The 120,689-nt window shown below is 50.6% G+C and overlaps 1 protein-coding gene and 2 non-coding genes across 19 annotated transcripts; 1 reads left to right on the forward strand and 2 right to left on the reverse strand.

Annotated features, from left to right (window-relative positions):
* Positions 1 to 23,554: 23,554 nt before the first annotated feature.
* Positions 23,555 to 23,661, reverse strand: LOC115934740 (U6 spliceosomal RNA). Its single transcript, XR_004070502.1, has one exon. It is a non-coding gene; the product is annotated as a U6 spliceosomal RNA (small nuclear RNA).
* Positions 23,662 to 47,515: 23,854 nt separating this feature from the next.
* On the forward strand, positions 47,516 to 105,112 carry JADE2 (jade family PHD finger 2). Of its 17 annotated transcripts, none has more exons than XM_055386627.2 (12): positions 47,516 to 47,681; positions 59,251 to 59,308; positions 61,380 to 61,474; positions 75,433 to 75,590; positions 81,709 to 81,869; positions 82,625 to 82,836; positions 84,076 to 84,243; positions 86,376 to 86,492; positions 88,003 to 88,467; positions 95,535 to 95,652; positions 98,662 to 98,790; positions 100,388 to 105,112. In XM_055386627.2, the coding sequence occupies exons 1-12, from the start codon at positions 47,541 to 47,543 to the stop codon at positions 101,209 to 101,211; spliced, it is 2,646 nt and encodes an 881-aa protein (XP_055242602.2). In that variant the 5' UTR covers positions 47,516 to 47,540; the 3' UTR covers positions 101,212 to 105,112. The 17 variants fall into 17 exon arrangements, with proteins under 17 accessions (XP_055242602.2, XP_055242606.1, XP_063562852.1 ...); XM_055386631.2 differs by having other exon boundaries at positions 47,659 to 47,850; positions 100,391 to 105,112; XM_063706782.1 differs by having other exon boundaries at positions 47,659 to 47,681; positions 100,391 to 105,112.
* LOC115934808 (U7 small nuclear RNA) lies at positions 100,025 to 100,084 on the reverse strand. The gene has a single exon (XR_004070553.1). It is a non-coding gene; the product is annotated as a U7 small nuclear RNA (small nuclear RNA).
* Positions 105,113 to 120,689: the final 15,577 nt, after the last annotated feature.

A 120,689-nucleotide genomic window follows, 5' to 3' on the forward strand; every position in this document is an offset into this window, starting at 1 on the left:
GACAGAGTAAGACTCTGTCTCAAAAAAAAAAAAAAAAAAAAAAAAAAAAGAAGTGTTACTTTAAAGTATCTTTGAAATATCTTACTTGAGGCCAGGCGTGGTGGCTCAAGCCTGTAATCCCAGCACTTTGGGAGGCCAAGACGGGCGGATCACGAGGTCAGGAGATGAAGACCATCCTGGCTAACACGGTGAAACTCCATCTCCACTAAAAATACAAAAAAAAATTAGCCAGGCGTGGTGCGGGCACCTGTAGTCCCAGCTACTCGGGAGGCTGAGGCAGGAGAATGGCGTGGACCCGGGAGGCGGAGCTTGCGATGAGCCGAGTTCCTGCCACTGTACTCCAGCCTGGGTGACAGAGTGAGACGCCATCTCAAAAAAAAAAAAAAAAAAAAAAACTTATTTGATTTTTAAATTACAATATGTACATATGTACATATTTGTGATGAAGTGAAATAATAGTTAAGGATTATGTGCAATCTCAGAATCCCATAATAAATTCTCAGTAGCTACAAAATATTTCATTATAAATATGTCTTATTTTACTATATATCTAACTCATCTAACATTTTTTATCATTACATGTTGTGGTTTAATGAATATCCTTATGATTGTTTCTTAGAAGTAATTATTATTTACTGAGAACCCTTTTTGGTTTTTTTTGTTTTGTTTTTTTGTTTTGTTTTGTTTTGTTTCTGAGACAGAGTCTTGCTCTGTCTCCCAGGCTGGAGTGTGGCAGGATCTCAGCTCACTGCCACCTCCGCCTCCCAGGTTCAAGAGATTCTCCTGCCTCAGCCTCCCAAGCAGCTGGAATTACAGGTGTTTGCTGCCACCACACCCGGCTAATTTTTGTATTTTTAGTAGTAGAGTCTCACCATGTTGGCCAGGCTGGTCTAGAAGTCCTGACCTCAAATGATCTGCCTGCTTCGGCCTCTCAAAGTGCTGGGATTACAGGCGTGAGTCACCATGCTTGATCTCAGAATCATTTTCTTAGGATTGATTCCTAGAAGTAATTGGGTCAAAGTGAGGCAGGGGTCAGGACTCGACTCCGGAAGTAGAGTGCTGACACTGAAGCAAATTGAGGACTAGTTAAAATAGGGACTGGGTGGAAGCAGCTTTCCACAAGACATGCCCTGCCAGTGTGTCATGTCAGTTTACCACTGCCATGGCAACACCCAGAAGTTACTGTCCCTTTCCATGGCAACGACCCAGTGACCTGGAAGTTACCATCCCTTTACTAGAAATTTCTGCATAATCTGCCCCTTAATTTGCATTTAATAAAAAGTGATATAAATATGACAGCAGACCTGCCTTTGAGCTGCTACTCTCAGCACAGTGTCTATGGAGTATCCCTGCTCCACAAGAAGCAGTACTTCTGCTGCTGCTGAATATCACCACTTCAATAAAAGTGGCTGGCTAACACCTCCAGCTCACCCTTCAGTAAAAGTTGCTGTCTGGCCGGGCGCAGCAGCTCACGCATATAATCCCAGTGTGGGATTTGGGAGACCGAAGCAGGTGGATCACAAGGTCAGGAGTTCCAGACCAACCTGACCAATATGGTGAAACCCCATCTCTACAAAAAATACAAAAATAGCCAGGCGCGGTGGCTCATGCCTGTAATTACAGCACTTTGGGAGGCCAAGGCAGGTGGATCACAAGGTCAGGAGATGAAGACCATCCTGGCCAACGTGGTGAAACCCCATCGCGACTAAATAAATAAATAAATAAATAAAAATTAGCTGGGTGTGGTGGTGCGTGCCTACAGTCCCAGCTACTCGGGAGGCTGAAGCAGGAGAATCGCTTGAACTCGGGAGGTGGAGGTTGCAGTAAGCCAAGATTGCACCACTGCACTCCAGCCTGGGGACAGAGAGAGACTCCATCTCAAAAAATTTTTAAAAATTAAAAAAAAAAAAAAAAAACAAAGTTGCTATCTAACACCCCCAGCTTGCCCTTGATTTCTTTCCTGGGCAAAGCCAAGAACCTTCCCAGGCTAAGTCCCAATTTGAAGGGTTGCCTGCCTTGCATCAAAAGGGGAGGGGCCAACATTTGTAAGATTCTTCAAGCAAACTGCCAGTATTTTTCCCACAGTTTGAGCAACATTATGAATTATCATATTTCAAAAAGGTCTTTAGGCTGGGCAGAGTGTCTCACGCCTTTAATCCCAGCACTCTGGGAGGCCAAGGTGGGAAGACTGCTTGAGGCCAGGAGTTTGAGACCAGCCAGGGCAATATAGTGAGATCTTGTCTTTACAAAAAATTAAAAATTAGCTGAGCATGGTGGTGCTTGCCTTCTTGGGAAGCTGAAGTGGGAGGCTCATTGAGCCTGGGAGGTGGAGACTGCAGTAAGTAAGGTGGAGACTGCAGTAAGCCAAGATCACGCCATTGCACCCCAGTCTTGGTGACAAAGTGAGATCGTATCTCAAAAGAAGAAGAAAGGTCAAAGATATAAAGATTGATTGATTAATTGATTTTGATGGAGTCTTGCTCTGTCGCCCAGGCTGGAGTGTAGTGGTGCAATCTCAGCTCACTGCAACCTCTATCTCCCGAGTTCAAGCAATTCTCCTGCCTCTGCCTCCTGAATAACTAGGATTACAGGCACCTGCCACCACACCCAGCTAATTTTCTGTATTTTTAGTAGAGATGGGGTTTCACCATGTTGGCTAGGCTGGTCTCAAACTCCTGACCCTCAAGTGATCCACCAGCCTCGATCTCCCAAAGTGCTGGGATTACAGGTGTGAGGCACTGCACCCAGCCTTTTCAAAATTTTTTATTTTTATTTTTTAGAGGCAGGGTCTCACTCTGTTGTCAAGCTGGAGTGCAGGGGCACACTGATAGCTCACTGCAGCCTTGAACTCCTGGACTCAAGCAAACCTCCCACATCAGCCTCCCGAAGTGCTAGAATTACAGGCATGAGTCACAACATCCAGCCAAAAATAGAAAGCTTTTAAAAGGTACTATAGGAAAATATCTTTATGACTTCAGGATAGAAAAAAATTTATTAAACTAAACATGCAAAAAGATGCACAAATTGAATCATACTAAAATTTAAAATTTGTTTATCAAAATATCATTATGAGAATGACACAAAGTAAGAGGAAATATTTATGAAATAATTAGTAAATGGCTTGTATCCAGAATGTAAAGAACTCCTACCATTTCATAAGAAAAATAACTGACGACTGTAATCCCCCCTTATCCATGGGGGTTACATTTCAAGAACCCCAGTAGATGCCCGAAACCATGGATAGTGTCAAACCCTATGTACATGATGGTTTTTCCTATACGTACACACCTATGATAAAGTTTAATTGATAAATTAGTCACACTAGATTAGTAACAATAATAAAAAAAATAGAACAATTATAACAATATGCCAACATCACAACTTTTGTACTTTGGGGCCATTATGAAGTAAAATAAGGGTTACCTAACACAAGCACTGCAAAACCATGACAGTCCATTGGATAACCCAGACAGCTTCTAAGTGACTAACAGATGGGCAGTGTATACAGTGTGGATACCCTGGACAAAGGGACAATTCACATTCCCAGCGGCAAGAATCAGGACATTGTGAGATTTCATCACATCACTCAGAATGTCACGCAGTTTAAAACTTATGAATAGTTTACTTCTGGAATTTTTCATTTAATATTTTTAGGTTGCGATTAATTATGGATAATGGAAACCACAGAAAGCCAATCTCTGGATAACGAAGAGACTACTTAAATAGTAAAAATATTACATATAAAATGTTGTGGGTATAGCTAGGACAGTATTTAGTGAAAAATCTATAGCATTAAATGCATACATTTTAAAAGAACACTTGTTAAAAAATGGATAAACCAAGGATATATTTCAGGAAGTTATTCTCAAAGAAAGAAGATGAAATAATAAATGTAAGAGAAAAATTTCAGGTAATAAAAAACAAGATGAAATAATAAATGTAAGAGAAAAATTTCAGGTAATAAAAAACAAACAAACAATAGAAATAATTTTTTTTTTTTTTTTTTGAGACAGAGTCTCACACTGTCACCCAGGCTGGAATGCAATGGCATGATCTCAACTCGCTGCCATCTCCACTTCTTGGGTTCAAGCGATTCTCCTGCTTCAGCCTCCTGAGTAGCTGAGATTACAGGTGCACACCACCACGCCCAGCTAATTTTTGTATTTTTAGTAGAGACAGGGTTTCACCATGTTGGTCAGGCTGGTCTCAAACTCCTGACCTTGTGATCCACCTGCCTCGGCCTCCCAAAGTGCTGGGATTACAGGTGTGAGCCACCATGCCTGGACAATAATTTTTTTTTAATATGAAACTTTGTTCTTCCAAAAGACTAATTAAAATGACAAAACTCGGGTGAGCTAACAAAGAAAAAAAGAATAAACAAATATTAGGAATGAAGAAGACATTACAAGAGATCACATATACATCTAAAAATTACTAAGAAGTTATGAACAACTTATTGCCAATAACAACATATAGATGAAATGAAAAAATTCCCAGAAATAATAATTTACCAAATGACTCATGAAGAAGGAGAAAACGTGAATAGTCCTATAACTATTAGAGATTGAAACTGGCCAGGCACTGTGGCTCATGTCTGTAATCCCAGCACTTTGGGAGGCCTAGGCAGGTGGATCACCTGAGGTCAGGAATTCGAGACCAGACTGGCCAGCATGGCGAAACCCCATCTCTACTAAAAATACAAAAAACTATCTGGGTGTTGTGGCAGGTGCCTGTAATCCCAGCTACCTGGCAGGCTGAGGCAAGAGAATCGCTTGAACTCAGGAGGTGGAGGTTGCAGTGGCCAAGACTGCGCCATTGCACTCCAGCCTGGGCGACAAGAGCAAGACTCTGTCTCAAAGAAAAGATTGAAACCATAATTTAAAATCTTCCCACAAAGAAAACTCCAAACCCAGATAGCCTAACCTGTGAATTACATTGAATATCCAAGGGAAAATAAATTCTATTCCTACACAAACTCTTCTAGAAGTTCAGAAGTTTCTATTCCCAAAGAACTGGTGTTACCTTCCTCAACTTATTTTATAGAGCTAACATGACCCTGGTCCCCAAATCTGACAAGGTCAAAATGGAAAAATTAAAGACTGATCTCCTTTATAAACACAGATATAAAAACCCTAAACAAAGTATTGTTAAAATTTAGCAACATATAAAAAGGATAGTACATATGACTATCAGGTTATATTAAAAAAAAAAAAAAATTGGCCGGGCATGGTGGCTCACACCTGTATTCCCGGCACTTTGGGAGGCAGAGAGGCAGGCGGATCACCTGAGGCTGGGAGTTCGAGACCACCCTGACCAACATGGAGAAACCCTGTCTCTACTAAAAATACAACGTGGTGGTGCAGGCCTGTAATCCCAGCTACTCGGGAGGCTGAGGCAGGAGAATCGCTTGAACCATGGAGGTGGAGGTTGTGGTGAGCTGAGGTCACACCATTGCACTCCAGCCTGGGCAACAAGAGTGAAACTGTCTCAAAAAAACAAAACAAAACAAAAAAACAAGTTAATGCAATTTATCATATTAACAGATTAAAGGACTACAGTTATCTCAATGGATGCAGGAAAAGTATTTTATAAAACACAACATTGAATTAAATGAATGAATTTTTTTTTTTTTTTTTTTGAGACAGAATCTTGCTCTTTGCCCAGGCTGGAGTGCAATGGCGCAATCTCGGCTCACTGCAACTTCTGCCTCCCAGGTTCAAGCGATTCCCTGCCTCAGCCTCCCGAGTAGCTGGGACTACAGGTGCCCACCACTATGCCTGGCTAATTTTTGTATTTTTAGTAGAGACGGGGTTTCACCATGTTGGCCAGGCTGGTCTCGAGCTCCTGACCTCAAGTGATCCTCCCATATCGGCCTCCCAAAGTGCTGGGATTATAGGCGTGAGCCACCATGCCCAGCCTTGAATAATTTTGTATTTTGTTTCTTTTTTTTTTTTTTTTGAGACAGAGTCTTGCTCTGCCGCCCAGGCTGGAGTGCAGTGACGCGATCTCGGCTCACTGCAAGCTCCGCCTCCCGCGTTCACGCCATTCTCCTGCCTCAGCTTCCCGAGTAGCTGAGACTACAGGCGCCCGCCACCACGCCCGGCTAATTTTTTGTATTTTTAGTAGAGACGGGGTTTCATCGTGTTAGTCAGGATGGTCTCAATCTCCTGACCTCGTGATCCGCCCGCCTTGGCCTCCCAAAGTGCTGGGATTACAGACGTGAGTCACCGCACCCGGCCTGAATAATTTTTTAAAGGTCACTTTTATCAAACTGGAAATGTAAAGAAGCTTTCTTGATCATATAAAGGCTGTCTTTAAAAAAATAACTAAAACAAGGATTATACCTCGTGGTGAAACAATGAAAGTTTTCCCTTTGAAAACTGGAACAAAACAGAGACATTCACTACTACCACTTTTTTTTTTTTTTTTTTTTTTTTTTTTTTTTTTTGAGACTCCCGTCTCGCCCTGTCGCCCGGGCTGGAGTGCAATGGCGTGATCTCCGCTCACGGCAAGCTCCGCCTCCTGGGTTGGAGTGCAATGGCGTGATCTCCACTCACTGCGAGCTCCTAGGCTGGAGTGCGATGGCGTCATCTCCGCTCACGGCAAGTTCCGCCTCCTGGGTTGGAGTGCAATGGCGTGATCTCCACTCACTGCGAGCTCCTAGGCTGGAGTGCGATGGCGTGATCTCCGCTCACGGCAAGTTCCGCCTCCTGGGTTGGAGTGCAATGGCGTGATCTCCACTCACTGCGAGCTCCTAGGCTGGAATGCAATGGCGTGATCTCCGCACACTGCAAGCTCCGCCTCCTGGGTTGGAGTGCAAAGGCGTGATCTCCGCTCACTGCAAGCTCCGCCTCCTGGGTTCACGCTTTTCTGCTGCCTCAGCCTCCCAAGTAGCTGGGAGCACAGACGCATGCCCGGCTAATTTTTTGTATTTTTAGTAGAGGGGGTTTCACCGTGTTAGTCAGGATGGTCTGGATCTCCTGACCTCGTGATCCGCCCGCCTTGGCCTCCCGAAGTGCTGGGATTACAGACGTGAGCCACCGCGCCCGGCCTGAATAATTTTTTAAAGGTCACTTTTATCAAACTGGAAATGTAAAGAAGCTGTCTTGATTATATAAAGGCTGTCTTTAAAAAAATAAAACAAGGATTATACCTCGTGGTAAAACAATGAAAGTTTTCCCTTTGAAAACTGGAACAAAACAGAGATACTCATTACTACATTTTTTTTTTTTTTTTTGAGACTCCCATCTCGCCCTGTCGCCCGGGCTGGAGTGCAATGGCGTGATCTCCGCTCACAGCAAGCTCCGCCTCCTGGGTTGGAGTGCAATGGCGTGATCTCCACTCACTGCGAGCTCCTAGGCTGGAGTGCGATGGCGTGATCTCCGCTCACGGCAAGTTCCGCCTCCTAGGCTGGAGTGCAATGGCGTGATCTCCGCTCACTGCAAGCTCCGCCTCCTGGGTTGGAGTGCAATGGCGTGATCTCTGCTCACTGCAAGCTCCGCCTCCTGGGTTCACGCCTTTCTGCTGCCTCAGCCTCCCAAGTAGCTGGGAGCACAGACGCATGCCACCACGCCCGGCTAATTTTTTGTATTTTTAGTAGAGACTGGGTTTCACCGTGTTAGCCAGGATGGTGTTGATCTCCTGACCTCGTGATCCACCTGCCTCAGCCTCCCAAAGTGCTGGGATTACAGACGTGAGCCACCGCGCCTGGCATCATTACTACCACTTTTATTTAACATTATACTAACGGTTCTGGCCATCACAGTAAAAAACAAAACAAAACAAAACAAAAAACACGGGCCGGGCGCGTTGGCTCCTGCCTGTAATCCCAGCACTTTGGGAGGTCAAGGCAGGCGGATCACTTGAGATCAGGAGTTTGAGACCAGCCTGGCCAACATGGTGAAACCCCACCTCTACTAAAAATACAAAAATTAGCCGGGTATGGTGGCAGGTGCCTGTAATCCCACCTGCTTGGGAGGCTGAAGCAGGAGAATCACTTGAACCTGGGAGGGAGAGGTTGCAGTGAGCCGGGATTGCACCACTGCACTCCAACCTGGGTGACAGAATGAGACTCTGTCTCCAAAAAAGAAAAGAAAAGGAATAAGGATTGTAAAAAAAAAAAAAAAAAAGCAAAAATTATAGATGTTATGATTGTATACAGAAGGAATTTTTAAATCTATAACTAGAATTAATCTATAATTCAAGTTTCCTGGATTTCAAAAAAATCAATATACAAAAATCAATGTGTTTAACAGCAACAAAGGGAAAATTATATTTTAAAAGGACAGCCTTCATAATATAATTTTAAAATACCAAATTATTCAGAATTTAGTAACAGCTGAATAAGTCTCTAATGCAGAAAAATATATACTATTATTGACAGAAACCAAAGAAGATCTCAGTAAATAGAGTAATATATGATGTTCATGGATTTGAAAACTCAATATTACAAACACTGTCAGTTCTTCTCACAGTGATACACAGACTCAATGTAATTTCTAACAAAAACCCATGTAGCTAGGCGCTGTGGCTCACATGAGTCTGTAATCCCAGCACTTTGGGAGGCTGAGGCTGGAGGATCGCTTGAGCCCAGGAGTTTGAGACAAGCTGGGCAACATGACGAAACCACATCTCACATCTCTACAAAAAACATATAAAAATTAGCTGAGCATGGTGGCACACACCTGAAGTTCCAGCTACTCAGGAGGATAAAGTAGGAGGAATACCTGAGCCCAAGAGTTCAAGGCTGTAATGAGTTATGATCATGCCACTGCACTCCAGCCTGAGTGACAAAGCGAGATGGATTTTTTTCTAGAACTTGGTAAGACAATTTTTACGTTTACGTGGACATGTGAAAGACCGAGAAGAGCTAGGTCACTACAGAGGAAGAATGAAGTTAAAGAAATTGCTCTAAATTTCTATAAGTACTAAATTACTATAAAGCTGTTGTAATTAAAAGGGGATGGCATTGATTTGGGGATGCGCAATAAGCCCAATGGAAAAGAGATGAGATCACAGAAATAGATCCACACATATTTAGATGCTTGATGTATGACAGAGATGGCACTATATAGCAGTGGCAAAAAGACTCTCAATAAACTTTGCTGGGATATCTGAGTACCCATATGTGAAAATAATAAAATTGGACCCCTACCTCACACCATACCTCAAAATCAACTCCAGTGTCATATGGCCCTAAATATAAAAGACAAAATTACAAAGCTTTAAAGTAATAATGTAGAAGAATATCTTCATAGTCTTGGATTTTAAAAGTTTTCTTAAGTAAGGTACAAAAAGTAATATTGCAAAGGAAAGATGGACAAAATTAGGAATATCTGTTCATCAAAAGACAACATTGAGTGAAAGGCCAGCCACAGAGTAATAGAAGATAATTGCAACAGATAAAACTAACAAAAATCTTGTTGCTAGAATATATACAGAATTCATATCAATTAGTGATAAAAGACAGGCAATCCAGCAGAAAAATGGGCAAAAGATAGGAACTTTACAAAAAAGAAATCCAAAAGTCAGTAACATAAAAATATGATCAACTTCTTTAGTAATGTGGGAAAGGTAAAATAAAAGCATAATAAAGTACTACTACACAATTACCAAACTGACCAAAATTTAAAATTTTGACAAATCCAAGTTTTAGCAAAAACACTCATTGATGTAAATTTACACAAACTTGTATAACTACTTTAGAATACAGTTCAGCATTATCCAATTAAGCTGAAAATAACATACTCTATGCCCCAGCAATTCTGCTCTTAGATAAATATCCTACAGAAAAGTGAGCTTACGTGCATCAGGAAACATGGACAAGAATGTTCATAGAAGCATTGTTTGTAGTAGTCTTGTCATAGGTCAGGTTCTCAGGAAACATGCTGGGATAGAGTTTGGGGTACAAGATATTTATTAGGATCAACATTGTTATGGTTTGGATATTTGTCTCCTTCAAATATCATGTTGAAATGTGACCCACAATGCTGGAGGTGGGCCTAGTGGGAGGCATCGGGTCACAGGGCTGATGCCTCATGAATGGTTTGGTGCCCTTGCTGCAGTAATGAGTGGTAATGAGTTCACAGGAGAGCTGGTTGTTTAAAGGAGCCTGTTACTTCCTCCTCTCTTGCTCCATCTCTTGCCATGTGACACACCTGCTCCCCCTTTGCCTTCCACCATGAGAGGAAGCTTCCTGAGGTCCTTCCGTAAAGTAGATGCTGGCAGCATTGTGCTTCATGTACAGCCTGCAGAATGGTGAGCCAAATAAGCCTACTTTTTTTTTTCTTTTTTTTTCCTGCTCTTCTCCCTCCACCTCTTTTCTTTCTTTTTTCTTTTTTTTTTTTGAGATGGAGTTTTGCTCTTGTTGCCCAGGCTAAAAGTACAATGACGCGACCTCGGCTCACTGCAACCTCCTTCTCCTGCGTTCAAGCAATTCTCCTGCCTCAACCTTCCGAGTAGCTGGGATTATGGGCACCCACCGCCACATTGGGCTAATTTTTGTATATTTAGTAGAGACAGAGTTTCACAGTGTTGGCAAGGCTGGTCTCAAACTCCTAACCTCAGGCGATCCGACCACCTAGGCCTCCCAAAGTGCTGGGATTACAGGCATGAGCCACCACACCCGGCCCTCTTTTGTTAATAAATTACCCAGTCTCAGGGATTCCTTTATAGCAACACAAATAGACTAATACAAACATCTATGAAGGGAAGGGAGAAAAAGCAGGATTGGGCAGAAGTTAAAACTGTGATGCAGGCCTAATGAAGCCCAAGCCAAGCTGGCAGGGAACTCTGGTGCAAATAGTCTGCATCTGAGTTGTCCTGTGTTGGATGAAAATGGCCCAGCCTCCATTCACTTGCTTTCGTTGGATACTAGATGCAAGGTGCTCTGGAAAGGATATGATGTTGGGCAAGGCAGCTCTCTGCAGCTCAGGTGGACCCCAAAGTAGCTGTTATCTGAAGGTTTCTGCTGATCACACCCTCTACAACTGGACAGCAAATCCTTCCTTGAAGAGGGATCTGGGTGACACATCTCTCTGTCTACCACAGGGCCCAAACTGGAAACAACATAAATGCCTATCAAGTGAAGAAAGGTTAGACTCTGCTGTGTTCATATAATATACTCATAGTCCCCTAGTGTCTCCTTGTGCCACCTGATCCGTCACTATAGGTTGGTCTTTTTTCTAGAATCATATATTAATGGAACTATACAGTATATACTAATTATGTTGAGGCTCATCTATGTTGTTGTATGTAACAGCAGTTCATTCCTTTTTATTGCTGAGCAGTATTCCATTATCTGGATATATGGCAATTTGTTTTTCCACTATCTTGTTGATAGACATTTGGATTATTCCCAGTTTGGGGCTGTTATAAATAAAGCAACTATGAACATTGTGTACAAACCTTTGTATGGACATATGCTTTCATTTCTCTTTGGTAAATACCTAGGAATGGAATGGCTGGGTCATATGATAGGTATATATTTATCTTTTTAAGAAATAATCTAAGTGTTTTCCGAAGTGGTTGTTCCATTTTGCGTTCTCATCAGCAGCATATGAGAGAGTTCCTGTTGTACCCTTCCTGGACTCCATCTTTGCCAATACTTGATTTGGTCAGTTATTTTGTTTTATTGTTTGTTTTTCTGTTTTGAGATGGAGTCTCGCCCTGTCGCCCAGCCTGGAGTGCGGTGGCAAGATCTCAGCTCACTGCAATCTCCACCTCCTCGGTTCAAGCGATTTTCCTGCCTCAGTCTCCCAAGTAGCTGGGATTACAGGCGTGTGCCACCATGCCCTGCTAATTTTTGTATTTTTAGTAGAGACAGGGTTTCACCATATTGGCCAGGCTGGTCTCAAACTCCCGACCTCAGGTGATCCGGCTGCCTCGGCCTATGAAAGTGCTGGGATTACAGGTGTGAGCCACCACGCCTAGCCTGGTCAGTTATTTTAAATTCTAGCCCTTCTAGGGGGCATGTAGTTTTAATTTGTAGTTGCCTAATGACAAACTGTGTTGAGCATCTTTTCATGTATTTATTTGCCATCTAAATATATTTCATTGATGAGGTGCATATTCAATTCTTTTGCCCATTTTTCAATTGGGTTATCTTTTTATTGAGTTTTAAGATATATGTTTTACAATTTTTTTTTCCAGTCTGTGGCTTGCCTTTCATAATAGCTCTTAATTTTGATGATGCCCAATTTATCGATTTTTATAGTTTGTGCTCTTTGTAGCCCATTTAAGAAGTCTCTGCCAAACCCAAGATCACTAAGATTTTCTGCTATGTTTTCTTCTAGAAGTTTGATAGTTTTAGCTCATACATATAGGCCTATGATCCATATCAAGTTAGCGTTTTGTACTGGCCTAAGAGTCAAGGTTCATTATGTTGCATATGGCCATACAATTGTTCCAGCACTATTTGTTGGGGAAAGATTGTTCACTCCCCATTGAATTGCATTGGTAGCATTTGTTGAAAATCTATTGACCATATATATGAGTGTTCTATCTTTACACAAACACTACATTTTTACAGTTTTTAATTCACATGAATTCATTTAGTATGAGATCTGAAGTAAAGATCTGGACTCATTTTGTCCCCATTAGTTAACCAATTGTCCCTGCAAAAATTAAAAAAAAAAAATCATGTTTCTTATCCCTACTGTTTTGAGGCCCAAGTTTACTACAGATTTATTATGCCATATATGAGTCTATTTCTGGGCAATTATTTTTCACTGATGTGTCTGTGGCTTAGTATTAGTTCTGTGAAGAGAGCTTTTTTTTTTTTTGGTGGGGGCGAGGGTCAAAGTCTTGCTTTGTTGCCCAGGCTGGAGTGTAGCGGCATAATCTTGGCTTACTGCAGCCTTCACCTCCCGGGTTCTAGTGATTCTCGTGTCTCAGCCTCCCAAGTAACTGGGATTACAGGCATGTGCTACCATGCCTGGCTAAATTTTGTATTTTTAGAAGAGATGGGGTTTCACCATGTTGGCCAGGCTGGTCTTGAATTCCTGACCTCAGGTAATCTGCCCGCCTTGGCCTCCCAGAGTGCTGGAATTACAGGCATGAGCCGCTGAGCCTGGCCTGAGAGTTTTGATTGACATTCCTACCTGGGAATAAGGAGGGAGCCAGAGCCCCACCTGCTCTAAAAAGACTGCCCCTCCTCAGAGCTTCACAGCACCATCATCAGCAGGAGTGAAAAACCCCTCCACCTGCCAACAAGCCCAGCCTTGGGCCCCTCAGACCCTTTATCTCTGCTCACATCAGTTCCCACAGGAGGCCCAGAACACTCAGGTAGCCTGCACCCCAGGACTCGAAGCCCTACCGGATGCTGTATTTTGCTTTTCTGACCTCATCTCCCTATCCCATCTCTAGAAATCCTTTCACGGGACTCTCTGAAACTCACCAGTATGGCCCTATATTCTCAGCCCCATTTCTGAATGTCCCCTTCACTTTCTTGCTTTAATGGAAACTGCCTCTCCTGTGTGGATCCTGCCCCCTCTGCAGCCTCTTAAGAGGTGGCTATTTTCCCTCTGTGGCCCTCGTGGCCCTGGGTCTAGGGGTAAGGAGGTGCCCATTTTGCTCCTCAGTGCCACTTCTAGACAGTTTGCCACCCTCTTTAGAAACACCCATATTTGAATGTCATGCTGTCAGACAAGATCACTGTTATTCCTCCTTTTTGTAGCAATTTACAAAGCCATGGGTCACTTCCCTCATTCCTTGAGGATGTTTGCTCCTGGCTCCCAGTCCTTGTCTCCCACCCGACTCCTGCTGCAGTTTTTGATGTGAGCATTCATGTAGACGAACCCACCTCCCAGGCCCTTGACCTCCTCTCCACGATCTTGGCTTCCCTAGTACCTCAGCCTCTTGCTCCCATAGCCAGATTTTGAACCCGTCATTATCTGTCAATGCAATCCCTTCGTCATCTCAATTTCATGCATCTCACACTCCAATAAACACTACCTTGCTCTCCAGCTCACTCCCGCAGGACCCCAAGTCCAGCACTTCCTCCTGGAACCTACTGCTCCAAGCAAATATTCACCATTCCTCATCCTCATAGTGCCCCCCTTCCCTCCTTACCCAGCTTGGAGTTCATGATCCAATACTGTACTCTCCCCCTGGCCACAGTAGTCACCTGGCAAAATCACAACCTCAGTTAAATTCAGTCCTCTGCCCCCTCCACCTGTGCACCTCCAGGCTGACCAGAACTGAAGAAAATCTCATAACTGGGCTGACCAGTCTCACTTTAAATTAATGACCACAACCCTCCCTGAGTGAGCCCTAACAGCTGCCCAGCAATCCTACTATATCTCCAAGCCTATTCACACCCCCTCTCCTAGACGACTGCTTCACACCTCCTCTTCCACCTCATTCTCAGCTGACAACCTCTTCCGATTTTGCTAAGAAAATAGAAGCTCTCAGAAGAGAAGTTCCACAGGCCCCACCACTACTCCCCCACCCACCCGCATCTGTGCCCTCCACTCTGCCTGCCATCCCACTGACATGGGCGAGCCGTCCGTGCTCCTATTTCAGGGCAGCCCCTTTTCGTGCACCAGATGCCATCCCCTCCCACCTACTCAAAGACTTCATGCCAACACCTAGCCCCCTTCTCACCCACAGCGTCAAATTTCCCTCTCTCCAGGATCATTTTCGTCAGCACACAAAAAACTGCAATTCTTCTCAAAGAAAGCCCTCCTCTTGACCCTATTTCTTCTCTCCTCTTTACGGCATAACTCCTAGAAAGAATTCACTCTTTGCTGCCTTCAACTCCTCTCCTCCCTTCCTTCCTTCTTCTCCCCCAGCTCCCATCAGGGCGCCACCACTACAGCAGAACTGCCTTTTCAAGGACTCTCCACGTTAGATGCAGCGGGCAATTATCGGACCTCACCTTCCTTGCACCTCCGTAGCGTGGAACAGGCTTCTCCTCCCTGGTGTCAGGCTCACATCTCTGTCTCCAGTTTCCCTCCTATGTCTCTAGTTGCCTCTTCTCTGTCTCCTCGCTGACACCCCCTCACCCCCAAGGCTCAATCCTTGGGCCTCCTCTTGTCTCTCGTCTACACTTACTGTCTTCATCCTCTCCTGCAGGGTCCTGGCTTTAAAGGCCATTCAGTTGCTGACCACTTCCACCTGGATATCCCTGGCCTAAACCTTTTTCTAAATTCCAACTCCTGTTGTTTCTAGCCAGTCTCTTGAAGCTGAGTCATGGCCGCCCCTTACCAATCAGTTTCAGCTGGCCAACTCCCTGCTGTCCATAACTGGCCCGCTTTCAGGTAGACATTTGAATTCTGACCCCCAATCTACAGGGTACAAATTAAGACCTTTCCTCTGTACAGGCCTATAGGGTGAGAGCAGTGGGTCGGTGGACACTGTGGGCCAGGTGGTTCACTCTCCACTCTGAGCTGGCTGAGCCAGCCTGGTGTGGTCACTGTGGCTGCATCTCCGCACCTCACAAGTGGACGAGTGCCTGCCCCTTGGCACCTGTGTAGTCTGCCTGCCCTGTGTCTTCTTTCTGCCTTCCTCCACAGGTGAAGTGGCACAGTAACGCATTCCAGGAGGACATTGCCCGTCAATCTTGGAGCCTCCACACCAAGCTGGGATTCTCTCTCTTCTGGACTTCATAGCCTTCTGAGACCGCACTGGGGAGAACAGTAAGAGAGCTTTGTAAGGCCACTCTGGCTCCTCACCCACCTTTTCTGGGCTCACTCTTCTGAAGCCATAGCTGACCTAAGCGACCCACCTGGGCTTTTAAGGTGGGCTACATTCCCCCAGGCCCAGGAACTACAAATGGGAGGCCAGGAGTGCCATATGCCGCAGCCAGAGGCGTCTATGCTCCAAAAACTCTTCTGAGTGGGCTTCTCAGCAGTGGATGGGAACGTAGGGCAGTCTTCCCCTCCCCACACCACTCAAAACTGCAATTTCACAAACCAAGAATTAAAGCCTGGAATACTCAGTGTCCTGCGGTCTCCCAAAGTGGGAGGATCCTAAAGCAGGACGGGCTTCCCTTAGAAGCCAGGCATATTGGCAGGAGGTACCCGGGTAAACAAGCAACCTTGGGGCAATGTTAATCTGCTTTTTCTCTTCTTCAGTGTCTGGCTGAGTCTAAATTGAATTATTAATCTACTCCTGTGTGCCCGTGTCATTTTCCAGACAACCAGTTTATTCATGACTCGCCCACTATCAATTTCAACATGCAATTTGCAATGAAATTTGACTGATCAGCAATACCATAATTAGTTGCAAATGTCTTTGCTTGTATTTGTTTGGTGTAGGAGCTTTTTCATTAAAGTGACGGAGGCCCATAAACACCATGACTTGCTCTGGGACACAGGACTCGCAGCAGTTATGTCATGGGCCAGGATAGGAGCGCTGGCAAAGAGATTGTGGGAGCTTGAAGTTGTAGCACCAGGGGTTGTGTTGTCATCTTTACAGTCCTGTGTTCACCAAGAGTCATCCGGGTTGGGCAAATGGTGACATGTGTAATCCATGAGGAGGAAGAGAACTGGAGTTACCCTGTGCGGCCTCTCCCTTAAATCTCTCCAGATCCTGCTGGCACACCTGCAGTAACAGGGGGCTTCCTACCTGGTGAGGCAGCTCCCCTTGTGAGAAAGTTCTTCCTTGCCTGGGTTCCCACTTGCCTGTTGTAGGTCCGTCCCACCTAGTCCAGGGTTCTGGTCTTAACTCAGAAATCATTACATTGCCTGAGCTTCGGCCAGTCTCTAAGCCTCAGCTTATTCATCTGAAAAAAGTTGTCCTACCTCAAGGATTTCTAACTGCAAGTAACAGAAAATGGCTCTTAACTTAAGCAGATTGACTAGCTGACTTAAGGAGAAAAATAATAAAGATATTGAGCAGCTCAGAGAATCTCTGGACAGAGCAGAAAAAGCAGACCCAGGGACTACACAGCAATGAGCAAGGCCCCAGATCACACTGAAGAACTGGTTTAGTCAGGGCCTTGCTGCCATCATGGTCATCACCGACACCATGCTCTAGACTCTGCAGGCTAGGCTGCAGGGACCATGTCCGTGCCCTCAGGTGCCACCACCTCTACCACCCTGAGGACGCCAGCCTGCTACACCCACAGTAACCATTAAGGAGAGTTCTCTGTGTTCTCTGCTTCCTGGGGTCATTAGCTCTTGGGTTAGTCTGGAGCTTGTGTGGTTGATTGTGAGAGCCTAGGTCTTGTGCCCTTACCCAGCCACTGGGAGGCTGGCAAAACAGTGCACATGGTACTTGCAGCCTCTAAAGAGAGAAATGGGCTCTGTCTCAGAGTGAAGGTAATTTCCCAACACAGGAAGAGGGCTCAGATCCTGGGTAGCCAAAAGAAAGAACAAAGAATCAAATAAGATATAGATGTTAAAGAGGTTTTAGAATATATTAAGCTTGGGGGCTGGACGCCATGGCTCACACCTGGAATCCCAGCACTTTGGGAGGCTGAGGCAGGAGGATCACTTGAGGCCAGGAATTGGAGGTTGCAGTGAGCTATGATCATGCCACTGCGCTCCAGCCTGGGCAACAGAGCAAGACTTTGTCTCAAAAAAAACAAGAAGAAAGAAAAAGAGAGAGAATATCAAGCTCTACACACCTGCCAAAGATTATTCTTATTCATTCAAAAGTATTTCTGCAGATATTAAAAGGGCAAAGTTGTGGTCCTTACCCTCAAAGAAAACACAGTACATTCAGGGAGTAAGAAGGCATGGGTCAGATGACCCCTGTTCCAGGCAGAGGGTGATTACTCTTGTGGATTCTGAGTGTCCAGATTACATGGTGATTAACTATGAAACACTAGGTCTCAGAGGGGTGGGCAGTATCTGGAGGCTTCTGGGACAGCCCAACATTTTCTTGGAGTTGGGTGGTATGTCATATGCTCTCTGTATCCTGTGCATCAGTACACCGCTGTCCTATATAGACTCAGACCAGAAGAATCCTGCCCATACATGACTGTTTCCTGTTGATAGCTGTTGTCATTTCTCTGCTTAGTACCCACTCCCCCTCTTCTGGTAATAGCACCCCAATTTTACCTGGGGAACTACTCTTGTCATCTTCAGCTCATGTACTTCAGGTGGAATTAATTACCTGGCGTAAGAGTCACAGGTGAATCAAGCCTGGCTAATCAGAGCTGTATAGTGCATTATGCACTATGCAGAGCTGCACAGTGGCTGGTTTAGGGATGGGCATGGGACCCAAGCCAAGCCATGAGGTCCAATCAGAGCGAATAACAGATATTCAAGTGGACAGAAGAAGATGCTCTTCTTTCTCTTGGACTTGGAGATGTGAGAGCATCAGCAGCTGCTGGCAGCTGTCTTGCCACCAGAGTCTGAGAACAAGGCCAACTCTAAAGAAAGCAGAAGTGAAAAATGGCCTGGTCCAATGACATTTTTGAGCCCCTGGATCAAACTGTGCCTGAAGCCCCAGAATATTTCCATTATGTAAACAAAACCAACCAACAAATAAATAGGTCTCTTGCTTAAACCAATTTGGATGAGTTTTATATCACTTGCAGCTAAAAATGTTCTAATTGGCTCTCACCCACACACCCTGTCAAAGCACCAGCCTAGAGCCAACTCCTTGGGAATGTCCATAATGAAATCACCAGAGGGTCATCTCTCTGGTCCAGTAGTTCTTCAGAGCCCCAGGGTAAGGCAAGTCCCCCGCTATCTTTCCACTATACAAATGAGAAGACGGAGGGTCAACTGACCAATGGCCAGGGCTATTCAGCAGCAATCTAGAGACCAGGTGTCTGGATGAAGGAACTCTGGTACCATTCCTCAACCTCACCAAAGCTCAGGAATAAGCCCATGGAAGCCAGTCTGGGGAGGTTCAGCCTGGAAACAACCTGATCATATGGCTGGGGCAATGGTTGATAGGGATATCTAGCCAAGTACACTTGTTGGCTATGTGGAGCTGAAGAAACTAACCTGGGTCTATTACGAAATATTTCCTGGGTAAGCACAGGCCCAGAAAAAAAGAAATAAATAACTATTTCCTGGCATCATGGTAATACTCAAGCTGAGAGCCCTCACCCATTCTTGGCCCAGGACTCCTCAAAGACAGTCTCCAGGGAGACCAGTCCCTCACAACAATGATCCAGAACCCAAGGGGGCCATGGGTACTGGTTGAACTTCATTGCTCTCACTGGTGAATAGCAAACTAACCATGATTTTTTTTTTTTTTCTTGAGACAGAGTCTCACTCTGTCGCCCAGACTGGAGTGCCGTGGTACAATCTCGGCTCACTGCAAGCTCCGTCTCCCGGGTTCACACCATTCTCCTGCCTCAGCCTCCCGAGTAGCTGGGACTACAGGCACCTGCCACCACACCTGGCTAATTTTTTGTATTTTTAGTAGAGACGGGGTTTCACTGTGTTAGCCAGGATGGTCTTGATCTCCTGACCTTGTGATCCACCCACCTCGGCCTCCCAAAGTCCTGGGATTACAGGCGTGAGCCACCGCGCCCGGCCCCATGATTCTTGCCCTTAACGTCCAGCCCTTCAAACTGATGGAAATAATTACCCAAACCTTAAGGGAGCCACTCTCTTTCCCAAGGAAAATACAGAGGCGAGTTTCTACTAGAGATGCAATCAGCTCCATCCCTTCTAGGGGTTGAAGACCTAGGCCAGGGAGACTGACATGAGGTCCCATGAATTAGAAGCATCTCAGAAAGGGACCAGATGGGGATTTTCCCTGCCACTCTCTGAAAACAGCCTGCCAATCCCCCAGCAGTTCTGAGCTAAGTCAGTTACATAGGTGGAAGGAATTTGGCACAAGTAGAGAGGTCTGTTCAGGCGCAGGGTGGGCTGGGTTATGTTGTTGTTGTTTTCTCTGTGCCTATGCTTACCCAAGCACTGGTTATATTTACAGTACCATGTGATAACGTTAGTATCATATTGGAGCCTCACTGTTCTCATCCATTATTAGAAAAATAGGCTTCCCGACCAGGCGAGGTGGATCATGCCTGGAATCCCAGCACTTTGGGAGGCCTAGGCGGGCAGATCGCTTGAATCCAGGAGTTCAAGACCAGCCTGGGAAATATGGCGAAACCCCGTCTCTACAAAAAAAATTAGCCAGGTGTGGTGGCGCACACCTGTAATCCCAGCTACTTGGGTGGCTGAGACAGCAGAATTGCTTAAACTCAGGAGGCGGAGGTTGCAGTGAGCCAAGATCATGCCTTTGCACTCCAGCCTGGGTGACAAAGTGAGACTTCATCTCAAAAAAAAAAAAGAAAAAGAAAAAGAAAAAAAAAAATTGGCTTTCTGGCCAGGTGAGGTGGCTCATGCCTGTAATCCCAGTACCTTAGGAGGCTAAGGCTGGCTTGAGTCCCGGAGTTCAAGAGCAACTTGACCAGTCCTAACTATTTGGGAGGCTGAGGCAAGAAGATCAGTTGAGCCCAGAAGGCAGAGGCTGCAGTGAGCCGAGATATCGCCACTGCACCCCAGCCTGGGCTATAGAGTGAGACCCTGTCTCAACAAACAAAAACAACAACAACAAAAAAAAAAAAAGAGAGAGAGAGAGAAAAACTGGCTTCCTAGGATAGTCCCAGCTTCAAATATCCTGCTTAGCTGTCAGACTCCATGTTCTGATTTGGGTTGTGAAATTGCGGGCCCCACTAAGGACAGTGTTGCCTTTCGGGCAAAGGACCTGGTATTGCATGTGCTCTGCAGGCCCCACACACTCTCAATAAGCCAGAGCTCAGCAGAGTTGATGTGCAGATTAAGAATAGGGCTCAGAAAGGACGGGCGTGGTGGCTCACACCTGTAATCCGATCACCTGAGGTCAGGAGTTCCATACCAGCCTCGCCAACATGGTGAAACCCCATCTCTACTAAAAATACAAAAATTAGCCGGGTGTGGTGGTGCACGCCTATAATCCCAGCTACTTGGGAGGCTGGGGCAGGAGAATCACTTTGAACCTGGGAGGCGGAGGTTGCAGTGAGCCAAGATTGTGCCACTGCACTCCAGCCCAGGCAACAGAGTGAGACTCCGTCTCAAAAAAAAAAAAAAAAAAAAAAAGAATAGGGTTCAGAAGAGGCTCCATGGGCAGCATTTCTGGACCTCTTTTAGAGTCGACATGGCAAGTATTTGCAGCCTGAGAAATAGGTTGAGATGTTGCCTTTCACCACCAATATAAGTAGTTCTAAAAACATCACCTGAAGTTTCAGCCTGTGCTGTTAAAAAAAATTAACCCCCGGTAAAATAACCTGAAAACTGTTCAGCAGTAGCCTCTAAAGTTAAACATAGGCATACCGTATGGCCTAACAACTCCATTCTTAAATACATATTCTCAGCAGAAAGGCATACATATGTGTCCCAAAGACATGCACAATTTGTAATAGTCAAAGCTGGAAACAACCCAAATTTCTATCAACAGTGGAATGAATAAATTGTGATATAGTCACAAAATATAGCTCTGAGACTGAGAAGAGTATTTTATGCTCAACAACATAGATAAATCTCATTGAGCAAGAGAAGCCAGACATAAAAATAGTATATACTATCTGATTCCATTGACATAAAGTTCACAAATAGGCAAAATTAATCTATGCTGTGAGAGGCCATGATACTGGTTATCTCGGGGGCGGCAGTGACTTGGAGAGGGCAGAGGGGGCTTTGATGTTCTGTTTCTGGTTACACAGGTGATGGTTACTCAGGTTTGATCACAGGAGCTGTGATTAGCTAATGATTGATGCACTTTTCTGTAGGTACAGTCCTTGCATTGCTCAATGATGGGGATACATTCTGAGAAATGTATTGTTAGGTGATTTTATCATTGTGGCAACATCATAGAGTATACTCACACAACCCTCAATGGTAGAGCCTACTATGCACCTAGGCTGTAAGGTATGGTCTGTTGCTCCTAGACTACAAACTTGTGTAGCATGTTACTATACCGAATACTGTAGGCAATTGTAACACAATGGTAAGTATTTGTGTATCTAAACACAGAAAAGGTACTGTAAAAATACAGTGTAGGCAGGGCATGGTGGCTCACACCTGTAATCCCAGCACTTTGGGAGGGTGAGGCCAAGGTGGGTGGATAACCTAAGGTCAGGAGTTCAAGACCAGCCTGGCCAATACGGTGAAACTCTGTCTCTACAAAAATACAAAAATTAGCTGGGCATGATGGCGGGTGCCTGTAATCCCAGCTACTTGGGAGGCTGAGGCAGGAGAATTGCTTGAACCCGGGAGGCGGAGGTTGCAGTGAGCCAAGATCATGCCATTGCACTCCAGCCTGGGTGACAGAGTGAGATTCTGTCTCCAAAAAAAAAAGTGTAAAAGATTTAGGGCACTCACCATGAATGCAGCTTGCAGGACTGCAGGTTGCTCCGGGTGAGTGAACAGTGAGTGAGTGTGAAGGCCTAGGACATTGCTGTACACTACCATAGACTTTATAAACACTGTACACTTAGGCTACACTAAATTTATTTAAAATTTTTTTCTTAGGCTAAGTGTGGTGGCTTACGATGTAATCCTAGCACTTTAGGAGGCTGAGGCAGGAGGACTGCTTGACCCTGGGAGTTTGAGATCAGTGTGGGCAACATAGCAAAACCCTGTCTCTACAAAAAATACCAAAATTAGTCAGGCCTGGTGGTGCGTGCCTGTAGTCCCAGCTACTCAGGAGGCTGAGGTGGGAGGACTGCTGGGAGGTGGGAGGATTGAGCCTGGGAGATTGAGGCTGCAGCGAGCTGTGATCACACCACTGCACCCCAGCCTGGGCAACAAAGTGAGACCCTGTATCAAAAACAAACAAACGAAATCCACATACTCACTAAAAAATAAAAATAAAATAAATTTTTCTTTCAGGCTGGGCGCAGTGACTCACATCTGTAAATCCCAGCACTTTGGGAGATCCAGATGGGAGGATCACTTGAGGCCAGGAGTTCAAGACCAGCCTGGGAAACATAGCGAGACCCTGTCACTACAAAAAATAAAAAATAATAGCTCAGTATGCTCAGCTACTTGGGAGGCTGAGGTGGGAGTGTGAGGTGGGATGATTGCTTGAGCCCAGGAGTTTGAGGCTGCAGTGAGCAATGACTGTGCCAGCCTAGGCAGCAGAGCGAGACCCTGTCTCGAAAAACGTATTTTTCTTTCTTCAATAATAAATTAATTTTAGCTTACTGTAACCTTTTAAATTCTGTTTCAACTTTTTTTTTCTTCTTCAACTTAATTGCAAGTTCGGGCGTAGCAGGGCGTGCAGGTTTGCTACATAGGTAAATGTGTGCCATGGTGGTTTGCTGCACAGATCTTCCCATCACCTAGGTATTAAGCCCAGCATCCACTAGCTATTCTTCCTAATGCTCTCCCTCCCTCCCCCGCCCCCCGACAGGCCCCAGTGTGTGTTGTTCCCTGCTCCATATGTCCATGTGTTCTCATCATTCAGCTCCCACTTGTAAGTGAGAACGTGCAGTGTTTGGCTTTCTGTTCCTGCATTAGTTTGCTGAGGGTAATGACTTCCAATTCCATCCATGCCCCTGCAAAGGACATGATCTTGTTCCTTTTTATGGCTGCATAGTATTCCATGGTATATATGTACCACATTTTCTTCATCCAGTCTATCATTGATGGGCATTTAGAAAAATATGGAATGCTTCATGAATTTGCGTGTCAACCTTGCACAGCGTCCATGCTAATTTTCTCTGTATTGCTCCAATTTTAGTATATGTGCTGCTGAAGTAAGCACTTTAATTTTTTGACTTTTGTAAAAACACTTATCTTAAAACACACATTGTACAGCTGTGCAAAAATATTTTCCTTTCCCTTTTCTTTTTTTTTTTTGAGGCAGAGTCTCGCCCTATCACCCAGGCTGGAGTGCAACAGTGCGATCTTGGCTCACTGCAACCTCCGCCTCCTGGGTTCAAGCGATTCTCCTGCCTCAGCCTCCTGAGTAGCTGGGATTACAGGCACGTGCCACCAATGCCTGGCTAATTTTTGTATTTTTAGTAGAGACAAGGTTTCACCATGTTGGTCCAGCTGGTCTCGAGCTCCTGACCTCGTGATCCGCCCGCCTCGGCCTCCCGAAGTGCTGGGATTACAGGCGTGAGCCTCCGCACCTGGACAATTAACTTTTTTAGTACGTAGGAGTATACTCTAAAATAATGATAAAAAGTATGGTATAGCAAATACATAAACCAGTCACGTAGTCGCTTATTATCAAGTATTATGTACTGTACATGATTGTATGTGCTATACTTTTACACGACTGCAGTGTAGAAGGTTTGTTTAGACCAGCATCACTACAACTATGTGAGTAATGTGTTGCATTATGACATTACCACAGCTATGATGTCACTAGACAATATAAATTTTTCAATTCCATTTTAATCTGGTCTGTTGTTGACTGCAACATCATTGTGCAGCACATGACTGTATATTATACTTCAACACAAAAGTTTACTTAAGAAAATAAATAGCGGCCAGGCTTGGTGGCTTACGTCTGTAATCACAGCACTTTGAGAGGCCAAGTGGTCGGATCACCTGAGGTCAGGAGTTTGAGACCAGCCTGGCCAACATGGTGTAACTCCGTCTCTACTAAAAATAGAAAAAAATTAGTCGGGCATGGTGGCGGGTGCCTGTAATCCCAGCTACTCAGGAGCCTGAGGCGGGAGAATTGCTTGAACCTGGGAAGCGGAGGCTGCAGTGAGCTGAGATTGCACCATTGCACTCCAGCCTGGGTGACAGAGCGAGACTCGGTCTAATAAATAAATAATTAAATAAGCAAATAGCTAACCCTGCTGACGCTACTGCATGAGAGAATTCCAGGGAGAGCTTGGAAACTGAGCATCTCTTTCGGTGGTATCTTCTGCTGATCCTTAGTTACTAGGTTTTCCAAAGTCCTAAAACCTGATGTCAGCAACCAGAGCTGTGGGGACAGAGGAAAAGAGGGAGGTGGCTTAGTAGGATGAGTGTCCCCAGGAGGGGCTGAGAGTGTCACTGGGCACACAGAAGCTCTGCAAAGGGATGGCTCTAGCCCTGCCTGAGCAGACCAAAGAGACCACTGTCTATGTTGAGCTGAGGTTGGCTCCCCACAAGCCTTCCGAGAACCTTGATCTGCTCAGATAAACCCCTTCCTTAGCCCTCTAGAATAAAAAGGAGAGAGCATCTTATTGTAGGCTGTAGGCAGGGGTGGGTGGAGGAGCTGAATTGGGCCCACTTTAGGCTGGGCATTGGATCCCAGTTTCACCAGTGTCTTTCTACATTGTTTGAGCTCTCCCAGATTGTCAGCTTCCTGCTGGCCAAGCTCAGCAACCCTCAGGGCATCACTTGGCACTTGAGAAGTTTCCAGTGATGTTCACCTGAGTGGGGGTGGGAAGGCAGGAGTTAATGGCCCCACCTGCACCATGTCTCAGGGAGGAGAGCTCCTTACCCAAATGTCTGGATGAAAGGCAAAGAGGTATTCACTGGACCATTCAATGCCAGAGGGCCCTAAGAGTGCCTTGTACACAGTAGGTACTTCCACACCCTTGTTGAAAGTCTAGATGGAATGAAGTGTCCGGTCCCGGGTCTGCCTTAAAGCCAGATAAGAACCTACTCTGTAGGGTGGAGAGGCCTCAAGGTTAGGCCCAGAGAAGGCAGGACCTGCCCTAGGCCACACAGAAGTCCCTGGTGGTGGCTGAGTTCTTGGAGAGGACAGTGGCAGCTTGAAAAACTAGTCCATGAAGTCAGAGGGAAGCACATACCTTCCTATTGCCCTGCCTTCTCCCCACGTACAGATGGCAAACTGAGTCTTAGAAGGCATAGGTGCCTAGTCCCTGCCTCACAGCTAATCTGCTGAATCTTGGATTAGTGCTGTGCTATCACGCCCACTTCTCTAATCTCCCTCTCCTTCCCCAGTCCTGAGTTTATTCACAAAAGCTTCACTGCCTACTCACACCCACCCACCCTTTGCGTGCCTCTAGAATAGGGGTCAGCAAACTGTTTCTGTAAAGGGTCAGATGGTAGATCTTTTTGGCTTTGAAGTCCATAGGCCCATAGATTCTCTGCTGCAGCTCCTCAGCTCTGCCTTATAATGTGAAAGCTGCCAGAGGAAACATGTAAATGAACAGGCGTGGCTGTATTCCTTTATTTATGGACGCTGAAATTTGAATTTCACATAATTTTTACATATCTGGCTGAGCGCGGTGGCTCACACCTGTAATCTCAACATTTTGGGAGGCCGAGGCAGGCAGATCACTTGAGGTCAGGAGTTTGAGACCAGCCTGGCCAACATGGTGAAATCCTGTCTCTACTAAAAATACAAAAATTAGCCAGGCGTTTTGGTCCATGCCTGTATTCCCAGCTACTCGGGAGGCTGAGGCAGGAGAATCGCTTGAACCCGGGAGGCGGAGGCTGCAGTGAGCCGAGATTGTGCCACTGCATTCCAACCTGGGCAATAGAGTGAGACTCCATCTCAAAAAAAAAAAAAGTAAGAACTATTCTTAGCTCATGGGCTCTACAAAAATGGGTAGTGGGCCAGAGTTGGCCTTCAGGCCACAGTTGGCCAATTCTCTGTTGTAGAATGTGCCATCCTGGGGCTCAGATTCCCCATAATCACTGAGGCTGTAAGTCCTGTCCTACCATACGGGTGGTATGAATGGCGAACTGTTTGGTTTGCTCAGGAATGGGGGTTTCCTAGGCTTTAGATTTTTTGGTGCTAAAACCAGTACAGTCCCAGGCAAACCAGGACAGAACAGTTGGTCACCCTAGGTAGTAATCATTAACCCAGAGAGGGCCAGGCTTCAGGAGCCAGCTGGCCAGGGTTCAGGTGTGGCCCCCAGGGCCCCCTCCAGGCATTGCCTTGTCCTTGTGGTTTGTGGTAGGGCCTTGTCCCACTGGGGCTGGCCCTCTGCAAGGAGATGCCCCCTCCTCCATGCAAGAAAACCTCTGTGGTCTGGGAGCTCTCAAAAGGCAGGAAGTTGAATCATCAACTCCGGTAACGTCTCTGTCAGCCTGTGGGTCTGCCCAGGGAGCTCAGGGCTCCAGGCCCAGGGGGCTGGCTCTGCGCTTTGTTTGCTGCTTTCTCTGAACAGGAAAGCTTCAGAATGAGGCTTCTAGAGAAATGAGAGCTGTTGAGTCAGATGGGGAGGAGCGCTGGATCTTAGGTTGACCAAGACTCTCACCCTGCTCTGGCCTGGACTTGCTTTGTGGCCTTCAATGACTCTCTTGCGCTCTCTGTATTTTGGCTTTGGCTTCTACCACAGAAATGCTGATTCTTGAAATCCTCTTAAATTAGGAGTATGAATGATGACCAAAGTGGGAGCACCCCGGCTTCCGAAGACTCATTTTATCTTTTCTACCAGGGATGCAGGCTGCTCAGACACACTTCCCTGCCTCCTGCCTGCCTGGGAGAAGGACCTGACCAGCCACCCCAGTTCTGGCCACAGGGGCTTTAGAAAGGTGACAAGTCTGGATTTAGGGAGATGGAGGAGAGGGGCAGGAAAGGAGGTCCAGGTTAAAGACAGTTATCCACAGATAACAATGATAACCATACCACCTGTTGTTTATTAAGCACTCACGATGTGCCAGCCTTTGAATGATCTCATTTGATCCTCACAATGACTCTTTCAGTTAAGGATTATCATCATTTTCATTTTATGGGGAAGGCAAATGAAGCCCAGAGAGGATAAGTACCTTGCCCAAGGTCACACAGCTACCATGTGGTGCAGTTGGCATTAACTCTAACTGTGTTAGACTGTGGCTTTGAGGGTTGAGGGCTCAGGAAGCCCACAGGTAGCAAGGGAGGGATGAGACTGGCAGAGAAGTCTAGAGTAGGGTCGGGGGAGAAAGTGTTCTTTCTTCCTGGTGCTGCATAGGGACATCCAGAGAATACTAAGAAGTCTGGGGTTTGCTAGGCTTGGAGACCATGTTCCCAGACCAGGGATCATGAGGACACAGTCCCTAAGCCCAGCAAACCCCAGACTACCTACAGTCTGAACCCTGAACCCCTCGAGACCATTTGGAAAATCTGTCGAGGGCTTGAGGAGGAAATTGGATACATAGCAGGATTTTGCTACAGAGCAGAAATGAGCATTTACTTTCCGAGCAAAGACAGCCCTTCTCCAAGGATGCCCCTGGGTGTCTCTGTATGTACCTCCCCAACCCAGCGTGGGTGCCATGCTCAAGGTTCAGACACAGGACCACAAGCCCCATGCTGCACCATGCATAATGTCGCTCTTCCCCTTTGAGGGGGGGACAATGGGAGCTTGGCAGAGTTTGACCATCCTTAGCAGAGGACCACGCCTATGAAGGGCCAATAGGGCCACTGATGGGCTGTGCTCCTGGGGTGGGGGCAACCCTCAACTTGCTGTCCTCAGTAACACAGCCGATAGATGTCTCTGAGAAAAGAGACCAACCCAGCTGTGCCAGGCAACTGACTGGACCCCTGACTTGGATTCAGGTCAGGTCTAAAGATGCCTTCTCCCCTATTAGCATCAGGTTCAAAGCCAGGCTTAGCCAAACCCTAAACATTCCTTACACTTTCTGGGGAACCACGAAATTCTTCATGAAGCCCTTAATTTAAAAAGCATCTTGTAGGCTGGGCACGGTGGCTCACGCCTGAAATCCCAGCAGCACTTTGGGAAGCCGAGGCGGGTGGATCCAACAGAGTGAGACAAGCCTGGCCAACAGAGTGAAACCCCTTTTCTACTAAAAATACAAAAAACTAGCCGGGTGTGGTGGCGGGTGCCTGTAATCCCAGCTACTTTGGGGGCTGAGGCAGGAGAATCGCTTGAACTTGGGAGGCAGAGGTTGCAGTGAGCCAAGATCGTGCCACTGCATTCCAGCCTGGGTGACAGTGCAAGACATAGTCTTAAAAAAAGAAAAAAAGAAAAAGAAAAGAAAAGAAAAGCATCTTGTGTTGGGCACGGTGGCTCACGCCTGTAATCCCAGCACTTTGGGAGGCTGAGGCAGGTGGATCACTTGAGGTCGGGAGTTCGAAACCACCCTGGCCAACACAGTGAAACCTCGTCTCTACTAAAAAAAAAAAAAAAATTAGCCAGGTGTGGTGGCAGGCGCCTGTAATCCCAGCTACTTGGGAGGCTGAGGCAGGAGAATCACCTGAACCCAGGAGGCGGAGGTTGCAGTGAGCCGAGATCGCACCATGGCACTCCAGCCTGGGAAACAGAGGGAAACTCCATTTAAAAAAAAAAAAAAGCATCTTGTTCTGTCTGCTATGTGGGCTCTAACTGGAATTGGTAGGGCTATGGGCTCCAGGAGGCTTCATTAGCCAGAGGACCTACTAGGACTGGGCCTGCACTGATATCTTGAGGTAGAGGTGGGGGCCTGGAAGCTGGGTGCAGGGCTGAGGCCCCTCACTGGGTCTGCACTGAACAGCTAGGCCCAGGAGCCAAATCATGGTTGCAGACATTTGGCTTCCATTATCTGACTATTTGGGGCAGCCCCGAGCTAGACTTGATTACTGCAAACCTGAAATAGTTCCTTATTAGACAGGGCTAGCTCACCCTCCTAAATGAGTCTTGTTGGGACTCTCGGGGTCTTGCACTGAGCACACTTCCTCATCCTATCCTCCAGTCCCTCTGGCAGGAAAGTAGGAGCACCCCCATCGCTTCTGCCCAGGGCCTCTGCACAGACTCCAGGGGCACCTGTGGGGCTGAGGGCAAGTGGCAGCACAGTGCCTCCGGCCAGGACTGGCCCAGCCCTCTTCCCTGCGCCCAGCTCCTCCCCATGGAAGAAAGGGGAGAACAGGACTGGCTACTTGAGGACACCAGGGACTGGGCCTGCCTGAGAGTGACAGTTCTGGGACTCTCCCTGCTCCCGGTGAATGCCAGCCAGGGTGTGGGGCCCAGGAGGCTCCAGTGCTTTCCCAGTCCAAAGGTCACTAACTGCCCAGCCGCTGGGAGTGTGTGCAGGGGGCGGTTCTCCAGCCAGGGAGGTGCAGGAATAAAGGGGGTGTGGGGAGACAGGAAGAGGCTGAACTTGTGGGGCCTGAGAGCCTCTCCCCTGGGCAGGGTGGGGCCGTTGGGCTGCCTTAGATTCCCCCACCTCTCAGCCTGCTGCCTCTGGACAAAGCTCTGCAGAGGAGCCCCATCTCCTTCAGCCCCCTCCTGCCTTTGGGGTGCAAGTTTCCTGAAGGACTTGAGTGAGATGTCACCAAGCGACAGGCTATCAGGCTCTTGGCAGCAAGTACTGGCCCAGCAACTCGTGGCAGAGTCTCTCCTTGGGGTGTCTGTCCTTATCAGGGGTGGATGCTGTCAGACTTGCTAATGGTGGAATTTCTGGCATGTGGCAGGTGGGTAAAGGAGACCCTTGGGCTAGGGAGCCATTTGCAAGTCCCTCAGATGGCCTCAGGTGTGGGTCATGCTCCACTGCAGCCATGGTTACTGGGAAGCCAAGTGGACTCCATGGGGCTCCAAGCAGTGGGAGGGAGCTCCTGGGAGACACAGTGTGGCCCAGATGCCCTGGTCATGGGGACATCCAAGCACAGGTGAGAAACTTGGGCAGTGAGGGTGCAGAGGAAATTTGGAAATGGCTGAGAGGCTGGACTCAAGGTCTCTTGGGCTTGAACTGAGCTCAAGCAATCCACCCACTTCAGCTTCCCAAAGTGCTGGGATTACAGTCGTGAGCCATGGCATCCAGCTGTACTCAAGGTCTCTTGTTCCCTGATCCTGGGCTTGGCATGGAGAAGGGAGGAAGCTGAAGGGGGCAGGTAAAAAGATGCCCACTTGGGCACTGTAGACTAAATGAACCCTCAGACTGTGAAAGTCTCAGAAATCAGAGAAAGAGGCCTGGTGTGGTGGCTTGCACCTGTAATCTTAACACTTTGGGAGGCTGAGGCGGGAGGATTGCTTGAGCCCAGGAGGTTGAGGCTGGAATGAGCCATGATCACTCCAATGCACTCCAGCCTGAGTAACAGAAAGAGACCCTGTCTCTAAAAAGAAAAAAGAAAAAAAAAAAAAAAACAGAGGAAGGGACTGGCACTTGCAAGTCAGAGAGAGCTCCCTGAAGAGGTGGGCCTGGTAATTGAGAAAGAAAGCAGTTGAGACAGACACGGGGGCTATGGGAGCAAGAGTCTGGAGGTGCGAGCATGCCAGGCAGGTGTAAGGACTGATGAGTCACCAGGGGAAATGTGTAAAAAGGCTGTGGGTAATGAGGTGGCAAACGGTGGAGAGCTCTGCCCTGAGCTCCATACCCTTCCAAGCCTTTGCCCATGCTTATGGTTGAATTGTGTCTCCATGCCATGCACAACAAAGATATACATTGGGCCGGGCACGGTGGCTCACGCCTATAATCCCAGCACTTTGGGAGGCCAAGGCAGGTGGATCACCTGAGGTTGGGAGTTCGAAACCAGCCTGACCAACATGAAGAAACCCCGTCTCTACTAAAAATACAAAATTAGCTGGGCGTGCTGGCGCATGCCTGTAATCCCAGCTCATCGGGTGGCTGAGGCAGGAGAATCACTTGAACCCAGGAGGCAGAGGTTGCGATGAGCCGAGATCGTGCCATTGTGCTCCAGCCTGGGCAACAAGAGCAAAACTCCGTCTCAAAAAAAACCCAAAAAAACCCAAAAACAAAACAAAACAAAAATATACATTGAAATCCTAACCTCCTGTACCTGTAAAGGTGACTGTATTTGGAAACACGGTCTTTGCAGATTTAATAGTGTTAAAATAAGGTCATTAGCGTGGGCCCCACTCTGGTATGGCTGGTGTCCTTAGAAGAGGGAAAGTTGTTGAGGTGATGGGTATCCCAACTATCTTGATTTGGTTTTATACATTGTATACATGTGTCCAAATATCACCTGTACCCCCAAAATAGGTACAACTATTATGCAGCAATAAAACATTTTTATTTTTATTTTTACTTTTTTAAAAACAGGGCCAAGTGCAGTGGCTCACACCTATAATCCCAGCACTTTGGGAGGCTGAGGCACGAGGATTGCTTGAGCCCAGGAGTTCATCACCAGCCTGGGCAACATAGCGGGACCCGGTCTCCACAAAAAAATTTTTAAAAATTAGCTGGGCATGGTGGCCTGTGCCTGTAGTCCCAGCTCTTTGGGAGACTGAGGCAGGAGGATCAACTTGAGCCCAGAAGGTCGAAGCTGCAGTAAGCCATGGTCATACCAGCGCAGTTGAGCCTGGACCACAGAGCAAGACACTATAGGGAAGACAGCCAGGTGAAAATGAAGGCAGAGACCAGAGTTATGCGTCCAAAAGGCAAGGAATGCCAGGGGCTGCCAGAAGCTGGAAGAGGCAAGGCAGGATCCCCCACTAAAGGCCTTGGAGGGAGCATGGCTTTAGCAGCACCTCAATTTGGGATGTCTATTCTCCGGAACAGCGGGAATAAGTGTCTGCTGCTGTAAGCCACCCTGCCTGTGGCACTTTGTTACAGCAGCCCAGGAACCTGACCCAGCCAGGCTGCTCCTGCTGCCCAGCGTGCCCTTCTCTCATCCCTCCAGCTGGTCTCTCACTGCCTTCGAGCCCCATCACCTGCTCGGGCTCCCCCTCTGTGTGCCCCCAATTCTGGACACTTATTCAGCAGACCTGTAAGGTTTGCTGGCCAGCCTATCTCCCTGGCTAGACTGCAGGCTCCTTCAGGGCAGGCCTAACCTGTGCTAGGGCAGCATGATGCCTGGTACAGAATAGGGGCTCCTTAGATGTGTGGTGAATAAAGGAATGCTCGAAGGGTGATGGGCCCCTATGAGACTGGGATGTGCCATCTACTCCTTCACAGCCTGGCTCAGCTCAGGCTAGGGACATGACAGTGCTCAGAGAGGTCACAGCATCTTCCACACAGACCATTCCCAGCTCTGCCACTCTCCAGTTCCCTCTTGGTGCCATACGAGTCTGAGGAACTTGGGGAAATTCCTAACCTTCCCTTTCAATTGAGCCATTAGCCCTTGGAGTTAGCCACAACGTAATTGCCCAGGTCCCTCCAACAAGGGGACTGTGTCTGTGGCTTGATGACTCATGCACACTGCTCCATTCCACAACCTTGGGCAGGACTTGGGGCTGGGGACAGTGCCAGCCAGCACAGGCAAGGAGCTTGGACATCCCATTACCCCAACCCAGTCCCCAGGAACAGAGTGTACTCAAGGTTTCAGGACAAAAATCTAGAAGCAAGGAGGTGAACTGAGTGAGATTTGAGTGACGAAAAGGAGTGGACAGAGACAACAGCGAGTACAAAGGCCCTGAGGCAGGGACGAGCTTGGCATGATCAAGAACTGAAAAGAGCACAGGGGAGGTTGCAGCACAGTGAAAGAGAGGTCAGTGATAGGACATGCGATTAGACGGGGCCCACTGGACAATCCAGGATAATCCCTCCCTCTCAAGGCCCTTAATTTAATCATATCTGCAAAGTGCCTTCTGCCATGTCAGGGAACGTATTCACAGGCTCTGGGGAGTGCAGCGCAGACATCTTTAGGGATGGGCATTATTGTGTCTACCGCAGTATCTCTCTCACCCTCTTGTCTGTCTCTCTTGCTCTATTGCTACATTTCTGTTTACCTATCTACCTATTTATTTGAACCTGACCATGGATCTATTGACCACAATTTATCTCTCTTCCTACCCCTTTATCAAGCTTCAATAAGTTATTTATCAATCTATCATTCCTCAGTGGCTTTGATCTTTTACTCTGATAACAGCATCACCCCTCAGCCATCTGTCTACAAACTAAACGTTAAACTCAATCTATCATTTAGTTGTCCTCTGTCCATGATGAATTATCAATCATCTAGCTCCATCTTTGCAGATGTTGTACAGATGTGGACATTTTTTCTCAATGTCTATTGAAAAGATCGATAGATATAAGTTCAGTAAATATCCACTGAGTGCTGGCCACGTGCCCATTGCTATGTCATGTGTGGGTGAAATAAGGGGCTGACACTCCCAGTAGCCATAGAGGGTCCTTTTTCATCTTATCATTATCCCCATCAATGCTATGATCACCAATCCATGCACACTGTCCAATTTTGTCATCCACCTTGGAATCTTTTTTTTTTTTTTTTGAGATGGGGCTCTTGCTCTGTCACACAGGCTGGAGGGCAGTGGTGTGATCACAGCTCACTGCAGCCTCAATCTCCCAGGCTTAAGCGATCCTCCCACCTCAGCCTCCAGAGTATCTAGGACTACAAGCAAGTGCCACCATGCCCAGCTAATTTTTGTATTTTTTAAGAGACAAGGTCTCACTATGTTGCCCACGCTGGTCTCAAACACCTAGACTCAAGCAATCCTCCTCCCTTAGCCTCCCGAAGTGTTAGGATTATAGGCATGAGCCACTGGCCCTGGCCAGGGACCATTTTTATATAAACTTTCCAGTGAAATCCAGGCTGCTCTAGTCTGCCTTTTGCCTACTAGCCTCCTTGTATATGCATAAATAATGCAGACTCATTTTAACTTGATGTTGATCTTACATAAAGTGTAGGTGGAAAAGTATATCTGCTGGGCAAGCATCTAGTGCATCAAATAATGAATCCTAAAGTTAAATGGAAATTATTTTTAGGTTGTCTGGGCAAATAGCACAGAAGGTGGGGGAATCCAGAGAGATGACCTCAGATGTGACACATGCAGACACATGACACACCACACACACACACACACACACGCATGTGGGTACACACAAATGCACCTTCTCTCTTCCTTCTGCCCCCACACTAGCAGCTCCTTCCTGGCTTCCTCCGCCCCTCACTCACACAAAGGGCCAAAGCAAATACTTCAGCACTGAGTCATGTCCTACCTCATCTTGTTTCCAGCCTAGGAATCTCACCTCCCCACCTGGGCTGTGAGGTCTTCTGGGGCAAAGATGGTGTCTGCTTCTCCTTAGGTGTGCCCTCCTAGTCTGATCAGCCAGAGGACTGGACACCTAGGAGCTGCTTGCCTTTCCTTGAGCTCCGAGGGCAGTTGAGGATCAGGGAGGCAAGGGAGCTAGATGTCCAGTGGTAGACGCTCTCTAGGGCAGCGTCTTTGCCCCCCCAGGAATCTGCCTCTCCTGCCCAACCCGGATGCCAGATAACGTAGGTTTCTTTTTTCTGTAGCACTCTCCTAGAGGAGCTGCGTTAGGTAGATAATCTGCCTAGAGCTGGCCTAGCTGGGGATCAACTCAACAAGAATTCCTTGTTTCCAAGCGTCTCCTTCACATGGGCATCCAGTGCCAATTTGTGTCCAAGTCTCTTCCCCAGCGCGCGGGATGGAGATCCAGCATATTTGGAGGCAGCTCGCTGTGTGCCAGAGCCACAGGTCCTAGAATATCCAGCAATTACAGTACCCAGGGCCACCCCAGCCTCACAAGTCACTGTGCCCAAGGCCCTGAGGGAAGAACAGCTTGCTCACTAGTGCCTGAAGGAGGCTCCCAAGGCAGCCACCTTGTACACTGGAGACATTCCCAGCAGTGGGAGGCAGATCAAGGCCAGGACACCGTTAATGAAGCTTTGACTGGGGTGAGGCATCTCAGGGCCAGCTGGCCTTGCTGCTTCTCGCCCCACTCTAAGCCTTGATCTGTCCACATACTTGACCCTGTTAGAATCCGGTGTCTGCCCCTCCCCCATCCTGATGTAACACATCTCTGTAGCCTGAAGCCGGCCCAGTTCTTGGCCCAGAGCTACTGCGTCTGCAGCACAGATCTGTCCCTGAGCACAGCTAGCACCAGCTTCCCTGCAGGCCTAGAGCCCAAGCCCTGGCCTCAGGCAATCTCCGCTTCCCTTGAGGCCAGCCCAGAGCCCCAACTCAGTGAGTTCTCATGAACTGTTTAGACTCAGCCAGGTAATGAATTGTCCCCACTCTGCTGTCTCAGGAGCCAGGCTGGGCCAGGTATTCTCAGATTGAATTTGTTGGGAAGAAAGGGCACTCCACCTGCTGGAGGAGGGAGCACCTCCTGGAGGCCATGCCACTCAGAAACTTTCTTCCCACACAGCTTCCAGCCCCAGGCTGCCCACCAAAGTCTCAGCAGGCCAAAGGCCTAGTGAGGCTTTTCTGTGCCCCTGCTGGAGCCCAACGTCCATGAGAAGGCTCTGGAATGCATTTAGGATCTCAGACTGGTCCAGCTGAAACAGCCCAGAGAGACCCTAATCCTGGGGCCCAGAGAGAGCCAAACAGGCCCCAGGCCACACAGAGGGCAGCCCTGAGGCTAGCCTAGAGGGCAGGTTTCTTGCCCCTTCCTACCAGGAGAAGCGTGTCCTCGCCACACCAATGATATTTCTGTCCCTGGGTGGATTCCAAGCACCTGAGGGGCAACCAGCACTGCCCAAATGCAGAGGGCTTCTTGGGTTCCCCCAATAACCCCAAGGTCGACTCCTCCCCTCCATCTCCACAGCTCCTGCCCCTGCCCTTCCCTCCTTCCCAGTCTTGCTCCCTACATACTCCAGTACAAGCAAATTCATGAATTCGGTACATACATTTCCAGACCTTTTTTTCCCGTACAAAAATGCATATGTTTGTGTCTCTGTGTGTGTTCAGATAAAAATGTAAACTTTCATTTTGTAGGGTCTTTTTTTGTTTTGTTTGCTTTTTTTTTTTTTACTGTGAGTGGGATCATACTGCACATATTACCCTGAAAGTTGTCTGTCACTTAACACTTTTCTTTTTTTTTTTTGAGACAGAGTCTGGCTCTGTCTCCCAGGCTGGAATGCAGTGGCCCGATCTCGGCTCACTGCAATCTTCGCCTCCCGGGTTCACACCATTCTTCTGCCTCAGCCTCCTGAGTAGCTGGGACCACAGGCGCCCACCACCACGCCCGGCTAATTTTTCGTGTTTTTAGTAGAAACGGGGTTTCACCATGTTAGCCAGGATGGTCTTGATCTCCTGACCTCGTGATCCGCCTGCCTATGCCTCCCAAAGTGCTGGAATTACAGGTGTGAGCCACCGCGCCCAGCCAACACTTTTCTTAAGGTTCTTTTTACACCAGGCATACAAAACTGCACGATGCCATTTCTTTGGCTATCTTGTTCGTTTTTCTTTTCTTTCTTTCTCTCTCTCTTTCTTTCTTTTTTTTTTCTTTTTTTTTTTGAGACAGGGTCTCACTCTATTGCTCAAGCCAGAGTGTAGTGGTGCAATCACGGCTCACTGCAGTCTTGGGCTCAAGTAATCCTCCCACTTCAGCCTCCCAAGTAGCTAAGACTGCAGGTGCACACCACCACGCCCAGATAATTTTTTTTGTTTTTTTTTTGAGATGGGGTTTCGCTCTTCTTGCCCAGGCTGGAGTGCAATGGCGCAATCTTGGCTCACTGCAACCTCCGCCTCCCAGGTTCAAGCAATTCTCCTGCCTCAGCCTCCCAAGTAGCTGGGATTACAGGCATGTGCCACCATGCCCGGCTAATTTTGTATTTTTAGTAGAGACGGGGTTTCACCATGTTGGTCAGGCTGGTCTTGAACTCCTGACCTCAGGTGATCCGCCCACCTCGGCCTCCCAAAGTGCTGGGATTACAGGCATGAGCCACCGCCCCCGGCCTAATTTTTTGTATTTTTTTATAGAGCCAGGGTTTCATTACGTTGCCCAGGCTGGTCTCAAACTCCTGGGCGCAGGCGATCCATCCACCTCAGCCTCCTAAATGCTGGGATTACAGGTGTGAGCCACCACGCCCAGCTGGCTGCTTTGTTCTATTTGCACTGTGCATTATTTAGTTAGTCCTTCAGTGAATGGACATTCAGTCTGTTTCCACATTTTCACTGTTACAAACAATGCTGTAATGGCTATTCTTAAACTGCCATCCTTGTGCCCACATCAGAGGGTCTCATAGCGGGGGGTGGGGGAGGGTTCCTGGATTTAGAGCTGCGCGCTCTCATCTCCTTCCAATGTGAGGCAACTGCAGGGTCTCACCTTCACTTCAAGCAGCTCACAAATGTAGTTTCTGGAACAAAGGGCAGTTCCCTCCTCAGAAGGAGTCCCCAGGGGTTAGCATCATGCTCCATACCCCACTGCATGCTATAAACCAGGCAGACACCATCCATCTGTCTGACTTTGCCTTCCCCTGTATCTTCCCACCTCCACTTCTCCCCGACCCCCAACCCCATCTCATATGAATCACTGTCACTATGCAGGTCCACCTCCAGGCCTTTCTCAAGAAACTCTCTTGCCCATTTCAACCTTCAGGATCGTCAGATGGCTTGTTGTACCTTGACCATCCTGCATATGCTTAAGGACCTGTCTTCCTAAATGGGCCTAAATCCAATGAAGGGAGATCTGGATCTGAGACTCACTGCCTTAGCGTAGAGCATTCATGGTGTGTTTGTAAATGTATGCTACTTTTTTTTTTTTTTTTTTTTTTTGGAGAGGGAGTCTTGCTCTGTCGCCCAGTGTGATCTCGACTCGCTGCAAACTCTGCCTTCCGGGTTCATGCCATTCTCCTGCCTCAGCCTCCCAAGTAGCTGGGACTACAGGCGCCCGCCACCACGCCTGGCTAATTTTTTTGTATTTTTAGTAGAGACAGGGTTTCACCATGTTAGCCAGGATGGTCTCGATCTCCTGACCTCGTGTTCCGCCCACCTCGGCCTCCCAAAGTGCTGAGATTACAGGCATGAGCCACCGCACCCAGCCCCATACTTTTTATTATTATTATTATTAGAGACATGGTATTGCTCTGTAACCCAGGCTGTAGTGCAGTAGAGCAATTCTAGCTCACTGTAGCCTCGAATTCCTGGGCTCATGCAATCCTCCTGCCTCAGCCTCCCAACCTGTTGGAATTACAGGCATGAGCCACCATACCCTGCCCCAATGTAATGCTATTTCTAATATAAGCCAAGTTACCTCCAGGGTGACTGTGAATCAGTAAATACATGGGGCCAGGTATGGTGGCTCACACCTGTAATCTCAGCACCTTGGGAGGCTGAGATAGGAGTATCACTTGAGACCAGGAGGTCAAACCAGACTGAACAACATAGTGAGACCCTGTCTCTATAAAAAATAAAAAAATAGCTGGACATGGTGGCTCATGCCTGCCGTCCCAGCTACTCAGGAGGCTGAGACAGGAGGATCACTTGAGCCCAAGATGAGCTTGAGACTACAGTGAGCTATGATCGATTGCACCACTGCATTCCAGCTTAGGTGACAGAGTGAGACTCCGTGTCTAAAAAATAAATAAATAACAAATAAAAATAAATCAGTAAATACAAGGAAAGGGTCTTTGTAAGACTATCAGATGTGGGGAGATTTGCTTTGATTGATCAGAAACCCTGGGAAAGGTGAAAGTAAGGGTTTTGCTTATACTGCTCAACTTGACTTAGAGCCAACACCTTCAGTTCTTGGTGGTCCTTGGATTGGGCCAGGCCTTTCAGCTCAGAATGGGGCGTCTCACACTTTGACTCTGGTTGGGCTGGCCCTTGACTTGGCTGGAGTTATTGGCTGCTGCCAGTTTCCGGGGAAGCGTTTGGAGGCCCCAGGGATCTTCATTTCCTTTTGCCATCTGTAGCCACCAGGCTGGATCTGAGAGTCTAAGAGGGACAGGTGGCCTGGCTGGCACATTATCCAGACATCTCCTGGGACTGGGCAGTACCGTCTCCGAACTGGCTGGCTAAGGTTCCAGAGGGGTGCCTCTCCCAGGCATGCGTTTGTAGTGCACCCCAGGAAGAGCCAAGTCTGGATCTTTCCAGGGCAGTGTCTTCAGCCATGAACACAGACCTGAGCAGATTTTCCCTCTGTTCCAAACCCAAGCTGCAATTTCTGCCTGGAGCCCAGAAGGCAGAAGCTGCTGGTTTTGTCCTCTCCTGAATGCCAAATAATATGTTTTCTACAGAGTTTGGCACATAGTAGGCACATAGGAAATATTTACTGAATGAATGCTCATCCTCCTTTAGAGGAGGCCACCTCATCCCACTGGATATATGTGGCAGGGTAAAGATGGGATGACAGAAACAGAAGAAACAGAAGGAAGTGTGAGCAAACCTTACTTGGATCTGTGCAATTAGCAAGTCTTCCCACTCCATTCTTTCCCTTTAGGATTCCCAGGAATTCTCCAGGAACCCTAATGTTACAGGGCAGGTATTGTGACCCAATTTTTCTAATCTCTAAACCTGTGCTGTTTGAAGTGTGATCTGTGGACCAGCAGCATGAGCATCATCTTGAAGCTTGTTAAATATGCAGACTTGGCAGGGAACAGTGGCTCACGCCTGTAATCCCAGCACTTTGGGAATCCAAGGGGAGCAGATCACCTGAGGTCAGGAGTTCAAGATAAGCCTGGCCAACATCGCAAAACCCCGCCTCTACTAAAAAATAAAAATAAAAAAATAGCCAGGCATGGTGGCGGGTGCCTGTAATCCCAGCTACTCGGGAGGCTGAGGCAGGGGAATCGCTTGAGTCTGGGAGGTGGAGGTTGCAGTGAGCTGAGATCGTGCCACTGCACTCCAGCCTGGATGACAGAGAGAGTCTCAGTCTCAAATAATAATAATAATAATAACAATAATAATTAAAATGCAGACTCTTGGCTGGGCGCAGTGGCTCACGCCTATAAACTCAGCACTTTGGGAGGCCCAAATGGGAGGATCACTTGAGGCCAGGAGTTCAAGACCAGCCTGGGCAACACAGCAAGATCTGTGTCTCTACCAAAACTTCTAAAAATTAGCCAGGCATGGTGGCATACGCCTGCTGTCCTAGCTACACGGGAGGCTGAGGCATGAGGATCTCTTGAGCCTAGGAGGTGGGTCGAGGTTGCAGTGAGCTGTGATTGCACCGTTGCACTCCAGCCTGGGCAGCAGAGTGAGACCCTGTCTCAAAAAATAAATAAATAAATAAAAATAAAAAAGGCTGGGCACAGTGGCTCACGCCTGTAATCCTAGCACTTTGGGAGGCCGAGGCAGGTGGACTGCCTGAGCTCAGGAGTTTGAGACCAGCCTGGGCAACACAGTGAAACCCCGTCTCTACTCAAATACAAAAAATTAGGCGGGCATGGTGGCATGCGTATGTAATCCCAGCTACTCGGGAGGCTGAGACAGGAGAATCGCTTGAAATAAAATAAAATAAATAAAAAATAAATTTAAAAGAATGCAGACTTTTAGCTCTCCCAGACTTAATGAATCAGAATTTGCATCTGAACAAGATCCCAGGTAATTTGTGTGCATAGTGTAGTTGGACAAGCATTGCCCTAAGCAGTGAGTATGTGAATACAGGTCTAGAACCCAAATGAGGACTTCTCACCTGGCACAGAAGTGGGCTGCTGGGGAGTGTGGCTAACTACATCTGCAGCTTCTGCCTACCTTGATGACTCAGACAAATTGTTGAGTCAGGTATTTTCTGTCTCTTTCCAACCCTTGTATACCGCCTTGAACATAGCAAGTGCCGGGTGTGGTGGCACGTGCCTGTAGTCTCTGGAGGCTGAGGCGGGAGGACTGCTTGAGCCCAGGAGTTCTGTGTGGTAGTTCATTATGTGGATTGGGTGTCCGCACTAAGTTTGGCATCAATATGGTGACCTCCTGGGAGCAGGGGACCACGAAGTTGCCTAAGGAGGGGTGAACTGACCCAGGTCAGAACATAGCAGGCAATAAATATTCTGGGAATGAATGTTGAACCAATCTTATACTATTCTCTCAGTTTAGGGTTTTTAGGATATGCTGGACTTCTGCATCTGGACATGTACTAAAAGTTATTTGAAAGGATTTTTAGTCCGGGCGCAGTGGCACATGCCTGTAATCCCAGCACTTTGGGAGGCCAAAGCATGTGGATCACTAGAGGTCAGGAGTTCAAGACCAGCCTGACCAACATAGTGAAACCCTATCTCTAAAAAAAAATACAAAAGTTAGGCAGGGCACAGTGGCTCATGCCTATAATCCCAGCACTTTGGGAGGCCGAGGTGGGCGGATCACTTGAGGTCAGGAGTTCACGACCAGCCTGGCCAACATGGTGAAACCCCATCTCTACTAAAAATACAAAAAATTAGACTGGCGTGGTTGCGGGTGCCTGTAATCCCAGCTACTTGGGCGGCTGAGGCAGGAGAATGACTTGAACCCAAGAGGCGTAGGTTGCAGCGAGCCAAGATCGTGCCACTGCACTCCAGCCTGGGCAACAAGGGCGAAGCTCCATCTCAAAAAGAAAAAAAAAATTAGCTGGGTGTGGTGGTGCACAGCTGTAATCCCAGCTAGTCGGGAGGCTGAGGCAAGGGAATCACTTGAACCCAGGAGGTGGAGGTTGCAGTGAGCCGAGATGGCGCCACTGCACTCCAGCCTAGGCAACAGAGTGAAACTGTCTTAAAAAAAAAAAAAAAAAAAAAAAAAAAAAAAAAAATATATATATATATATATATATATATATATATATTTAGCCAGGTGGAGTGGCTCACTCCTGTAATTCCAACATTCTGGGAGGCCAAGGCGGGAGGGTTGCTTGAGCCCAAGAGATCAAGACCAGCCTGGACAACATAGCAAGACCCTGTCTCTACAAAAACTAAAAAAAGAATTTTTGTTCCGAATCAGGACCCCTGGAAAAATAGCTATTGCCTAATGAGCAATGACTGAGCGCCAGGCCAGTGCATGGAACCATGTGGACATGCTCTCAGTGTTTCACAAAGTGTGGTTCAATGCCATGTACATTATGAATGATCAAGTACTTGTTAAAAGCTGCAGGTTTTGGCTGGGCGCAGTGGCTCATGCCTGTAATCCCAGCACTTTGGGAGGCCGAGGTGGGTGGATCACCTTAGGTCAAGAGTTCAAGACCAGCCTGCCCAACATGGTAAAACCCCATCTCTACTAAAAATACAAAAATTAGCCAGCCATGGTGGCAGCCTCCTGTAATCTCAAAAAAATAAAACACTGCAGATATTTTTTTTAATTGAAAAAAAAAAAAGTTGCGGGCCCTGCCCCAGACCTGCCTACTGAGAACCTCTGGGGATAAGGCTCAGATATCTGCAATTTTTGGCCGGGCACGGTGGTTCACGCCTGTAATCCCAGCACTTTGGGAAGCCAAGACGGGTGGATAATTTGAGGTCAGGAGTTCGAGACCTGGCCAACATGGTGAAACCCCATCTCTACTAAAAATACAAAAAGTACTTGGGTATGATGGTGGCACCTATAATCCCAGCTATTTAGGAGGCTGAGGCAGGAGAATCACTTGAACCCCGGAGGCAGAGGTTGCAGTGAGCCGAGATGGTACCACTGCACTCCAGCGTGGGCGACAAGAGTGAGACTCCATCTCAAAAAAAAAGGCTGGGGCCAGGTGCAGTAGCTTACGCCTGTAATCCCAGCACTTTGGGAGGCCGAGACGGGTGGATCACCTGAGGTTGGGAGTTCGAGACCAGCCTGGCCAACATGGAGAAACCCTGTCTCTACTAAAAATATGAAAATTAGCTGGGCATGGTGATGTGTAGCTGTAATACCAGCAACTTGGGAGGCTGAGGCAGGAGAATCGCTTGAACCTGGGAGGCGGAGGTTGCAGTGAGCCCAGATCGTGCCACTGCGTTCCAGCCTGGGTGACAGAGCAAGAGCCTGTCTCAAAAAAAAAAAAAAAAAAAAATCTGCATTTTTAACATGCATCCCATGCACCCCATCCACACTAAAGTTTGGAAATGATTGCATCCCTAGTTTACAGAGGAGGAGACTGAGGCACAGAGAAGTTGATTGACTTGTGCAAAGTAACAGAGCTGGAGAATGGTGGAGACAGGACTCAAACAAAGGATTGCCTGATTCTGGAATCCACAGTTTTAATCATATTGTCTATTACACTAGAAAAACTGATGTCCAGAGTGACTGTGTGTATTTAGTCATGTATATTGATTTGTGTGTATTTCGTGTGCCAACAAAGTTTGCTAGACTGTGACCCTTGGAAGGCAATTAATGTGTTTTATTTCTCTCAGTATTTGTAGCATCCATTACCATGCCTAGTACACAGAAGATCCTCAACAGAAGCTGTTTGAATTAAATTTCTACAGATACGTAGTTATCCATCTCTATACACATTCACAGATAAATATATACAGAGGACATCTCATTTTCAGGTAGCATCTGAGAACAAGTTGTGACAACTAGAAACCTTCCCTCTCTATCTTGAACTATTTCAATCAAGCTTTTGCTAGCATTATTCCATTGACATGGCTCTTGTCAAGGTCACCAGTAACCTCCATGTTGATGATTCCAATGATCAATTCTCAGCCTCCAGCTTGTCTGACCCCTCCACAGCTTTGGACATAGGGCTTTCTTCCCTCCTGCAACTCTCTCTCACTTCCTTTGGCTTCCAGGATATTCCTCCTATCTCTTTGAATGCTTTTTTTTTCTTTAAACAACATTAACAACACTTTTGCTGATTCCTCTTCGTCTTTCAGACATCTTTACCTTGCAGTGCTGAAGGGTACCATCCTTGAGCCCCTTCTCTTTCTATGTTCACTTAGTTGATGATCTCAAATTTGAATACCATCCATCTGCTCACTGACCACTCTCAAATGACATCTTCAGCCCAGACCTTGCCCCTGAGCTGAGGCTATCATGTCTAGCTGCCTGTCAATGGCTGCACTTGGATGTCAAATAGGCATCTCAAGCTTCGTATGTCCAACACTGAGCTCCTAATCCCCTAAAACCTACTCCTTCCAGTTTCCTCCATCTCAGTTAAGGACAACTCCATCTTTCCATTGGTTCAAGGTAAAACACTTATCGTTGTCCTTGACTTCTTTTTCTCTCACTCCATCAGCAAATTCTGTCAGAGCTACCTTCAAAATGTAGATGACCGCTTTCCACCACTTCCATTGCTACCGCTCTGGTCCAATCATCTCTCACCTGGTTTATTCAGGTGGTCTCCCAACTGGCCTTCCTGCTTCAGCTTTGCCTCTTAAATCTGTTCTCCACGTAACAGCCAAGAGACCTGTTAAACCCAGGGTCAGATCATCTCAGTCCTCTGCTCAAAACTCTCCATATCACTCTAGCAAATGCCAAATTCCTAACAATGACCTAAAAGGCCCTATATAATCTCTTTCATTTACATATTAAGCATATTCCTGCCTCGGAGGCATTGCACTTGCTGGTCTCGAGACCTTGGTTCTTAACCTTTTTTGTGCATGTGCCATGGACTGTTTTGGCAGTCTGTGACACCTGTGGACTCCTTCTGAGTACAGTATCTTTAAATTCATAAAATAAGTTCCACAAATCATAAAGAAAACAAATTGTACTGAAATACAACTCTCGAAATATTTAAACATATATATGTGCTTCTCTATTAATTCATTAAATTATAAGAGCTAGCAGCATGATTTTGAAGTAGTGATGAGTAAAATAATACTTTTCCAATAAATTACTCATAAAGTGTAACGATATTTTAAGATATTTGCAACAACTCTAAAGTGATATGAAAATATCTGTGATTTCTACCAGCAATAATGTCACAGGGGCTGCTAATATCACTGATTTGTTATCTGTATTCATAATTGAAGGACACACTACATTTTAATTAGTGAAAATAAAGTTGTAATTTTTTTCTCATCTAAGGTCAAGATCCTCTGAATTCTATCCACAGACCCATGGAGAGGAGAGTCTATGGTCTCCAGGTTAAGAACGGCTGGCTTCTCTTCCCCCATGTACATACACACATACTCCCACATACAGTTCACTCCTTTACCTCCTCTTCTCAAAGACTGTCTTCTCAGTGAGAACTTCCCTGACTATTTTATTTGAAATTGCACTTCCACACTGTGTATCGCCCTTTCCTTCTTAAGAGTTTCTCCACAGCACTTAATCACTTTCAAACATATATTTTTATATTTTAGAGTTTAGAATAAAATCATGTCCAATTTTAATAACCTGCTCACTCTAGCAGCTAACATTTTTACCTTTTTTTTTTTTTTTTTAAGTTCTGGGATACATGTGCAGGATGTGCAGTTTTGTTACACAGGTAAACGTGTGCCATGGCGGTTTGTTGCACAGATCATCCCATCACGTAGGCATTAAGCCCAGCATGCATTAGCTAGTTTTCCTGATGCTCTCCCTGCCCTGCTCCTCATTTGTTTATTTTATTTATTTACTTATTTGTGTGTGTGTGTGTGTGTGTGCTGTGTCCCCAACACCAAGAATGGTCTCTGGCATACGGGAGGCTTGTTGAAAAAAAATGAAGGATTACATCTCCAAGAACTCTCTTTCTTCTCATTTCTTTCCTGTAAAAAGTTAATGAATGATTACATCCAAAGCAGAGATTGTGGAAAAAGGAAAAAAAAAAAAGTTAATGAATGATTTGTGAGACTTTTAATAAAGATTAAGGAGTTACAATTAGCTTTATCGTTATCATTCTGTTAAAGCTTCCAAGGTTAACCTTAAACAGCAGCAGAGAACTGTGGGAATCCAAGGATTTTGATAGGGCTTCCAGTCCTAAGCAAGAGGTATTTTCAAGGGCTCATTAGAAGGCCTGGGTCTCACCCCAAGTCAGGGAACCACCTCAGAAGCAAAGTGCTGCCCATAAAATTCTTTCTTGCCAAGACAGCAATCAGATCCCCCCATCCCCAATCAAACCAATAATAGTAATACTTTTTATTTCTGGCAGCGTGGTAAAATAGAAACTACATAGGTCTCAAGGTCAGCTAGACCTAGGAGCCAATTCTGCCAGCACTTACTACCTGTGTGGCTGTGGTAAGTTACTAAACCTTTCTGAAAAGGGAGGAAGGGGTTTGGGAGAGGATGAGATGGAATGGCTCACAAAGTGACCAGTACACTGCAGGTGCACTTTAAATGGTCACACCTCCCTCATCCATCTCTGGAGGTCATCTCTTTAGACTGTGCCACTGTAAACTGGTACCCTCACTCCCACCCCGGAATGGACATCTGGACCTTGACCATCAAGCTTCAGAGAACAATTTCACCCTTCCAAAATAAAAAAAAACCCACTTAGGTACCAGGCAAAGTGCTAATGAGCACTATGCACCCTGTGCCAGTTGCTGCTTTACACATACCACCTGTATATGTACGTACATACATATATGTGTATGTGCACACATGGCCTCAAGAACCCTCCAACCACCCCATTCTACCCAAAAGGAAAAAGTGATCCAGGGAGATGAATTCACTTGCCCACATCACACAGCTTCTGAAATGCAAAGCCAGGATTAGAACCTAAGTATTTAACTATTTTGTTACACACTCCAAGTCTGCAGCACCTGTTTCCAGACTCTGAGCTTGGCTAGGGAAAAATACCACCAATTGACCACTGAGAGCCACAGCCAGGTCTAACTGGGAGGTAATACCCAGACCATCCTCTTGCCAGACAATTCTCCTCAGACTTTGTGAATGAAGGCCAAGGAAGAAAAATGTTGCAGTGACTCCCTTTGAGCTCATATTTCTTTCTTGTTGCAAAAACTGCTTATTTCAGCATCCATCATCTCCCTCTTTGTTGGGTAGACAATCCGCCCTGTCGGAGGATTTGTGCTGTTATTATGAGTTTGTTTATTATTAGATTTATTTCTCCTATAAGCAAATGTGTTCACAACATTCCATCGGGGAATCTTCTTAATTGTCACATAAATGTCATCTTATGTAAATTGAATATTTATCTTCCCATGGAAGGGGGTGGAGGGGAAAGGAAGAATAAACAATCTTCAGTCTTGGAGAGGGAAGGCGACTCCGGTGTCCATTCACAACTCACCCGCGTGCCTTCAAAGCCAAAGGTGAGCTGAAAAATTATTGGATAATCTGAGGGGCAGCCGACCATGAGGGGGAAGAAAAAGTTGGCCACGATGCTTTGGGGATGTTGGGCCAGGCTCCCCACAACCTCCTCCCGAGGCCAGACCCCCCCCCTCCCCAGCTAGAGGCATTCCGAGGAGGTTGGAGCTTGACCCCCGATTCCTCCCCAACCAGGAGGCCAGTCCTTCTCCTTCCTCGAGAGAAGGTGAGCTCGGCGGGCGCAGCGGGTTGGGTGGGTGTGGCCCGCGGCTCCGGGAACAGACCCAAGGCCCCGCCACCGCCGGCTAGCAGCCCGACAGCCCGCCCGCCTGGCGAGCGCAGGCTCTTCTTCCAGAAACTGCGAGGATCCGAGCGCACTGTTTGTGCACCACAAGGTCAAGTCGGGAAGTGGAGCCGGAGGAGGAGGGGCGAGGAGGCGAAGGGTGGGGAGAGGGGCGCCCCGCTTCCTCGCCATGTGCCAGCCTTTGGAAGTTACCCCTCGGTTTTTAACCCTTTCGGGGTAATGGGAAGGAAGAGCAAGGAGGAAGGGGTCGCCCCGGGGCAAAATCCTGCTGGGGCCAGGATGTGCAACCACCCACCCACCCGCTCATCACTGCCTTCTCCACCCCCCGGAAATGCGGGGCAGCGCTAGGCGCCAGGAGGCACCCGGGAGGGGGGAGGGGGCGACGAGCCCAATGGGGACCCTCTCTACGGACCGCCCCTCTTTTCTTGAGGTCGCCTACAATTTCAAGTTCCCCCGCCCGGAATGTTAGTTTTCCATTTGGAGTGGGTGCGGGGAGGAGGGCCGCGCCCCCTCCCCAAGACTCGCGTTCGCCCCTCCACTCCCCTCCTGCCAGCACTTTCTGCTCACTTCTGGTGCTGCAAAACGCCACGCAATTTATTCGATTCGCATTTTAAAACCAGCGATTCAGAAGCAGGGCCTAGGGCGAGGGTCTTCCAGCGCTGGAGCCCCGGGGGGCGGGGTGCTCAGTGCAAACCTCGTTCCCTCCGCGAGTGTCGCCTCCAGGCTGTTATTTGCAAAGAAACGTCTTTTTGACGCAGGGAGAAATGGCAAATTTTAAGTACGTCATTAATATGGCGCCAAAAGATTTTTTTAAGTATAAGCTTGCGTTTTTTTTTTTTTTTTAAGGTTGCGGGGGGCGCCGCCCGGGTCTGGGGCGCGTAGGGGGCGGGGTGTGAGCAGAAAGTGTGAGTGAAAGAGTGGAGGGGCGGGGTATGTGTGTGAGTGTGTGAAGTGTGAGCAGACCTGATGGGACTTGCACGGGCGCAGCCGCCGCTCGGGCCCGGCCCTGGGGACAGGGCGGGCTAGGGGCGCCCCAGAGTCCATGGGGAGTCCGGGCCCAGGGTGCCAGCAGGCGTGGTGGTGGGGCTGCGAGGGAGGGCACCCTTCCCCCACGGGGCCCGCAACGCTACCTGGACTCCCCGCCGGAGCCAAACAACTGGGCGGGGGGTTGGGGGGGCGGCGACGGGGGTGTCGGGAGCGGAGATCCGAGTGAATAAGAAAAAAGTGGCTACTCCCCCTCCCTCGCTCCTCCTGCCCGCCCCCACCCCACCCCCACCCCAACACATTTTTTTTTTCTAAAGAGATCACAAGGAAGTCTTGGTTTAAAAAGAAACAGAAACATACACAGGGGGTTGGTGAATGGTGCCGACCGCGGCCATCGCAGTTGGAGGCTATTTTTTGGGGGGGTGAGTAGCGTCCATGGAGTTACTTTGCGCCCACTCCTAGCGGCACCGGCTTAGGTCCTGCGGGCCGACCGTCCCCGGCGGGGGGCGTGGGGCCTGGGACGCCGCGGGCCCGGCCGCCTCCCTCGCCGCGACCCCGGATGGATGCGCGCCCCCCGCCCTCCCGCGCCGGCCCCAGGAGCTCCCGGCTTCGGGAGCATCCTTCCCGCGCCGGTCCCTGCAGCGGCGCGTAGCCGAGGGCAGCGCCCGTCAGGGGGGCACCGCGGAGCAAGGTAAGATCCAGCCCCCGGCGGATGGGCCCTGCGCATCTCCACGACGTTATTTGGTGTTTTTGCAACAGATCTGCCAGCGCTGTTCGCTCCCTCGCTCTCTCTTGCTCGCTCGCTCCCTCTCTCTCCTGCTGGCTGCCTGTTCTAGGAAGCCAGCGCGGAGAGGGGGGGGATGCACAGCACAGGGGAGAGAGATTGCGCATGTTGGTCAGTCGTGTTTTAAAGAGTACAGTGCGGGGAGGCTGAGAGGGGCGCATGCAACAACAACTTTTGGAAGGGTGAGCTTGGCGACCTTCTTTATTAATGACTGCGGCAAAGCGCCCCCGGGCCGGCGAGGGGGCGCGGGCGGGCGGGGGCGCGCCAGGGCTGCAACTTGCCCCGCGGGCTCCGGCCGGGCGTAGGGGTTGCGGCGGGAGATGGGTACGGTGGGGAGGTCGAGCGGCCCGGGCGGGGGCTCCGAGAACCTGGAGCTATCTGCCCTCCTGTCTCCCCGAGTTTCATTTTGTTGATACGCAGCACGTCCGGGCGCCGAACCGGGCTGAGCCGGTGCACATGACCTCGCGCTGGGCTCACGTGCAGCCGGTCCGGTCCCAGACACCTTCCGGGGGCCACCGCCTCCGCCCTGTCGCCCCCTCTCCCGGCCCGGTGCACGCGGGCGCTGCACGCGGGGGCAGCATGCTCGGCTCCTGGGGTTGGAGGCTCTGCACAAATTAGACAGTTTTTTTGGAGGGGCGGGGGACACCCTTTCCAGGTGAGTGTGGAGGGTGCGGAGCCTCGGCGCCAGGGGTGAGGACTGGGGTCGGGGGCAGCCTCCACCTCCGGGGCCGCGCGGGAGTCCAGCTGGGGAGAGGCGCTGGGAGAGTGGAAATGTACCGGCGGCGGCCGGAGCGGCGGGTGCGCGCCCGCGGGGCGACGGCAGGGGGCGTGGCCCTTGTTTACCTTCTCCCAACTCTGCCGGTTCGCGTCCCGCTTCAGGGACGGATCCGCAGTCCCCAGCCCTCTGCCTAGGGCCCTGCACCATGGGTGGTACCAGGAAGATGCCGGCTTGTGGCGGACCCCGTTTGGGACGCACACACCTGACTCTCAAATGAGTGACATTGCAGCCCCCGCCCCCACCTAGCGCTGCTGCAGTCCCTTTGCCGGATCCCCGGCCCCGCCCCGCCCCCAGCAGTGGCATCTTCCCGGCCTCACCTCCTTCCTCCCTCTCCCTCCCTTCTTCCCACCCACTCGCCTGCGCCTGCGGAGCGGCGCCCGCCCGCCTCCTCCCCGCCTGGGTGCAGACTTGTGGCTCCCCATGGTTTCTTCCCGCCCATCCCTGGGTCCTGAGACATCCTCTCCTCTCGGCCAAGGGACGAGAGGGGTCAACTTGGCGATTCGCAGCTGTTCTGCCAGAGGATGGGGTTGCCTGCGAGACAGCCAGGAAGGCTTCACTCTAGCTTCCAGAGGCCCAGCCCTGTCCCCTACTACACACAGCTACCACCCCACCCGCCCCTGGGGCTCGGCTGCCCTTCCCGGTGTCTCTTAAACCCCTCCCCCGACCTGGGTGTTAAGCCCACCCACCTCCCGGCGCCGCCCCCGGTCGAACAGCCTCTTGCCCTTCCTTCGCCTGGGCCGGAGCCCCCCGCAGCCTCCTCCGGCTCCTCCTCCCGGCTCCCGCGGTCGGAATCACGCCGGCGCGCCTCCAGCCTGCGGTCCCGCGGACTGCCTCCAGGGGCGGGCTGGAGGCGCACGCAACTCGCCTCCCAATCCCCTCAGCCACTGCCGCTGGCCTGGGCACTTTTTTACCAGCTTGGCTGCTGGCGTCTTGCTGGAGGCTGGGGGAGGTGAAGGGTCACTGGGTGTCTTTGCCGTATGCCGAAGGCACACTGCGGCCGGCGATTCTGGTCTCTGCAGGTTTCCAAACCTCGCCGCTGCGCCTAGCACCCCTGGCTCATCTTCTGCAGGATCCCGAGGCACAAAGTTTTATCCCGGGTCAGAATTTGTAGGGGGTCATCGAGAGGTGTCATGTTTCCATTCAGAGCGGTTCCAAAGCGTCTAGGAAGGGGCTGAGTGGGACCTGCTGCCTTGCCTTTGTTGGAAGGAGGACCCCTGAGCTCTGATCCCAGACAGGCTGTCAGGACGCCCCCTTAGCATTTATGTTTGCAAACTGATTCCTGGACCTGGGAGGTGGTAGGGCCGCCTGGCCCCTCCTCTCGGAGTAGCATTAACTCCCTCCCTTCACTGGTAAAATTCCCAGTAGGACATTTGGCAAAAGGGCTCGGCATGGAGCTGCCAACCGGGCCTGGCTTTGTTTCCTGGGTTCCCAGGGCTTCTCCCCTACCCTGACTTTCTTTCTCACCTTAGGGCCCCAGATGAACGCACCATCTGTCTTGTCCCATCTTCCTTAGACGGGTTGGGACTCGCAGAGCCATCTAACAAGCAGAGGAGGAAAATAACAACAGAATAACTATAAGGGGGAAGGAATGAGTAATAAAGCTGACCCAGGCAGGGAGGAGGGCTTTCATGTTTAAGAGATGCTATTTGCTTTTTGGGTCACAGGCTGCAAAAACAGGCTTTGATCCGAAGTGGGCGAATAATTTATTGAGCAAGTTTGCATGGTAGAGGAAAAAAGGGATGTTTGTTTGATCTGGAGCCCTCTAGGTTGCCCCAAGTGCTGTTGGCTGTTGTTTTGAGTGGAAAAGCATTTGGTTCTGCAGCAAATGCCTCACAGAGGGAAGTCCTCGCCCCAGGCAGCAGGACTTGCAGTGAATATTGGTTTTGAAACTGTTTGGCCAAGGGTCCCCCCATCACTTTTGGAGATGAAGTGTTTAAGGACAGAGTTGTTTGGGCTCAGGATGCAGCAAATGTTTCCAGAATGTTTTCCCGTCCAAAATGCTTTTCCTTTCCCTAAATTGCCTGGCTAAAGAGCCAGTAACAGTGGTCCAAGAGGTTGTCAGAAATCTCCACTTGGCTTTCATTGACTGGTGAGGTGGGACTGCCAGTCCCCAGGTCCTAGATGCACCACAGAGTATTGACACTGTATAGGCCCTGGACACTGACCCCCACATCCTTGAGGTTGGGAGGCAGGGTATTCTGGCTCTAACCTAGTGTTCCTCTTAACAGGAAGGCAGTTGTCTTATGCTCATGACACAGGTAAGAGGCTTCTAGTCCAAATTCTTCATGGCACATGCAGCAGGCTTTTTGGGACCTCACAGTTCTCCCTTTAGGTTCTCTGATGGGGAGAACAGGTCAGAGTTGGGGAGCAGGATACCCCTGGCTTGCCCTGTCCTCCAGATAGGACCCTTACCATGTGGCTCAAAAGCTTACAATTGTAGGTCTGCTCAAAGCTCCTTTCAGACAGCCCATAGGAATCTGGAATACCCATACCCTGGAACTTGTAGGCCTGTACACTTTAGCCCACTGGAGATGGGGTACACCTTCTGGAGTCAGACAGCCTAGGTTTGAATCCTGGCTGTGCAGTTACCAACTGTCATAATGGCTCTATACCTCAGTTCCTTCTGTTACAAGGAGCACTTTCTGCAAATGGGATTAATAACAGTACCTATCTCATGGTGGATGTATAGAATAAGTGATTACCTAAAAAAGACTAAGCCCAAAGCAGGCATGCAATAAGCACGTGATTAGTATTAGTCATCCTTATTATACCTGGGGAGGGTCCCCGATGCAGCTTTGACCTTTGATCTCTCACCTTTAGGCTAGGCCAGAGAGCCAGCTCGCTTCTCTGCAGAAGGGATCAGAAGGATCCTGCAGGTGCCAATGGGCAGCCGATATGGGAGCGAGTAGACGGAGCTCTGCCCTCTCTGGGGCAAAGAGTAGGGTGAGAAGGTTCTGAAGAACAAAGTAGACAGAGCCTTTTCATTCTCCCACCATCCCCTTGGTACGTCCCCAGAACTGGTCTGGAGGGTGGGTGTGGCAGCATCTTCAAGGGGAGCTGAGTCCCCTCTGGGACACTTGAAGTTGCAGACAGGCAGTGGCTGGTGTTGCAGGAGGGTTCAGGCTCCTCTAGACTTGGAGAAGCAGGTCCAGGAAGCCGACTGGAGGATCCCAGGCAGCAGCCCTCTACTCTGTATACAAAATCATTTTTGTAACTGCAATTACTGTCCCTGAGAAGGCATTAAAGTTAATGAGAGATAGGAAAGAGTGGGGCTGTGACCCCTGTTTAAAGCGGTTTAAGAGTGTGCAGCTCTTGTTTTCTGAATGTCTGGCCTTCCCAACACAAGGAGGCTCTGAGGACAGGTTTTCCAGCCGAAATATCATTAAATTGTATTAGCATCTTATTACACACACGCCTTAGCGGTCTGCCTCAGACAGGGAGAGTTTTTGTTTCTCTTTGAAAGATTGTGTCTGGAATGGTAAATTGCCTGCTTGAAAGCCCTTTTTCCCCCTTTTTTTAAAGAGGAGGACGAAATCCTGCTGTGTGGTGGCGGGCAGGCCAGGCCTAGTGGCCCCTGGAGAGGAGAGGCTGGAGGCCAGGTTGGGGTGTTTTAACTGCCCAGGGAGTGGCTGCAGTGGCAGGCCTGAAAGGCCCACTGTTCCCAGGGTCAGCTGGAAGGGCGTTAATGGAGGCCCAGGGTGTTTATTTGAGTTTATTTGCAGAGAGGTCTTTAAAGGGGGCTGGCATTGGGCATTGGTGTTTTAAGTCCAGACCTGAGGCCCCCACTAAGGCCAACCACTAGTGCTGCCAAGAAAACATCTGCCACCAAATTGCTGCCCTATTACTGAGTTGACATTGATCATTAGCCAGGAGCCCAACCAAATAAAGCCTCCTGGAAAATGTGTGAGGTTAAGACGGGGAAGGCAGGCTGTGAAAACAAGGGCGAAATCTTGGGCTAGGGTGTTTGTTCCTGCAAGCCACAGGCAGGCCAGCTGGACTGTGTGGTCCCGACACTTCTTGGGGGAGGGAGCGAGAGCACACTCAGCACTCCCTAGTATGTCACTGGGGTTCTGGCTGGAGTCTAAATGGAATGCTCCTTACTCTTCATGGAATATACATTCCCAAGGAGAACGACATGCAACAAGTAGCTCAACAAGCACAGCTGGGATGGGTATTCCGTGGACACTGGGTGGTGAATTTCTTCAGATAGTGTGATGAGCATAGACTGACATGGGCCACACTGAAGCTTAAACCTGAAGGTTGAAAAGTCAGACATGCATAGACCACATAGAAGAATATTCCAAACAGAGTGGAGTACAGCGTGTGCACAGGGCTCGAAGTATGGAATATTTGGCTTGTTCAAAGGAATGAAAGGAGCCCAGCATGGCTAGAAGGTGGTGAGGAAGGGGATAGTGGTCAGTATGAAGTTGTCCAGGTGGCAGGGGCCAGATTGTGTAGGGTCTTGTGGTCAGGAGCTTAGGCTTTGTCCTTTGATCTATGAAGCCTTTGAAAGATTTTCATAGGGGCATGATATGATCTGATTTATGCCTTTTAAAATTTTTATTTTGTTCTAATTTTGTTTAGAGATGGGGTCTTGCTGTGTTGCCCGGGCTTGCCTTGAACTCCTGGGCCCAAGTGATCCTCCTGCCTCTACCTCCCAAGTAGCTGGAACTACAGGTGCATATCACCATACTCAGCTTCTGATTTATACCTTTTTTTTTTTTTTGAGACAGAATCCCACTCTGTTGTCCAGGCTGGAGGGCAATGGCACAATCTCGGCTCACTGCAACCTCTGTCTCCCAGGTTCAAGCAATTCTCTTGCCTCAGCCTCCAGAGTAGCTGAGATTACAGGCTTCCGCCACTACGCCTGGCTAATTTTTGTATCTTTAGTAGAGACGGGGTTTCACCACATTAGCCAGGCTGGTCTCGAACTCCTGACCTCTCAAGTGATCCACCCGCTTTGGTCTCCCAAAGTGCTGGGAATATAAGGATGAGCCACCGTGCCTGGCTTTTTTTTTTTTTTTTTTTTTGAGACAGGGTGTCACTCTGTCACCCAGGCTGGAGTGCAGTAGCATAATCACAGCTCACTGCAACCTCAACCTCCTGGCCTCCCACTTCAGCCCCTTCAGTAGCTGGGACCACAGGCACACGCCACCATGCCCAGCTAACTTTTGTATTTTTCATAGAGTCGGGGATTTGCCATGTTGCCCAGACTGATCTTGAACTCCTAAGCTCAAGTGATCCACCTGCTTTGGCCTCCGTAAGTGCTGGGATTACAGGTGTGAGTCACCGCACCCCGACTGATTTATGCTTTTTAAACATCACTCTGGCAGCTATGTGGAGCCTGGACATGGGTGAATTGATACTGGAAGCTGGGAGATGAACAAGTGGTTCAGGCAAGAGATGAGATTGGCTTGGACCAGTGTGGTGATAGTAGGAAGAAAGTGGGTGTGTTCTGGAGGCAAAGCCTAGTGGACTTGGTGGGGCCGAGGATACAGAGAGGCTGTGGGCTTTTGCTTCATTGAGGGGACTCTACGACACCCACACTTTGAAGGAGAGCTTCCTACCTGTGTCTCCATGCTGGGGGTTGCATGAGAGGTGCCAATAGACTAGTGCAAATGGCAGGAAAAGGAGATCCTTTCTTTCCTAAAGTCTCCTTTATAGGTAGGATTTCTGTCCTCGAAAGCAAGTGCCTTGTGACACTGAAATCTTCTCCCACAGCAGACCTTGCTTTGGGGGAGATGGGGGAAGCCAGTGGAGAGGAAAAACCAGAGGCCAAGATCACATCTAAGCACCTCCACCCCCCAAGTGTGTTTGCAGTCCTGGATTTCAGCTTCAGGAAAGGAGTCCTCCCTGTCCCTCTTGCTGAGGTTGCGAGGAGGGTGATCCATGGGGCAAAAAGCTGACATAGTGCAGTCCCAGGCCTCATTAGCCACTGTGACAGTGGGAGCTCGCTGGAGCAAGGAGGCCTTTGGAAGACTTGGTTTAAAGGAAAGAAGCTGCACTCACAAAACAGTGGCTTCCTTCTCAAGCCTAGTTGTTATAACAATTAAGCCACCACAAAATCTGCTCCCTTAATAATAGCCTCCCATGGGACAGCCCTGACCCAGAATAATCCCTAGGCACTCTGGGGTGTTTCGTGGAGGACAGGGTTGGATGGGGAATTGGCTTGGTGCGGGGTGTAGGTCTGTATGCTGTCACCTGTTGGTCTCTGGGCAGTCAAGGAGTCCTTTCGAGGGCACCTTCCTTACTGTATAGGGTCACTGCCTCTTTTTTAGGAGGCCCTCCTCCAGGACTTTCCGACCTGGTCCAAGGCTGCCATGGTATTACTAACTGGCACCCATATGGATCTCTAGCCACTGTGCTGAGGGCTTTACACTGTTCTTATTTATTCTCACCAGCTGATTCTGGCCCACAGATGTGTTTAGTTTGGCCCTTTCAGAGTGTTGTAAAAATTCTGACTCAGTTGCCAACATTTTAAATTAAGGACATTTATGTAAAAAGCCAGTTCCAGTTTATCTCCTCTGGGAGTATGTCTTTCCCAAGGTCGCTGGTCTGTGAGGAGAGGAGCTAGGATTTGAACCCATCAACAACTTCTGCTTTTAATGCTGTGGGAGATGCTGGCTCGGAAGTACCTTCTTTGCAGGAAATGAAGAGAAATGGAATTCGCATACAGGATTGCAAAAGAAAATGGGTGGGTGCACTTTTAGCACCTCCCCCCCCATTCCACCCACCGATGTCAGGACAAAGCTGGGTTGCGCTGGGCTGGGCTGAGCTGAGGAAGACGTAGGCTAGAATCAGGAGTCAGGATTCTGTCAGTCAGCCTTTGTCACACTCTCTTTTTTTTTTTTTTTTTGAGATAGGGTCTTACTCTGTCGCCAAGGCTGGAGTGCAGTGGCACGATCATGGCTCACTGCAGCTTTGACCTCCCTGACTCAAACTATCCTCTCACCTCAGCCTCCTGCATAGCTAGGACCTCAGGCATGTGCCACTACAACTGGCTAATTTTTAAATTTTTTGTAGAGATGGGTCCCCCTACATTCCCCAGGCTGGTCTCGATCTCTTGGGCTCAAGAAATCCTCCAGCCCCGGCCTCCCAAAGTGCTGGGATTACAGGTGTCGCACCTTTGACACGCAGACTCTGGAAGGCAGTGAGGGTGGCAGCTGTGGGTTGCTGAGCTGTTTGTACTCTGCTGCGCAGAGACGGAGAAGTCAGAAGGTCAAGAGCACGGTCTCCTGAATCAAATACAGTCACTGACATCTTGGGCAGGTCACTTAACCTCTGAGCTTCAGTTTCCTCCTCTGCAAAAGGGAAGCAGCCATGATATATGCCTATAACAAAGGGCTGCTCTAAGGACTCGTTGAGGTCCCTGTGGACCCTGTGGACCCCCCTCCCGCTACTGTGAGTGCTTAGCAGTCTTAGCCATCCTTGTTCCTGCGTCTGTGCTGCTTGCACCACCAGTGTCCCTTGGAACCTCAGCCTCTGGAGGGCACTTTACCGGCACCTTTGAAGCTGGGCGGCAGGCAGCCTCAATGAGCCTTCCTGCCACCCTGGTCCTGCTGGTGGTGGGCACTGGGGTAGAGAGAAGCTCCCGGCTAAGATCAAGTCCAAGGCAGGCCATCCTGGTCAGCTGAGAGATCTGGGTGTTCACACCCACCTTAGAGAGCAGATGCTCCCTAGTCTCTGCAGGGCTGCAGTAAGATGGTGGCATCCCAGGGCTCAGCAGGAATGGACTGGGGTTGGAGGCAGTTGGAGTTAGGTGCAGATGGGCTGGGCAGTGGGGCTTTCTCTCTACTGACACAGACTCCCTCCCTATCCTTTGCTGTGGGGAGTCGGTCAGGGAACATAGGGGAGCGTGCTCTGAACCCTGAGCCCCCAATGTGTTCCCACATTAGGACTCAGCCACAGGCGAGCTGTAAGACCCAGAGCAGGTTAACGCATCACCTGCTGTGCTCCCCTCCAAGGGGATGAGAGCAGGCTCTGCCACCTGGGACTCGTGAGGATTATAGGAAACAGTGGTGGGAAAACACTTTCAGCAGCCAGGAGCTGATGGAGGGTAAAAAGGCAGCTCAGCATGCGCCTGGGGATCAGACCTCATGGATTCAGTCCCATCTCAGCCACTTACTAGCAGGACAAGGTGCTGGCCTCACTTGTAAATGGAGCTCACAGCTCACCTGGTTAGGAACAGGAGATGATGTGGATAAAGGAAGACTCCGCGTGAACTCAGTATGAGGCCCCTATGTGAGAGTTGTCCTTAATACCGTGAAGTTAGATGTTGCAGTTGAGGTAGAGTTTATTTGTACGTTTATCTGGGAAGGATGGTAGGGAGTAGGAGGGCAGGGTAGCCCAGCCCAGGACCAGTCACCCTGGGCCTGATGTGTCTCAGTGACCCAGCCTGGAGTGTCCCCCACCTCTCCCCCGCTTCTGTACACTGCTGACCACCACTCACAGGACTAGGCCCTCAGTGTTGCCTGTGCTGGCTTGTCCCTAACTTCCGACAGCATGGTCCTCCTGGAAGAATCAGTCTTGTTTGCTGTCCTCTACCCACCTACCTCCCTGGAGGACTTGTGGCTCAGGAGGCCTTTGCAGTGGCGGGCCTGAGTGTCCTTGGGTGGCAGCTGGGACTGGGCAGGTCATGGTCACTATTCAGTTTGGGCTTGCTGATGCCCCCATGTCCTCTCCCTCTACAACAGCTTTGGTTAGACCCTTGCTCAACCAAGGGCTCTGGGCTCAGGAGGTGGGAGATGCAGCCTTTTAGAATCCCAGGGCCTCTGTGGGTGGGTGGGAGAGGGTGGTGCTGGCAGAGAAGAAGGCTAGGGCAGGGCTTTATTCTTATCTTTCTGCAGTGGCATAAGTGTGGGGAGGTAGGTTATGGGGTGATTTTCTGAGAGGTTGAGGATTTCCCAAGCCATCCGTGAGTATAATGGGCTTGCCTTTTGTTGCAGATGGAAGAGAAGAGGCGAAAATACTCCATCAGCAGTGACAACTCTGACACCACTGACAGTAAGGCCTTCCAGTTTGGGCTCCTACAGGGAAAGCATTTGAATAGTGATCAGGCCCGCAGGCCCAGATGGGAGGAGGCTGCCCTGTGGTCTTAATTTCACTAAGAGGCATGTTGATGAAAGCATAAATCAAGTCAGGTTTCTCCACTCCTGCCCTTCCACTTCTAAAGAAGTCCCTGCACCTTCCATGACCTCCAGGGCCTTGTTCTCCCAGCTGCACTCCCCCTTACCCTCTAGGTCCCAGCTCCATTTGTTTTGCTCTGGTTGGAACAGATCGGCTCCACTCTGGGCTTCTGCATATATTAAGTGAAGGCCCATATAGAAAGTCTGTATACAACAGATACAAAACCAGTCACCTTTTACCATAATTACCGGATAAGTACCATTTCCCAATCAATGGTAAGCTCCTTGATAAGAGGTCTCTTGTCTTGCTTACCACTGTATCCCCAGCTACGATCTGGCACATAGTAGATGCTCAGTGAATGTCTGCTGAACAAATCAATGAAGATACCCAACCTTCATAGAATCTTGGCAATAGAATCCCAGAGGTAGACTTGTGTATGGATTGGCATGTCAATTGGACGTGATAGTTGTGGGGAGGGGTGCGTGGATTGCACTATCAAGCAGCAGAAGTTTAGGGAGCCTCCCCTGAAATTTGGAGAAGAGAAGGGAGGTTTATGCAAAGTGAGGGCTCTGGTACTAGGTCATAAGGCAGCTCTTCTCGGGTGCCCAGAAAGTCAGGCCTGCCTGTGCCTGTTGGAGTAAGGAGTTCCATCTGCTGTGGGTAGGAGAGTTGTGCTGCCAGGAAGATCTCACCTAGCAATGATTGCCCTGCTGGAGGCCCAGGCTAAGGAAGAGGCTGCCCTGCCAAGGAGGCCGGGCTTGGAGCTGTGCAACTCTAGACCTGTTTCTTCACACTTATGAGCAAGTAAGATTAGGGGGCTTGCCAAGGCACCTCCTAGCTCCCAGAGTTCCACAGCCCCCCCAAAAGCCTAAGGGTAGATCCACTAGGATGGCCAAGGAGGTCTCAGCTCCATCCCTACCTCCAGGTCTCATTTGTTGTCCTTTGGGCTCTGTTTGCTCAGTTTGGCTCTGGCGTCCCACCTGGCCAGCCCTTCTTCCCTACAGCAGGAGATCACAGCATCTGGCCTTTTGTGGCTACAACATGCTGCCTGTGGCCTGGCTCAGTAGAACCAAAAACCACATCCTCCATTTCTAACTTTATTGCAGGCAGAGGAACCCTTTGAGAGGGCCAGGTACCTGCAAGGCTCCCCACCAGCCCCCTCCACTGTGCCCACCCATGGCTGCTACTCCTATTCAGCCAAAACCATAGTGTCGCCCTATTTCTTGCTGCTCCTTTGATTCATAAGGGTGGAGGCCACAGCACTGTCATCCAGCAAGGGCCTTAGACCCTAATAATTATAGCTAATGTTTATTGAGGAATCACTGTGTGCCAGGGACTGTGCTAAGACTTTACAGGCATGATATCACTTATTCCTCACCACAGCCCTTTGAAGATAGTTATTCTTTTGCCCCCATTTTACAGAAGAACAAACTAAGGCTCAGCGAGATTGAGTCATTTGCCTGGGGTGACAAGCTAGTAGGTGGCTGGGTCAGGGCTCTGCTGATGGCCTGGATCTGCTTCAGAGCATCTCTCTTCCCATTGCCCTGCTCTGCCTCTGAATACCCACTGGCATCATCCCAGAGTATTGGGACAGTACCTAACCTGGGGCAGGGTGGAGTGTGGGCATGAAAGGCTTGTTCCAGCTGTCTTTGAGCAGAGTCCCAAAGAGGGCCAAGGACTTGTCTGGGGTCACACATTAAACTAATACTGAGCCCCAGTAACAGCCTTTGATTTCTCCAGCCTTCTGGTTGGCGAGTAGAGGAGGCTTCATGTCCCCATTCATCAGTGGGGAGACTGAGGCCCAGAGCAGGGATACTAGGTCTCACAGAGGTTTCTCCCTCCTGAACATTCTAGCCGGGGCTTTGCTTAGAAGCTTCCTATTCTTGGGCATGAGTGGGTGGTGCTCCTGGCCCTCCAGGACCCCTAATGGACTGTTCTCTCTCTGCAGGTCATGCGACATCTACATCCGCATCAAGATGCTCCAAACTGCCCAGCAGCACCAAGTCGGGCTGGCCCCGACAGAACGAAAAGAAGCCCTCCGAGGTGGGTAGTGATGAGCTTCCCAGAGATCTGTGGGGAGTGAGAGTGAGCTGCCCTGCGGAGACTGGGGCAGAGCATTCCTGGCAGAGGGCACGGGCAGTGCAGAGGAAGGCCATGAGTGGAATGAAGGGGAGTAGGGGCCAGTTTCCCTCAGGCTTCCAGGTTGTTGTGAAGATGTTCCTATTGAACTGAGCAAGGGGAGAAGCCTTTCAAGGATCTCAGACAGGGTAATGACACAGCCTGATGTTTTAGTGAAAGTTCCCCCTGGCCGCTGTGAGAGAAGGGAGAGTTGCAGTCATCCAGCAGGGAAATAGTGGTGGCTTAGAGCTGGGTGGTAGCAGTGGAATGAGAAGCAGCAGGGTTTGTGACATTTTGGAGGCCGAGCCAAGAGTGATAAGGATTTGCTGGTGCAGGGATAAGTGGTGGGGTCCTCAGAGCCATCCAATTAGTCATAGGTTCCTTATACCCATTTCACAGGCATCTGCATTTGAAGCCTTCCTTACTTTGACCTGGGATGTTTCTTACAGCAGGTAGAGGTTTATGGCCTCTGGAACTGAGAAGCGCACTGGGGGTGGGTAGACTCCTGGACACCTGGACCCTCCTTCTGGGGTCCCTGAAAACTCCCACCCTAGGGCCTTATTGCTCCTTCTTTTAGGTCTTCAGTGCTAATGCCACGAGGTATTCATTGCACTGATCACAGAAGAAGCCTTTGGCACAGATGGGGCTGCAGAAGCTTGGAGAGATGGAGAGAGGGAGGGTCTTAATCCTGGCTCTTTGGTTTTTTTTGGAGACTGAGGCTCTCTCTGTTCCCCAGGCTGGAGTGCAGTGGCATGATCTCGGCTCACTGCAACCTCTGCCTCCTGGGTTCAAATGCCTCTCCTGCCTCAGCTTCCCGAGTAGCTGGGATTACAGGTGCACACACCACACCTGGCTAATTTTTGTATTTTTATTTTTATTTTATTTATTTATTTATTTCGAGATGGAGTCTTGCTTTGTTGCCCAGGCTGGAGTGCAATGGCATGATCTCGGCTCACTGCAAGCTCCACCTCTTGGGTTCACGCCATTCTCCTGCCTCAGCCTCCCGAGTAGCTGGGACTACAGGCGCCCGCCACCACACCCGGCTAATTTTTTGTATTTTTTTAGTAGAGACGGGGTTTCACCGTGTTAGCCAGGATGGTCTTGATCTCCTGACCTTGTGATCCGCCCACCTTGGCCTCCCAAAGTGCTGGGATTACAGGCATGAGCCACTGCGCCCGGCCTAATTTTTGTATTTTTAGTAGAGATGGGGTTTCACCATGTTGGCCAGGCTGGTCTTGAACTCCTGACCTCAGGTGATCCACCTGCCTCGGCCTCCCAAAGTGTTGGGATTACAGGCGTGAGCCACCGCGCCTGGCCAATCCTGGCTCTTAAGTAGGACACTGTACTACAGCCAAGAAGTAGCCAGGCACTGGGGCTGGACGCTTCTTTTTAATCATTAAAACTAGCCCAGAATTTCTCAGTCCTGTTGAAAATAAGGAAAGTGAGGATCGCAAGGTCATTTAGCCAAGACCTTAAATCCTTGGGGCTCACAATGCCAAGGGCAGAAAGGCCCAGAGTTTGGTGGCAGGGCCCTCGTCATGGGTTGGAGAGAATGTCTTTGCTCCATGCTGGCCCCTCCTCTATGCTACCTCACCACAGATGCAGTCCTGGCTCCACTGTCTTTAGCCAGCCCTTGGAGGGGGGCTTCTGCAGAGGCTTGCATCTGAAAAAGGACTCCGCCTTGCCTCCTCCAGGAGCTGCCCTCCCCTAGGACTCTCCCCTGGGGAGGTGGGGCCGGGATTCTTTGAGACCTGATGCCCCATCCCCCAAGCCTGACTTCCGTGGCCCCATGGTGGGTAGGGTATAGACAGTGTTTTCTCTGGGAATGCTGTTAAGAGAGGGGAATGCAGTGCTGGAGGTGAGGTGGAGGTGGGGGTGGGACAGTGTTGAAGCTCTCACTGCCCTCCTGGGGTAGCCCTGCTTGGTAGGGGGATGGGATGTGCTTAAGCGCAGCCAAGGAAGCAAAAGGCAGGTGGGGCCTTGGGGAGCCCTGCTGGCTCTTGGTTGTTTGGGACCTTCCCCACCCTCGGTCTTTTTTTTTTCCTTTTTACTTTTGAGACAAGGTCTCCCTCTGTCACTCAGGATGGAGTGCAGTGGTGCAATCATGGCTCACTGCAGCCTCAAACTTTCAGGCTCAAGTGATCCTCCCATCTCAGCTTCCCGAGTAGCTAGAACTACAGGTGCACACCATTATGCCTGGCTAATTTTTTTTTTGTCTTTTTTTTTTTCAGTAGAGACAAGGTCTCACTGTGTTGCTCAGGCTTGTCTCAAACTCCTGAGCTCAGGCGATCCTCCCACCTTGGCCTCCCAAAGTGTCAGGATTACAGGCATGAGCTACTGCGCCTAGCCTCACCCCAGTCTTGAGAACTACAGGGACTCTCCAGTTGCTGTGGTTGAAGTAGTAAAACAGTAGCTACCTTTATGTGCCTTCCTGGTCCTGGAAGGCAAGAATTGTCGTGCGCATTTCAGACATGAAGAACCTGCCTTTCGAGAATCCCACCTATCTCCTGTTTATTGTAGCTGTTCAAGTTGAAGTGGGATGGGGAAGTTTTGGGGAGTTCCTAGGGTTGGCTTATCTCCTTGACTCCAGGGGGAACTTAAGCCAGTCTCCTGCCCTTGCTCTGCTTCCTCCAATCTCCAGTGGGAGGATGGGCCACCTCCCAGGCGCAAGGCTGCCATCTGCACCAAGGATCAGGCCTGCCTGGGAGGAAACAGGTGTCAGCGGAGGCTGAGAAGAAAGAGCAATTTGCATGGGGCAGAAAATTCCCCTGCCTCTTGGGTTTTCCAGCCCAGAGCCTTTGTACCTTTCCACACCTAAAAATAGTCAAACCCATTGTACAAGTATCGATGCCCAACTCTGCTGGGGACTAGCTCCACGTGGCCCTGGGTCCAAGCCCAGGAGCCTCCGCAGGCTCTGAGGTCTGCCTGGGAGACACCTCCCCACCTCAAGTCCTGGGCTCTAGAAGGGCCAATGAAGTCCTCCCCGCCCAGAACCCTTGAACTGTTGCCCAGCACAAGCTTTTCCTCCCACAGTAGGCTGGAGAGCAGCCTGAGAGGTTTTCCTAGTCCTCTAAGTGACAAGGTTGAGCCGTGGCCGGCATAAATTCCAACTTATCTTGGGGCAGAGAGGAAACCATCAATGAACGCTTCCAAGTTATTTGGCTCATGAGAGGGCAGAGATGAAAGCGAGGATTTGGCGGCAGAGAATGTTTGCACTAAACCTCACAGACTGCTCTCTTTTTCTGTGAATGGCTTGGGCGGGGCCTTTATGGTCTGCTGAGCCTGGGCCTTGGATACCCTGGTGAAAGGGGTTCTGGGAACCCCATCTACTCAATCCCCTGGAGTATGAAGCCTATGGGGTGGCTGTCAGGCTGGTCATGTGGTTTGCTTAGTGTGGCAGGAGTCCCCAGTGGGAACACTTACGGAGTGATGTGTGTGCTGTGGAAACCCCCTCCTTGGTGGCTGCAGAGCCATGGAACCCGTGGTTCACTTGTCTCCTCATCTCTAAATGTGGGCAGTGATGGGGTGGGGGACACAGTGAATCCAACAGCTATGAAAGGGCTGGGGTTGGATTTGGGTGGGATAGGCAGGGATGCCCTTTGATGACCTCTCAGGGGCTGCCCTTTCCCAGTGCACCCTAAGGGTGCAAGCCAAGGGGCACTCTACAGCAAGTGAGGTGCCTCAGGGCTGAAGAAAGCACTTGACCAGGAGTCAGGACCCTGGACAGGGCTAAGGCCTGGAGGCCCAGCTTCCCATCTGGCCCTTGCCCAGTGGCGGGCCCCTCCCTCAGCCAGAGTGAAAGGGGAGTGAGTGCGGGCCTCCGAGCTGAGAGCTGAAGGCATGGGCCCTGGGATTCTTGGGAGGCTGGGCTAGGATTTTTGGTGGAAGTGCGCAAAGCCTGAAGTCTGCCCTGGGAGCTCCTTAAGGCAGTAGAAGGAAAAGGTGGAGCTGCCTCTGAGAACTCAGCCTGCTGCCTTCTGCTGCCTATGGCATCCCAACAGAGCTATCTATCTTTTGGCCCTGAAGTCCTGAGCCTGGCCTAGGGAGCTAGTATAATAATTTACACAATGAGTTTCTGGCCTTGCCTGGCTCACTAAATGGTGTAGCCATTGTTAGTGCTTAACCCTTTGTGGAACACATCTCTGAGAATCTAATGGAATTCACAGAGGAGAGATTATTGTTTTAATACCACCCCACCCCAAGTATTCTGACTTACATGGTCTGAAGTAGCACCCTAGGTACCTATACCTTTTTTTTTTTTTTTTTTTTTTTTTGTGATGGAGTTTTGCTTTTGTTGCCCAGGCTGTAGTGCAATGGTACGATCTCAGCTCACTGCAACCTCTGCCTCCTGGGTTCAAGTGATTCTCCTGCCTCAGCCTCTAGAGTAGCTGGGATTACAGGCATGTGCCACCACGTCCAGCTAATTTTTGTATTTTTAGTAGAGACAGGGTTTCTCCACGTTGGTCAGGGTGGTCTCGAACTCCCAACCTCAGGTGATCCGCCTGCCTCGGCCCCCCAGAGTGCTGGGATTACAAGCGTGAGCCACCATGCCTGGCCTTTTTTTTTGAGATGGAGTCTCACTTGGTTCCCCAGGCTGGAGTGCAGTGGTGTGATCTCAGCTCATTGCAACGTCCACCTCCTGGGTTGAAGAGATTCTCTTGCCTCAGCCTCCCGAGTAGCTGGGACTACCGGCACTTGCCACCACGCCGGGCTAATTTTTGTATTTTTAGTAGAGATGGGGTTTAGCCATGTTGGCCAGGCTGGTCTCAAACTCCTGACCTCAAGTGATCTGCCTGCCTCAGGAAGTGCTGGGATTACAGGCATGAGCCACCGCACCTGGCCAGTACCTGTACTCTTTTTTTTTTTTTTTTGAGACGGAATCTCACTCTGTCGCCCAGGTTGGAGTGGAGTGGTGTGATCTCGGCTCACTGCAACCTCCATCTCCTGGGTTCAGGCAATTCCCCTGCCTCAGCCTCCCAAGTAGCTAGGATTACAGGTGCACGCCACCATGCCTGGCTAATTTTTGTATTTTTAGTAGAGACAGGGTTTCACCATGTTGGTCAGGCTTGTCTTGACCTGCCCTCGTGATCCGCCCACCTCGGCCTCCCAAAGTGCTGGGATTACAGGCGTGAGCCACTGTGCCCCCTAGTACCTGTACTTTTTTAACAAGACCTGCTATTGGGATCCAGGGTTAAGAACAACTGCCATAGGCCCGGCGCGGTGGCTCATGCCTGTAATCCCAGCACTTTGGGAGGCCAAGGCAGGCAGATCACCCTAGGTCAGGAGTTCAAGACCAGCCTGGCCAACATGGTGAAACCCTGTCTCTACTAAAAAAAATTTTAAAAATTAGCTGGTCATGGTGATGCACACCTGTAATCCCAGCTACTCAGGAGGTTGAGGCAGGAGGATCACTTGAGCCCAGGAGGCGGAGGTTGCAGTGAGCCGAGATTGCACCACTGCACTCCAGCCTGAGCTACAAAGCAAGACTCTGTCTCAAAAACAAAAAAAAGCAAAAAAAACAAAAAGACAACTGCCATAGACTTTTCCCTTCCCTTTGCCTAAAACAGGAGTTCCTGGCTTGGTTGTTCCCTGGAAGCTTCTTTGAGTATTTTTGAGGGGGTGGGGAGTGGAAGCTGTGGCTAGGTTGAAAGAGAGGGAGGGAGGCTCTCCAGCCTGGTTCAAAGATCTAAGCAACGTCAGGGAGTGTGGGTGGGGGCAGTCCACCACTCCATGTCCTTCCCACAGGGGCTGGGGGATTAACAAATTTTTGTCCCACCCCGGACTTGCCGGAGGTGTGAAGGACAGTTCTAGGAGAGACCTGGAGGCCAGCCGCATGTTTTGGAGGGCTACTGTTTGAGGTAGTGTCCTCTGGCCTGGGCAGAGACATAGGCGGAAGGGCAGGCCAAACGGTGGGGGTTTCCCCAAGCAGGCTGTCTTGAGGTAGAAAGCTGCATTTTCAGGAAGTCAGAGTCCCCAGAAGTCAGCCAGTGGGCAGAGGCCTGGGTCTCTAGACCGGGAGCTGCTGATGCTGATCAAAATCAGCAAGTGCTTAAGAGTACCTAGTGGGCCTAGCTCAGTGCTGGGGACAGAAAGCACAGGCCCTGTCCCTGGGGAGCTTGTCCTTTGTCAGCAGGATGCAGGTGCTACACAGGAAGGTGTCTGTTATGGGAGGTGCAGCCTGGCTTTGCCAAAACACCCAGGCTTTGCCTGAGGACATCTGTGACCCCAGGCGAGTGAGCCTCAGAGCCCTTATCATAGAGTTCTGCCCTGGGTCCTCCCAGGGAGTTGATGATCTGTAGATGTGACTCCTTCCCGAGACTCATGGAGCCCTGGGGGGTGAAGGGAACCCCAGAGGTGAGTGGGACAGGAGGTGGGGAGTGTCGGGTAAAGCAGGCCACCCTGAGCTGGAAGCCTGGATGGTGGGAGTGGGGATTCAGCTGTCAGCTCCTCTATAGGCTGTGGTGACAAATTAGTACATCCCTAGTTGCATGTACCACTGAGGCCCTTCACCAATGTGTAGCACTTAGTCCCTGGGGAAGGGGCCTGAGAGAAGCCTCTGCTGCCAGCAAGAGGGTGTCCCCCAGACCCAGTGTCCTTGAAAGTCCCTCTATATGGAGTGCCACCCCCCACTCCCCAAAAAAACACAGCGAGTGGAGATGCAGCTTCTTAGCTCAACCCATGCTTTTAAAAATGGAATCCTCCTCCTACCCTGGGTGAAGGGTAAAGACAGGGGTGGCCAGATTGTGTTGGGGCTCCAAACCACAGGATAAATAAGATGCCTTCTGAGGAGCAGAGGTGTTATCCAGATGTTTGAAATGCCATTTTATAGTAAAACAATGAAGGCGTATGGTACAGTAAAATGCAAAATGCCCATAATTTGATAGATAAAAAGGAGAATCCGAAAAAAGGTTTTGTGCTTGCCCTTGTGGTTTTGAGCCAAGTTTCCAGCCCACCAGCAGTTCCTTTGCTACCCTGTGAGGCAGGCGGGTTGGGGCGAGCCCTTCCGCTACGCTAAGCGCCTGCTTTCTGAGACTCACACTGCCTTTCTCTGGGGTGGGGGGCAGGATCCACTTCTATAGTTGGAAACGTTGCTGCTCCGCCAGCTGGAAGGGCCTCCTGGCCTCTGGGACTTGTCTTGCAAAAGAAATGTGTGTAATAAATTCTCTTTAAGAGCAGGAAGTGCTGTTATCCTCATGAAAATAAAAGAAAGAGACGTTGAGTGGGGTTTTTTTTTTTTTTTTTTTAAGTGTCTTACGAACTTAGCCTAGTGGTAGCTTGAAACACAACTGGGCAGGGGGTAGCTATTCTCATAGCCCTTCTTTCGTGTTTTATACTGAATTTTAACTGCATAAGTTTGCTCTTGGCTGGGACACTCTTTATCAGGTTCCGGCCCAGAAAAGATTTTTTAAAAGAAGAGCCCTCTGTGTCTTGCAAGCAGTATTGCTGTGGTTAAAGGACAGTGGGGACCTCACACAAGTGGTTTCACCTTTCTGAATCTCAGTCTCCACATCTGTAAAACGGGGGTAATATGAATTAGGAGCCATGATATATGTAAAACTTTAACATAATACCTGACATGCCTTAACAGGGCAATTACCTTTCTCTGTTAGCTGTTGTTTCTAATGAGATGAGGTGCTCAGAAAACAATTGTGATGAGGTTGGCTCTTTAAGTACAGACCTTCAAACTTTCCTTGAGGGGTGAGGAAGAAGGGACCACTTCTAGCTCTACGTTGGGACTTTTGGTGTAGACAGATGTCCAGGAGAGATTGTCCTGGCCAAAGCCATTTTAATTGGCTTTGGGACAGTGACCAAGACCAGTTTCTTAGTTTCACCTGGAAGAATCCTGCCAGCCTCCTGCCTCTTCTCTCCCTGCTAAGACAGGGCAGGAAAGTTTAGTCATACTTCATACAAATCCTGGGATTCATTCATTCATTCATTCACTGACTCTTTACACAAGCATTTCGTTTTTTGTTTTTTGTTTGTTTGTTTGTTTTGAGACAGGGTCTCCGTCTGTCACCCAGGCTGGAGTGCAGTGGCATGATCTCAGCTCACTGCAACCTCTACCTCCTGGGCTCAGGCAGTCCTCCCGCTTGAGCCCCCCAGGTAGTTGGGACTACAGGCAAGCCACCATAACTGGCTAATTTTTGTTCCACAAGCATTTCTTGAGTACCTGCTGTGTGTCAAACACTGTGCCAAAAGCAGGCACAGTGATAAACAGGACATATGCAGTCCCTGTCTTCTTGCAGCTTGACTATTAGAAGAGATGGACATTAAAAATATAATTACACAAATAGGCCGGGCGTGGTGGCTCACACCTGTAATCCCAGCACTTTGGGAGGCTGAGGTGGGTGGATCACTTGAGGTCAGGAGTTCGATACCAGCCTGGCCAAGATGGTGAAACCCTGTCTCTACTAAAAACATAAAAATTAGCTGGGTGCGGTGGCCGGTGCCTGTAATCCCAGCTACTCAGGAGGCTGAGGCAGGAGAATCGCTTGAACCTGGGAGGCGGAGGTTGCAGTGAGCCGAGATCACACCACTGCACTCCAGCCTGGGTGACAGAACGAGACACCGTCTCAAAAAAAAAAAAATGTATATTTATAATTACACAAGTAATTATATTTTGTAGTGTGGTAACTGCTGGAGCTTTTCTCTTAAGTAACTAAATTTCCTCTTGGTGCCTCTTAGTTCGAAATACTCTGTGATACAGTAATTCACCCCTTGAGAAAAGGAAGCAGAGAACCAAAGTCCCAGGATGAAATGTTCAAATCTTAGCTACAAATCTTGAGATTGTATATTAAACCTTGTAGCCTGGTGTCTACTGGCCATGTGGTTAGTGCACAGTGAAAGTTGCCTTTTGTCATTATCTTTATTTGCTCTTGGAGGTCACTCACGCTCTGCTTTCTTGCAGAGTTCTTCCTAGGGAAATAGGTACAGAAAGCTAGACTTTTGAATGGTTGTGATCTGCAGTCTCAGAAAAAGACGTGAAGGCAAGGCCATGTGATGTGTTTCTGGAGAAGCGTCCCTACATCTGGGCAGAGCAGACTCTTTAGCCCCCTCCAGGGCTACATTGGCACCCCTAGCACTCAGATTGGTGATTCAATTAGAGTTTGAAGCCTTTAAACATTTCTTCATACTGTTTGAAGAAGCTACAATTAACATCTCCTAAGCAGCTCAGCAGAACTTGGTTGCTAGGCAGCAGACCTTTAAAGACAATTTGTCAATTTCTGCCAAAAGAGAGAAAAATAGTAAACATTCACATTCTAAGAAAATTGCTTGTTTTCCAGCTTCCAACTTTCTTGCCACAGCAAGGCTTCTCGTTCATCAGTGTCCATTTTATTCTTTATTTAGTTTTCATAAATCATTCAAAGGAGTTTTAGGAGAACATTTAAGCCTTTTCCAAGCCTGCCTCCTGGAAATTCAACACAAAATGATGTTTAGGTTACAATTGGCTGCCATATTTGTGGGCAGTTTTTATATAAATGCACAGAGGCTCTTTTGGAAGGCATGGAGTACCCAGCTGTAGTCTTGGACAGCAACCAAAGAAGGAGGTGGCTGGCCCATGGAAGGATCTTGAGTCATTCAAGATTTCTCAGCACCTAGCATGTGCCAGACCCTGCTTGCACTGCTGGGCTCCAGCCCTGCGGCTCAGCCAGACCTCATTGAGCTCCCCTTCTAGTGGGGAAGACATGGCAAAAAACCAGGAGATTCTAACACAGGGGCCGTAGAACTTCAGACAGAGCCCAAAACCCAGCCTAGGATTGGGGAAGGCTTCCTAGAGCAGATGTGGGCTGGACTGAGACCTTAAGGATGAAGTGTGCCAGCTTTACTCTGGCAAGGGAGTAGTGTCCCAGGCAGCATTCTCCCGTGTTCAAAGGGTTAAATGTGCTTGGGAGACTGCAAGTGCATCCGTGTGGTCACAGGGCCTCATTGGCTCTGCAGGTCAGTGTGGGCACAGTGGGAGGACAGTGGAGAGCGACTGGAGGCCTCGGAACTTGCAAAGACCACAGTCGGATTTGCATATTTCAACCCTTGGAGAAGTCACCTGATTTGGCATCAAGTTAACTCAAGGGCATTAGGCAGTGAGCACATGGCCAAAAGGGGCAGGGAGGGCTGGATGGCTCAGGAATTGTGTTGGCCTGGGTTCATTTGCCACTTCCAGCACGTACACCTTGGGCGGGTGATTTAATTAACCCGAGTCCCAGGTTTCTCAACTGTAAAATAGGGATGATGGTAGTACTTACCTCACAGGGTGGGTGGAGGGACTAATAATAGATTAATTCAGGAACAGCGTTTACACTGTCACTCTGCACACAGTCTCTGCAAGCATGGGCTGACACCGTTAAGACAGTGCTGCCCTCCCTGTGCATCCATGATTCCTGCCTGCTAGAGCCCGTAGTGTCCAGTCTGCCACCTGCTCCCTGCATGACCCAGGATGAAACGTGGAACTCTCTTGGAACGAGACTCTTTTGTCTTCCCACAATCTCCCTGACTGTAGTGGGAAGGGACTCTGAAGTTGACCCTGGGAGCCCTTCCTGCTCTGAGTTCTCAGTGCCAGGCCTGGTTCTGGGTCTCGACCACATCTTACCAGCTGGTGTGGTGGGACACTCTGGTCTCACCCACTCCAGCCTGGGCTGAATGCTGCTCCTTGAGCTTAAAGCCCAGCAGAACGAAGGCTGCCTGTTGCTCAGAGGCGCTTGTTCAGGTCCATGTGTTTGGGGATTTTGGCCACTGGGTATATCCATGAGGTATCTCACCCTGCTTATGGGGGTTCAGAAAGCACGGCCAGGAGCCAGCTAGGGGCCTCAGATTCATCAGAAAATTCCCCAGAGAGGCCCTCGTATGCAGTGCCAGGCACTGAGAATATAGCCGACAGCAGGACAAGGCATGGCAGGGGAGATGACAAGAAACCAGCAATGTGAGTCGACCAGGTACTTTTCAGGAGTGTAAGTGCTGGAAAGAAAATGAGGCAGGGGTGGGATGGAAAGTGGCTCAGTCAGGCAGTCAGCACTCCCTCAGTTGGTGATCAGGAAGGAATCCCTGAGGAAGCGACAGTTAAGTTACAGCCCAGGGCCGGGCGCGGTGGCTCACACCTGTAATCCCAACACTTTAGAAGGCTGAGGCAGGCAGATCACTTGAGGTCAAGACTTCAAGACCAACCTGGCCAACATGGTGAAACCCCGTCTTTATTAAAAATATAAAAACTAGGCCAGGTGCGGGTGGCTTACACCTGTGATCCCAGCACTTTGGGAGGCCAAGGTGGGTGGATCACTTGAGGTCAGGAGTTCGAGACCAGCCTGGCCAACATGGTGAAACCCCGTATTAAAAATACAAAAATTAGCCAGGCAAGGTGGTGGGCACCTGTAATTCCAGCTACTTGGGAGGCTGAGGCAGAAGAATCGTTTGAACCCAGGAGGCAGAGGCTGCAGTGAACCGAGATTGTGCACCTGCACTCCAGCCTGGGTAACAGAGCAAGACTCTGTCTCAAAAAAAAAAAAAAAAAAAAGTTACAGCCCAGGATGAGAGAACAGCAAAAGGTTTCTAACCCACCTATGCCTCTTTAGAGGGCACATAGTGACACTGGGCTATTGTAGGGTTGATTTCTGGGGCAGAATGATGCACTGTCCCAAGTGTGTGGTTCTCCATGGCTTCAGAGCAACAGGGCTTGGGATGATGCAGCACTTGGCTTGCTTGGGTGGGGAGAACGTTGAGGTAGTTATGAATCACTTTGGGGTCAGTTCTTCCTTGCCAGGTCCTGTGCTGAGGCCCACGGGGAAATAACCCAGCCCCAGCCCTACTGAACTCAGGAGAGTCTCCAGAGGCCTTCACTGGCACAGGCCCCTACTGAAGGGCCCCCTAAAAGCACGCAGTGCCTGAGTGTGCCCTTTTGCATTAACTGTCTTACTACTTGGTAATAAGATATGCAAATTATCTGGGCTGTGAAATCTTAGCCACATTCCATCTTCTGTTTAATTAGCATTTAATTGTAATCTGGTTTTAATTTTTTCACACTGGCACCCTAATTAAATGTTAGGGTGTTAGTCCTAACAATTAAATTATATTGGCAAGTAAAGTCTTCAAGAAACTTGACCTTTTTCAAGCCAGGGCTGTCTCCATCTAGATGCAGACGTTAATTAGATTCTGCAAGATGCTGCTTCCAGGCCCCTCAGTCCATCCATTCCAGTGCTCTCCTTGTGGTTTTGGACCTAGATTCAAATGAGGTGCACATAGCAGGCAGAGGTTACTGCTGAATCTGTCTGTCATGAGCCTTCAGAAGGCTGAGTGAACTGGCTTAGCACCGGGCACAGCGGTGGATGCTGACTTTTCCAGGGAGGAATGTGGGGTTGGAGTTTGGTCTCAGGCCTGGAGTACTCCTTGAAGTGGTTTCTCTTGTCTCAGTGATGTGAGTTCTTCTTTAACTTGTGATTCTCAAATGACGGTGATCACTGGGAAAGTTGGTACCTGAGCAAGTCACATGGTGTCTAGAGGTGCCACCACATTCCACAATAGCGCTTTGTGGGGGGATCACGCAGCGGGATCAGGTGACCGGGGCAGGAGGCGTTGCCAGTGCCAGCCCAGGCAGAGTTTAGAGCTTGTTCTGAGGTGGAATTGGGGGTGGAGGTGGGAGCAGCAGACAAAACTCTGGCAAGAGCAATTTGCCCCAAGTGAGCAAGTGCTCAGGGTGTGGCCACTCATGGCTTTGCTCTGAGGGGTTTGGATGTGCTTGATTAAGAACAAAGACAACCCTCTCCTTCCTGCCTTCCTACCCCCCCTTCCCCAACACACACAAAGCCTGTCGAGTTAGGAGAGTGTCCTTGTTCTTGAGGGACCTTGGAAGTCCCAGCTCATGTGAAGCCACTATCTAGGCTGCCCTAAGCCCCGGCCGTCCCCCAGCTGTTTGCATAAGGTTTGCATAAGGCCTTTCCTGGGGTTGGCACCCTGTGCTGTTTTATACCTCCACTTGTGTCTGTGGGTGCAGACAGATAACATGATTGTGAACCTCAGTGGAAATGTCTTGAACAGTCACGTAATGGCAGTATTTTTTATTTTATTTTATTTATTTATTTTGTTTTGATCTTTTGAGACAGGGACTCACTGTCACTCAGGCTGGAGTGCAGTGGTGCAATCATGGCTCACTGCAGGGTTAACCTCCTGGGCTCAAGCAGTCCTTCCACCTCAACCTCCGGAGTAGCTGGGACCCCACACATGTGCCACCATACCCAGCTACTTTTTTTATTTTTTGTAAAAATGAGGTTTCACCATGTTGCCCAGACTTGTCTCAAAATCCTGGATTCAAGCAGTCCTCCCTCCTCAGCCTCCCACAGTGCTGGGATTACAGGTGTGAGCCACCTTGCCTGGCCCTTTTTTTTTTTTTTTAAATTTTTTAATTTTTTGTAGAGGCTGGATCTTCCTGTGTTGCCCAGGCTGTCTTGAACTCCTGGCCTCAAGCAATCCTCCCACCTCAGCCTCCCAAAGTGTTGGGATTACAGGCATGAGCCACCACGCCCGGCCATCAGTATTGCTTTCACATTAGCCTCTCTGTCCTCTGAGGTTTTCCTCTTTTTATTTTGATTTTTGCCTTTCTCTGCCAGTCTTTCTTTCTCTCATAGGTCCACTCCCATCTATCCCTCAAACTCTGTCCTTTAATAGGTCAGAGCAGTGTGAATTCACTTAATCACATTTATGGAACGTCTACTATGTGCAAAACATGTGCAGAGTTCAGAGCTATGTTATTTATTGTGCTGATTGCTTTTATTTCGTCTTACTTCTAAGTGCGCAGGCAGAATGTCCACTTGAGTTGCATGTATCTGCCTCTTCCTCTGGCCTGTGGGGCAGACTGCCCTGAGGCAGTCTGAAGTCACTCTCTCCCCTCTTGCCCCTCACAGGTTTTCCGGACAGACTTGATCACAGCCATGAAGATCCCGGACTCATACCAGCTCAGCCCGGATGACTACTACATCCTGGCAGACCCATGGCGACAGGAATGGGAGAAAGGTGTGCAGGTGCCTGCCGGGGCAGAGGCAATCCCAGAGCCCGTGGTGAGGTGAGCCAGGCAGCCCAGGCTAGGGGGCCATTGGGACAGGGGAGGAAGGGGAGGCTGCTTTCCAGGTTAGGTGACCTGCCAGTCCTGGAATTCCTTTCTAGTCCATCTCTATTCTGTATTCCATTCCCTTTTCCAACAAACCATTGAAATGTTCCAGAAATACTGGTGGTTTAACTGAGAGGCTAGGGGGTTGGGCTCGGGCTTGGCTATAGAGCCAGAATGCTTGCGTTCCTGTTGACACTCATATTCAGTGTGGCCTTAGACCAGAAATGTAATCTCTCTGGGCCTCAGTTTCCTTATCTATGAAATTGGAATGCTAACAATAACTAACCTACTCATGCAGTTGTAATGTTGAGATAATGGAATGAAATGATGCATGGAAGGCACTTGGCACCAGGCCTGGCACACAGCAAGCACTCTGTAATGTTGATCCAAACTGGGCCCAACAGCAGTTCTTTTTTCTTTCTTTTTTTATTTTTTAGAAATAGGGTCTTACTCTGTCCCCCAGGCTGGAGTGCAGTGGTGCAATCTTGGCCCACTGCAGCCTTGACCTCCCAGGTTCAAGCAGTCCTCCCACCTCAGCCTCCCAAGTAGCTAGGACTACAGGCTCATGCCACCACGCCTAGCTAATTTTCATGTTTTGTGTAGAGATGGGGATTTGCCATGTTGCCCGGGCTGATCTTGAACTCCTGGGCTCAAGCGATCTGTCCACCGCCTTGGCTGGCCTCCGAAAGTGCTGGGATTGCAGGTAGCCAGCCGTAAGCCTCTGGGCCTGGCCTTTTTTTTTTTTTTCTGACAAGGTCTCACTCTGTTACCCAGGCTGGAGTGCAGTGGTGCAATCTCAGCTCACTGCAGCCTCGACCTCCCAGCCTCAAGTGATCCTCCCACCATGGGCACATGCCACCACACGTAGCTAATTTTTTTGATTGTTAGTAGAGACAAGGTCTTGCTATGTTGCTCAGGCTAGTCTCTAACTCCTGGGCTCAAGCAACCCTCCTGCCTCAGCCTCCCAAAATGCTGGGATTACAGGCATGAGCCACCATGCCCAGTCCCAAAGCAGTTCTGATGAGGGAAATCTCCAGACTTTTCACTAGTCTTTAAGAGAGAGATATGGCATGCTTTTTTTTTCTTTTTTTATTTTCTTTTTTTTTTTGAGACGGAGTCTCGCTCTTTCGCCAAGCTGGAGTAGAGTGGTGCGATCTTGGCTCACTGCAACCTCCACCTCCCGGGTTCATGCGATTCTCCTGCCTCAGCCTCCTGAATAGCTGGGATGACAGGCGCGTGCCACCACGCCTGGCTAATTTTTGTATTTTTAGTAGAGGTGGGGTTTCACCATATTAGCCAGGCTGGTCTCGATCTCCTGACCTCATGATCCGCCCTCCTCGGCCTCCCAAAGTGCTGGGATTGCAGGCGTGAGCCCTTGCGCCCGGCCTTAAGCCATGCTTTTGACATCTTGAACCTTTTACAGGAGTTCTTAGAGGGGGGGAGTCAAGTGCCTGGCATACAGCAGATGTTCAGGAAGCCATTGCTATTACCGGCCTCTGGGTAGGTTCCCCTGCCAGGGCTGGTTCAGAGATGAGTCCTCTGGGCTTTATACTCTTCTGGTCTCATGAGGCAGAGAGACCCCTGGCCGCTCTTGTCAGGAGGAGGCCACATGGCCCTGGGTCTTGCCTCCAGCTACGGAGTTCAGCCAAGTGCTTCTTTATGCAACCTGGGAAACCCTCCAAGTCATGTCTTAGGGCAGAGGGGTCTTGTGTCCTGGCCTCCACCACCCACCAGTCTGCCTGGTCTGGGCAGCTTGGGGTTTTGGCTGTCTACTCCTGGCCTTGGCAACCTCGTGGCTCTTGCTCGATCCCATGTAGACCAGGCCTGGGGCAAAGATCACAGCTGTTACCTCCCTTGACGTTGGCACCCTCGTTTCCTGGCAGCTGCACCTGATTGGATCATAGGCACAGCAGACTCGAAGCCCCAATAGGGTGATCTGTGGGGATTGGAAGGGGAGGGGGCAGGCAATCCTGTTCCAGTGACTCCTGATGGCTGAGTGTTTATTAACACTTGTCTGGGGTCTTCGGAGAATCAGGGGTGCCCCAGGCCTCTCCAGAAGTGAGAATATGCATGCCAGGTCACTGCCACACGTACCAGTGCCCAGGGTGACGGGAGGAAGGTCAGGCCACCAGGTGGGCACAGCGAGGTCAGTCTTGATTAGGCTTGGCCCAGCGGTCTGTCCTCTCTACTTGATGTCAGTGTCACTTGGTTCCGGAAACATCTCCTGGCCTGGGTAATTAATTGCAGATGTTTCCACACCAGTAGCTTGGCTTCAGTCTGCCGGTAGGGTGCTTTATCTGTTGACATCAAGAGGAGGGCACGTGTTCCAGCTGCTTTGACTTTACGAGGTGCATTCATTCCCAGCATAGGCATGGCTGTGCTAAGCTGACGTGAGCCGGGCACTCCTGGCCTGTCCGTGATCTTTGGAGAGGATGGACTGGGGGTGGGGAAGTGCTCCCTTAGAGACATCTCCACGCCTCTTCTGCTGCTATCTCCCCCCGGCCTAGCCACTGCATCCTCCTGGCACCTCCCACTGCACAGCCCTCATCTAGAAGGCTGCCTGGTAGCTGCCCGGGTCAGAATTGTTAGAGAAACCCTGTTCTTGAGGACTTGCTGTGCTGAGCGTGTGTTCATCTTCACATTTAACAATCATATTAGCTTTACAAACTGCATGTAACTGTCCCCATTTTATAGATGAGGAAGTCGGGAAATTCTGGGGAATTCCCTGCATGGCCACCGGGGCCTAGTGGGCTGGGCCAGGAAATCAAAGGCCCCGGGAACAAGCCCTGGGCTGCCCCTGTGAGGCCCAGAGACAGAGCCCTGTGCCCCCATCATCCCAGCATGCTGGTTCTGGCTGCCTTCCCCCAGCTGCCACCCCAGGCCCCCTCTGTCCCTCCCTCCCTGGCCTTCAGGTGGGTCTGCCCACCTCGTGGTCTGAAATCTGTCTGAACAATGAGCACTTGTCTCGCCCCTCTCCAGACTGAATTGAGTGAGGGCCTGTCCTGCCCCTCACTGGGGCCAGAAGTCTCAGCCAGGGCAGAACCCACCTCTGGTGTGTGTCTGGTCTTCTGGGGTAAAGACTCCCTCCCCTCCCATAGATCCCAGCCAGCTGACACCCTCCTCCCAGCTTACCTCCATCCTCCTGGCTACAGCTGAGGGCGAGGCCTTGGCCTAGGGTCAGGTCAGTCCGTGCCTGGTAGGAGAGCTTCCTTCAGAGCCAGAGCCAGAAGGGGGCAAACAGATGAAGAGGAGAGACCCAGGAAGGATAGCAGATACCTTCTGATTGTGAGTCCTTTCACCTTGGCTCTTCAGAAGGAGCACAGTGATCTTGATCCCAAGAGGCTTGGCCAGGTGGCCGCTGACCAGGCAAGCAGATGTGGGTAGTTATGCCAGGAAGTGGTGGGCATCCGGACACCCCCACTCAGCATGTGCTTAGGGCACAATCAAAGCTGGTTCACAACCAAATTACAGGCTGCATTTTTAAAAGAATGTGTTTGTTAAGTAACAGTTTCATGGGGAAAGGCAGAATTGTGTTGGACCGAGGGTATTAGTATTGCTTCCATATGGAATCACCTGTTAGTGTGGGGTGTGGTCATACCCTGATCATGACCTAGGACCTTCTTTCATGTGGGCCTCTTGTGTGGGAAAAGGTGGTGCCAAGCCCCTTCCCCTTCTCCGTGCCCCCTCGACCTTATATAGGCCTTCCTCCTGGCTCGGAGGCCATTCTCTCTGCCGGGTTGGGCCCCTATCTCCCCGTCTCCTTCATCCTTCCTGCCCTTTTTGCTGACATTGGGTGTGGTGATGGGGAAGCCCAGGAGCCCTCGCCACAGCTCTGCCATGTCTCTGTGCCATCTAAAGCCCTGCCCCTCCCTCCCTGTCAGCGCTGAGTCACAGCTTCTGGCAGCCTTGCCCCCGACCCCAGGATGCCTCTCAAGTAAGGGGCCTCCCCGCCCTGGCAGAGCTGGCCAGATGGAGGCCAGGCTCCGAAGCAATAACCATGGCAACCAGCGGGGGGTGGGAAGAACTGGCTTTTTGAACTGGCATCAGGAACTGAGGGGCAGCACACAGCTGAGCCAAGGGGAAGCCGTGCCCTCCTGAGGCAAAGTGCCCCCTATATTCCATTTCAGGAGAGGGGTAACATCCCAAGGTCTCAACACACACACACACATCACACAACACATACACACACACCACACACACACCTCACACATCACACAAAACACACCCCACACATACCACATGCACACACACACATCACACAACACATACACACACCTCACACATCACACAAAACACACCCCACACATACCACATGCACACACACACACATCACACAACACATACACACACACCACACACACACCTCACACATCACACAAAACACACCCCACACATACCACATGCACGCACACACACATCACACAGCACATACACACACACCTCACACATCACACAAAACACACCCCACACATACCACATGCACACACACACACATCACACAGCACATAACACGCACACACCACACACACCTCACACATCACACAAAACACACCCCACACATACCACATGCACACACACACACATCACACAGCACATACACACACACCACACACACCTCACACATCACATAAAACACACACACACCACACAAACACACACACACACACACAGTGATTACTGTGTGTCAGGCATTTTTCTAAGAGTTTTGCAAACATTAATCCATTTAATCCTCTCACCAACCACATAAGGTAGGTATTATTATTGTTATGATGATGATGATGATGATTATTATTATTATTGAGATGGAGCTTCGCTCTTGTTGCCCAGGCTGGAGTGCAGTGGCACGATCTCTGCTCACCACAGCCTCCGCCTCCCGGGTTCAAGCAATTCTTCTGCCTCAGCCTCCTAAGTAGCTGTGATTACAGGCATACACCACCACGCCTGGGTAATTTTGTATTTTTAGTAGAGATGGGGTTTCCTCATGTTGGTCAGGCTGGTCTCGAACTCCTGATCTCAGGTGATTCACCCGCCTTGGCCTCCCAAAATGCTGGGATTACAGGCATGAGCCACCACGCCCAGCCTGATACTATTATTATTAACCCATTTTGGGGGATGGGAACACTGGGGCCCAGAGAAGTTGAGTGGCTTCCCCAGAGTCACACAATAAGTGGTGAAGCTGGGCTTTGAGTCCACACCCTGCGGCCAGGCCTCTCCAAGCTGCCTCAGCGGCAGAGCTGTGGCCACAAAGGAAGGCTGAGCTGGGGAGGGATCCTGGGACTGCAGCAGGCACATCTTTGTATCCAAGGGATTTGGCCTCTGTCTTGGTCCTGGGGCCGGGTAACACTGTGTAGCAGGACACTCACTGCTCACATGACATTGTATCTGGGAGAAGGGCAGGGTGGCATGTGGACCTTTTGTCTGGAAAGGGTCACCCTGGGCCGCAGCCGTGTAACAAGGTAGGGTTCCTCCTGACATCAGAGGAGACGTGGCCTCAGTTCTACTCAAGTCAATGGAGTTTTCAGGCTGTTGGTAAGAAGGGGGCTTGGGCTTCTGAGAGTACGTAGACAACCCCTGCCTTGTCCGCAGCCTTGAGGGGTATGCCGAAGGACCTAGAATCCAGCTGGCACTACCTCACTTGTTGCTGGCACAGGGCATTGCCCATCATGGCACATAGGATACCTCTTACAGGCCCTAGCAGGGTTAGATCCAAACTGCCGGGCTTTAGCTAAGGCCCAGCTACCCTGATGGCAGGAAGTGGGATGAGCTCTGGGCAGGTGGATGTTTATAGGGTGAGCAAGGCTGCGGATCAGCCCTGACTCCCATCCCCCACTGTGCCCTACTGCCCTTTGGGTCTTCTGTGTACTGCCTGTTCACCCACAGTCATCTGAGTCTCTGCAGGGTGGGCAGATGGTGGAGGAGGAAGTGAAGGAGGGGGTGGAAGGAGGTGGGCCCTGTGTGGTGTCAAAGCACACTTGTCCATCAGCTCCTGAGCTGGACTGGTCAGCTCCCTGGAGCCCCTATGGCGGCAGGCTGAGGGCCCCTCCCTTCGTGACATCCTGTCTTGATTTTCTAGGATCCTCCCACCACTGGAAGGCCCCCCTGCCCAGGCATCCCCGAGCAGCACCACGCTTGGTGAGGGCTCCCAGCCTGATTGGCCAGGGGGCAGCCGCTATGACTTGGACGAGATTGATGCCTACTGGCTGGAGCTCATCAACTCGGAGCTTAAGGAGATGGGTAGGTGACCACTGCATTAAGAATGGGATCACGGCTGGGCAGGGAGGGTTTTCTCCCCATCCCGAGAGGGGCAGTGGCCCAGGCAGGGCTATGGTATGGCATGGATCTGGAGGGAGTGTCCATACTGCATTACTGAATGGGGACCTCACTGGTTAGTGTCTCTGTGCCACCTGAAGTTTCTGCAGCTATCAGGTGGCGGCAATAATAGCACATCAGTTACAGGGCTCTTGGGACTATAGTGGTAAGCATGAATGTTACATGAAGAGTTAGTGAGCACGCAGGGGAGGCTAGGATGGCACATGGGGCTGGGGTCAGGATGGCAAATGGGGCTGGGGTCAGGAGATGTGGGCCACCTGGCTGGAGCCCAGTAATGTGTCCCAGGAAGGGTTAACTCGACCCTATTCTGCCACACTCAGAGGTCCCCTCATACACACAGCACAAGCAGTGCCTTCTCCGTGGAGCTGGCCGCATCCCAGAGACACTTCCATGTTAATTGTACACATGTGTCCCTGTGGTCACAGGCAGGCTGTCTAAAGTCAGAACTCCAGGACAGGTCAGGGGCCTTTGAGATGGGATGGTCCAGACCATTCAGTTTTCAGAGGATGGAGCTGCTTCTCCCAGGTCCCATGGTGGGTGGGCAGAAACCCTCCCAGACATCTGCCCTGAATTCCTGCAACTCCAGGAGCCAAGTCCTCTTCAAAGCTCAAAGGAGACTGGGCTCCTAACACCACCATGCCCTGCTGTCCTCCTCACAGAGAGGCCGGAGCTGGACGAGCTGACATTAGAGCGTGTGCTGGAGGAGCTGGAGACCCTGTGCCACCAGAATATGGCCAGGGCCATTGAGACGCAGGAGGGGCTGGGCATCGAGTACGACGAGGATGTTGTCTGCGACGTGTGTCGCTCTCCTGAGGGCGAGGATGGCAACGAGATGGTCTTCTGTGACAAGTGCAACGTCTGTGTGCATCAGGTGGGCAGACCCCCCAGTCACCCTCACCTGTGCCATGTATACACACGCTGCCTGGCAGACCCCCACTTGGCTCTCCAGGGGCACTGTGGACAGAGGCCCTTAAGAAGGAGGATGAAGGGAATGGTGAGGATGCTTCATGGTACCATGTGCACCCGGGGCCCCTTGGCTTAGACCTGCCGGCCAGACTCAAGCCAAAGCCCATTGGCTTTCTGCACTCTCCCATCAGCCTCCCTCAGACCCTCTCCACCTTGTGCCCTCTCCCTGCCCCTCCTCCTCTGCTCCTCATGTCCTGAATTTACTAAAAGGCAGCCCACTGCTGTGACCGAGAGCAAAGCTGCTAGATTTCAAATCGTGGCTCTGCCCTTCACAAGCTATGTAACTTTAGGCAAGTTTTGTAACCTCTCTGGGCCTGTGTTTTCTCAGTTATGCATAAATAAGAGTGGATTGTTGCACGGATTAAATTGTTTACTGTGGGTCTTTGCTTAGAACAGTCTAGTAAGGGCTATATGTATTTGTCACCGTTACTCGCTTTATGTGCCAGTGCAGCCTGGCCAGGCTCCCCTTGGTTTGGGGCCCAAGGCTCTAGGTCTTGAGTATCTCTGGGCCTTGACTGCAGACCTGACTGGGACCTAGTGGACCCACTCTGGCCCTGATTTTGAGGCTGCCCTTATGCACCATCGCTGGAATAGACCCTGGGGAGCTCAGAGGTAGGGACTTTGCCAGGCTGGCAGTAGGTGGGCAGTGCAAGTCTCATATAAACAAACACATCCCTTATACCCAGCAGCTCTTAGGTTCATGTGTCTCACCCAAGCCATAGAGGGGTGCAACCTTCTTCATGGGTCCCTGTGTAAGAAATATGAGGGCTCTGGGACTTGTTTCCGGGAAGTACACACCCAATTTTGTATTCAACTTAAAGGGATTCTTGGACTCTCCTTAAGTCTATTGCTGGTTAGGAACCTCCGGCTAAACTGACTCTCCTCCCAGCAGAGGGCAGACCTGAACCCGTTCACAGAGGACTGAAATGGTGGCATTTCAGGCATACAAGCAGGCCAAGGAGGGCTTTCCAGGAGCCCTTCCTTCCTTCCTTGCATTGTAACTCCTCAGAAGTTGTACGTGCCAGAGACTGGAGGCTGTGTAGCAGTGTAGCATGGGGCTGGCACTGGACCAAATGCAGCTGACTGCTGACTAGACACAGATTGGCCAGTTCCGCTGACTCATGACCACCCTACTCTCTCCTAGGCATGCTACGGGATCCTCAAGGTGCCCACGGGCAGCTGGCTGTGCCGGACGTGTGCCCTGGGTGTCCAGCCAAAGTGCCTGCTCTGCCCCAAGCGAGGAGGAGCCTTGAAGCCCACTAGAAGTGGGACCAAGTGGGTGCATGTCAGCTGTGCCCTATGGATTCCTGAGGTGGGTGAGCGTGGAGGTGAGGCAGCCAAAGGAACAGCCCGTGGGGAAGTGGGTCTGCATGGGACTCAGGTAGCAGAGCACTGGGAAAAGAAGGTGATGGACTCGCACTAAAACACTGAGATCGGCCGGGCTCGGTGGCTCAAGCCTGTAATCCCAGCATTTTGGGAGGCCGAGGCGGGTGGATCACCTGAGTTCAGGCGTTCAAGACCAGCCTGGCCAACATAGCAAAACCCCCTCTCTACAAAAATTTGGAGTGCGTGGTGGCAGGCACCTGTAGTCCCAGCTACTCAGGAGGCAGAGGCAGGAGAATCACTTGAACCTGGGAGGTGGAGGTTGCAGTGAACCGAGATCACACCACTGCACTCCAGCCTGGGTGACAGAGCAAGACTCCATCTCAAAAACAAAACAAAACAAAACAAAGCACACACTGGGATCTCAGGTGATGGGTCAGCAAAGAATCCAGGCCACAGCTATAGGGAGCTTTGCTTGTGGACTTGGACAGAGCTCAGGTGGTGACTTCTATGAGAAAATGGGGTTATGGACTGCTAGGAGATTCAGGAGATAGGGATGAGGTTTGGACAGAAGTCAGGCAGCTGACTAGAGGGGAAAGCAAGTTGTGGGGTCCATCTAAACCTAGGCAGTTGTTCCAACCAAAGTCAAACCACATGTTCAAAACAAAGATAAGCCAGCTGACCTTCAAAGAGAATGGGGTGGGAGGCCGAGGTGGGTGAATCAGTTGAGGTGAGGAGTTCAAGACCAGCCTGGCCAACATGGTAACCCCGTATCTACTAAAAATACCAAAAAAAAAATTAGCTGGGCTTAGCACATGCCTGTAATCCCAGTTATTTGGGTGGCTGAGGCACGAGAATCACTTGAGCCCGAGAGACAGAGATTGCAGTGAGCCGAGATCGCGCCACTGCACTCCTGCCTGGGTAACAGAATGAGACTGTTTCAAAAAAAAAAAGAGAGAGAATCAGGTGGTAAGCCTAATGGGAAGTTGGCTAGTGGGCCTGCTGCTATGGCTGCGGCTAGGATGGTGGGGTGGGTGTGTTTCTGAGTCCATGTGGGAGTGCCACGGGCAACAGGCTGGGTCCAGAGTCAGTGAGTTAGCAGAGGTCCTGGGTGCCTGGAAGGCCAGCCATTTTATTTGAAATGTGAAATGTTGAAATGTACCAGAGTTTCAGCCCCAGCCCTGCTGTGTGGACTGACTCAGATTGAGGCCCCACTCCAGTGTTGCCTGTGCCCAGAAGCAAGCCAGGTGGCCCTGTCCATAAGTGGCACTCTCCTTCCTGGGTTCACAGTCTGAAGCCCACAATGCAGGCTTCTGTGATAACAGTTGTTTGTGTCAGCAGTAGGCACTTGCTTGCAGATCAGCATGTTGAAGACTGGGACCACCTCTGAGTGTACCCTGGGCTGGGCATGGCAGAGACAGAACCAACAGGGACTCCATCATGAAGACCCTTAGGCTCAGGACCTTTGGAGAGAATTGCTTTTTCCATCCTCAGGCATTAGCAATGGGGAGGCAAATGTGCCCTGCCTCTGGGCTGCGGGGTGGTCTCTGCCCAGTAGACTTGGGCATAGTTGTAGGGCTGTCCCCACAGGAAGGGCTCAGCAAAGGCATATCCCCAGGAGAGCCCTAAAGACCTTCAAGAGGAGATCCCACAATGAGGCTTTTCTTGGTGCCTAGAAAAATAAGTAATACAAATACAAATTGTAACAAGAACTCTGAAGATGTTATTAACAAAGGCCTGAGTGCAGAAAGAAGGAGGATCTTGCGTGTACCTATGCACACACCAAAGCACCTGTCTGTCAAGGCCCACGCAGTCTTAAGCACATACACACAGTCAACTACACACACTGACGGCACACTCACACATTCACAGACAATTTAAGATTAGTCTCAGATGAGCACACACTAACACACTCATCCAGTGGTGAGCTTGGGAGAGTGAGGAGGAATTCCGGCCTTTGAGCCATGTTTGTTTGGTGTCAGGAGGGACTTGGGATTCAGGGGCTCAGCCACTGCCCTGTCTGCCCACCACCTAGTTTCAGCAGACAACCCCCCATTTTGGAGATCCCTGGAGGCAGGCTGGGGATGAGAGGAATGATGCAGCCCCCTGTGTCCTGCCCAGGTCAGCATCGGCTGCCCAGAGAAGATGGAGCCCATCACCAAGATCTCGCATATCCCAGCCAGCCGCTGGGCTCTGTCCTGCAGCCTCTGCAAGGAATGCACAGGCACCTGCATCCAGGTATGTGGCCTACTTCACCTCCTGCTGCCAGGAGCTGGCTGAGAGGCATGCTTGGGGCCTCAGACAGCAGCTGCCACCATCTTCTCCCCTCCATGGGGCTGCAGACTGATGGGCCCCAGAGGGGTGTGGGACTGGGGCCAGAGTCAGAATAGCACCTGTTGGGGAGCATTTCTCCATCCCCTGGTCTTCTAGGGAGTGGGAACAGACCCGGGGAACCAAGGTTCACCACCCCATTGGAGTGCTGAGAACTCTGGCTTTCCCTGAAAGCAAGTGTCTTGGGGCTTGATGAATACATTAGCCTCACTTCTGACATTGAATTTGACACGTTAGGGGTTAGGAATCAAACTTCTCATCTAGCTAAGCTAATAGACTGTCCTGACACTGGAAGGGCTGTACCAATCTGTCTTTAGCAAAGCCTATTCCCAAAGTCTAGCATGCGTCAGAATTACCTGGAGGGCTTGGTAAACATAGACTGCTGGGCCTACTCCTGAGAGGCTCTGACTCAGTAGGTCTGGAGTGAAGCTGAGAACTTGCATTTCTAACAAGCTCCCAAGGCATGTTGATGCCTCGGGTCTATAGTTTGGGAGTGCAGGTGGGAGTCATCCTTTGTCCCCCTCATCTTTTAGGAACAGAGTTGTCATTGTAAACGTTAGTTGTGCCTTCACCCATCCACGGACCTTCAAAAGGATTTGTGAGTGCAGCATCAGCAGTCATAATAGTTGGGTGCGTGATTGCTGACACAGTTATCATCATCCAAGGCTAAGAGAGAGGGTCAGGCCTCAAGCTGTCTGGACGAAAGGAGAGGGAAGGGGTCTAAGTCCAGCCCCTCTTCCCAGAGGACAAAAAGGGGACCACAGTCCCCATCTTAGATGAGCCAGTGACCCATCATCAGCCTTTCTCTTGATGCTCTGTGATGCCAAAGTCATTTTGCCCACAGAAAAATGCAGCTTGAGGCCGGGCACGGTGGCTCACGCCTGTAATCCCAACACTTTGGGAGGCCGAGGCAGGTGGATCACCTGAGGTCAGGAGTTCGAGACCAGCCTGGCCAACATGGCGAAACCTCATCTCTAAAAATACAAAAACTAGGTGGTGCATGCCTGTAGTCCTAGCTACTTGGGAGGCTGAGGCAGGAGAATCGCTTGAACCTGGGAAGCGGAGGTTGCAGTGAGATGGAACCACTGCACTCCAGCCTGAGCAACAGAGTGAGACTCTGTCTCAAAAAAAAAAAAAAAAATGCAGCTTGTCCCCAGAGGTGTTTCTCAATCGTCTTCTGATTGACTTCCCCAAAGCATGTGGTGTTGAATGGGTTACCTTTCCAGGCACCCCAGAGCTCCTCCTCCTCCCCTGCCATAACTCCCATCCTGCACAGGAGGTTGAGAGCCCATGCCATTCTGTTTAGGTTCTCTCCAGCATTGCGCATTCTCAGTAGAGCCCTGGGGGAAGCCCCTCTGTCTTCTCCCCTCCCACCAGGCTCCCTCCATGTCTGATCCTGCGCCTCCTTTCCCCTCAGTGTTCCATGCCTTCCTGCGTCACAGCGTTCCATGTCACATGCGCCTTTGACCACGGCCTGGAAATGCGGACTATATTAGCAGACAACGATGAGGTCAAGTTCAAGTCATTCTGCCAGGAGCACAGTGACGGGGGCCCACGTAATGAGCCCACATCTGAGCCCACGGAATCCAGCCAGGCTGGCGAGGACCTGGAAAAGGTGACCCTGCGCAAGCAGCGGCTGCAGCAGCTAGAGGAGGACTTCTACGAGCTGGTGGAGCCGGCTGAGGTGGCTGAGCGGCTGGACCTGGCTGAGGCGCTGGTCGACTTCATCTACCAGTACTGGAAGCTGAAGAGGAAAGCCAATGCCAACCAGCCGCTGCTGACCCCCAAGACCGACGAGGTGGACAACCTGGCCCAGCAGGAGCAGGACGTCCTCTACCGCCGCCTGAAGCTCTTCACCCATCTGCGGCAGGACCTAGAGAGGGTGAGTCCCCATGCCGCCTGCCCACCCCCTGCCTGGTGGGTCCAGGAGTCCTTTCCATGCCACACTCACTGCCCTGGAGCAGCCAGGACTCACCAGGACTCAAACTGTGAGCTCTGGTGGACCGGCCCTACTGCAGGAGCCTGCCAAGGGGCTGAGGGCTTTCAGGTCCCAAAGAGTACGGGGGTGACTGACACTTTACAGAACAGAGAAGAGTCCAGTTCTTGAGTCTCCAAGTCCCTCTTCTCCTAGCCCTGTCACAGGCCTGGTGAATGGTGGGGGCCCTGCCAAGGTCATGAGGCTGAGGGCACCAGAGCTAGGGCGAGGACCTAGGCTTCTGGCACTTGCTTGCCTCTGTGGGCCCCGCCTGCTCCTAACACATGAGCTTGCATTGAGAATCTGAGGCAGAGGAGGAACTGGGGCTTCCCAAGCTGTCCCCGTAACCCATGCTGAAAGCCAGGGGCATCAAGAGCCAGGAGCAGCCAAACAGGCACGTGCCGGGCCAGGGCAGGGTAGATGGGTAAACATGGCTCCGTGGGGTGCTGGGCAAACAGAACAGAGGCACGAAGGAGACAGGGTGGACTCAAGGAACGGTGGAGTGGAAGGAAGAGGTGAAAGGGGCTGGTGGATCGCACGAGACTGGGCTGGTGGATCACAGTGTGTCTGGAAGCTGCAGAAGTGCTAAGGAGGGACTGACACACTGTGGCTGGGACTTGCACCCAACACTCCCTGGAGGAGAAGTCCCAGGGTCTGGAATGGGTGGGCTGGCTGAAAACCACCCCCAGCTGTGTGCTGGGAAACAGGTGACGGTGGCTTGGTCCAGGGGGCTGAGTGAAATGAAGCAGGATTTCTGGATCCTTTTCCAGTCCTCTGAACCCCACAGGCTGTTCTGGTCTCTCCTCTCTGGGACATTTCTAGGGTTCCAGAGCATATGGGACCGTGTCACAGTGTCTCCCCTGGGTTCAGACATACATGCTCACCCTCTCCCTGGGTCCTGTCAGGAAATAGCCCTGGGCAGGAGCATGCAGGGAACGTTGTGTGACCCAAGGCGCCTGCTTTTCTTATCTGCATCGCAGTGGGCAAGGCTGTAAAATGGGTAGAACATCTCCGAGGGTGTTGTACTGTCAGGGAAGGGGCACTGGACCCAGCTCCCCCAATCCCCTCCTTCCCACTCATCTGCGCTGGAGCCTGCTCAAGAGGGAAATGACCTATTGCCCCCAGAGAGCCCTCACTGCCTGGCAGCCAGCTTGCCACCAGGCCAGAAGGAAGAGGTGGGGGTGGGAGGAACCAGATGTCCCTGGCTCCAGCCAGGACAGAGGGCAAGGCTACCTACATTGCAGCCACCACCTCCTGGCCAGCCCAGCCTCCTGTCACATGTGGCAGGGGCATCAGGTGTAAGACCTTCTGGGACCGAAGCTGCTTCCAGAGTCTTCTTTAGGCCACCATGTCTCCACCCGCTGGATCTCCAGTGGAAACACCTGCTTTTACTCCTACTGTTTCCCAAACAACCCCTCAGAACTGACCTCCCTGTTCTGTGCTGGTCAGCCCGCGTGTCTGTCCCTGGCTGGGTTGTCCAGGGAGGTCAAGGGCTTGACTCACTTATGTAGTCATCATCCTGGAAAAAGAGACTTGAGGAAGATCCTCCCAGCCCTGCTGAGCAGATGAGGAAACTGGGGCTCGGAGAGACGAATAACAGGAAGTCTTAGAGGAACTCCATTCCAAGGGTTTTGAGCTTGAATTTGGACCTCAGTCGGGGGCAGAAAAGGAGTTGTTGGCTTATTCTCTATTCTGTAAATTTCCTGGGCAAAAGCATCCCTTTTTCAGTCCCCTAATCTTCCCACCCCAGTGTTGGCTGGTTCAGGTGGAGCCTGGGGCTGAGGTTGGCGGGCTCTGGGGTTCCGGGGAATGAGAGCTGCTGCAGAGACCCCTGCAGTGGGAGCCAGAACACTCCAGAGTCAGGTGTGAACCGTCCCACTCCTCCTCTGGGAAGAGGAAGCAGGACCAATTTTGAAGTATGTGCAGCCTCTTACGGCTCAGGGGGCCCTGTCAAATGCTGCTTTCTGAGCAGCCACCAAGCTGGGCTGGCGGGCACCAGCTTCAATGAGGGCAGGGGCATGCACAGCCCTGGCAGGGCCGAGGAGGGACAACCATGAGCCAAGCTGACCCCCATCAGCGGCCCAGCCTCAAGGCCTTTCCAGGTCACACATTTGCAGCTTGGGTGAATGAACAGCGACAAGAACCCTGCCACGGGGCAGGCTTTCTGCAAAGGCCCATGGTGGTTGGTGGCCTGGCCAGCGGGCCCAGTCTCGGACCATGGCCCAGTGCCAGCAGCCGGGAGTATCCAGCCTGTAACTGGGCACTAAGCCAGCCTGGGCAGGAATCATCAGAAGATGGGGCAGGGCTTGAGGTCGAGGCCTTGGTAGCCTGACTTTGCATCCAGTTCCTGCACTCCCAGCTCTGTACCTTCTTTGTTTCAGTTTCTACTTCTCTGAGTTTCAGTTTCTTTGTCTGTAAAATGGGAATAAGGATCAGACTGACCTTGGGGTCACAGTGCATGTGGGGGACAAAGCTTAGCACAGTGCTCTCCATTGTTGGCCATGATTGTTGTTACTGTCCTGGCCCCTCAGCATTTGGCTCTTAGAAGAAGGGAGGCCAGCCCGTGCGCTCTGAGGGTGGGCTCCACAGAGGACCAAAAGGGCAGGCCCAGTGCTAGGGCCTGGGAACCCAGCATCCTCCCAGATTGATTTGTTCCTCCTCAGCCAGGCAGGGGTTTTGCTGAGAGAAACAGGAGCCGGGGCTGCTGCCAGCATGAAATCCCATTTTATGGTCAACCAGATGTGCTTTCCTAAAATTTCAGCCTTGGGCCTCGGCCCCAGCGGACGCTCGGAAGGCATGGCCACTGCAGCCTCCCAGAGTTATTTACGGCTGACAAAAAAAATTGCAGCACTGTTGATCAGCCCGACAAGTGCCGGCTGGTGTCCCCTAGCAACCGTGCTGACAAGCAGGCTGTGCAGGGACTTGCTGCTTGTGGCTCTGGCTCTGGTCACCAGGAGTTTATTTGGGAGCCTGACCTGGCCTGAGGAGGAGGCCAAGAGGGTGGAGGCGGCTCTGAGACACACACCTGCCCAGAGGATGATATGGGACAACTTCCCAAGGAGGGAAAGGCTCAGAAGGAAGTGGGTCCTGGCCTCGGTGCCTGGATGGTGGTCCCTTTGGCCTCCCACCAAAGCCAACCTTGTCCTGGGCAGCTCCAGCCTGCAGACCTCTGGCTCTTCTGCCCCTGTACCTTCCATCTCTAGGCCTCCCCCACCCCAGTAGTGCCCTTGCCTCATCCAAGCCAAGTCACCACCTCCAGCTGCTCCCAGGTCAGTAGCCCAGAAATTGCCACATCGTGCTCCCTGCCTGCAGTCTACTGCTCTCCCTGCTCACTTGTCTCCCAGGCCCTCCACCCTTCTTTGTCCTGCTTTCTTCACTCGCTCCCTATATGGCACTGGCCTGCTATGCCCCAGCCCTTGTCCCTCACTGAGGCCAGACCCCTGGCAGAGCCTCACCCAGTAAGAGGCACTCCCTCTACCAGGAGAAATCCCACAGCGCTGAGCAGGGCAGTCCCTGCTGCACACCCCACCTCATACCTGCTGCCCACATGCTGAGCCCTGCCTCCCTCAGGACAGCGTCCCCTCTGTCCTCATACCAGGGCCTCTAACTTCCTGCCAGCCGAGCCTCTCGGTCCATTCTCTTCCCTCCTGTCTTCCTTCCCCCACAGGGGCTCTTTTCCAGCCCACACCTGCAGCTGACAAGTCTGTCTTTTCTTCATCCCCTCTGCGGGTCCTTTTCCACCAATATTTGAATCTGTTCAACCCTCTCTCATCTTCAAAAGCGAATCCTCCCTCCCTGTTTCCCTCTAGTCGTGGGTTCCTCCGCTCCCACCCCCATCTCTCCTTTCCTGTCATCCGTCATGGTATTTGCATCCTTGCTGCCCACTCTGGCCGGGTTTCCGCCACATCCCATAGCCTGCCACCTGGGCTGCCTGCAGCCTCCCTGCCCACCTCTCCATCCCCCGATCCTCTCAGCAGCGGCTGCCACAATCAGACCTGCCCTTAGTCTTGGAGTCCTTTTCCTGTGATGCTCTGACCAGGTCGCCCCTGAGGTCCTGGTTTACCGGGCTCCCTCTCTGGCTGCTCCTTGGCCTCAATGGTCATCCATTGCTCTCCCCTGACTGCTCACTCCCAGGGCTGGAGGCCTCAGGCTCCACTGTCTTTCACGGCTGCCCACAGTTTTGCCCCACGTGGGGGTGCTGGCTGCCCCTCCCTCTTGAGCTCCACACCAAGTCCCTTTTAAAGGCCACCAGCATCTCATGCCCAGCATCCCTGTTAGTTTCCTAGGCCTGCCCGTGTGCCACCAGCTGGATGGTGAGATTCATCCTCATGGTTTTGGAGGCTGGAAGCCGAAGGTTGAGGTGTCAGCAGGATTAGTTCCTGCCGGAGGCTCTGCGGGGGAGTCTCTCCGTGCCTCCCAGCTTCTGGTGGTTGCCAGGAATCTTTGCTCTTCCTTGGCCTGCGGACATCTGTCTAGCCTCTGCCTCTGCCAGGTCACGTGGCCTTCTCCCTGTAGGCACCTGTGTCAGGACTCCACTCATAGTAGATCAAGGGCCCACCCTAATGTAGTATGACCTCATCTTAACTATTTATATCTACAGAGACCCTATTTCCAAATAAGGTCACATTGCAAGGGTCCCAGTAAAAATGAATTTGGGGGAACACTGTTCAATCCCGTACAGAAGCCACTGGAGGTTTTAAGGGGAGAAGGGAAGTGTCTCACTACTCTGTGAAAATCCAGCCCTGGGCCGGGCGCAGTGGCTCACGCCTGTAATCCCAGAACTTTGGGAGGCCAAGGTGGGCGGATCAGGAGGTCAGGAGTTCAAGACTAGTCTGGCCAACATGGTGAAACCCCATCTCTACTAAAAATACAAAAATTAGCCAGGTGTGGTGGCAGGCACCTGTAATCCCAGCTACATGGGAGGCTGAGGCAGGAGAATCGCTTCAACCCAGGAGGCCGAGGTTGCAGTGAGCCAAGACTGTGCCACTGCACTCCAGCCTAGGTGACAGACCGAGACCCCGTCTCAAAAGAAAAAAAAGAAAATCCAGTCCTGGCTTCCCTTGGCCTGGCTCAGTCAAGCTTCAGCACCTGGCCTCCTCCCTTGCCGGCCCCGACACTCCTCACTGCTCCCTTCAGATTCCTGCCATGAGGCTCTGCTCTGCCTCCCCCAGCCTGGCCTGGCTTGGATTCCTCGTTCCCAGGCTCTGCCCTGCCATGTGATCAACTCCCACTCCCACTGGCTGCTTGTGTGTCCAAGACGCCTTGCTCAGCACCCCCAAGTGTGGGTCGGAGCCACCTGGTCCTGTCAGTAGTTGGTCAGCACCTACCTCCCCTGAGAAGAAAGGGGCCCCAGCGGCATTGCTCACTTGAGTCCAGGGCCCCACACAGTGCAAGTCCACAGAGCTGTAGCCAGTGCTTAAGGGTGTGGGGGAAGGAGGCTGGTTGGAAGGTGGTTTTCAGGAGGTCCAAGTTTTGACAGGAGGGTGGTTCATCCCAGTAGGGTGGGACCAGGTGGTTGCAGCCCAGGGTGGCCCCCCGGAGGGGTACTAGCCATAGGGATAGGTGGAGCTGAGGCTCAGAGGTGGGTGGCCTGGTGCTCACGGTCTTTGAGCTGAGGGCACACACACCAGCGTGGAAGGCCACGGAGAGTCCATGCAGAGCGCATCGTGTGGAGGCCTGAGGCTGGAGCCACCTTTGTGGTACATCCTTCACGGCTGGGCTCAGGAAAGAACGGAGGATACCCGTACCCAGAAGAGAGGTCTGATCTTGGCTGCCCTCGGACTGGGAGAAATGGTTATGCCAACAGGCAGGGGGTCTGGAACCAGAGGTCACCCCAGCTTAAGGACATGAAGGCTGAACTCAGCCTTGAAGATGGAACCCAACGGGAAACAGCCTGGTCGCAGCTGGAAAGACCCTGGTGGGACCCAGGATTCAAGCTGAGCAGCTTTGGCCAACTGTCCCTGATAATGGCGTCTCCATCCTGTGCTGAAGACCAAGGAAGTGTCTCAAGGGAGGGGGCTTGGTCTTGGCTTCAGAAGTGTGGCCTGCCCTGAGAGCAGCCAGGGAGGGATGGCCCACTGGGGTAAGGTGCCAGGAGGGCAGGCAGTAGCATGGTCCATCCTGCAGGTGCTTCCTGTGGGACCACCTATAAGAAGGGTCCATGTCCCATGAGCTTTGCAAGCTGGTGTCTAAGGCCCCAAGGGGCTCTTCCCAGCTGGCCTTGAGGCAGTCAGAGAGGCCTCTGCCCTCTCTGCTGAGGAGTTCTGTCACTGTGGCAGAGTGAAGGTGGCTGTGTAGATGTGGAAGCCTTGGCCAGCATGGCGTGAGCCTGGCTCAGGTCCCAGTGCAGCGGATAGACATGGGTTGGCTGCAGGCTGGGCACAGGTGGGTTAGGACTTTCTGCTCAAAGCTCTTCCGATGGCGTTCTCTCTGGCTGCAAGTACCGGGGCCATCTGTGGCTCAGGACACGTGTTAGTTTTTGCCATGCCGTTTATGTCTGAAGAATTTCCGTGCTGGGAAAGAAAGGCCTTGGACAGGAGGCAGAGGGATGAAGTTGGTGACCTGGTGAGACCCTGATGAGTCTGCGGGCACTGTGGTTATAAAGGACAGCAACCATGTTGGCAGGGCCTTGGGAGGCAGCCTGGCTGACCTTACCAGGAAGGTAAGACTCAGAGGAGGAAGGTGGGCATGCCGGGTTGATCTAACCAGATGCTTTTCCCTGGCTGCTCTGGCTCAGCCGGGGACCACAGGGCTGAGGCTGTGTTTGGCCTTAGGTTTTGGATCTGAGACATGCAGCACAGGGCTGAGGATGCGCTCAGGGTCTGGGAATTGGTTTGCAGATGTTCTGGGCAGGATAGACTGTGGCGGTAGCCTGTGCCCCTGGCACTGCCTCCACCCATAGCAAGGTCCCCAGAGCTGGGAGGTCTGGGGTGGTTGCCTGTGAGTAAGGTGGAAAATCTCTCTTGTTTTCTCAGGTTAGAAATCTGTGCTACATGGTGACAAGGCGCGAGAGAACGAAACACGCCATCTGCAAACTCCAGGAGCAGATATTCCACCTGCAGATGAAACTTATTGAACAGGATCTGTGTCGAGGTAGGCGCCTTCCCCACCTGCCGCCGCCACCTCCGTGTGCCCTTTCTTGCGGGGCTGGGTCCCAAGGAGGGTGTGTCTTTGGATCCTGGTGGGGGTATGTGCGTGGAGCCAAGGGCCACTGGCCCCCACTCCTACCCTTCACCCATCCAATTAGTAGGCCCAGACGGGGGCCTGCAAGGGTCCTGAGTTGTGCGTCACTAGGCAGAGAGCCAGAGGTTGGAATGTGGGCATCAGGCCTGCCCTCAGGGAGCTTTCTGGTTGACTAGGCCACAGCAGTTCAGGAGCTGATTGCATGTGAACAGGTACAGAGAAGAAGTCCTAGTGGCTCTCTGCTGGTGCTGAGGCAGGAAGGGCCAGAAGCTGGCAAGCTTCCCTGAACCCTGGTGTGCCTGGGAGTCAGTTCCGAAGAAGGCAGCTGCCCCAGAGATGTGACAGGACCTGGCTGTTGTTTCTTTCTGACCCTAACAGGATTTATGCCCTGCATCCGTGGTGTTTTTCACTGTTTTATTCTTATTATTCTTATTCTCTTGGCGTCACATGCTTTTAATGGATCTGGAAATCAAAGGCTGAAGGAAGCGCTGACATTGATCATATCTGTTAATTGTGGATATTGCCAGACACAGGGCCCTTCTTGGAGCGTATACATGTTAAGAAGGGCAACACTTAGCCCCCAAAACGGTACCCCAGTGTTGCGTTTACATGCAGCAGAAATAGCTGGATGGAGAGAGATTTTGAGCCAGGGTCTGCCAATGCCACTTCAGCCTCAGGGCTAAGCTGGGCCTGGAGAGGAAAGCTGCTGAGCCACCGTTGGAGCAAATGACTGAGGACCTCTGCTGCCCCTACTTCTGCCCGAGAGCTGAGCTGACCTGATTGTGCTTTGGCATCACCACCCACTCTGGCCCCAACATCTAGCCTTGCCAAGTTCAGGTGCTAGTCATGACCATGTAGAGCTCACCGTGTACCCAAAGACTGTGGCAGCTTCCTGGCTGCTGGAGCTTTCCAGGCCCCCTGTCTTCTGTTTATTCACTCAGCCAGCATTAACTGAGCATGGACTGGATAGGGTTGCTGCCCTTGTGGAACGCACCATCTGGAGAGAGAAAGGAATGTGGTATCGCAGAGGCTACAGTTGCTGCCAGTTTAGGGATAGAAGTATCAGGGATGTCTTCCCAGAAGCAGCGATGCTCCAACAACATCTCAGGCACTTGGCTGTGGCCACATATCAGCTGCAGAAGGAGAAGCCCATGCAAGGCACCCACAGTTGAGGAAGCAGAGGGTGGCAAGCCACGAGCAGTGCCCTCAGGCACAGGATTCCAGAAGCATGGGCAAGAGCCTGGAGGGTCCACATCCCCACATTGGTTCTGGGGACATTTGCAACTCCTTGTCTTGAGTGTCAACAACCGGCAGCTCTTTGTTCAGGGCAGGGCAGGGTATTTGAAGACGACTGGTTTGCCCTGTCCAAAGCTGCTGCTCACACTGTTGAGAGGCTTGACGCCTGGGGTGGGACATGGGCTGTGTGCATATCAGTGAGGCTGTCTGGCCTGGCGGCTGGACAAAGCCTCCTAGTGGAGATGATATTTGGCCTGTGAACTGAATCAGGTGAAGGATAGGACAAGAAAACAGCATATTTGGAGACTTAGTGGCCAGAGCATGTCTTGGCAGAGAAACTGGAAGGAGGCTGGAATGGCTGCACCAGGCAGAAGGAAGACTCCTAAAGTGGGGATGACGGGTAACCTGGGTCACATGTGTGAGATCTTCTTGTAGCCTGGGGGAGGAGCTTACACTGTCCTGAGAGCAGTGGGGAGCCTCAGGAGCCTGCCTCCAGAGTATCTAGGCATTGGTTACATGCCATGTTACAGATGAGATTGCCCAGGCACAGTGGCTCATGCCTAAAATCCCAGCACTTTGGGAGACCACAGTGGGAAGATCGCTTGAAGCCAGGAGTTCCAGACCAGCCTGTCTCTACAAAAAAAAAAAAAAAATACAAAAATTAGCTGAGCATGGTGACACATGCCTGTATTCCTAGCTGCTTGGGGAGCAGAAGTAGGATTGCTTGAGCCCAGTAGTTTGAGGCTGCAAGCGAGCTATGATTACACCACTGTACTCCAGCCTGGGTAACAGAGCCAGGCTCTGTCTCTAAAAAATAAATAAATAAACAGATGTGGCCAGGCACAGTGGCTCGCACCTGTAATCCCAGCACTTTGGGAGGCCAAGGTGGAAGGATTACTGGAGCCCAAGAGTTCAAGACCAGTCTGGGCAAAATAGCAAGACCCTGTCTCTACAAAATTTGAAAATTAGCCGAGTGTGGTGGCGTGCACCTGTGGTCCCAGCTACTCAGGAGGCTGAGGCTGGAGGATCACTTGAGCCTGGGAGGTCAAGGCTGCAGTAAACTATGATTGTACTACTGCGCTCCATCATGGGCAACAGAGCAAGACTCTCTCTCAAAACAAACCAAAACAGATGAGACTGAGGCCTGGCCTGAACTGAAAGGATACAAGGGCCAGGGGTGCACCCTGAATCTCCCATCTAGTTTGCTGCCTGACTTTGAAAGCCAACCAAGAGACCATGGCAGGAGACTGGTTCAGGGTTGCTGACCCTGGGGTTAGGAATGGAACCCAAGCCTTTTGACCCCTCAGATAGTGTTCCTTCCACCTACATGTCTAGCTCCTCAGCCTGGCATTCAAGGCCCTGCCCTGTCCAGACTCCCTTCCAGCCATTCTTCCCACCACCCACACTCTCTCCCAAGGCTACAGGTTGTGCAGGTCAGACTGGAGTCCAGGTCCTGCGAGGGCCTCTCCTCGTGGCCCTGTGGCCACCCCAAGACCCCCACAGGCCACAGTGGACAGTTGGCCCACCCCACCATGCCAGCCATCCCCTAACTCCAACCTTTTTGCTGTGGAGGGTGAGCACTGGCTGATGGAGGACTCCTGGGCTGCCACGCAGGGATCTTGGTGCTGACTGAGGCCGCTCAGGGTAACCATCTCCCTCCTCCTCTCACTTTCCCTGACACAGAGCGGTCTGGGAGGAGAGCAAAGGGCAAGAAGAGTGACTCGAAGAGGAAGGGCTGCGAGGGCTCCAAGGGCAGCACTGAGAAGAAAGAGAAAGTGAAGGCGGGGCCTGACTCAGTCCTGGGGCAGCTGGGTGAGTGAGGGCCATGCTGGCCTGCAGACACGGCAGGCTTGACCATCACCACGCTTGCAGCTCTGTCTGCCCTGCGGAAGGCCAGCTGCACAGAGTAGGAGACTGAGGCTCAAGAGCGGTAACCAGGCCCTTGCTTGCCCAGGTGCACACACCTTCCACCCACAAAGGAGACAGATCTCAGAGCCCCGTGTGACATCCTGGGAAATGCCCCTTCTGTAGACCTGGATGGAGGCTGGGCCACGCCCACTCAGGAACTGTCCAGTCATTCCCCTGGCTGGGGGGGTCCTGGGTGCTGGATTTTCCCAGAGGCCCCCGGGACAGCCCCATGCTGGGAGGGGAGGATCTGCCAGAAAGCCCCATCCTTGTCCTACTCTCCCAAATCCTCTAAGTGGGCCCTTCCCACAACAGCAGCAGACTTTCCTGGAGCTGCCCAGAGGAGTGGCTGCAGGCTCTGGCCCTGCCCACCACCTCCACTGTCCCAGGCCTCCTGTTAGGCAGAGCAGCCTAATGGGAGCAGTGTGACTCATGGACCTCACGTGCTTCCTCCAGAGATCTCAGGGAGCATCATGGAGTCCCCTTCCAGACCTTGCCTCTGGGACGGAAGCCCCAGGTCATCCTTTCTGTCCCTCTGTCTCAAGAAGGGGACAACCCAGGCGTGGTGGTGCATGTCTGTATTCCTAGCTGCTCAGGAGGCTGAGTTGGGAGGATCGCTTGAGCCCAGGAGGCTGAGGCTGCAGTGCACCATGACCATGCCACTGCACTCCAGCCTGGGTGACAGAGCAAGACCCTGTTCCTTCATTTCACACCCCTCCCGCAAAAAGAAGGGGATAACTTGGGTGTCTAACAGGAAACCCAGTCTCACGTCTCGCCAGCTGCCCCCTCCCAAGACCTCGGTAAGGAAGGAAGGCTCTGCTGCCCTCACATCTGCTGGCGTCTCACTTGCCTCCCCTCTCCCTGACATCCAGGAGGGACTGGATACTGCTTGCTACCCCTATTCGTACCTGATCCCTTTATCCATGCTCTTTGCTGCAAGCGCTGGGAGGCAACGCTTATAAAGACTGAGCGCCCTCTGGTGGCCTGAGGGCATTTTCCTCCAGATTCCTCCTTCCCCAACCCCACCAGAATGGGGGTAGAGGGCAGGTCCAACTTCGTGGGTAGCAACCTGTGCAGTTCCACGGGGTCCTTGTTCTTGGTTAATGCTCTGCTGCTGCCACCTTGAATTTTCTTTCCCATGGCAGGCTTTCTGGTAAAATCCAAAAAACCTGCTAGACAAACTAAAAGAGCTATAACACTCCACCTTGAAATTCTTAATAATATTTGAACAAGGAGCCTATATTTTCATTTTACACTCCAGCCCACAAATTATGAAGCCCATCTTGAGGGCAGCACGTCCTTCTGGAGAGAAGGGTATAAGTAGTCCCTACTCTTTGGTGGTGTTGGCAGGAGGGATGGACAAAACAAGATAGCTCACCTGGGTCTGGCACAGGGGGACAGAGAGAAGACGATGCATGGTGGTGTGCTGGGAGCGTCAGCGGGCTTCCTGAAAGGGTGGGACACACGTCTGCTGGCGTCTCACTTGCCTCCTCTCTCCCCTCAGCAGGCCTGTCCACCTCATTCCCCATCGATGGCACCTTCTTCAACAGCTGGCTGGCACAGTCGGTGCAGATCACAGCAGAGAACATGGCCATGAGCGAGTGGCCACTGAACAATGGGCACCGCGAGGACCCTGCTCCAGGGCTGCTGTCAGAGGAACTGCTGCAGGACGAGGAGACACTGCTCAGCTTCATGCGGGACCCCTCACTGCGACCTGGTGACCCTGCTAGGAAGGCCCGAGGCCGCACCCGCCTGCCTGCCAAGAAGAAACCACCACCACCACCACCGCAGGACGGGCCTGGTTCACGGACGACTCCAGACAAAGCCCCCAAGAAGACCTGGGGCCAGGATGCAGGCAGTGGCAAGGGGGGTCAAGGGCCACCTACCAGGAAGCCACCACGTCGGACATCTTCTCACTTGCCGTCCAGCCCTGCAGCCGGGGACTGTCCCATCCTAGCCGCCCCTGAAAGCCCCCCACCACTGGCCCCTGAGACCCCGGACGAGGCAGCCTCAGTAGCTGCTGACTCAGATGTCCAAGTGCCTGGCCCTGCAGCAAGCCCTAAGCCTTTGGGCCGGCTCCGGCCACCCCGCGAGAGCAAGGTAACCCGGAGATTGCCGGGTGCCAGGCCTGATGCTGGGATGGGACCACCTTCAGCTGTGGCTGAGAGGCCCAAGGTCAGCCTGCATTTTGACACTGAGACTGATGGCTACTTCTCTGATGGGGAGATGAGCGACTCAGATGTAGAGGCCGAGGACGGTGGGGTGCAGCGGGGTCCCCGGGAGGCAGGGGCAGAGGAGGTGGTCCGCATGGGCGTACTGGCCTCCTAACTCACCCCCTTCCCTGTCCCAGGCCCTGCCCTGGTCCCCCCACAAGGCCTCAGCCCAGTCACAACTGCCATTTCCAGTCTCTGCTGAGTGTCCCAGACCCTCGAGGCTGCCACTCCGTCGTGGTTTTATTTTTAATATAGAGAGAGTTTTGAATTCTACACTGTTGTCTTTCCTCTGTGCTGGCCTAGGACATTAGGATTCCTTCCACGGCTCCAGCCACTAGGACCCTGCCAGGTCCCGCGCACCATCCCTGCCCTGCCCACGTGGTATTGCTGGGCTCCTGGCTAGATGCAAGCAAGGTGGAGAAGAGCTCAGGACTCCAGCCCGCTGCCACTGGGTGACACAGACTGTCGTTTGGGCATTATTTCATGGCAGATGGGCCAGTCCAGGGCCTACCCCGCCTTGCCCCCAGATCCCACTGGGGTCCATTTGGGGGGTCCTGCTACACTCCACCGATCCCTAAGGAAGTATAATAAACGATACCCAGCCAGAGTCTACTCACTGTCACAAGCACAACGAGTTTATATGAGAAAGCACTGAGGGGGTGCAGAGGGCCCGCTAGTTCCAGGGGAACTGAAAGCTGTTCCTGATCAGCCCGTATCATCTGAGGCCTGCCTGCCCACCCTGCCACCCTCCCCTCCCTTGCTGCTCTGCCCCTGCCAGTGCCCAGCCCAGCGGCTCTGGGAAGGGGTTCCCAGAATCCCTCCTGAGCTGTGCCATTTACTCAGGGGACTCCCAAACAGCCAGCTGCCAGTGCAGGTGGAGGGCTGTAGGGGAGGGCCAGTGCCCAGACAGGGTCATGGGGCTCAGACCAGCCCACTGTAGAGAATCACTCTGGGGCTCCAACTTCCTTCCTTCCTTCGGGGCCAGTCTCGGCTGAAGTCTGGTCACTCTCAGACAGAGCTGACCAGACCAGACCGTTTGCCTTTTCAAGTTTCCTAGTCCTGCTACGAGATGAGCTTCTTCCGTGGTTTCCTTTTGGAAACTCCTCCTTCCAACAAGCAGTGGGATCCCGGGGCCCAGGGCGGGCCGGTGTTGGCCGCTGGGGCTGTTGTAAGTCTTGCTGGACGTTCCCCCGTTCCTGAGCCTTAACCCCTCACCCAGCCATCCCCCCCCCACCCCCCGCGTCCTGCCTTCCCCACCCCACCCTTAGGTCCCAGGTAGTTGCTCTGAAGAGTTTCAGTAGAGTGGCCCCAGGGTGATAGCTCAGGGAACAACAAAAAAGGAATTCCGTGAAAACATTTTTTTTTTCTTTGATGAATTACTCCTGGGTCACTTCCACCACTGGTAAAGCCAGAACTTCTCCAAAAAGAACCTTGCAAAAAGTCCAGTGAATCAGTCGAATCATTCTGTGGATGCCAAAGAATATTTTGACCATAATACAGCACAGCCTGGACCTGACAACTTGTCACTTGGACTTTTTTTTAAATGGAGTTCTTTAGCAACAAAGTATAGAAACATGTTCATTGCACACACCCAAGGAGAAGAGCTCAAGCGCTTGGAAGAGGATGCTTTGCTGCTGCTGAAGTGTACCTGGGTGTTAGATTTCAGATCCTGGGCTGAGCCCACTGTGAGCTTTCCTAAACTCTGAGACTCACAGAGGGGAAAGATACTGACGGTGAAACCAGCATGGAAAACGTCTTTACCATGTGGTTCCCTCCTCCCCAAATACATAAAGCAAATAAGCAGGATGGGGAACAGCTTGACCTTCATCCACCCCTAACTCCAAAACTATCAAGGTACGACAGTGGCATTGTCATCAACACTCAATTTCATGTGAATTTTAGCAAAACAGGAAACAAAGATAATGACTCAGTTCAGAGGATCGGACAAATGTGTCTAGTCCGGGTGGACTTGGAGGGAGTGGGGTGGGCTTCAAGGATTCTGGGCGTTGGGATGGCATGAGCTACCCCGTAGAGTTTAGTCTGCCTGCCCGCCTTGGTAGTAGTGACCAGTCAGTGTCAGCATCAGTGTCCCAACCCCAGTCTCTGTTTACTGCCTTTGAACAGAACTTCTTCCTTCCCCATGCTTTGGGTCACCTCGGGCTGCAACCCTGTCTGTGCCAGATTGCCCGGTCTGACCCTGCAGGAAGCAAAGAGGTGAGCTTAAAGAACAACCAAACTCTGCCAGGGGTCCCAGAAAGCCCAGGGTCCAGCAGTCTCAGCACTTGGCCCCTTGCCCCTTCACACCATCCTGGGGCAGGGGCTGGGCCTTCCTGGTGGCAGGGGTGGGTGGAGAATTAGGGAGAGGGTGCAACGAGTCTGGCCCCTTGCCTCGGGCTGGCTGGTGTTCTTCCAAGAGCCTCTGCTCACATTGTTGGCCTCTGGATTCTGGCCCTTCTTCATTGGCTATTGCTTTGGACTGGACTGTCGCTGAGCCCGTGTCCTGCAGAACCCAGATGTCTGTTAGGCTGGCTGGCTGCTGCGAGGGGAGGGGGGTGGCCTTTCACTTGGGGTGCCCTTTCACTCCCAGGCCAAGCCCTGGAGCAATCTTCTTCAGGCAGCTGTCTCCACCTCCAGGATGTCCAGCAGGCTGCAAGGAGAAGGATGCCAGCCACCCATCCTCCCCCAGTTCCCAGCCTTTCCCCTGTTGGTCACAGCCGCTTCTGTCTTTTTCCGGTCTACTGTCCCCAGTGTAGAGGGCTTTGCTGTCCCTGAGACTGAGGCAGGTTCCTTTTCCAGGCCAGAGGTGGAGGTAGATCTTTCTCTCAACCACATCTGCCTACACACACTGCTCCTCCGCAGGGAAGGAGAAGCTGCTCTGTAACTCATTCTGGCTATCGTCCCCCTTCTCACTGACCTGACCGCCCACCACCTCCTTCCCCCTCATCACATGACAAAGGATAATGTGCAAGAAAAGTATTTTTATGTATCATAAATGTATTTTGAAACAAATGAGAAGAAGAAAGGTAGAAGGGTTTATTTTATTAAATGAGCCTGACTTAGTGACAGTGTGTGAGCATTTGCAATGTAAGGGCCTCAGCTTCCTTGGAGAAGCCACCCCAGGTTTCCAGACATAGATGTTGAATTGTTTGTGGGGGGTGTGCCAGGCCACGTCTCGTGTGTCCATATGCAGGCATGCCTGTGTGTACTGTGTATGGGCACACTGTGGGACTAGCTGGGACAATTCCTAGAGATTCAACTGCCCAATTCTAACCAACATTGGCAGCGGCTGAACTTGGCATTTCCTTGCTAACTGCCAGATGTGGCCAACCTCTGTCCATACGCAAACCACTGAAAAATGATCTGGATTTCTATAGCAAGGCCCTTGGGGAGGGCACTCTCCCATGCCCTTGGCCTCACTGGCCACATTGGCCAATGAGCCAGGGCTGGAGTCTGAGACCTTTGGTTGTTCTTCAAGGCACCTCCTGCCACTTTCTCCCTCAGAGGCACAAACGCTTTGTGTTCCACATCAGTTTGAGGGGACGGTGGGGGGATGATATGAATGTCACAGGAGGTGACACCTTCTGTCTTTGTTTCAAAGAAAGTGATGTGCCATTTGTTAATATACAAGAGAAATATTGAAAATATATTGAAAAGAGCAATTTTAAATTATTTTTGGCTTATGTTGCAATATTTATTTTCTTGTATTAGAAAAGATTCCTTTGTAGAGAAAAAATGTATTTTTCATTAACGCAAAGACCTATTTCTCCTTTTTGTACATTGTCCATGTGCGCAACCCTTAACGAGCAATAGAATGTATGGTCACCTGGGTGTGGCCAGTGCCCGCTGTGCCCTGCATGATTCTGTGTTGCCGCTGCTGCATAGTTCCCAGCCCCATCCTGTCCTGCTCACTCATGGGGGCTTCCAGACCCCGGCCCCACCAGGGCTTGTGTCACAGGGAGCCCTTTGCACTCCTCGTGTGTTGGCAAACGCAGTTAATAAAGCAATGTTTTCTGTGCTGGCTGGTGTGAGGCTCCATTGCATTGGATGGGGTAGGGAACCCTGGGAGTCCCACACACACACCCGACAATGGGCTCAGCAAAACCACGGGGTCGCTGAGTTTTCCAAGGGATCTGCTGCCACCTCCTAAGGAATCATAATAAAGACGTTCAGTGCACACCAAGGGCTATAATTTCAGAGCAGTATTTATATTTTTCATTATTATTATTATTATTATTTGAGACAGGATTTCATTCTGTCACCCAGGCTGCAATCTTGATTCACTGCAGCCTTGACATCCCGGGCTCAAGCTATCTTCCCACCTCAGCCTCCCGTGTAGCTGTGACTACAGGTGCATGCCACCATGCCCGGCTGATTTTGGTAATTTTTGTAGAGACAGGGTTTTCCCATGTTGCCCAGGCTGGTCTCAAACTCCTGGGCCCAAGTGATCCGTCTTCCTCGGCCTCCTGAAGTCCTGGGACTACAGGCGTAAGCCGCCCCTAGCCTCAGGGCAGTATTTCATTTGATCTTCAATATGTTCCCCTGGAATTGAGAGGATGAGGTATGCACCTAAAGTCGAAGATGTGCTAAGAGGTAAAGCTCTGCATCCAAGGCAGGACTGCTGCACTCCCCACCCGCTACAACCACCTGTCTGGGGCCGTAGGAAAGTTTGGGAGGAGCCTCCAGGGAGTGTCCCTAGGTCAGTGAAGATTTTTGCTTGAGTTTGTTTTTCATTCATGATTTTCTGAGCACCTACCCTGAGCCGGGCTCTGAAAAGAGTGTGGGGGATATAGCTGCTGTCCTTGCTTGGGGTGGCTCACACAGGCAGTGAGGGAACTGGGAGTTTTCATGGAGGCCTGGGCTGGTCTAGAGGTGAAGGGGTTCAGGAAGGGTTTCTCTGAGGAAGTGACACCATTAATTCATTGATTCATTGATTCATTCAACAAGTAGTCTTGACCGGACACCTCACTGCCAGTGTGCTGGGTTGTATACTGTGCATGTCACCAGGCCCCTGTCCCCCTAGAACCTCCAGACATTGGAGACCTAATGAAAAAATAGTTGCTAGCCCAAGGGAAGCTGCATCGGAGAAAGGGATGACGGGCATTCCTCATAGAGGGTTTGGCCTGTGCAAAGATGGATCAAGCTATATCGGGAGGGTCTTGAACCTCCTCTGAGGGCTCAGAACAAGGCTGTGAAGGACAGAGGTTACATTAAGACTCAAAGCATCTTAGCTTCTGGGGCCACTGACTTAGTTGTTTGCCACAGAGAATTGACCCATTTCCTCTCCAGAGCAGTAGACGGTAGGTTCCCAAGGGTCCCTCCAGATCCAATGTTCTGAGTGCACAATGCACAAGGTATTGGAAGTAAATTTGGGGTGGAGTGTGTGTGTGCCCAAAATGCCCATGGAGGGAGGTCTCCCTGTTAGGGCACCTGGGAACCTGGACAAACAGGCTGTGGATGTTCTCTCAGCCCCAGCTCCAGCAGCTCAGCTGTGAATGGGAAGGGCTCAGCGTCCTCAACTGTGGAATCAGCATGGGATGCTGGCAGGAAATCAGCCCTGGGGCTGAGGGGGTATCTGGGTGGCCAGCCCACCTGGCCATGGTAAGAAACTGTCAGCCCCATGGCCCAGCTGCCGTGGACTTGGCACCACAGCTTCTCCCTCCTCCTGCAGCCAGCCCAAAGCAGGACCACAGTGATCCAGAAGAATGACTCAGGCTTGCCCCTCACTCTAAAACCACACCTGTGTCGGCTGGGCGAGGTGGCTTATACCTGTAATCCCAGCACTTTGGGAGGCCAAGGCAGGTGGATCATTTGAGGTCAGGAGTTTGAGACCATCCTGGCCAACCTGGTGAAACCTCATCTCTACTAAAAACACAAAAAATTAGCCGGGTGTGGGGATGCACACCTGTAATCCCAGCTACAGGGACTAAAGGGAGGTTGAGGCAGGAGAATCGCTTGAACCCGGGAGGCAGAGGTTGCAGTGAGCCAAGATCATGCCACTGCACTCCAGCCTGGGAGACAGCGCAAGAGTCTGTCTTTAAAAAAAAACAAAAATAAAAACAAACAAAATAAATAAATAAAACCTCACCTGTGAACCTAACCCAGCTGATAAATGTAGGGCAGGGGGATTCAGGGTACATGTTGGTCTGTTCTTTAGAAATATAGTGCAAGTCACATTTGTAATTCTAGTAGCCCCATTTTTAAAAAGTGAAAAACAGGGCCAGGTATGGTGGCTAATGCCTGTAATCCCAGCACTTTGGAAGGCCGAGGCAGGAGGATTGCTTCAACCCAGGAGTTCGAGACCAGCCTGGACAACATGGCAAGACCCCATCTCTACAAAAAAAAATTTTTTTAATTGGCTGGGCATGGTGGCACACACTTTTAGTCCTAGGTACTCGGGTGGCTGAGGTGGGAGGATTGCTTGAACTTGGGAGGTCGAGGCTGCAGTGAGCCATGATAGCACCACTACACTATAGCCTGGGTGACAGAGTGAGACTCTGTTTCAAAAAACAAACAAACAAAAACAGATATAGGGAATTTTAATAATATATTTTATTTAACCCATTACATCCAAATGTCTTTAAACATGTAATCAATGTAAAATAACTATTAATGAGAGATTTTGCATTCTTTTCACAATCCAGGGTGTATTTTACACTTACAGCACATCTCAATTCAGACTAGCCACATTTCAAGTGCTCAAAGCCACATGTGGCTAGTAGCTACCCTATTGGGCAGCAGAGCCCTAGAGACCCTCAGCCTTCCCTTGAGTTGCCCAGGAGTCATCCAGGCTCCTATGGAGTGAGAGACAGATAGCCATGAGGAACCCCTGACCCCCTTCCCCAAGGGAAGGCAGGAGGTTGAGGACCACCAGGCCTGGCCCTGCATTCCCAGCCCTGGTCCCTCTGGGACCCTCTCTGCACCAGCCTACATGGCTGCTTGAGGGTGGGAGTCTCACATTTGATTAGCACTCCTAGGCTTCTCCCCTGGAGTTGGCTGTCCCTGCCCACTGAGAGCCCCTGAGCACGGGACTGGAGGAGGATGGCACTGACCTGGTCGCAGCTCCCTCATGGTGGGCCAGTCCTCTTGCCACCAGGACTCACAGCTGATGGCATAGGGATCTGATGGGAGGCTGGGGGTGGTCTTGGGGACTACCTTTGTTTTTGTTTTTGTTTTTTTGAGACGGAGTCTCACTCTGTTGGCCAGCCTCGAGTGCAGTGGCGCGATCCCTGCTCACTACAACCTCTGCCTCCCGGGATCAAGCGATTCTCCTGCCTCAGCCTCCCAAGTAGCTGGGACTACAGGCACTCGCCACCACGTCTGGCTCATTTTTTGTATTTTTAGTAGAAACGGGGTTTCACCAGGCTGCCCAGGCTGGTCTCGATCTCCTGACCTCGTGATCTGTCTGACTCGGCCTCCCAAAGTGCTGGGATTACAGGTGTGAACCACTGCGCCCAGCCTAGGGGACCACCTTTCATTCATGCAGATATTGAGATATTGATTCAGCACTCACTGAGAATCTGCTGAAGGGCCCTGAGGACACTGTGGGGACAACACGCCCCTTCCAGAGACCAGGCCAAAGTGGGAGACAGACTTCAAGTAGATAATCACAAATCAGTGTGCAGTGACACACTGAGACTGTGCTGCTAGTGAGAGAGTATTAATCTGTGGGGTGAGGAAAGTCTCCATTGCCCTCTCTGAATTCCCTTAGTCGCTCCAAACTCCTGCAAGATAGGGTCTGGGGCGCCCCCTGCTGCCCGCTAGGCCCTAGCCCTGGCAACTCCCACCGCGGGTGGCAAGGCCCACAGGGCCAGGGCCAACCCCTCATTTCCAGGTTGCAGAGCTCCAGCCTCCCCCTCCTCTGTCCCTGCTGAGGCTCCTGCACCCCAGCACCTCCTGCTGCATGCCCCCTTGCCAGCCAGGGCAGAGAAGAGTCTTCTCTATCAGGCTTCAGTGACAGGGTGGTTGTTAAGGGACGAGGCGCCTCTTGGGAGAATAAACCATTGGCTGAGGTCCGCTGGGTGCCCAGTCCCGGGTTGGATGGGTGGCTAAGGAGACCCAGACCCTGCCAAAGAAAGGAAGGAAGTTCACAGCAGAGTGGAGAGAGAGAGCACTTGGTCCTTCTAGAGGTGGCCTCAGTCCTCCTTGCAGCCTCCGACTGTGTTCAGAGCGGCCAGAGGAGGCAGCAAAGGCATCTTTTCTTGGCGATGAAAGCTTCAGGACTCACATAGGCACCTCTGGCCCATGCTGGAAATGCAGGTAGCTCCAAGTGGCCTCGCAACTACCCTGTCTCAAAAAAAAAAAAAAAAAAAAAAAAAAAGAAAAGAAAAGAAAAGAAAATTAAAATAAAAATAATGAATAAAAAAGAGGAGGGCCGGGCGCGGTGCCTCACACCTGTAATCCCAGCACTTTGGGAGGCCGAGGCAAGCGGATCACAAGGTCAAGAGTTTGAGACCAGCCTGGCCAACGTGCTGAAACCCCGTCTCCACTAAAAATACAAAAATCAGCCAGGCATGGTGGCGGGCACCTGTAATCCCAGCTACTCAGGAGGCTGAGGCAGGAGAATCCCTTGAACCCAGGAAGCAGAGGTTGCAGTGAGCCGAGATGGTGCCATCACACTCCAGCCTGGGTGACAGAGCAAGACTCCATGTGAAAAAAAAAGGAGATTGGCCAGGAGTGGTGGCTCATGTCTGTAATACCAGTGATTTAGGAAGCTGAATCGGGAAGATCGCTTGAGCCCATGAGTTCAGGCCCAGCCTGAGCAACATAGTGAGACCTCATCTCTACTGAAAAAAAAAAAAAAGAGAGACAGGGTCTCACTCTTTGAGATACGGTCTCACTCTGCTGCCTAGGCTAGAGCACAGTGGTGCAATCACAGCTCACTGTAGCCTTCAACTCCTGGGCTCAAGTTATCCTCCCACCTCAGCCCTTGGTCTCTCAAAGCTCTGGGATTACAGGCATGAACCACCATACCTGTCTGAAGAAAATTTTTTTAAAGAGATAATAAAATATGGACTTCAGGGCGGCCTTTTGAGTTCAGATGGACTCCCTGCCAAGAGTCAAAGGGAGGGAAGAAAGGATGGGGTTTCAGTCAAGCAGGTGGCTTAAGGGCAAGCTCACCGTAGCAGAGTATTGCTTGGCCCCCAGTACTCCAAGCCAGGCCTGAGCTCAGAAGCATCCGCACCAGCCCATTCTGAGGAAACGTGGGTAGGGATACAGGGTCCCCAGTTGCTGGCTGGAGAGATTTTCAGTGGGTAGGAGGGAGGCTGTCAGATTTAGCAAATAAAAATATAGGGCATGTAGTTACATTCAAATTTCAGAGAGTAGTTCCTCAGTACATTTTCCAAATATTGCGTCCTGTATTTTCCCTAGCATTCCTAGTGGGAAGCCTCAGGTCCCTCTTTCCACTGTGTTCCAGGCAGGGGGCTGAGGCAGGGGCATGGTTTTCCATGTTTTATACACTGTGGCAAATCCTAAACTATCCCAACAACCCCAACATGGTGACACCTACAGTGTGAGCGCAATGGAAAATGGGCTGCAGCCAGTGACCCAGGACACAGCTGGGCCTGTCTTAACTCAGCCACAGCCTCCCTTATACCTGACATTCCAATCCAATGCTGAACAGAAGCTCCATAGTGTCCTTGAAGGACCTCTGCTCCCCAGAGCTCACAAGCCCATTTATTTGCTGTCTCAGCTCAACATCTAAAGAGTTCAGATTGGTGGGAGCACTGTTCACAATAGCCAAGAGGTGGGAGCAACCTAAATATCCATTGACAGATGAATGGATAAAGAAAATGTATACACACACAATGGAATATTATTCAGCCTTAAAAAAGAAGGAAATCCTGTCCTGTGCTACAGCATGGATGAACCTGCAGGAAATTATGCTAAGCAAAACAAGCCAGTCAAAAAAAGACAAATGCTGTATGATTCCACTTATAGGAGGTACTTAGAGTAGTCAAAATCATAGAGCAGAAAGTAGAAAGGTAGTTGCCAGGGGCTGGGGGGAGGAGGAAGAGAATTGATTAGGAGGCACAGAGTCAGGACGGGAGGGTGGTTCCGGGGCTCTGCTGCCCATCAATGGCATGTGGTTGACAATATTGTACTTTACACTTGGAAATTGTTGGGAGGGTGAATTTATTTTTTTATTTTTGAGACAGGGTCTCACTCTGTCACCCAGGCTGGAGTACAGTGGTACGATCTTGGTTTACTGCAACCTCTGCATGCCCCCAGGCTCAAGTGTTCCTCCCACCTCAGCCTCCCGAATAGCTAGGACCACAGGCACACACTATCATGCCCAGCTGTTTTTGTTGTGTTTTGTTTTGTTTTGTTTTGTCTAATAGAGCCAGGGTCTCGCCATGTTGCTCAAGCTGGTCTCAAACCTCTGAGCTCGAGGAATCTCAAAGTGCTGGATTACACGTACCTAGCCTGGGAGAGTGAATTTTGTGTTTTTTGGGGTTTTTGTTTGTTTGTTTTGCTGCAGTTTAAGAAAAAAATGATACTGTAGAAAAAAAAAACTGCTACATGTAACACCATCCAACTGCTTTGCTGCAACAAACATAATGTAAAGCAAAAGAAACCATTTTATTTTACTTCTGGGGAATTTTTTTTTTAAAGATAGTTTCACTCTGTCACCCAGGCTAGAGTGCAGTGGCACGATCTTGGCTCACTGTAACCTCCACCTCCTGGGTTCAAGCAATTCTTGTGCCTCAGCCCCTCAAGTAGCTGGCATTATGGCACTCACAACCAGCTAATTTTTGTATTTTTAGTAGAGACGGGGTTTCACCACATTGGCCAGGCTGGTCTCAAACTCTGGCCTCAAGTGATCCGCCCGCCTCAGCCTCCCAAAGTGCTGGGATTACAGGCGTGAGCCACCGTGCCCGGCCATCAAAAGAAACCATTTTAAAACAGTTTTTTTTAAAAAGAGTTCATGTTGGGCCTCTGCTTTTCCTAGAGCACCATCCGTGACTCCCCTAAGTCCCCCAACTCAAACTCAAACTCAAAGCTCTTTTGAAATTATGATCAACTCCCTTCCCTAAAAGGCTTTTTGCACACTGCTCTAGGAAATTACGGCTGACCCAGGAGCGAGAAGTCTTCTCTCTGCCACTGACTTGATGGACCCAGCTACTTGGGAGATACTTCTGCATCTGTACAATGGGAGAAGAGGTTGGGGGATATCTGTGACCTCTGAAGTCCATCTCCTGTGGGGAGGGGCTGTGGTCAGAGGGCAAGGGAAAGCTTTCCAGTGTTACCGGATGGAAGATCTTGACTGTGAGTTGTCCAGGTTCTTACGCATTGAACGAAGAATTGAACAAAACACACAAAGAAACAAAAGAACAAAGCAACGAAAGAAGCAATGAAGGTGATTTACTGAAGTGGAAGTACACTCCACAGAGTGGGAGCAGGCTCGAGCAAGCAGCTCCAGAGCCCCATTGCAATGTTCTTTAGGGTTTTTATTAAGCTAAAAGAATTTGGTGGCTGGTGGATTAGAGCTCACGCCTGTAATCCCAGCACTTTGGGAGGCCCAGGCGGGTGGATCACTTGAGGCCAGGAGTTCGAGACCAGCCTGGCCAACATGGTAAAACCCAGTCTCTACTAAAAAAAAAAAAAAAAGAGAGAGAGAAAGAAAGAAAGAAAAAATTAGTTGAGCATGGCAGTGTGCCTGTGGTCCCAGCTACTCTGGAGGCTGAGATGGGAGGATTGCTTGAACCCAGGAGGCAGAGTTTGCAGTGAGTGGAGATCGAGCCACTGCAATCCAGCCTGGGTGATAGGACAAGATTCTGTCTCAAAAACAGAAAAAGAATTTGGTAACACTCCTAGGTACCCTTTAGAGGCCTCCAGTTGGTTACACCCTATGACAGATTGGCCAGCAATTAATCAGAGGCTGAAGTGGATACTTGGCCCGTGGTCAATCAGAGGCTGAAGTGGAAATTTCTGTCTTGTTATCACAGGAGTGAGGATGCGGCCTGTATGCTGCCTAATCTTGCCTAGAAGGGGCTGCACCTGCTGTTCTTTTGCTTACGCCTTGACCCTTGGTGACCCTAATTCCCTATTCTCCTATCTCACCAGGGCCCTTTAACTTGAGGCCAGCTGGGTGAGGTGGGGCTAGCTGGCAGATGGGGCTGGGTGAGCCTCCATACACGACTTGGGCAGAGGAGAGAAGGAAGAAGCTTTATCCACTCAGCCTGTCACCTTTGCACAATCAGAACACCATTGTGGCGCTGACTCATCTGTCACCAGGTGAGTGTGCCATTAGGAGCACAGGATTAGTCATGGGCATGGTCATGGGGTGAGATGCCAGGTCGGGCTGGGATAGTGACAGGGTGAAGCATGGAGCAGGGCCTAGAGGCACTGGAAGAGAAGAGGAGGCATCCCTCCTCAGGCTTGGAAGGGGGCCTAGGCCTCCCTGATAGGGATGGAGGCCTCTGTCTTTGGGATAATGCTCAAGTGGGTTGCCTTGGGTCTAGAGGTTTGTATTTAGTGGGTGGTCCCCCTTATTCTTCCCTCCATTCTCGAACTCCTGACCTCAGGTGATCCGCCCACCTCAGCCTCCCAAAGTGCTGGGATTACAGGCATGAGCCGCCGCTCCCGGCCACTTCCCTCCATTCTCAATGAACATTAAGCAACATGTGGCCATTCAAGTCTAGAGAATTTATCCATGAATCCACCACGAAAGAGGAAGCTGCTAGAAATGGAATTTTGTTGTCTTTGGGGTAATGGAAAATTATTGACCTGCATTCTGGCCCTTAGTTTCCTCATTTGTTAATAAGGATGAGAGCTCCTGCTGGGCCCACCATGCAGGGTGGCTGAGAGGCTCAAAGAGGACATGGGTATGAAGTGGACAAAATGAGGAGCCACAAAAGCTGTTAGAGGAGGGCAGGACACAGTGGTACAGGAGAGCACTCACAGACTTGCTGACTGACCAGAGGCAAGGAGGCCAGAGGGATTTGTTCACCAACTCTCACTTCCCGGATTCTGAGCCGGTAAACCCTGTTTGTTTACAAGTTTTCACGGGCCTCCCTAACCCCAACGGTGGTCTGGGGTCAGTTCCACTCTAGGGACTGGCCAGGTGCAGCCCCTAGATGGGGGCTGGTTGCAAACAGCTGATGGTCAGAGAAGCCGCTTCAGTCACATATCTGACAGTCAGCTGCCTGGGCCAAAAAACCACGCAGCTCCCCAGCCTTGTGGGTTACTCAGGCCCCTTGTCAGCTCTGTGATCATCCTTCACACCTGAAAGCTTGTAACCCGAGAGGCTAGAGGTAGTTGAATAGGACATCCCTCCTGTGCCCTCACCTCACCCCTTTTGCAAAAAAGGAACATTCCATTGCTAGGGATTGAATGTTGTGATTAACATGAAACTCAGAAGAACAGCCAAGGGTTTGCAGAAGCCAAGGAGGAAAAGTGACTCAGCAAAATAAACTTTCACCTGTGGATACTCTGAACTGCTATTTTGGGACTCTGGGAGCCTGCCTGGTTCTAGTGTCTGTTGCTTGGTATCAAAGCATTGCTCCCTAAATGCCAGCTGGAATATTCATGCCCATTCCTTACTGAAGTAGCATCCTAGGAGGCTTGGGAGGGAGGTCTGATGGATGGGCCTTATCTCTGCCACATCCAGGTAAGAGTCACAAGTGAAGCCTGGGCAACCTGGCGAAACCCCATCTCCACAAAAAGATACAAAAGTTAGCTGGGTGTGGTGGTGTGCATCTGTAGTCCCAGCTACTCAGGTGGGAGGATTGCCTGAGTCCAGGAGGCTGCAGTGAGCTGTGATCATACCACTGTACCCCAGCCTGGGTGGCAGAGTGAGACCCTGTCCCAAAAAAAAAAAAGAGTCTCAAGTGAGCCGATGTCACAGGAGAAGTAGACATGCCCCTGTAGAGGCATCGGGAATCAGAGGGGACTCTCAAGAAGAGAGTAAATCTTAGGGATTCCTTTCCCCTCCAGGAATACTTCCATCCAGTCAAGAAAGGGCATGGGATTGGCACTAACTTGCCCTGTCAATTTTAACTCCTTCATGGCCCTCATCTGAAAAGCCTCATGTGGTTTGTAGGACCTCTGAGTTTGGGGAGGGTGTGAGAGCTCATTTCATCCAATCACTATCCAATGGAGTTCCCCTCTCTAGGAGAGACTGTTTGAATTCCAACAACAGCCCATCATTTGAAAGGCAACCCACAGCTGTGTTAAAAAGGTCTCTCAAATTCAATTGTAATGTCTCTTTGACACCTGACATTTCTATTCACAGGTCCTCTTGAGTCCTGGAGTCATAGATGAAGTCCAATTCACTTTCACTGGGCAGTCTTTGGACTATTTCATGACAGTTAAGCTACTCTGCCCACTTGATTTTTCAAGTTCAGTACTTTCCTAGGGGATTAAAACACAGGGTATTCTCCCTTCTCCATCCATTACACTTCTGCTTAATGGATGAAACCACCATACTGCTCCACTGTTCAGGCAAAGACAGTCCCAGGTCAGAGGTTTTTTTGTTTTGCTTTATGTTTTTTTGAGACAGGGTCTTGCTTTGTTGCCCAGGCTGGAGTGAACTGGCATGACCATGGCTCACTGCAGCCTCTACCTCTCAGGCTCAAGTAATCCTCCTGCCTCAGCCTTCTCAGTAGCTGGGACCACAGGTGTGCATCACTATGCCCAGCATTTTTTTTTTTTTTTTTTTGGTAGAGATGAAGTCTTGCTATGTTGCCCAGGCTGGTCTTGAACCTCTGGCTTCAAGTGCTCCCCCAAATTTGGCCTCCCAAAGTGCTGGGGTTACGTGTGTGAGCCACTGCACCCAGCCTTCTTCTTTTTCTTTCTTTTTTTTTTTTTTTTAAGACGGAGTCTTGCTCTGTCACCCAGGCTGGAGAGCAATGGCGTGATCTCAGCTCACTACAACCTCCACTTCCCAGGTTCAAGCCATTCTCCTGCCTCAGCCTCCCAAGTAGCTGGGACTACAGGCATGTGACACCATGGCCAGCTAATTTTTGTATTTTTAGTAGAGACGGGGTCTCACCATGTGGGCCAGGCTGGTGTTGAACTCCTCACCTCAAGTGATCCACCCGCCGCAGCCTCCCAGAGTGCTGGGATTACAGGCGTGAGCCACTGTGCCTGGCCGCCTTCTTTTTTTTTTTTTTTTTTTTTTTTTTTGAGACTGATCTCACTCTGTTGTCCAGGCTGGAGTGCAGTGGTGCAATCATAACTCACCACAGCCTTGACCTCATGGACTCGAGTGATCCTGCTGCCTCAGCCTCCCAAAGTGCTGGGAATACAGGCATGAACCACTGCACCTGGCGGAGATCAGAGTGTCAGAGAAGTGTCAGAGAGGGGAGGGCTGCTGTCTCGGCTCCCCGCTCCTAGCTGTCTCTACAGTGAGTCCCCTTCTCCACCCCCAGGGCCCAGCCAGGCTTTTTGTGCGTAGGCAGCAGTGCCTGCTGTTTCAACAGCTTCATCTTGTGTTTAATCTTCCCCATCATCAGTACCACACATTTTGGTACATATGCTCAACAGTCATTTTGGCATTTTGAGGACACATGTCTGTCCAGATGGTCTCAACTTCAAATAGTCTGTCCTGATCTGATGGCCCCATAAGCAGACTACCCTGGGGGATCACTGGCTTCTACCTTGGCTTGGAAAACATGGCCATATGTCATAAAAATGTTGGTGTTGGAATTGGTGTTAGATAGTTCAGGCCTCATGCTCTGTGGTCTTACCCTCCACTCTCGCCTCCTTCTAGGACACTCTCCACGTGACACCTCTTCAGGCACTGAGCTCTACCAGCTCCCAAGTCATTGTGTGCTCTTTCCTGCCTCCACACCTTTGTCTTTGCTGGTCTCTCTGCTTGGAGTATCCCCTCTTGCCCCTTCTCCACTAAACCAGTTTGTACCCCGAGATTCAGCTGTGGTGCCCCCTTTCTATAAACCTCCTCCATAATGTGTGGAAGCCTTCTCCTTTTGCCTTCCATTCTGTCTTGGGCAGATCTCTGCACATTTTCTTTATGCCGTGCCAGCCACCAGCAGGCAGGTGTTCAGGAAGTGCCTGCTGAGTGGCTGACTAAAAGGCAGGCAGACAGAAAGTGAGACCAAGCACCCAAGCCAGAATCTAACACTTCAGCACAATTGGTTAAGTCCCTGGTGATAACCAATCATTTCCCTTATGTAAGGTTTTGTGTGTGAGAGAAAGAGAGAAAAGAGACAATCTTGTGAGTAGGGACCTTGCCCCTTATTTTGTCCAGCCCAGCACTGTCATAAGGAGTGGGCAAAAAGGCCACCCAGTCCCAGGTCATCAGAAGGGTCAAGATATCACTTTTCCAAGGAGGAAGGCAGATTGAGTAAATCCAAGAGGGGCTCCACTGCCACCCGACTGCCAGAGGATTCAAGGGACTCATGATTCTGAGCCTGGCCCTAAATAGAAGTTGGGGTGGGAAAAAAACTCAGCGTGTTCTCTAAATAGCTTCATGCCCTTGCCATCTGCTGCCAGGCAGTCAGGAAAGAAATCATTACATGGCTTCCTTCAGTAACTGTAAGAGTTGTGTTCTCATACAATGGAGCCCCCAGTCACAAACAAGCTCCCACCTACTTTTCCTCTCTGGGACCCAGAACGGGGCTAGAACTCACCTGTTCTGTCCATCACCCAAAGAGGGGCTCCTGGACTCTCAGTTCTCAAAACTGAAGTCCCTGGAATGGAAGAAAGTCAACTTGCTTCTCTCCAGACTGCAATCAATCTGGTTTGGTTTCTGATTAGTAAATCAGGAGGTGGACCTAGTGACTTCAACTCAAACCCAGGGGCTTGGAGAGAACCCCAAGAATGGTGCTGTTACTTTGTAATGTTTACCATCTCTCCAGCCTCTGAGATGTTACTAATCGCATATGAAACAAGACTACAATACCATCAACTTTTGCATTAAATTCCTTTTTTTTTTTTTTTGAGACAGAGTCTCACTCTGTCACCCAGGATGGAGTGCAGCGGCGCGATCTCGGCTCACTGCAAGCTCCGCCTCCCGGGTTCACGCCATTCTCCTGTCTCAGCCTCCCGAGTAGCTGGGACTACAGGCGCCCGCCACTATGCCCGGTTAATTTTTTTGTAGTTTTAGTAGAGACGGGGTTTCACCGTGTTAGCCAGGATGGTCTTGATCTCCTGACCTCGTGATCCGCCCGCCTCGGCCTCCCAAAGTTCTGGGATTACAGGCGTGAGCCACCGCACCCAGCCTAAATTCCTTTTAATTCAAAAAACCAGGGAACAGGCTGGGCATGGTGGCTCACGCCTGTAATCCCAGCACTCCGGGAGGCTGAGGCAGGTGGATTGCTTGAGGTCAGAAGTTCGAGACCAGCTTGGCCAACATAGTGAAACCCCAACTCTACTAAAAAAAAAAAAAAAAAATTCAAAAATTAGCCGGTTGTGGTGGTGCACGCCTGTAGTCCCAGCTACTTGGGAGGCTGAGGCACAAGAATTGCTTGGGCCCAGGATGCAGCAAGCCAAGATTGTACCACTGCACTCCAGCCTAGGTGACAGAGCAAGACCGTCTCAAAAAATGAATAAATAAGTTCCTTTTAGCTCAAGAAACCAGGGAATAGGTAGGGCACAGTGGCTCACACCTGTAATCCCAGCACTCTGGGAGGCCAAGGCAGGTAGATCACTTAAGTCAGGAGTTCAAGACCAGCCTGGCCAACAGGGCAAAACCCCGTCTCTACTAAAAACACAAAAATTAGCCAGGCATGGTGGTGTACACCTATAGTCTCAGCTACTCAGGAGGTTGAGGCAGGAAGATCACTTGAGCCTGGGAAGCAGAGGTGTGGGGAGTCAAGATCCCACCACTACACCACAGCCTGGGCGACAGAGTGAGACTCTGTATCAAAAACACAAAAACGTACACACACACACACACACACACACACACACACACACACACACAAACCAGGGAACAAAAATCTCCGTTTTATGCCCCTCCCCCCATCCCCCAGCAAGTGCTTCTCTCTCTTTCATCCTTACCTAACCTCCAGTGATCTTTCCCCATGACATCCATATGACATGCTTCATGCAAAGCTTTTGACTAAAGGAATCTGTTACCCATTATCCCAAACCTCTTCAATACAATCAAGCAAAAAAACTATTCAGTTTCTTTTTATAACATTATCAGCTTGTTTGTAGTAGTATATTGCCACACTGAAGTCACAGTGACTTTAATACACATCTTAGGCCAGGTGCCATGGCTCATGCTATAATTCTAGCATTTTGGGAGGCCAAGGCAGGAGGACTGCTTGGGGCTAGGAGTTTGAAACCAGCCTGGGCGACATAGCAAGACCCTGTCTCAACAAAAAAAAATAAAAATATTAACCAGATGTGGTGGTGTGTGCCTGTAGTCCCAGCTATTTAGGAGGTTGAGGTGGACTGATCCCTTTACTCCAGGAGGTTGAGGCCACAGTTAGCTATGATTGCAGCTATGATTGCAGCTGCACTCCAGCCTGAGTGACAGAGAGTCTGTCTTGGAAAAAAAAAAAAAAAAATCTCAAATCGTTCTCCATATTGCCCCCAGAATAAAAATCCACATTCCAAGGCAAGGCTTAATTTGTTTACTAAGTAGTAGCAAGAAAAGTGTTGAGCCTTAATGTCTAATTTTAAATAAATTAAGAGGCTTTATAAACACAGGTCTTGACTTTTGTCAATTAACTAAACCCCCAGCTGAACCCTGTATAAGGGACTCTGCAGAAATAGAGCCTATTTTAGGATCTTTGTTTTGTTTTAGAATCTTTGTTTTTAATCAACAGGCTACTAAACTTTTGTCCCCACCTTTCAATTAGGAGGATGGTGGTCACCACCCAGAGGGCTTCATTTCCATTGTTTCCTAGGAATTTTCCCTATTCCCAACAAAGTGCCTTTCAACTCTGCTAGGAGCTGTGACACCTACATTACTTGTACACTATTAGTTACAAATGTTGGATAGTCTAGTTGATACAAACATCAGATAGTCTAGTTGAAATTATGTATGTATCTAAATTCAATAAAATGAGCTAAATTAACTGGACCTTATTTTCTTTATTCTTTTTTTTTTTTTTTTTTTTTGAGAGAGGGTCTCACTCTGTCTCCCAGGCTGGAGTGCAATGGCACAATCACCATTCATTGTGGCCTTGACCTCCCTGGGTTCAAGTGATCCTCCCAACTCAGCCTCTGGAGTAGCTAAGACTACAGGTACATGTTACCATGCCCAGCTAATTTTTGTGTTCTTTGTAGAGACGAGATCTTGCTATGTTGCCCAGGCTGGTCTCAAACTCTTGGGCTCAAGCAAGGATCCGCCTGCCTTGGCTTCCCAAAAGTGCTGGGATCACAGGTGTGAGCCACTATGCCCAGAGATCTTTTTTTTTTTTTTTTTTTTTTTTTGAGACAGAGTTTCTCTCTGTCACCCAGGCTGGAGTGCAGTGGCGTGATCTTGGCTCACTGCAACCTCTGCCCCCGGGGTTCAAGTGATTCTCCTGCCTCAGCCTCCCAAGTAGCTGGGATTACAGGCGCGTGCCACCACACCTGGCTAATTTTTGTATTTTTAGTAGAGATGGGGTTTCACCATGTTGGTCAAGCTGGTCTCAAACTCCTGACTTCAGGTGATCCACCTGCCTCAGCCTC

Source organism: Gorilla gorilla, chromosome 4, assembly GCF_029281585.2.
Source record: "Gorilla gorilla gorilla isolate KB3781 chromosome 4, NHGRI_mGorGor1-v2.1_pri, whole genome shotgun sequence".
Lineage (NCBI taxonomy): Eukaryota > Metazoa > Chordata > Mammalia > Primates > Hominidae > Gorilla > Gorilla gorilla.

Excerpts from the sequence above, each read along its gene's own strand:
- JADE2 (XM_055386627.2), top strand. The coding sequence starts at position 47,541 with ATGTTGGGCCAGGCTCCCCACAACCTCCTCCCGAGGCCAGACCCCCCC. Across the intron at positions 84,244-86,375 it reads GTGCCCTATGGATTCCTGAG|GTCAGCATCGGCTGCCCAGA; the intron begins GTGGGTGAGCGT and ends TGTCCTGCCCAG. Across the intron at positions 86,493-88,002 it reads GCACAGGCACCTGCATCCAG|TGTTCCATGCCTTCCTGCGT; the intron begins GTATGTGGCCTA and ends CTTTCCCCTCAG.